Source organism: Urocitellus parryii, chromosome 11 (genome assembly GCF_045843805.1).
Source record: "Urocitellus parryii isolate mUroPar1 chromosome 11, mUroPar1.hap1, whole genome shotgun sequence".
NCBI lineage: Eukaryota > Metazoa > Chordata > Mammalia > Rodentia > Sciuridae > Urocitellus > Urocitellus parryii.
Window position 1 is genome coordinate 33,775,860 of NC_135541.1, and position 144,179 is coordinate 33,920,038.

Sequence of the window (144,179 nt, forward strand, 5' to 3'; positions counted from 1 at the left end):
AGTAAAGAATGATTGGGAGATAAATGAATTGTGAAGCTTGAAGGTGGGTATAAAGTATGAGAGGAGCCTGTTTATTTGGGAGGCTGAAGCAACTGAGGCATTTCATTTGAGGTCTTGGATAGAGATTACCAAGTACTTTGAATATAATAGATAAAGACTTGGATCCAATGGTAGTACTCAGGGGTTTTTCCAGGGTAGTATTATTTAGGCCACATTGGTTTCTGTTTGCTGGGTTCCTCAGGTACTCCAAGAACTATGTGGTTGTGGGGTATATATTTAGTGAGGCTCATTCTTCCCCCAACTAGGAGAGCAACACTTTTTTATTGCTTCATATCTTGGGAGTTCATAAGATTTTGTTTGGGGAAAACGTTTGAAAATAAATACTCTAGAGTTATAAACTTGCTAAGTAGCCTGATATTCCGATAATGCAGAGCTCTTCACTCTCCTTTCAAGTTATTTATATATATATATATATATATATATATATATATATATATATACACACACATACATATATTAATATATTATATTCTATACACACATATATGTAATTATATAGTATGCATGTATATATACATACACATGCATATTAATGTATAATTTTATATAAATGAAATAAAGCTAACTGTAGCTTTCTGTAACTTCAAATAAGAAAAGCAGCATATTAAATAATATTTAGAATACCCTATTAACATATCAACTATCTTAAGCACCAGTACTTGCTAGGTTTTTTCCAAGTCTTGGTTGGATTTCATAGGTCATGGTAATTTGGGCAGATGATGAATTCACTCTCCAAGTTAGCTCCAGCGGTATCCTTTTCCTTTCCATGTCTTCCACATCATCAGGACCTATCAGAGTTTTCTGTGATTAAAGACCTCTCCAGCTATGGAAGCACAAACTCAGTGTACCATGGAGATCTTCTCCATGTTATCTTTACCAGATAAGGTTGCATCCAGAACATTTTCATCTCTATCAATAAAACACTATCTCTATGGAAAGCCCATGATTTTAGATCAGTGGGATTTGTCTTGAAGAGAAATTTCTACGTCAGAGCTTCTGGTTTTAGTCACCTGAACATTTCTAATGGGGAAAAAGACCTTAGGTAGAATTTCTAACATAACAAAAATGATTTTGTGGAAGGGTAGATTCCAAAAGGTAGGGTTTTTTGAGTCATCCTTGGGATTCATCTATTTTTCATGTATTTCTAGCAGAGACCATATCTCAGCATGTCATGTGAATATATTCATTTTACTTTAGCAAATATTTGCCAAGCACCAACTATGACAACCACTGTGCTCACTTAGAGGGAAACACAGAAAAAATAAGAGCAGTTCTTGCCCCCAAGTACCTTAAAAACAGGTAGAGGAGACAAACCTGTGAACAATCAGGGTGATACTCTGGCATGAATTCTATGAAGACAGGAAGAACAAGATACTATAAAAGCTTAGATAATAAAGAAGCTAATTTTTCTTTGTGAGGTTGAGGCCTTGAAGGAAGAGTCTGATTTCCCAGAAAGAGAAGGCATTCTGATGGAAGAATCAGCAGGAACAAAGACAAGGGGCAGAAGGGCCAAGTGTTATGTGGGAACAGACTGTCATGTCTGAAGCTGTGTATATGGAAGGGAATGTCCCAAGAAATCAGCAAGCTTAAATGAGAGCCAGATTGTAAAGAGCCTTGGATGTCATGCTGAATAATTGGACTTGATATAAGAGGTGAGGATCTTGGAAGGATTTTTAAGCAGGAGAGTAAATAAACTAGGTTGAACCATATGAAAATTGACAATCTTTGACTATTTTTGACCTATAAAAACAATTTCCTGTATTTCAACCTAATATAAAATGTGTCAACATATTTGAGTGCCTAAGAGCATGCCATATCCCATAATACATCCCTTATATAGATTATCTCATTAAATCCTCATAGTCAATATTATTTTCCTCATTTTAAATAGGATGACACTGAAGTTCAGAGAGTGTCTTTGGTATTGATCAAGGTCATGGTTTCCAACTTTTAAAAGCACATGGTTTTAATGATTTTAACCAACCAACTCCAGTTCTGCATTTTATTAAAATAACTCTTCTGAACAAACTGGATAATGGAGGAATGTGATACAAGCCTAGCTCTTCGTTCAAAGCAGCTTTTAAAATCTCCCTCAAAAGCTTAGTTTCCCTTTAGCTAGCATTCTTACACTGTAAAGTCAGTTGAAAATGTGAATTAACCTAACTGAAATTGAGTTTGCTAATTTAGAATTACTTATGTACAAACTCTGACATGGAAGAGGTGGACGTAGCTTCAGGAATCATCTAGTTTCATTTCTTTTTTAAATTTCTTCAAGAAGATTCCAGTCCAGAAAGAAATTATTCACCATAATTATAGAACTATTAGTTGCAGAGATGGTACTGTCCTTGAGGTCTGACCCCTCCCTTTTGTGATCCCTAGTGAATTAAAATGGATCTTACTTTCGTGAACAAGCATTGAGCACCTACTGTGTGTAAAAGCCATTGTTCTAAGTATGTTCATTTACACATGGGAATGTGTAAAAATTTATGTTTGGTAATTAGCTCAGTTTAGTTGTCTCCTCAGAGATGGGAGAAGAAAATTCTTTTAGCCACCTATATCCTGAAATTGGCATATACAGGTTGTATGGTCTTAATTAATAATAAATTTTAAATAGTGAAGGTATCTATTAAGATCGCTGTGTCAAACCCTTGTATGTTTTGTTTTATTGTGCCCCAAGGTACCCATGTTAATAGATGGCAAAGCACAAATTCCAAACAGGAGCTTTTACACTATTTGATTACATTATGAAACCTTGAAGAGTTTCAAATTCTTAAGCAAAATTGAAGTTTTACACTATGCATAACATATATAATGCACACTCATATTTATGGGGGTTTTGAAGGCTATCAATAGGTTTTTGCTGGCATTCTCATTTCACCTATAGTGTGCAAACAATCATAAGTGATGATTATTTGATTATCCTGTAATCCATTTTATGGATAATGAAGTGGACAAGGTAGGTTTCAAATAATAAAATCACCAATTACTAGTCTGGGATTAATTTGGAATTCATTTTTATATTTTTCTTTTAAAGTGTCCACAGAACCTTAGGTTACATATAACATAGTTGGTAAAATCTTAATGTAGGTTTTAAACACTGTGATTTTAATTATTCATTCTTCTCAGCAAAGGAATAATAGTGAATAGTTGGATTGAAGAGCGATATCAATAACAATAACTCTTTTAAAAGAATTATACTTGAGTGTAACTATAAAAACCCAGGATTAATGGTAACTTGATAAAAAAAAGTTATATATTTGTGAATAACTTCAAAGTAGGATTAGGGCTTTTCTAAGGCCAGAATTTTGTAGGAGTCCATCATCATTTTGGTTATCACATAATATTGTAAAAGGTGGTTAAAATGAAATAGGTATTTGTAGCAAACAAGGCTGTGAGGGTTGTAATGTTAAAACATCTGTTCAAAAACCTTACATTAGGAAAATACTCATCTTCATTAAAGATGTGATCCTTTTCAAGGAGATATTTTGAACTTGAAGCTACTGTTGCTATGGGGTTGCTAAGGCAAATGAGCTACTCAGCACTAATGTGTAACTTTACTCTTCTGCTTTATAGATAAATCATTCCTCCAGCTTTGGAATCAGAAAGGGGAAAAACTAAAAAGAGTCAAATGGAGAGTTTCCCCTTTCTGAGTGTTATCTAGTATGCCTCTTGTTTTTTTACATTTTTTTCACCTCATAGAGAAAGGAAGTAATATTTTGGGGTATAAGAAGGTTAGAAAGGTAAGGTAGGCTGCTGAGGAGGGCAGAGCCTCTGATGTAGACTACCCCAACTAAGGCATAAGAGAAGTCCCTGGCCACCAAGAGAAAAGCAGCTGTGGGTTGCTGATCTAATGCTTCTGCTGATAGCCAACCTCAGGAAAGGATTTTTATAATAACCCAATATTAAGGGTGACTTGATTTAAAAAAATTAATGTATTAGTGCATAAAATACCAAATAACTGTGCCCTGAATTTAGTTCAAAAATTTGTCTAAATTATTTGAAGTCAATAATTTATGTTCTTTTATCAAGTGCCCACTATATTCCAGGTACTGATTTTCTATGTGTTGGGGTTATAAGGAAATAACATACAATTTCTACCATGCAAACTCACAGTACAGTGTGAAAGTAACAACACACTATAATTCATTGAATGCAATCTGTAATAGAATTGTTCAAAGATTATTGAAGTTTAGTATTATATTCACAGTTGAATTTTTGATAAATAAAAATTTAGAGACTATTTGGAAAGAAGAAAGAAGACTATTTGGAAAGTCTTATGGTATTAATAGACAATTCCATCCAAAGATCAGGCACTCTCTGATCCACCACCAGTGATGGGGGATGGAATAGCACAGGTACAAAATAATAATGGGCAAAATATGACCCTTGTAATTCTTGTAGGACCAGAGGTCTATCATCACCTGGTGGCGGAACACTGAAATTGCAGGCCAGGTTTAGTGGGGGATTTTTTTTTAATATTTATTTTTTAGTTGTAGTTGTACACAATACCTTTATTTTATTTACTTATTTTTATGTGGTGCTAAAGATTGAACCCAGGGCCTTGCGCATGCTAGGCAAGCACTCTACTGCTGAGCCACAACCCCAGCCTCATGAATTTTTTTTAATGTTTTTTTTCCAATGTCAGTAGATGTTAAAAGAGATTTAAAATGCTAGTTTTTGAGCATAGAATAACACAGAGAATAATATCTGGGTATAGTAGTGCACACCTACAATCCCAGTGACTCAGGAGGCAGAAGGGTCACAAGTTTGAGGCTAGCCTTGGCTACTTAGCAAGACCTGGTCTCAAAATAAAGAGGGCTAGGGATGTAGCTCAATGGCAAAGCATCCCTGGGTTCAATCCCCAGTTCCAAAAAAAAAACAAAAAGAAGAAGAAGAAGAAAAGCAACAATAACGATGATACAGAGAATAAGACTTAAGATTTCTGTAGATCAATAGTTTTCTGTATAAGATATTATATAGTAAGAGTATAGACTGAGGTTAGGATATGTAAATATGAAACCTAAATTTGCCTCCTATTAGCTATGTGATCTTGAGAAAACCACTTAAATTACCTAATCTTTAGTTAGTTTCTTTATTGGAAATCCAGAGTTCTGAAATGAAACAAGATTTATAGGCAAAGCACCTCATGCATTATATGACACACAGGTTCTCAGTGAATACTAAATCTTAACTCCTTTTGTAAGAGAACATATTGAATAAAGATCTGCCCTCTCACAGTCGTCATATAATAGTTCTCTGTTCATAACTAAAAGTTGGCAGAGGATAGAATGGATTTAGAGGATCCCTTGGAGCGGGGCTAGTTAGGATGAGCTGATTGTTAACATGCCTTTCCAGGTCCCTGTCCCCACTTTTCATATGGGAAATATCCCAGCGTTTCTGGCCAAATTCTGTCATTCTTGAAACCTATACTCAAACACAGTTCCTTCCATAAAGCCTTTCCCTGCCAGGCCATTGGCGTCCTTACCACCAGCCACAGCACAAGATCTTGATACTGTTCTTTCACATTCTTCCTTATAAGGATTCATGAACAAAAAAGGAAAGCTCCTTCCTTCCCAGCCAGACGGGAAAACTCCTTGAAGGTGGGAACGATGACTTATCACCCTTTTTATTCTTCACACCAAGAATTTGGTACTGAACTTTGCCCACTTGACTAAGTAAATGTTTATATGCAGCAGGCATTGTTTATTTAAGCTGAAACAGAGCATTCAGACTTTATTCGTTATTGTTGTCTCATTATTCTTCAATTGTTTTGAGTCTTTGCATATCTTCCTCAAGAAGATGGAATTACCCTGAAGCTAGTACTGAAGTATGCATCCCCCCCCACCCTCCAGTTATCACATAGATGCTGCCTCCACCAACTCATATATCTGTTTCAGTGGTGGAAACAAACTTTAAGAGGAGTATGATGATACCCATTTTACAGAGGATAAAACTAAGTCTTACATTTTTTCCCAAAAGAGTTGTTCAGTGAGCCCTAGTTGAATTAAATGAAATGAGCTTTGGGAAAATATTTGAGGTAATGAAAAGTGGGACTACTGCTCTTCATTCATTCCCCATAAGTGAGCACTGCTTGGAATTGAGGTCATAGAGGTTAATTCAAGCCATGTTAGTTGAGCAGCTACTCTGTATAAAGAGTTTGGCCAGGTTTGTAAAAAGAAGAAGGGGTGAGGCTGGGAGACATATTGGGTGCTCATTTTGCTCTCTGGGAATTTTTGCTGCTTTAAACCTTTGTGTCTCCCCCACTCTCAGTTTACACCTGATCATAATGGTAAATTAAATGAGACATCTGGAGGTCATACCCAGCTGAAAGCATGTTACAAAGAAATCTCTTTATCTTTCTAGTTGAGAAAAAAAAAATCAAGCCGGGCTTTCACCCTCTCTTTCCTTTTTCTTCCAGTCTGTGCTCATTGTTTCCATTCATTTAACAAATATTTAGTAAGCATGTTACTCTACGATGAGATGGAGGAAAGATCTTACTTTTAAATAAGGAAAACACCTTTCTAGAAGCATTCTTAGGCATAACAGTTATCACTATTGGGATGTTGTACATGTCAAGTGCTCAATGCAGGGTTTGGTAGACTCCTGGTAAAATAGCACTTTTTATACTTATTTTTGGTCCAATTATTTATTTCTTCCTCCTCTCCTTCTTCCCCTCTTTTCTCCTCCCCTTCACCTTCCTTCTCCTTTGCTGCTGTTTATCCTCCCCCTCCTCTTCCTTCTCCTATTTCTTTTTCTACAGATGTACCTTCCTTGCCTCTTACAATACACCGATTCTTTTATTGATATTTACAGAATTGTAAACGAGTCCAGAATTTTTTAAATAAAATTGAATTATTTTCAAAACTGTAGTAAACCAATTAAAAATTATATCCTTTAAAGGTATAAATAATGATTCCATAAGTAATTGACTCATTATACTGAGATTTGTTAAAATTTGTATTTAAACTACGGTTTTTGTTTGTTTGCTTTTGTTTTTGTTTCATTTTTGGTAAAGCTCTTCTAAATATGAAAAGGACCCAAATTCTGTAATAAAGGAATATGTGTATTTTCACATTGATCCTACAGTTTTCGTGGGCTATGGTGAAGAATATACCTGTGAGAAGTCTAGGCAGCTGCCCCTCCCACATAAGATTGCTTAAATAAATGTGTATTTGTCTTCTTGAGAATCTTGTAAATAAGTCAGTCTTCCTGTCCTTTTAAGTTTTCTTTTCCAGAAATACATCATATTGCTTTTTAAGAGTGCGGTCCAAAGCACATTTGAAAAGGCAAATGTACATTGATTCTGGAAAGAAACCTACTTTCAGTTGCCCTTTTAGCATAAGGCTTTGGAGTGTGTGAAGAAAGAGCAAGTGTAAATCTCCTCTTAGGTCAGTTTACCTGCACAGGCGAACTCTTGGGATTTAAACAGACCAATACCTGTTTGTTTCTCCATTCAGTAGCTTTCTTGTAGCTCTTTCCCATAATCAGTAGTAGATAAACAACTTAGAAAGAAAAAAGGAATCACATAGTCAGGTCATATATCTCTAAGAGCACATTCAACAGTGAATTTCTGATCCTTCTGGTAAACTCCTTCATGTTAGTCTGGTGTATCTTTCTTGACTCTATGATATGTTTGCATTTTTCTATAGAATTGATTTAATGTTTTTCGGGGGGATGGGGGGAAGAACAATAACCAGCACCACAATTCAACAAAGGAAAATTAAGCTTTAAATTTTATCAAAAGCCTTTAAATATCATATACCATTGTCTAGGCAGATGATTGTGTTTTTTCCAAGGAAAGAAATATCAGCAGTTTAGGTTTATTTTTCAAGGGAGGAGGGAGAGGATAAAAAGAAATTGAATCATAGGAAAATGTCAAATCATAGTCACTGATGACGCTATTTGAATGGTGTGCCATAATCATATTAGGGCAGAGCACATGGAATTCCCGATTTCCGCATGACAGTGAAGAAGGACCAGCAATTTTCTGTGTGTGTGTGTGTGTGTGTGTGTGTGTGTGTGTGTGTGTCTGTTCACTCTACCTTCCCATTGCATTTTGCTAATTCAATTGAGGGGCAAGTAGAGGTAATCCAGACAGCCGGAACAGGAGGAAAAGGTCTGCAGCTGTGCTCGGAAGGACTGGTGTGAGGAGAGAGGCTCAGCCTGACTTGGAGTTTTGTGCTGTTGCACGTGAATGCTCTGGAACTGCCCTAATCGACTGAAAATGAGCCGGCTACAATCATATGGAGCAGGTCTGTTTAGCCACATCACTGGGTAGCATGGCAGATGGTAGACCGTCAATGGGTGGTATTGATTGGCTGGATTTGCCTTAGGGTAACAAGACTATGGGTCCTTAAAAACCCCTTCATCTTATTTTCCTTTGTGCAGCTACATACAGTAGTGGTTTTCTCTTTTCATTCCCCTCAGTCCCCAGTATCTCCGTCCCCCCTTTCAAATCACAAGTCTTACTTGGTAATCAAGATAGAGAGGTTACCTTGAGATAAACACCCTTTAAATTATCACTAAGGCAAGAAAACACGAGAATATTTTATTTACTAGGCTGATTACATTTTAATGTTTGAAGAAAGTGACATTTTTTTAATTAGTGTTTAAGACATATGGTGAGTGTACAAATTAGCTTATTTCATACAACCAGAATTTGATGAGAGCAACTCCTCCTTCTCACTCCCCAGTTAAAAATTGTCACTTGAAACTTAATATATGCAAGGAGGTTAAATGGTATTAAGTAATGCAGACTTGACTTAAAGATGAAGGAGACAGTCACTCTGGCTAAATGTTGCCTAGATGGGCCAGAGAAATACCAGTGTCAACATCTGTGTTTGCAAGAGGATGTGGAAGTCCCAGAGCTTTGATTTTGTCCAGCCAGGAAAACAAAATCCCAGGTATCCATGTCTGTTGGTTTCTGTTTTAGACACGTGGGAGCATAGAAAAGTATATGCATGCTTTAATAAATAATAAGATTCCCCTTAAGATCAAGCCATATAACAATTCAAGTAATGACATTTATTTTTGTTCAGGTGGTTCTATATCCTTTTAACATCCCTCCTCTATCACTTGGAGTTTTCAATTTGGGACAAAAATCTTCATTCCTGGCAAAGGAACAGATTAATTGAAATAAAGTGGTACAAAGAAGATGCCAAGTTAACTACACATCCAAAATAGTGAACAACAGAAATGTTCCACTTCAAGGCATATCTTAGGGGGAAAGAACAGCCCTGGGTAGAGGAGATATATGATTGGTTTCTTCTCATGCTTGTTTATAACTATTCAAATAATTGTATTTTAAAAAGAGATGCTTACAATTTTTTTGGTTTTTCTTTTTTCAATGTCTTTAGTTTTAAGTTTTTGTTATTTCCTCTCATAAGGAACCATATTAAATCAATCTAAAGTTTTACTCAGAAAAAAAAAAAAGTTGCACCTTAAACTCTTGCCTCCATCTTGTGTGTGTCTCATTGTCATGCACACTTTTGAATCAGATTTTCATTGTATGTGTGTATATTTTTCTCATTTTGCTAAAGGAAAATATTTTCATGGAGTTTTTGGTTTTCTCCCTTGCTCTGCACTAACTGATTTTTCCTTGATCATCCTTTGCTGATGAAACAAAGCTAGTTTGTGTTTCATTCTTCACAATTCTTATTAGCATTGGTTGGTGGTGTTTTGTTTTGTTTCCCTGCTTTAAGTCGGGAGCCGGAATTTTATTTATTTATTTAGACAAGATACAGCAAGAGACAATCTTGCCTGTTAGGATGCTGGCGTTTCTCTTGTCACATCCTATACCCAAAAGCTATTCCAAGGGGAGGGAAAAAAACACTGTCTTTTAAGATGGTTCATTTGAATCTGTGCACTCTACCCACCTGGTGGTTATATAGTGAACTGTTACTTTAAAGAGTAGTTTAAACACCAGCCATGTTTGGGGCAGGCTGCTCTTGCAAAGAGAGCAGTACATATAACAGGAGTCTACTGTGTGTGAGATAAGGGGAAAATTCAGCTCACTGACTAGAGGTTTTAATGTACGAACTCTAGGGAAATAATATATTGACTGTTCCGTGGCGCGCAAGAAAATTGAAGAACCCTTTGCAGACGGAGTGCTTTGCAAAGGATTCTATCTGTTTCTCTTAAAACAAAATCTGTGGCAAGATGTTTGAAATCAGCAGGACGCTTAATGCTGCTTTGTTAAATAATGAGGTAATATTTTGTCACTTTTTTCTGGGCAGCATCTGTTTTTCCCCCCCTTGCTTCATTTTTCCCCCTATGTTTATAAAGGATTTTTTTTTTCCTTTCCTCTCCTGGAAGTCAAGGAAATACAATTCACGCTTCCATTTCTGTTTCTTCCTTTCAGTGCTTTTGGAGAATTTGGTTGTCTTTTTTTTTATTTGCAGTTTCAGCCGGCTGCTGTTTCCTAGCCCATTGTGCCACGTAAGGCTTCTCCACTGCGCGGAGTAGGTAGTTATTAACGCTGAATTGGCTTCTGGTACAGTCCATCTGGACTCTGTGTGGGAAAGCTGGCTGCCGGCGACTGATGCTGAGATATCTGCAACCTTTGGGATGTGTGCATGGTGGCGAGGGGCTGACTGATATGAGATTACTTCTTTTAAGGGAAATTGTTATTAATGAGTCAAGAAACTGCTCATTTATGGTAAGAGGGATACAGCGGCACCGGCAGCCCCACAGCTCTGAGATATCATTTTTAGGTTGCCTGAGCTGCTTGAGTGAGACAAGTTTCTTTCTGTGGTGGTGGATTGTGGCAGGAAAAAAAAAAAAATCATGCATGACTGGGAGACTCGCCTGCCTGATTCTTGAGATAATATATTGAGAATCTGTTGCTTTACAAATGTCACACCACTGATGTAGCGGTCAGCCCCTCACTCTGAAAGATGAATGGTACTATTGGAAATGCGATAATAAGGTTGACTTTTCCCAACAATAGGATTCTGCCTTTGTCTTTAGAGAAAAGGCCTCTGAGGACATTTGTGCATTTGTTGGAGGATTCCGTTGAAAGACTTTAGAGTGGAGGTTTTTGGAGAAGTGATCAATATACAAAGTGCGTGGATTTTTTTTTAGCCTAAGCAAACCAGCTAATTATTTATACTGTAATATACAGTTATTATCTTGGAAAAATAGCCAGAATATCTTTTGATATACCTGATGTTAATTTATGGTTCACTAAGTGTGCTGAGGTTAGTGTGGATGGGAGAAAAGGGTTTTTAAAAATTCCATCTTTTATAACCTGCACCGAAAATACCAAGTAAATATTTTGTTCCAAGAGAGTTGTTTTTATTTGTGTTTGTCAGCACTGTGTTAATATTTGCTTTTCACAATATTTTGATGTTGATGAGATCACACTCGAGTTTCTATTCTTGATTCGGGCATATATACCTACCCTGTGTACTTATGTTGAGCCATTTTCAACACTTAACCTGCAAATTCATCCTTAGTTAACAGTTCAGGTATCACAGTACTGTTATGACTTATAGGACTTTACACATTTGCTAAAGAAATTATTTTAAAAGTTTACTTAATTCAGTGTTGTTCCACTTGAAGGGATTATAGTTTTGACACTTCTACTTTTCTATTTCATGTATTTCATTTCTAATAGTTGAACTTATTTATATTCAAGTCTAATAGTTCATGTAATGTACCTAACACATATTATTTTATGGTGTATCTGTGTTTTTTGAAGTGTGTTTATGTATATGTACATTTATGTGTGTGTGCTCATAAAATACTATCCCCAAGAGAATAGTTTCAATCTTTAAAAATGTAATGGTTATTTTTTTTTCTAACAATTTTTCACAAACCCATTCATTCTTGGACTTTGAATCCTGGAAATATAGCATATTTTTCAGCATGTATTTCTACTGTTTCCAGTCCTGTGTCACTGTCAACTCAGTCAAAAAAAAAGATTAGGTTGAGTTTTTTTTTCCTTTGGTCATGTTTATTATCTCTGTATATTTATTGAGGAATAAATTAATTAAATTAAAAATTAAACAAATAGTGATGCTAGTGTTTTGCATAGGTATGAGGCATAAATTTTCCAGGTAAGCTACTTTAAAAACCCAAAGCAGAACCAAAATATATATATTACTGAAAGCTGGGTAGCAGAGAGGTTACAAAATATAGAACAGGAAGACAAACTGGGTATAGCACCACACATTTGCTAAATCTCTCTTTGCAAATCTTTTAAGAGGCCAAAGGAAAAGGACATCCTTTGAAGGAGAGAAGCAAAATCACTTGTTCAGTTAAGCAAGATGAGCACTCTGTTCAGGTAATGAAATAAGGTTTTTTATTTCAGAAGAATGTTTTATAGCGGTGGAAAGCAAAGGGGGGATGTGTTTTGGTCGATTTTTAAAAATTCAGATCATGCCCCTATCCAGGTTGAGAAATAAATTCATTTAAATAAATCATTCATCATTCTCTGTTTTGAAAAGCTCAGACAGAAGGCAGAAAGGTAGAGGCTGACAGCAGTCCCCCTCCTCCCTCCAGATTTTTTTTTTTTCTTTTTTGTTTATCAGGGACTGTTTTTTCCAAGAGGCAAACTTGTTTCAACCTAGTTCACAGAGCAAGCATAATCCCAAACTTGCATGCTTTTGAAATATTGACCATGTTAGCTGCAGAAAAAGCATTACTTAGTAAACATCAGCAATATTGGGAAATAATAAAGTTAAAATGTAAAAGTGTAAGCACATTAAAGTGCTTTTGTTGTATCTTTAAGCCTAGAGGCAGATCATTAAATATGCATTTCACTAGAAAGCAACTGTCGAGAAAGATAAGGTGGTTGAAAATATTCTACACTAGAAAAGCCCTCCATCAGAGAGATGGGATCGTGCATCCCTCAGGACGGGGAAAAGGAAGGACACTCCCACTGTTAAGGTTTGCAAGCCTCCAGTGACCTGCAGTTGTTACAGTACTTTTGAGCTGGGAGGAGGGAAAAGGTAAAAATACAAGTATGGCTGTTGTTGCTTCCGCCGGGCCTTAATTACTAGACACAAGAAGCAGTTCAGAAATCTGGTCTCTGTTGTTGTAGAGGTCACCAAATCATTAACATCGTCAATCTGGCAGTAGCTAATTTAAATAGCACCTGATGTTGCAACGCCTCCCTTCGTTTCCCCAGCCAATCAGATTCTAGCTTTGGCTGACAGATGGTCCCATAAATGGATGTAAAAAGGGGAAGCTTCGAGCCAATTTCAGCAAGGCTCTGTTCAGTTGTTCTTATCTACATCCTAGAATCGGGGGTTTCAGCTCACTGCTCCTTTTCTTTCTTTTTTTTTTCTTTTTCTCCCACCCCCACTACCCCCCCCCAAAAAAAATAATTGATTTACTTTATAATCATCCGCACTGTGTTTTGTGGATCTTTAAATATATATAACAATAGTAATCATTTAAAAATATATATTCTGAAACCTTTGCAAATTTTAAGAGAAGAGTCGAAGCTCTGCGAGACCCAATATTTGCCAATAAGAATGGTTATGGTAGGTATGACTAGATTTATAATCTGTTGTTTGTGTTGCTGGAGGGAAGACAAGCATCTACACCTTGACCAGTCTTATGCTTGCACAAGAGTTTAGTTCTCTGCTGCTGTGTGGTTCCTACATTTACTATATCTTTTGTGTAGAGTGCGGGTAGGTCCTTTTATTGAAAAGCAGTGGGGAGATAGATTGTCATTTTTAACAGGTCGTTGTCAGTTTTCCCTTCAACATAAAAGCGGAGGGTGGAGGGTGGGATGAAATAATTGCTGGTTTGTTGAAAGAGATTATGTTACTTGAGATCATCATGGCAAAAGAAAGGTTTTCTTTTTTGTAAGGGAGAAGGGGTTTGTCTACATGCCTGGGTTTTGTGGGGCTGGGGGGTGGATGCAGCAGGGTTAGGATCTCTCCATTTCCGTGCTGGAGATTTAAACCTCGAGAGGCAGCTCCAGGATGCTGAACGTTGAGATGGGCAGTTGTGTTTGGGGGACTGCGCAGTCAAAACGGCAAAGAGAGTGATTTATTTGGGCTTCAGTAAATGCTGCATCTTGTATTTCAAAGAGTTTCCTGTCATGACCTCATAAAAAAGAGGAGGCGGCTTGTATGTGTAGCGGTGCCTGGCGTGTTGAGTTGTTGCTTCCTTCTCTGGGCAGCAGCTCTGTAAGAAGGAATGTCAGCTTTTACATAACGTTCCTTTCCGCTTTTGACACACTGTGTGAGGGTCCATCTTCTTCTGATCACAGATGGAGTGGAATGGCTTGAAGATGGTAAGTGAAAAGAGGAAGGAAGCTTGTAGGTTTCAGTCATGTGTGTGTGTGTGTGTGTGTGTGTGTGTGTGTAAGGATGGTGGACTGTGCATCGTAAATCACTCTGCTGATCGCTTGTGTGTGTGTGTGTGTGTATGTGTGTGTTTATTAGTATTTCTTTTTTCTGAAAACCAGAATTCACCTCCAAGTATAATGGCACTGCATGCACACAAGGCACACACATTGCCTTTTCCATCAAACACACATTTTAGCCAAGCAAGGTTGGTGTCTTTTTTGACAATCACAATGTCACCGTCACTGTTGGCTGGCGTGTCCACCGCCTCTGTGAGCCTTCAGCAGAATTACATGACTGTTAAAGTTAAAGGCACATTTCTTTTTCAGTCTCAGGCTAAGAGTGATGGGGAAGGCTGGAAATGAGGGGTGGAGGAGGTAAGATTCAGTACCAGCAGATGCAATTGGGAAACAGGACTTTTGGATGTGGATGGGGAAGTGGAAAACCTTTCTGCCGAAGTAGTAAATCTATTTTTAGCACCATCTTTTTCTGAAAAAAGAAGCAGGGAAACTCCTTGAGTGCCGCTCCTGTCGCCTGATGTTGACCCTGAAGATATGGCACAAAATGGCACGATGAGATGCCACGGGTGCCCACTTTGACTTTGAATTTTCACCAGCAATAGCTTTCTCGGGGTTTCGGGGCTGGGTATAGGGGGAGGCTAGCAAATTCATATCCATCTCACTTATTTTTCACTAGAGAAGCCGGGGAAGACTTCTCGCTCTGCAAAGACGTTATAGCAAAGCTGTGGTCTTTTTCCCATTCTTAGAGGATTGCCTTTGTCTGGCTGCTTGTTTTGATGGGTGTAAAACAAATAAGATTAGACCGAGCAGCCCAACTGAAAGCGATAGCTGGGAGGAAAACCCAATGAAAGGTTGCCGGGGAAACGAACAGAGGAGAAGCCGAGTAGGGAGCAGGTGGCTATCATGAGAACACACTGCAAACAGTGTAAAAAAGGAGGGGGGGGGGGTGCGACAGGACCTCGATTATCTTTGCTGTTCTTTGTGGCCAGCCCAACTTTAATTATTCTTTATAAATAGGTGTTAATTACATTTCTAACTCTGGTTTACAGTGATTTTAGAAATCTATTTTTAAGCATCTGTTCTGTCTCTCCTGTTTTTCTTTTTGTTTATTTGTTTAAAAAACAGAGAGAAGAGAGGGGGAAGGGAAGGGAGGGTAGGGAATCTTGCTTTTTTTTTTTTTTTTCTTATTCCCCCCTTTTCCCTGCTGTGAAATTGTACGTGCGAAAAATCGCAAGGAATCCTGTGAGGCCATTTGAAAAAAAATGTAAATTATATTGAATGAAGTTGACGGAAGCATAATAGTGAACTCCCACAGCTGATAGCTTCTGAAAATGATTTCTTAGAAATTTCCAGCAAATATTCATCAGAAAAAAATATTATTAGAATAGATTTACACTAAGCAATGATTTTGTGTTAGGTGATACTGATATTTTTACTGAATCAAATGTTGATACTCTAGTTCTAAGGAGTTCATTGTATCTCTCCTTTTATGTCCCAAGTAGAAATTACTTTTAAAATTAATAACTGGAGAGCTATTCTCTAGCCCTTTGATTCCCTTCCCTCCCCATGCCTTCAGCTACAGGCTCCATCCGGCTGCACCCTCACAGCCACTGTTTCCCATTTGGCATTTGGTCCTGGATCTTGTTTTGGCAGAAACTGAGTGAAAATCTGGATTTTTTTTTTTCTGTGTGTGTCTCTGAACATCTAGGACCCATGTGTGAGCTTTACTACTAGTGTCTTTTCCCCATGATGGTAGGTACCAGAAGGACTGAAAGATAGAGTACTTAGAGAAATAGGAGATAGTGTAAAAATAACTGAAAGAGAGGTCTGTTATAGTTTCTTCCTGGGGGGAAAAAATAGGCACATAATCAGGTAGCTAATTTTAATCCCCCCAAATGAGAGATTAAAAAATACTGAAATACATTGCAAGGTTAGGAAATATAACCAGCGCTACTGAGAGAACTGTTAAATCTCACTCTCCTCATTGCAAATCTCCACACACACACCCACCATTCTTTTTTCCTTGCAGATGCTTCTTTTTGTTTTGTCTTCCTGGTAAATTTTAATATTTTGTTTTGAGTCTTGAGGTAAAAATATACTTATATTTTTGGTCCTACATTTGAACTTGTTCTCATATCTTGAATGCATAAACCTATGTCATATTTAAAAACAGGATACTTTTTTATTATCTTTGGTATAGTTTCCTTTTTATAATTTCTGAGAATTTTCTAGTAGTTTTTTGTTAGGAGAAAATAATTTCCATAAGAACTGTCATCTTGGTTTGGTTTGTTAAAAAAAAAAAAGACACGTGGTTCTGCTGCTGACCTTTCTTGCTTCTTTGTCTTAAAAAATATTAATGCCTACAACCTGCTTGTGGAGGTGTGCCTTTATGGAAGCACAAGGCTGAGTGTACATTTATTAATGAGTGAACATCTGACTGGAAATATTTCTGCAAAAAAAAAAAACCACCTGACTATATCACAGTTTTAACAAGCAGAACACCTATATATCTCATAGCAAAATAATGACTGTATCATTTAATATTTAAATTTTTGAAAGAGTCAAATGAGCATAGATAGGGAAGTAGCTGAAAATTTAGTTTGAGAACAATTGATGTATGAGGTGATTTTATCTCATTAAAAAAAAATAACCTACAAACAACTTAACCGTTCATTTGGATCTTGGTCCCATTCATTCCTAACTACTATTCATTCAAGTCATCCTCCTGGCCAGATATCGATGAGCTTGCTTCTGTTCAATGGTTTGTGCAAAGTCTTAAAACTTTTTTTTTTATCCTTGTAGCTCTTTCTCAGTCCTTTGAATGTAAAGGTTTTATTGTGAGAGGAAGGCCAGATTGTTGTGAGGTAGTAATAGTAGAATATATTTTTAAAAAGAAAGAAAAAGAAAATGAACTACGTGTGTGCAGTTTGGTTCCAAACTCAGTCTTGCGAAGAGGGTTTAAGACATGTTCGACTTCAGATAATTTAAATTTAGGATTTCTGTTGGGGATAATCTATTTGAAATTTCAAATCTAGAGGTGCTTTGTGTGTTTGTGTGTGTGCAGTAGCTCTAAAAGAATTTGTGGGTGAATGGAGGTGTTTTTCTCAAGTTAGAGTTACTACCAACAATGAAAGGGTTTCCTCAGGGCAAGTCCTTTTCTTTGGTTAGATTTCTTCCCTTTGCACTTATCTCCTTATGGTGGGTGGATTCTCTTCCTACTTGTAGACAAAACACTTTTCCTTCTATGAAGAGATGTGCTGCTTCATTTAGCCCCAGCATCTTACTGCTTTATTTTAATTAAAAAAAAAAAGAAGAAGAAGAAACAAATTATCTATGTGTACCGCAAGTAAGGAATGGTGGTGTTGATAAAGGTCATTATATATGGACAGAAGTACTTTGGCCTTGACAAATTTCTTCATCAGTTCCAGTGATCGGTGGCCACCAGGCACTTAATTTATATGCCTGGACATTTAATATGTACATTTTTGGTGAGCTGGCCAGCGGATGCTAGATATATAAGTATGCGCTGGCAAATGCTGCAATGCAGTATTTTTTTCCCAATGTCATTGAGAGTTTTGGGGGTAAGAAGAGACAGTAACATTATCAAGCTATTAGTTTACTATTTTCCAGTTGACCGGCCATGTTGTACAGAATTGGTCAATTCTCCTTTTAGAAGTAAAGTCAACATTTTATTGCCTTCTATCCATTCCACCATCTATTTGATGGTGTGTGGAAGGGAATGTGTGTGAAAAAGAGAGGGAGAGACTGTGTGTGTCTCAGTGTGTGTGTTGCTGAATTCCTCCACCTGTCTTAGGTTTTCCTTATTTGGTGTTACCAAATGCTTGTATAGATGCACAGTATATAAAGAAAACCCAACTGGACTGATTCCCATAATAAATAGCTTATTTCCTTCATGAACTTCAAGAGTTCTCTTATTAGAAAAATACAATATTTGAAATATTTAACCAAAAATATATATGCAGATCCTTCAGACTTCCATTAGTAACCAGACACCTTTCTTTAGCTGCTTTTGAAGAACTGTAATGTACAGATCCCGAACAATATCTGTGAGCTAAAAGCTGCCCGTTCAGTTAAGGGGTTGGGTTTGAGTTAAATTGTGTGTATGTGTATTTAAGAGGAATGTTGTTATTCTTTGGAAGCATTTGAACATAGTCTTACACTGTTAAAAATAAGGAGGAAAAGTGGTTGTGTAGCATCCTGTGCTTTGGTTTTTATAAATGTGTGTGTGTTTAATGATTATCCTTGAATTTTTGAAACCTTAGTGTATTTTAAGGGTAAAGAGGGCTTTTATAGGTCAGTGGCTTTGTAAGGAGGAAAAAAATGACCTGTGGGGGGAGGGTACAGGACTGGGAATTGTCACCAGCAGTAATTGTCTTAAATTAGCTATCTAGCAGTGAAAAGGGAAAAAAGCTGGAAGACAAGAGTGGAGAGGGGCACCAACATGTGGATCTGCACCTTTCTGATAGAGGAGATAATGAGTGATAAATTTGAACTGGTGCAGTGCGGGATGCCCTATAATTTCTGAGAACCTTGACTTTGCAGGTTCATTACTTCCTTGCTTGCTTGTTCACACCTTTAATTATATCCAGTTTGGGATGCTAGCTGGGGGCACAGAGATGAGCCATTTTGTTTGTTGTTTACTTCATTAAGTATTCAGGCAGTGTGTTCACAATAGCTTTGGAGCATCAGTGTTAGGAATCAAACACTTTGGAAATGAAATTGTTACAAAAGGACAAAAATAAGAAAGCAGGCAGCCAGCTAGCTTGTTTTGGATGTTCACATCCACTCTGCTTAATGGTAATATTTATGCTGTTCCTTGTACATTCATTAAGAAATAGTGTATGCAATGTCAGTGCTCTTAATAGGCTGATGGTTCTCTCTCTATTTCTGTCTCTTCCTCTCCATCCCAGCCCCGAGATTCTGCCTTCACCCAGGCCATCTTAGGATTTTGGAGGCTCATTATTGGGGGGTCCTTGTTGTAACTAACACAAGAGATAATTTCCCCTCAATAAGGAGACCTGTCTACAATGATTAAGAAGTGCTTAGAGCAGTAAAGGAATCCTTAAATAAATTTTGGTTGAGAAGGCAGTAAAAATGTTGAAGAATTAAGGTTGGTGTAATTGTTGTGCTTGCATTTTTGGCTTTTGTTGTTTTTGTAAAGCCTTATTTTTAACCACAAAAGTAAAATGCAAAACTAGCATATGGGATTTTTTTTCTTTAATGGAAAAAAATTATATGTCATCGGCCTCTCCTGAAAATAACTTCCCCTGAACTCTTGGTATGAAAAATAACATTTAAACTTGAGTACAATTTTTCAGTTATTCATTTTAACCTATAAATATGTAATTAACAAATCTCTTTTCCATAGGAAGTTTAGGTTTTTTTCAGGATATGAGGAAGCAGAGAAAGGATTCCAGCCAAGATGGCGAATTCTGCAAAACACACCAAAGCACAGAGGTTTCCTCTGTACTCTGTGGCATGGAATCCTTTCCTACTCCTATGAAGCAGTCATCCTCGATTGTTATCTACTCCTGTAGCAACTAGTCCTTGAAGTTGTTTTGCCAACGGTGTTCATAGTAGTGACTGACTCTCGTTGCTGTTTGTTGAGGGCTTACTAGGTGTGTTTCTTTGGAATATAGAATTCAAGGTCACCGTTTCTTTTTCTTTTGACCCTGATCCAAAAACATAATTAGAGGATAATTCCCTGTACTCTTGGATAAAGTTAAGGTGAGGGGTTTTAGGATTGGACAACACAGAATGAGGCTTGTGTCAAAATATGAGAAAAGGTTCATCAGAACATTCACATGCATGCATGTTTTCCCTTTTGTATTTGTACGAATCTAAGAGTGATTCCCAAAGAAAGAAATCACAGGTATTTTGCATATTTTTGTCTGTACAGTTCCATGTATCCAGATGTTCACTCTAAGGAAGACGTAGTTTGGACAGTTGGAAGCAACTTGACTTTCAGTCAGCTAGTTGCCTATGAAACTTGGCTGGAACCTGTTAGTTTTACAGAAATATGAATGCCTTGCTTCTCACAGAAATGCTTCTTTGAACACCTTTTCCTATTACCCTGGAGTTGTTGGACAGCTAGTGACCCTTTGGTCTCCCATGTACAAACTGGAAGTTTACTAGGAGAGCAGAAAGCATAGGTTTACTTTATTATGCACATCTAGATACTGTGTGCTGTTTGTGTGCATATGTGTGCATAGGCGTGCGTGCACACTCATGTGAGTTATAAACAGCCCTGACCCCTGGTGTGCCTTGACTGTGGCTTCTCAAGTAATCCCTATTTTCCTAGGCCATAAATCTAAATGCTTTAAAGTTTAGCTTTCTAATTTGTACATGAAAAATAACAGTCTGAGTTGAACTTTTTTTTTCAAATGTCCCCTTTGAAGATGCAGCAGTAGTAAATACAGCTCTAATGAAAAACTTTAGCTCAAAGAGCTATTTAAAAGTCTGTAGTGGAAGGGCTGAGAACTTGCAATCTTTACTAATGAAACTTTCATTAGGAAAGTGCTCACTTAAAATGGAGTAAACGACTAAGTCCCTGCAATTTGTGATTTTAACCAGATTTGATTCATCCTTTTTCATGTTTCTTTTTGTAATGCAGCCAACCACACATCTAAAATTTGGATATTGTACATGTCTTCAACATTAATTATCTCTGTTGGTGCATTGGGTACAAACAGTACAATTCCCACTAGAAGTCCAGATTCTTACTGTAACACCAAAACAAAAGTGATATTTATGAATAATATTGGGGAAGTTGTCCTCATAGTAACTGTTCCCCAAAGGAAGCTTTACATAAATGTGCATTTATTATTCAGTATATTAAAAGGGAATCCTTAGCTTTTACTTTTTAATTTGGACTAAAATATGTAAATTGGTTTTATTTTGGAGTTGCTCTGTTTTAGGTGGCTTTGGGGGAGGATAACTTTCTAGCTTGATTATATTTTAATCACCTCTATAATAGGAAAGGTTCCAGTTTTGAAATCAACCTGCTTATTGTGATTAGGACCCAGAGGGCCAATGTGCACATAGGGCTAAAAACATATCCACTTGTCCACATGTAGGAAAATTAGTTTCATTTCTACTACATAACTCTGTTACCATGCTTTGTTGGCAAGGCTGGCTCAGAGGCTGCAGAACAACAAGTCTCCCTCTAACCTTGGAGCAACTTCATCGTGTGCCTGTACAGGCAAGCCTCTGCAAAGATTTTTCTTTATCTAAAGGAACCCAAAAATACAAAGGATTTCAGAGTCTGGTGGATGTGAATCCTGACTTTTCCAATTAATAATTTGGTGATCTTAGATCAGGTACTTCAACTTTCAGAGCCTTAATTTCCTCATATTTAAGATGGGGACGATAATGCCTGACTCACAGGGTTTCTGTGAGGATCAAATGAGAAACAATCCTCAAAGGCACCAGTCATATGTAGGACCTGAAAATTGAAGGTGCTTAGGGAACATTAGGTCTCTTTCAGACTGTCAGTCTTTCTGTTTCTTGGCCAAGGCCCTCCCCCAAGAAGAGGTCTATCCTCCCCTGCCAGATGTCCTGGGAATTGACAAGTGTCACTAGCACAGTCTACATCCTCCTACCAGCATTCAAGGGGTTTGACACATGGTGGTTTTTTGTTTGTTTGTTTGTTTGTAACATGGACAAGCCCTCAATCCTCTGGAGTTGTGTGACTCTTAGGGCTTTGCAGAGTGCATCCATGCTCTCTTTGGAATTAGAATTAACGTGGGATTTAGTCATCAAAAGAGAAAAAGGGTGAAGATAAAATCATTTTAACCAGTACTATTTTTTAATTTCATGAAAGAGCCTGTTAGGAAATTTAGAAATCAACCAGAAAGGAAATAAAAATGAGTTGCAATGCCAGGTGCAGTGGTGCCTACCTGCCTAGGCAACTTAGTAAGACCCTGTCTCAAAATAAAAAGGGCTAGGGGTGTCACTCAGAATGCTTGCCTAGCATGCATAATGCCTTGGGTTCAAGCTCCAGTACCCCCTTCCAAAAGTGGGGTTTGAGCATACTTGATGAGGGCCAATCTTTGCTGTCTAAAATGTATATTTTAACTTGTGGGTTACTTGAGTTTTGCCCAGAAACCAACTGACTTTAGAGCTTTTTTTGCCCTTTACCATGTCAGCCTTTTTTCTCTATGCCCCTTGTTTTTCCAATGGGCTGAATTTTGAAGTTCTATTTCTCAAGAAGCAGTGAAGAGGTTGAGGCAAAAAGTGGCTTAATGAGATTTTTCTAACTTGCCATCAGTTTTCCTCCTTCTGCTTGGTGAGGCAGGATGATGGATGGCTTTGGCAGTGCAAACAGCTCTAAAAGTGATCAGATTGAGTGAAGAGGTGTGTGAGATGTGAGCAGAATGCTGGCCCTCAATTTATTACCCTCCCATTTGAGGAGACAGAGAGAGAGGGGGGAAGGAGGGAACACCACAGGGGCTTTGACATCATTGATTACATACACTTGGGAAGGGGTAGCAAATGGGGTCAGGGACAGGTGTTAGGACAAACCTAATTTTGTGCCTGAAGGGGTCAATAGGCACAATAAATGAATTCACAAGTTGTCCTAAATTGGGACCTGTTGCTCTTACCAGTGAGAATGAAAAAAAAAAATACAAATAGTTCCTGATGGAGTTCAAGACTTAACTACAAACACAATCTTAGAACATCTTTTTAATGTCACAGACTTTGAATTCTATTTTGTGTGATCATGGAAAGGATGTAAAGGGGAGTCACTTCATTTATTTAATCCGTACAACTAGGACAAGAGGGATAAGTTCATCTGCCCCCCACCCAAAGCTATTTTGTAGGCCTGATGCTTTTCTTTAAAAAAAAAAAAAAAAAAAGAAGAGAGAGAAAGAAAGAGAGAAAGAAAGAAAGAAGAAAGAAAGAAAGAAAGAAAGAAAGAAAGAAAGAAAGAAAGAAAGAAAGAAAGAAAGAAAAATCCATTACTGTGAAACAGACCACAGAACTTTTCTCTTTCCTCATGAATCTATTTCAAGACTTCACCAAGAATCTTCCAAGCGTTTTGCAGGTGTGTGTATATAATTTGTATGTGGTGTGCAAGTGCTCTGGAAGAATTTGGTTGATCTTCAGAATGTGCTTGTATGGGCAAAAACATAGCTGTAAAAAGGGGGACACTGGGGCCCAGGATGTAGCTCCGTGGTCAGAGTGCTTGGCTACCAGGTGTGAGCTGTAGAATTGGTCCCCAGTACCAAAACAAAGGGGGGGGGCTTGATTTTGGAAACGGGTGGTATAGAAGATATTTCTTTATACTTTAACCTAGAAAATCTCACACCTCTTAATGAAGGATGAAAATGAGATGATTGGATTAGTGATTTGAATAGGCAAATGGTCAGGATGGGGGCAGGTGGATATTTATAGGCCCTTCTTGTTGGACAGGTGTTAGTATTATTAAAAAATTGAAAATTTATATATGTAAGTCAATACCTGAATCTCAGTTTTTTTCTTTTGTCACTTTTCTAGTTTAAGAAGAAAAGATTTTGAGTTTAGAAGAGCAATAGTAAGAACTCTTAGGTCTCCAGTGAGTGAAATTTGGAGACACAGACTTGCCGTTGGTGTCATCTTAACAGTACTAGCAGGTTTTGTCAGTGTTCCAAGAACAGAGGAGCAAGTCTGCATTCTAGAACTTCAGCTATTTCCCACACAGTTCTGCTTTGAACAGAACTGTGACCAAGGAGATCATCTCTCATACTCACTTGGCATTGTATAATTTTTGCCCTATGGTGTCAGTTTGATCTCTTTAATGTAATTAGAACAAGTACTATTAACCCTTTTTTGTAGAAAATAAAGCTTAGCTACTTGCCTAAGTTTACAAGTTCAGCAATATCAGAAGTCATCGCTCCAGAGTGTTTGGAACATGTCCAGCTTGGCCAAAAATTACATTTCTTGGGAGAAACAAAGAAAGGTAATTCCCTTTCTAGATCGAATATATATTGTTATGTCTGTAGCCTCATAGGAAGTCTCAGTACTTACTACCCATTGTAATATAGTGGGAAAGGACAATGATAGGCAGAGCATGGATGGTGTCTGGGCAGGGGTGGTACAATGCACAGAAGAGGGAGATATAAGTTCTTGTTGAGGAAAGTAGGTAAGATTTCATGGAGGGAATGCCAGTTGAGTGGAGCTCAGATAGGAAGAAAAATTGGAAGAAAGGGGAATTCCACATGAGTCAAGGCATAGAGGCAGGAACTTTCATAGCTTGCTTGAGGAGTCATAAGTAGTCATAAGTGAACACAGCCAGGGGTGTGTCAAGATAAACTAGAGAGGGAAAAGTTACAGATTAGAAAGATTCAGGTATTTTTGCTTGATTTTGAATTTGAATTGGTGACTATAGGATGTTTTAGATCACGGGTCTGTTGTTTCCTGATTATTTTGCAGGGCCAAGACTGTCTTTATGAAGTCATGATATCTCAGAAATAAAGTCACCCAGAAGATGCTGCCCAATTAGTAATTGGTTATTTAGAGGGAATGAGCATTAAAGCACCCTTCCAGTGACACAGTGATATTATAATACTGGTGCTCATAGATGGAATTAGATCAGGGTTACAATGCCCAGAAAGCAGTAGGAGGGGAAAATATTGACTTTTTTATTGTGAAGAAATATACTGTTTGAGGAGAGCATACTGTATTTTCTCACCAGTGCTTACCTTGTAAGACAATGTGTGGCCAGAGAGAAGATGGTGGTGAGTGGAAATAAGCTTATTTCTTCTGATATCAAAAAAAGTACTCACTATGGACTTCCAAGTGCATGTACCAAGTCACCTAATTTTCCTGAATTAGATCTTACTTAGTTGTCTATTAGCCCTGGAGAGCTAGATCACGTCGAATATTCCCTTATTTCAGTATCTGGTATGTAGTAGGAATTTGAAAAATGTGTTCTGAATTATCATAATGTGGTTTTTGTGGGGGTTATGTTTGTTTTATAAAAAGCCTTAACTATAGAATAAGAAGACTTCAGAGTCTATCATAAACTTGTGGGAGTCTGTTTTAACTCAACTCATGAGTTTTAACCCAACTCATCTAACCTTTCTGAGTTTCACTCTTTTAGTATATAAAATAGAATTAATATAATTCATGGCTTCATGGGAGGATCATTTGAATGATAACCTTGATCCATTCTCTTGGAAGGGGTAACAATATTTGTAAATTACTAGGTTCTAGCTTTGCCTATAGTTATTTTACTGGGTTTTGAATAGCATTAAAAAATTAAAACAGTGGATAGGATAATAGAGAGGAATGAAGTAAAAAAGAAAATATCAGTAGATGGTACTTTCTAAGGGTAAGTATTTTTTAATGAACCTTTTGTGTAAGTTACCTGTGTTCTGAAGTTGTAAAGTTTGTGTGTCTAATATATTTCTTTTTTTTTTTACTTTGTTTGGGTCATGATTGGAAAAGTTTGAGAAACACTGTTATAGTGAGCTCTGTATTATCCAAAGGAGAAATTACAGTTAACTTTTTTCAGAGGTATGCTGCAGAAGATCTTTGATATCTTCAAGATTATTAAAGAAATTATAACTTATGATTGTTCTTGACTTAATGTGAAGCATTGTATCCTAAATCTTTGAAAACTGAAACTGTCTGCAAGGTATGTGATGGAGATATTAACCAAAATGTTTATTAACTAGCCTCATTTTCCTCAGTCATACTACCTAGGTGAACTTGCAAAGTAATTGTAATAATGACAATAACAAGTAGTAGAAATGGCTAACTTCATTTTTTGAGCTCTTCCTATGGATCAGGCTTTATAAATTTATAAACATTATCCCTTTTAATCCTCAGAACAACCTTAAAAGGTAGATGATAATTTTCCTAATTTATGGCTGAGTTGAGGTTTTTTTAATTTTTATTTTAATTTTTTTGTAATTGTAGGTGGACAGAATGCCTTTATTTATTTATTTTTATGTGGTGCTGAGGATCAATCCCAATGTCTCACGCATGCTAGGCAAGTGCTGTGCCACTGAACCACAGGCATAGCCCCTAACTGAGGTTTTAAGAGATAAATTTAAGTTACGTGGCCAGTTATTGGTAGGCCAGGATTTTATCTGAACCCATCTGTCTGATTCCAGAGCAAATTTTAAAAGATTTTTTCAATTCCATGAAAATATATTAAAATGCCTACTATACATTAGCACTGTATTCATCTATGTGGTCTCTGCCCTTCAGGGTTTACCAGCTGCTCTTGGGATTCTACTGTGATTTAATAACAGAAGATAGAAAAGGGGCAGAGCATTTCATACCATGTATTTTATTTTGGAAGTACTGAGAAAAGCACCTGGCACATAGTAGGCATTGAAGATTCATGGAAGTTGGGTTAATTCTTACCCAGGAACTGGGAAGGAAATGGAGAAGCTTTGTGCTAAAAATTGCTATGCATTTTTTACTGCACCTAGCTGTGTAGATGTCCTTACTTGCGATGTGGGCAGATCCATCTGTCCTAAACTACCCAGTATTTTATGGAGTTCCCACAACGTCAGAGAAAAGCCAACAAGAGCTCAAGAATTCAAATTGTAAACCTCAAGTTTCATTCAGCCAGACAGAACATTTTCCATCTTAGTATGAAAGGAGAATCCTATGGCAGAGACATTTGGAGAATGATAAATGAAGAGTGGGCTTCCTTAGAATGTAGAAAAACAACAACAATAATAACGGTTGCTGCTATTGTTATTTTTACTAAGCAACGCATTAGACATATACCTCAAGCAAGTCACATTACTTTTCTGAGCCTCAGTTTACACACTTGAAAAATGTTTCAACACTCCTCAAGGTTGTGAGGATTAAATAGATCCATTTGATAAATACTTATGATTTGGGTGGTCTCTGAGGATTTAGTAGTAAAGGACACATAGTCCTCTACCCTCAGGGAAATGTTTGATAAGAGTGCTGTGAGATGTGGGATTTAGACTCCCACCACCTGCAAAGGCCACTAGAGAGGGAATGGAGCACGACACACAGCCTTCTTTGGAGTATGTCTATTATTGTCATGTATGTGTCTCACTTGTATCATCAGAGTTTTATGTTTATTTAGGCAAGAGTGCTGTGACAGTCATCTTTTTATTTCTTCCTACCCCTGGGTCCTAGCCTTGTCTATTGGCACCTTATACCATAGTTACTTGATGAATCCAGCCCAATTCAGCAAATATTTACAAAGTTGTTCAGGGTACTGTGCTGGAGAAAGGAGGGAAACATTAGTGAACAGAGTTGAATTTTAAATGACTTTAGAGCACAAAAGGAGAACAGCATCATGAGGTAGTGATAAACTATACTAGTGCTAAAAATGCCTGTGATTCTATTCAGGAAGAAAATAGGACCCTAAAGAAAATTCAGCAATGGGACTAAAAAAATAAGAGGTTCTTTCTCTCTCAGTGCTATTTTGTTGGTATATCATAGGGAAACAGTATATTTGCTACAGGAACACAATACAGATGAGGTCTCAGAAATGACTTCTTAAGGGCTAGGGTTGTGGCTCAGAGGTAGAGCACTTGCCTAGCATGTGTGAGGCACTGGGTTCAATTCTCAGCACCACATGTAAATAAATAAATAAATAGTCCATTGACAACTAAAGAAAGAAAGAAATGACTTCTTAATTAGTGTGTGGCTCAAGACCAAGTCTAGCTTCCTTCCCAAGGCCCAGGAGAACATCTGTGGCCTGGCCCCTGCTCTGCTTTTCCAGCCTCCTGTCCTGCTGCTCTCTGCTTTCTGTTCATGCTCCACTGTGGAACTATACCATGCTGTTCCATCTGCTGTGTGCAGAGAGACTCATTGGTTTCCAACATCCTTCATCTCACCTCATCTGGTTTCGTAAGACAAACAGGTTTACATCTCATCCAGTAAGGCTTTCCTAACTCTGGGTTAGAACCACTTCTACCAATGTCCTTCCATCATTGGCTTTCCTATTGCATAATCATTTGCAGATTTGTCTCATTTCACCAGAACCTCAATAATCAGGACTTGGTTTATATCTGTGCCTGGCACCTAGTTCATGCTTAGTTATCAACTGTTACCCAAATGATGTAGTTGAATGTCAGTTAGGTTTTTCATAATGTGTTTTTATCAGAAATACACTATGAGTATCCTGCTCTAGTCTATGAGTGGGATCTTGGATGAAAAGCCCCCTTTTGTTATGAAGACTAGTTTTGAAACTGCTGATGCTCAGCAGCCACAGTAGTGCAAGTTTGAGCTGAAGATCTTGAGAATGTCTATTTACATGAAACTTTTCCTGATCACCATGACTCACCTGTAATTCCTCAGTAATTCTTCCTTCTAGACTCCTTTATGTCACTTGCTATCTGTACCACACAGTTAACGGTGATACATCGCAATAATAGTGACCTTTTGTATTGTGTATGTCAGACTTTTCAAAAAGAATTTAGATTATCTCATTAAATTTCACAACAACTCTGAAAGCAAGTATTTTTATCCCCACTTTGAAGAAAGAGCACCACGTACGTAACTTAAGTAAGTTGTGTAAGGTCACCTGGCTAGGAAATGTCAGACTTGAATTTGAAGCCTAGTTTGATTCCAAAACCCATGTTCTCTATCCTGTTTTGAATTACTCATCCTTTAAAAGGTAAGGACTAATGACTAGTGGTTATTAATAAGGACTTTTGATATGGACTGCCTAAGTTCAAATCCTGTTTATCAGGATTACCAGCTGAGGCCTTGGAAAAATCACTTCTACTCCCTGTGCCTCAATTTCTTTGTCTATATACTAGGGTTGTTGTGAGGACTTAGTGGGCCAATGTATGTTAAATACTTAAAATAGTACTTGGCCCGGTATGATGGCCCATAAGAGTGTTCTGTTCGTTAAAATATCAGCTTTGGAGCCTAAGATAGGATTATTATTCCTTTCCACACTTATTGTGGTGTGGTCTTGGCAAAGTCACTAATTCACCCAAGTCTCAGTTTCCTGGTCTAAATCCCAGTTACTCTGCCCATACTTCCCAATTATTCTAGAGAAAGAGGCAGGAAGATCTCACATTCAAGGCCAGGCTCTGCAACCTGGAAGGACTCTGTCTCAAAATAAAAAATATGTAGCTCTATGGTACAGTGCCCCTGGGTTCAATCCCCAGTACCATAAGAGAAAATATTTTAAAAAGAAAACAATACTTGGAATATATACTGATAAAGGTTATCATTATTATTATCATACAATATTGATTTGTGTCCCATTTTCAAATATTTGCTTAGTGCCTGCTCTGCCAGACACTGTGCTAGGTGCTAGAGATAACAGCACTGACTAGACAAGTCCCTGCAATTGTGGAGCTTTTGTTTTAGTCAGAGAAGGCAGACAACAGAGTAAGTAGAGCAGTAGGTACTAGTAAATGTTACCCACTATGTGAAAACCTATGTGAAATTTTATAATTTCACATAATGAAATGCTATTATAAAAAATAAGAAATAATGGCTTACAGAGTGACACTGGTGCGTACTTGTTTTTGGACACAGTGAGGCCACAAGAGCTCATGTAGTGTCTTGCTTCTGTTTGATAAGCTGGATAGTCAGTGTCCGTTCTGAAAGGTATAGCTTTATGTATCCAACTGCCAACTTGTGGCGTGGCAGGCCTGCCAACCTGAACTGGCCATGAGGTGCTCATCCCTAGAATGTAGCAGACAATTGAACAACTGTGTTGAGATGTCTGAGCCTCAAAAAATTCCATCATAGAGAACTCATAAATAGGCCAGGCTCCCAGTAATATTTGGCTGTAAACTGGGTTAAATGTCCTAAGAAAATCAGAAGGAGGATTTGGCCAGTCATCCTGCTGAAGACAGGATATCTCATCAGGTAAGCCTTATATGGTTCCTGATGGCTCCAGTGTGGGAACCTGAAACTTGAAGGTGTAATAGTCATTGATATTAGCATAGGACTCCACATCTCTATGGAGTATTCTACTAATTAAGAGTATCAGCTTTGGAGGCTAAGAAATTGGATTGTTTTTTGTTTTATTTTATTCCTTTCATTTAATTTTTATTCCTTCTCCCTCCTTATTTTGGTGTGGTCTTGGCAGTCACTAACTGGTCCCAGCCTCAATTTTCTTGTCTAAATGGGGCTTAATAATACCTTCCTCATAGACTTGCTTAGATGATTTATTAAACAGTTTATGTAAAGAGCCTGAGTTCACGTTCTGGTACACAGAAAGCAGTTAATAAAGGAGGAATTTAAAAACTAGTTCAGTCCACCTACAGTGGGCATTTTAGATATTGGTCATTTATTTCAGGGCTCACAGGGAGAGAAGATTTAGACTGAAATATGAAACCTACTTCCCATTCCCATTCCATAGCTTTCAAAAAGGAGAGCAGATAATCTCAAAACTGAGGATATACGATCTCAGAAAGGATTTTGTGGATGCCAAAGGAAAATAAGATTGGATTTGCTCCAAATCAGTGTGATAGAGACTGAGACAGCCAGTCCCTATCACAAAGCTGTGTTGTCTCTATCCCGCTGGGGTCACCAGCCCTGAGAGGCCTGAGGATCTCTGAAGAAAAGCACATGATAAAAAGGCTTTGGAGTCTGAAATCTTGTAAGGGCTTGGAGTTCAATTCTTTCTTGTAATAAGTGAGAATATTTACTTTTGAATGTGGGTTGAGAGGAAAGGATGATTTGATTATTTTCATAGGTCAAAGATATTCAGGGAAGGACTCCTTACTAACTGGAATTGTAAATAAAATTACTTTATGCTCCAGAGTGAGCAACTGGAAAGCATTAGTTTTAGATTACACACATAAACTTTTATATATTTTTATCTCCTCTTGCCATTGTGTATACTATTCCTTAAAATTAGATTAAATTTTTGAGAGAAAAGTGCAGTTTATTCTTGTCCCAGATCTCCTTTGTTTTAATTAGCAATGTGTAGACTTAAAACTAGTTGAAAAACAAAACTCTCCATCAAACACATGTAAGAAAGGAATAATTGGGCTGGGGATGTGGCTCAAGTGGTAGCGCGCTCGCCTGGCATGCGTGCGGCCCGGGTTCGATCCTCAGCACCACATACAAACAAAGATGTTGTGTCCGCCAATAACTAAATAAATAAATAAATAAATATTTTTTTAAAAAAAAAAAAAGAAAGGAATAATTTTCCAAGCATTTGGCAACATACTTTTTGTGCAGAACTCTGAATGAAGCTCTAAATATTTTCTTCCTCTTGTGGCTGGTAGGGTCTCGGTATTGTGATTCTCCCAGAATTTATTTGACCCCATTGGCCACTAGTTCACATTTGTTTTGATCTTGATGTGTTAGTCTAAAATAAATAGAGCAGGAAGAGTAAAGAAAAGGCTTAAGAAAGGGACTTTAAAATATAGAACCACGTGTTCCTTAGCATGCTCAGGAGCCTGGGTGGGCTGGGAAAAAGGAAGTCTCTTCCTATGTCCCTGTTCTGTCCCTATAAAGTCTCCTAGCATCCTGCACATGCCTCTTATCACTGATCCATTCAGTGGGTACTGGTTGAATTCTTTTGGTGTACTGCTTGCTAGGAACAAGAAGTCAACCAAAATTCAGGCCCTCCTCCCAATCAGACCAGAAGGTATAAAGTAGTGAGTACCAGGATAGAGGAAGAAGAAGAGGTTCCTGAGGCTGGAGGGTTTAGTGAGACAGTCTCCAGGGAATTTTGCAAAATTTCAGGGTTAGTTAGATGGTGGTAAGAGAAACATGTCAGTGAGCACATATGCAAAAACATGGAAGAGGTATTGCAGAAGGTGTTCAAATTATAGTACTTGCCTCATGGCATTTTGAAACTTTTGTCTACTAACATCCCAAGACTGAATTACTAGAGGGGAGGGATCAAGTGTCATGGTACTCAGTTATCTAATAATAATAACATGCTCATTTTTTGCCACATTCTTATGAACCCTATCAACATTACCTTATCGACATGTGTCACCTTGCATTTCAGAAAACCTGAGACAGAGTAGTTAAGTAACTTGTCCATAGCTACACAGGAATTTGTTCATGGGCAGTCAGTTTCTAGTACCTGTGTTCTTAGCTATTGCTGTTCAACAGATTTAATAAATGTTTGGATGAATTTAACTGAATGGATATAGAATAATTATATGATAATTTATTCATTTATTTAAAAGAAGTAACATGCCAGGCAATCCCAGGTCTAAGAGTTGTTTCAGTGAAATCTAAGTGTCCCCACAGGCTTTGGCTTTGGCTTTGGCCTTGGCTTGTGTGACTTGCAGAAACTCTCACAAGTGGAAATGTTCTGTGGGACTCTTAACCTCGAGAGCATCCTGCAGACAACAACCAGATTTGACCCAAAGTGAAAATGAACTGAGTTTAAGTCTAAAACCAAGGACAGCAGAAGTGGAAGGAGTATGGAAATGAAGAATCAGATGCTCTAAATGCAGCTTTAATCACAAGGTGGGGGGCCCTTCCTTATAAATGCAGTCTTTGGGAACAGCTTAAAAGTAGTTGAGGGAAATAATAATAAGGGCAACATAGCTTTAAAAGGATGAAGTGCTCTTATTTTTAAACTGACCTTGAGAAGGAGAGGTAAAAGCAGAGAAGTTAGGGAACAATAGGGATCGCAGATTTGGCTATGGGAAACAGGCAAGGGCCTGGAGAGTCATCTATTCATTCATTTGTGTTACCATCAAACCAGGCGTTCTGCACTAGCTGTGTACTGGCACTGCACTGGTCTCTAGGATTGTGAATGAATCAAACACAACCTCTGTCCTCAAGGAGCTCACAGTCCAGTTACAAAGGAAGACAGGAAGCTAGAGAGTTTTGAAGCTGTGAGGTGAATGTCCCTAACAGAAACAGGTACAAGGGATAGAGGTGGGAGACTTGAGGGGGGGTTGGAGAAGAGCATATTAGGCCTGGTGGCAGAGTGGCAAAGGGGAAAGCATACTGTGTTCTGGTTTGTCATTGCCAGTGCCAGAAGGTGTGGCCTGGGATGTGCTTTCCAGTGCTTGTCTTAGTTCAAGGAGAAAGATGGATATCAGTGACAGGAAACGTCACTTCAAATCCCACCACGTGAACAGGGGCTCGTAACTTTACCTTCTGTTTGCTCTTTAAGGAATGATCTCACCCAGCTCTCAGGGTCTTCATGAAGATTAATGGGGTGATAAGTGTGAACATGTTTCCCAAATCCCCAGAATCAAGGTGGTGATTTAATGAATTCTTATTTTGTAAGCAAGTGGTTGTAAGGGCTTTGTAAGGGTTGGTCTCATTTCTTCTAGGGGGAATAACACTTGCTGTGTTATATCTGCACTTCCCACCACACCTTTCTGACCGTGCCCTGAGGATCCTCTTGCCATGCATTCTGTCTGTGTAGCCACTTCTCAGGACCCACAGAAAGGAAAGAACAATCCAGGTGGAGGGTAAAACAGGAACAACCCTGCTCTTCCACCCTGAGCAGGTTCTCATAAAAAGCCAGAAGCGCCCTCTGCTCTCAGCGTACAGAGTGCACTGTGGCAGTGTTAGGAAATTTCCCATGAAAACATGAGCATTTTCCTTGCAGGAAATCAAAAACAGTAATGACTGTGATAACTTACCTGTGAAGTGTCTGACTTTACCCATTCACCTTGGAGGGTTTTTTTGAAAGGACAAAAGATAATAGAAATCATGTTTGTAAGTATGAGGGAGTGGTACTTTCATTATTCATTTTTTAAGAGTTCACTTAGCCCCTCCCCCTTATATCTATATATCTGTACATCTTCCTATCTGGCATTATTGTAAGAACCTATTAGTGAATGTTTGTGAAGTTTTGTGAAGATGAAGGAAATAGCTACTGGCATGGGTGATAAGTAGTAATATTTTAAAGTCTTCTTTTCTATTTCAGAAATTAAATTCCAAGGATAAATCTTACCAGCTCTTAGATTAGTCATCTTTGCCACCTACAGTACATTTTATTGAGCAGGTATTTTCAGAATGTTATAATTTGGATAAAGAGAATTAACATGTATTGAGTGTTTACTGTGTGCCAAACTCTGGACCAGATGCCTTATTTTTTTTTAATTGTAGGTGGACACAATACCCTTATTTTATTTTATTTATGTGGTGCTGAGGATCAAACCCAGTACCTCATATGTGAGAGGCTGCCACTGAGCCCCAGCCCCAGACTTGTTTTAAGTCTTCACAAGACAAATACAGTTAAACCTTTCAGATAAATAAATTTAAATTATACTTCATAAAGTCTTAAATTGATAAAACCAAGGTCAAAGCTAGAGCTGGTTTTTAAACCAGGTCAGATCAACTCCAAACCTTGTGCTCATTCCATTTTACCACATAGAATTGTGAATTAAGATTTTTCCTATAACATCCATTTATTTGGCAGTATTTCTTGACTAATAGCAGATACAGTGGCTGGATGGTGTTAATCAGATTTGATGATTTACTTTTTCTAAGACTACTAGATTTCATTTTATGTTGCTTGAACTTTTCCTCAGAGGTTTAGGAAAGGGTGCAGAATTCTGTTTTTCAGTCTTAGGTTCAAGTTGCATTTCCAGCTGAGTGACAGTGAACACTGCCTGGAGCTGCATTTCTCCATCATGCGTAGAGTGACTGCATTCTACATTTTTAAGTGGGGGGAAGTAATAAAGCCCACTTTGAAAAGTTATGTGAGATTTAAGTGAAGTAATATACATAAAGACACGTTACCATTTATTATGTATGTGCTCACTGTGGGTAGCAAAGGACAGAGTTAATGGTAATTGCTTGCCAAAACATTTTCCCATGTAACCCCAAAAGCACTTTTTAATCAGCATTACAACAGGGTCTCCATGTATTAAGCATTTGCCAGGTTCCAGGCAGGGATTTTGCTAGGCACTTTGTACATACTCCTCCATGACTATATTTATGACATTATATATTAATTACTCATTTACTTATTTATTGACTTGCGTGCAGGCAGTAAAACTTTCTTTCTCCTTTGTATTCCTGGCATTTAACCTGATGGTTTCTGGACCATCGAAGGGACTCATTCATGTCATGGAACCTAGTTTGGTTTTTGTTCCTTTGTACTATTTTTCTTTTTTTAAGAGCTAACTTGGTTGTGGGGAGGGACTATTCAAATGGACCATAGTAATATCATGTTTATTGTTCATGTTTATGGTTCATACCTCTATTTAAAATATGCCTGTAACTAAAGAAATTTGAGGTTGCTTTAGCTTAAGAACAGATAATTCTGTATATTTGTTAGTCTTTTGCATTTTTAAAAAGCAGATTTCTGGGGTAAAAAGAATGTATCAAAAGTTGGAAGAGTTTATCAAATTTACTTTGTACCTGTGATTTTGAAGGAAAAGGTACAAAGAAGTAAAAGGTTTTCAGTGAGCTAGTTTTACATATATGTATCATACCCAGAATATTCTTAGAAACATAGTAAATTAGCCCTAAAATGATCTCATCTGAGAATTACATATTATGCAGTTTGAGTTATATCACAAAGGTAATATTTTTGAAACTTTGCATGTTTTTAAAAGTCTTCTTATTTCTAAATTTTAAAAATGACAGTTTGACTTTTGCCTAATTAGTGAGGTTTGAAAAACATATTTTGAAACAAGCCAAAGATTGTGAAGACAAAAATATTAACTTATTTATTCTCTCTTATAATCTAAAATTCTTTTTTTATAAGAAAAATCATAAAATATATACAATATATTTTAAGAAAACAGAACAATGAGGAAATCGAGACAAAGGGAAATTAAAAAATAAAAAAAATCAGGTAAATTCAGAGGTAAGATTCGGGATAGTAGAGGATAGGAAAGGTAGCAGAATACAACAGTCACTAGTATGGCAATATGTAAAAATGTGGATGTGTAACTGATGTGATTCTGCAATCTGTATAGGGGGTAAAAATGGGAGTTCATAACCCACTTGTATCAAATGTATGAAATATGATATGTCAAGAGCTTTGTAATGTTTTGAACAACCAATTAAAACAAAGAGATAATAAAAAATAATAATAAAGCAAAAGTTTGCAGTGAGGTCCTATGCTCTTTACACACAGGATGCTGGACCTATTTTCCTAACTGTTAAAAAGAGGGACCCAAGGACTTAGCTGGATTTGGTGTCCACGAAACAAAAGCAAATCTATCACACAGAGAATATTAGTGGTTCATTGCCACAATAAAGAATTTGCCTCAGAGCAGACAGAAATATTCTGATACTTATGGCTTTTTTTTTTTTTTGCCTCCCTGCTTTTTCCTTCTTGTTCATGAGATTTTTAATAAATAATGTATTAGGAGGATCTCCGTATGCAGGAGGGAGAGAGCAAGGCTTAAAAAGCATGGTGTGGAATGCTGCTTGACAGTGTCATACATTCACAAGATGTCCTTGAAGATGGAGCACAGAACAGAGATCAGGGAAATTTTGGCAGCTGCGGTTGGGAAAATAAATGGCTGTTGTGTGATTGGGCAGATCCTGAAAGCAGGCTCCTGCTCAAACCATGTAATTAAGAAAAGTGGGAGCCTTTGTCCAAGTGCAGAATGTTCATAATATCAGAGTTTGTCAGCAGGAGCTTTTAAAACGGATCAGTACTTTTCACTCCCTGATCCAGGGAATGGTTTTCTTATAAATCATCTTCTCTCCTTGCTGTCCTCGTGAAGGTTGCTGCCAGGCGATAAGGCAGACTTAAGATTGTAACCTTGCTAATTCACAGTGATTTAGGTGAAAGGGAGACTGAACCAGAGACTGTTTCAAGAAATGCAATTTTTATTCATTTGGGTTCCCATGTGTCCTCTAATGTAGGAACAAACAGACTGTGGCCAAGGAAAGATCCTGCAGGATGGCTCTGGGGAGGGAAAATAATCATTTTTAATACTGTGACTCCAAACTGGTTTGAAGGACTTGACATTTTCTTTCTTATTTTAAAAATAACTTCCTTTCTGATTATAAAATTGCTATATTCTTACTTTAAAAACAAGACTAAATTGCAAAATAATGATTAAGACAAGTATAACAATCACCTTTAATCCTACCATTGATTGTTAGCAATTTTTTATTTTTCCCTCCTACTCTATGTGTTTATATAATTGAAATAATCAATCTTTTATTTCTTTTTCCACATTGATCATACACATTTTCTTAGGTTATGAAAACCCATTATAAACATAATTTTAACAATTGTAGAATGCCATACCATAAAAATATGCTGTACTTTATTTAAATGTCAGCCATCTTCCTTGACAGTCACTTAGGTTACTTCTGGTGGGTTTTTTTTCCTCTTCTTGATATTATTTGTACTTTTGATCTACATAATTTTGGAAGTGTTTCCAAGTTTCAGAATGGATCATTGGGTCTAAGAATAGGAATCTAAAATGCAAGAACTGTTTTGCCAATTTATATTTCTACTGATAATGATGAGAAAGACCATTTCATTGCACTTAAAGCTTGACAGTTGCAAATCTTGAACTTCTTATTTCTATGTAAACATGTTGCCCATGAATAATTCAAAGACTCATTTCTCCCAGTTGAGATCTGAATTCTCACCAACACAGATTTGGCAGAGTTCACTTTTACTCCTGCTCATTCTACCTTCCCAGAGAATGTTCAGGGAAATGGTGTCCAACTAAGCTTTCAGGGGCAGTTGGAAGGATAAAGTTCTCCTGTCAAGTCAGAAAGTCCTTTTTCCAAAAGTTTCTCTATTATTAAAAAAAGAAAGAAATGAAATGGATAAAGAAAAGCAGTGAATGGGGAAACTAACAATAAAACTTCAAGTGTAATAAAATGATTTTCAAATTTAAAATTATCCTACCAGAATGATGTTCAGGGTCTTTTCATTAATGAACATGTAGAGAGACTATAAAGCTGTGCGAATCGCCCATGAATACAATAGACCATGGCCACTGCACACACATTCAGGTACTGAGAGCTGTTTGATTTCACTCAGTATCTTTGGCTTCAGAATGCCTCAAAATAACCTCTCTCTTCTGACTTGCACAATTGGAAGGACGGTTGGCATTATACAATTCTTTTTGAAAAAGAGAAGGTTGTTCAACACAGATTTTTCTAGGCATTCTGTACTCCTCTTAATTCTCTTCCTTATCCTGTCCCAGCTGTGTGAAGAAAACAACTATTAATCTCAAAATAAAATATATTTCTATGTAGATTTCTGAAATTTTTAATTTGAGTGTACATACAAAGCAAATTTAGAAACGTGTTTGCTTTTAACGGCTAAGTCTCGATGAGTTTGCTCACACTCTGAGCCACTAGCCAGGCATTGTATATATATATATACAATATGTAAGTTTACATGAATTGTGCCATTGGCTATTGCTTATGCATTTAATCAAAAGATAAATCTGACTTAATCAGTCTGTGGGCAGTTTTTCAAATGATTCATTAAATACTCTTTGTATGGAAGATGAGATAACATATTTACTATCACAACTGGTCCCCATCCCAACAGGTACCCATAGTTTATCATTAGGCATTTTATCTACATTAAACATTCAGAGTTCTGGGGGGCTTAGGTGGTAGGATGGAAAGGAATTGTTTTTCAAGTGATTTTTTTTTATTATCCTGAACTTTCTCAGGAAATTATATTAACATGAAAATATTTGCCTTTTTCAAATATAAAAAAAAGCATATTGAAAGTTTGATAGTATTTACTGGCTATTTTGGAACAGAGGACTGAATTGTGGGGGATAAAGGAACATTCCCTAATTTTTATAATCAACTGGATGGTCAAGCTGTCCCTCAGCTCTGGAGAGTTTGCCATAAAAGTCAGTTAAAACTAAACACCCAGGAGTCTTACCAGGATTGCACCAGGGTGGACACACCCGGGGAATCATTTTAGGCCCAAAGCAAAGCTCTAAAGAAAAAACTGTAGGGCATAAAGGAGGTCAGTATTTATTTAGGAGAGGAAGTGTGCGTGATGTGTCTGGGGAAGAAGATTAAAAACTTGGATTTCTGTGATTTTGAGAATAATGCCTGAGAGAAATTAAATTTTGATTATGCTTTTCATATCCACGCTGGCCCTGCTATTTTAAGTATTAATGTCTCTTGTTCTCTCCAGCGACTGCTGATTTTTTAAAAGCCCTGACTACCTCCACTGAGAATACTTTTGGCGTGCCTGGTGTTCCTCTCGCTGAAGAAGATGCCATTTCAAAGGAGGGATGCCTCAAGCTTCCCTCTTTGTTACAAACAGGCATTTGTTTAGGACAGAGGCATTTAGACCAAGAACAACCCTGTCAGCTCAGTATCAGCACAGCATAGGATTAGCCTGAGTATGTTCAATGCATGTGCTTTGGGCAAGGAAGGGAGTCATTAGAGGAACTCTGGAGGGGATTGCTTAAAATAAAGGGTTGTTTACAGTTGATTTTAAATAATTGTTTGTTTACCTGTTCTCCTCTGCCATCCTTCCAGTTTGAACTTCCTGTACTGGGCACAGACCAAATTATTTTTGTTTCTCCAATTCCTAGAACAATGCTCTGGCCTATAATAGCATCCAGTAAGCTTGTGTTGAATTGAATACACTTGTTTTAAGGATATACTGAGAATTTATTACCACTGAACTTCCTAGAGTAAATAGGTCTTTCAGGTTATTTGTGCATGTGCCCAGAGGTTTTATTAAGCTGTCAGAGTGTTTTCCCCAGTTGAAATTAAATTTTTTTTCTAGAGTTTTCTAGTTACCTTCCAGCAGAATCTATAGAAACTTGGTATGAATGGTTTGGGGGGCTTGGAGTGTGGTCTGCAGCCAGTGGTCTGTGTGAGTAATCACCTCTGAGTTCCCTTTTCCGAGAGTGATCAGATCACGGATCTGGCCCCTTCTCTTGGGCCCCATGAATAACATGTGTCTTTCACAGTTGAATCATAACCCAGGAACGTTGTATTTAGAAAACAATATTAATCTAAAGGGAATGGAGCCAATTAAAGCCTCTTGACAAAAGGAGGGGGAAGGAAGGAATTTTATGAGCTTATAGAGGAAACTTCAAAGAAATATGAAATTGGGGGGCTGTACAGACATTTTTAGTATCTTTCAAGGAGCAAGAAGTGAGGAATTATTCCTAAAAATAATGTCTGTATTCAGAAACACGGAGTCTGCTGTGTAATTTTCTAACTTTGGGGATTTGTTGTTCAGGCTTTTGTGAGGCCGGCAAAACGCAGTAGTCAGGGCTGCTCCACCAGAGTCTAACATACTGCATGTCAGGATTTTATAAGGGTTAAGTGGGAAATGCCTACAAAGAGAATTAGGACTTTTATTTTTGTTCTCATGAATAATTTAAATCTATTTCTTTAATGGCTCGATTCAGTGACTGCCCTTGGTAAACATTATTCTTCATGCTCTTGGGAGCACTTGTTCTATTACATAAGGGTTAGCCTTTATGTATAAATTTTCAAAAGTCCTTCCAACATAGTAAAAGAAAACACCTTTAAATATTCGTTAAAATATTTAATAAGACACATGTGTGTATCTCAGATATACACACCTGAGATGTGTTCACACTCGGTGCATTCCTTCAGCATCTTTCTAGTTTCTGGGACTGTTGACATTTAAAGGGGTTTGAAAACAGAAGGCAAGAGTATTTGGAAAGGAAACACTATTTTCCTGTGACCTTCTATGGTTCTTTTCTCTTGATCCCTTTGCATATGGAAAACTGGAAGTTGAAGAGTGCTGAGAGCCTTGTGTGGGTGCACAGAGGCCCTGCAATGGGCTCTTGAATGACAATGACAATAGCGAGTTCTGCATCAGGGTAGACTCCTGTAATGCAGAGTTGTAGCCCTTTAGTTGCCCCACAAAGTAAATCCTGAATGTATATACTAGGTTAAAATACAGAAATGCAAAACAATAGTTTGTAGTCAGACTACCATTTTTATGGACAATATTGGGACAAGGATACAATATGGCATGACTGGCAGGATTGATGAGAGGACTATAGCATCACTCTGAGTTCTCTGAGGCCTTGGACAATGACTGTTCTCCATTGTGAGAAGGAGCACCAGTCATGCAACTGTAGCCTGATTTCTCCTAAATGTGAGCAAATTAAAGCTTTATGAATAGTGGAGGATGGAGGGAGGTGTAAGCAATTCACAAGCTGTTGGAAGAAATATTAAAAGGGCTTTAAGCACATTTTTAGTACTTTAGTCCTTAAGTACACTTCTAGAATTTTAGAGTAGTCTTGCTTAATACACTTCAAGGACTTCCCTGGCCACAGGATGTGCTTTCTCCTCTGACATATGGACTCTTCAGCAATAAATATTTGTTTGTTTAATGAGTGAATGAATTCTAAGAGCAAGATATTATATGAACAGATTTGGGAAGAAAGAAAAGGTTTTGTCCTTTGATTACATTGCTACTCTTAGCTTTTTCTTCTAACTTCTAACCTAGTTTCTTAGGTTTTGAGTTTTTTTTTTTATCTTTTCCACTGTTCTCTTCTAATAATATTAACATCAGTCATCACTAATATCTGTGGAGGGATTACCAAGCCAGGAATAGTGCTTAGTGTTCCATGCACATCATCTTCCTCAGTCTTCGTGAGGATAGGTACCATTTTTATACCAGTAAGACCAAAGGCTGCCCTAAACCCCCAGCTTCTACTTTCTCTCTCCTGATGCATCATTAAAATGGGGCTGAGATGAGAGTGTAGTGTGGGACTCTAGGTGATATCAGCATGCTTAACTAATAGGTCTCACCCCCCCCCCCCGCCTTGGTGTGGGCAGTGGGGTGGACAGTGGGTAAGTGGAAGAGATTGGGTGAAATGGGTCACCTCATCGCTACCCCCCAAAATGGAGAATTATACCCTCATTCAAATGGCCATGCCTTCATTGTCACAAGAGTACACAAGTGAAGTGATCTGCACACCTGGGTTCCAGTCTCTTTCTGCCTCTTACTAGCAGTGTGACCTTGGGCAAGTCTTTTACTCTCTTCTGGTCCTCAGTTTCCTCATTAAAATTATGGGCTTGTCCTCCGTGGCCCCCAATGTCCTTTGATATCTCTTGTGTATCCTCACTGTGAACTCAGCGAGGGCCCATTCTTTGTCTTTATCTCTGTATCCCCAGGACCCTACCTAGAGCAGTTCCTGGCATGCTGGGGCTCTGTCTCTGTTCATCTCACATACACAGATCTAGCTATAGTGAAAATAAACCCTTTTTTATGTGCATATGACCTGGTATGTCCAGGTAGTAGAGTTACAGTTAACTTAAGAGGATATAAGGACATCCAGATTGTGGCAAGGGAGGTGCCATCAAGGTTGGTTTCTCCCCCCGACCAACCCCCAGTACTGTGAGAAAGAGGCTGGCGTAGCCTCTGCTCCTTACCTCCCCTCTCCAGAGATAAAGGACCCTGGTGATGATCCTGCAGCTGCATGTCTGAGGCCTTCCTGCTTGCTTTTGTTGTATATTTTGCAGAGAAGAGTGGTGGGAGGGGTGAGGTTAATGCGTTGAGTGTGAGTAATTAGTCATTCAAACCATCGACATTTACAATGAAAGGATTTGAGTGCCTACGTTATTGTGCACTGCTCTAATAGTTTATCCCTGAAATTTTCTGCCTGTATAATGTTTCTTAAAATATATCACAGGAACATAAAAGATTTAATGTAGTGCTTTGTACAGCCATTAGAGTTTGAAGTCAACTGAACCTCCTCAATGCTCTTGCCTGGATGCTTACTATAATTTTTTGTTCTTAATTGCCATTTAGAAAAGGGAATTTAGAAGGGGAAGGCAAGTCAGGGGTTTGGAACCTGGTCAGCTGCAAAATTGGCTGTGAGACCCACACCAAAAGTTTCATTAAAGTACATATGCATTCTTGGGTACCTGATATATTTGTTTGTAATGAAAATTGTGCTGTTAGAATGTCAAAGGCATTAGCCTGAGGAAGCAAGTGTTCTGATTTTGCCAAACCAACCTCTGTTTGGATGATGTGCTTCCCACGAATATGCATTTTCTCTACCTCTGGTCTGAAACAGACCAAGTAGAGAACACAGGTGTCCTCTCTTTAAGATCTCTCATAACCTTCAAATGCTCCGGTTTTATATTCAGTATCTTTACATCTTAGCAACTCCTCATATTTTCCAGGTAATGTTTTAAAATCCTCTTGATTTATTCATATATCAGATTTGATGTGGCATTTTTACATTTCCTTTTTTTTTTTTTTTTTTTTTTTGGTATCCTGGTATCCTGGGATGCACCATTAAGACCAGCGACAGGGATCTTATTACATAAGATATATTAAGACATTTGCAAATGTTTTTCAGCTTTCAGACTATATATTTTTATTGAGAAAATTCTGTGTGAATGTATGTTCATTAATTCTTCCTAGATACACAAAAGTATAACTACCTAGTGTGTGTGCAGAGCAGAGAGAGCTCCATCTCTATCACATAAGAATGACATGACCTAATTTATGAATATGGTCGCTTGAGGTAGCTCAGTGGCAAACATTGCATCTCATGGGCGCACCACTGGTTGTCTAATCTACAAATAGGGCTCAAAAAAAAAAAAAAAAACAAATAGGGCTCAACTTTGGGAGTCAACATAAATTTAAAAATCCACATAAGATGTAAGGAGATACAGAAGGCTGTTGGTGGAACTGAAATTACTTTACCTGAAGCCTTGATACTTCCTAAGCCTTTTGGGAGCAGGTAAACCTGTAAGATGGTCAGATGAACAAATGCTGGCTTTCACCACGTTTGTGAAGTGAATGTCCGTCAGACACAAGTTGAACCTGTCAGGTGACCTTGAACATTTTTGGTCTCACAGTGTCTCAGGAAGCTTAGGGGTGGTGCACATTCTTCTATATTCTCCATCATTAGCACCAAAAAATCTGCATCACTTTAGTGCAGGATATTTTCTAGGTGTCTGTGGGGAGCTCTGAGAGGGGTAACGTGAGAAAGGTAGTAAGCAAGAAAGCAGCTCTGTGGATTGTAGGACTGGTTTGGGGGTCTTGGGAGGAACGAATGGCATTAAATAAAAATACAGTAGTTGGGTTGCTCTGAGGGTCTGCCCACCAGGCCTACTGAGATGGATAAACTCCAACTTTCCAGTTCCTTACTGAATTGGCTGTGCTTCCTATATTTGTTGCCTGGACACCTAACTCAGTGAAGCAGTGAGACGACATAGCAAATGGAGGTGCTGTGCAGGCCCAGGAGGCCAGACAGCTTGGCTATGCAGAGCTGGCCCAGGAGGCCTGACAGTGTGGCTATGGAGAAACTGCCTCCCAGCCAGGAGCTCTGCTGATGCTCTACAACATCTTGTCCATTAATGATGCCTGCTAACCCCTGCTGGGCCCAGCTCCCCAGTTTTTTTCCTGGACCCTTGCCTTGAGGGCAGAGCTGCTGAATAGGCTTTGCTGAGCACAGTTTCTATCATTTTTTTTTGTGTGTATGTGTGTGTGTGTGTGTGATTTTTTTGTTTTGGGGGTTTTGTTTTTGTTTTTGTTTGTTTGTTTGTTGTTTTGTACTAGGGATTGAACCCAGGGGAAATCTACCACTGAGCTACATCCCCGGCCCTTTTTTGAATTTTTATTTTGAGACACGGTCTTAGTAAGTTGCTTAGGATCTTGCTAGGTTACTAAAGCTGGCCTCAAACTTAAGATCCTCCTTCCTCAGCCTCCAGAGTTGCTGGGATTATAGGCATATGCCACCACACCTGGCTGGTTTCTATCATTTCTGAGGAGAGCTTGGTTTAAGATTCTTCTCAGAAGCTTTTTGCTTTCTCCTTGCTGTCTGGACCAGCCTTCTGGAATCCTACAGTTGACCTGAAGCCAAGAAGAAAGTTCTGGTGATGTGAGAAGTGGAGCCACTTAAATTACTTGCATGATGGTAAAGAACCTAAGACGCTACTCACCGTCCTCAGTCCGCTTTATTACCCTAGCTCTTCTCAAGACTTCATGTTTTTCTTTTGGTTTCATTTCCCATTTGTGACCATCAAAAGAGGAAACAGTATCACTGGGGCGTAATGAGGAATAACAGTGATGATGTCTCTAGGTACTTTTTATTGTAGATACTTCTTATATATGAGCTTTCATCCTAAAGAAAACCAGTCCTGCATGGGAGGTTTTAATTCTAGTTTTCCAGAAGATCAATCTGAGGCTCAAAGTCACAGCTAATAAGTGATAGAACTTGAATTTTAAGGCAACTGTTGTCTTGGCTCCAAAACTAGTTTCTTCCTCCCCCCACCATACCACTCTTCTTCAGATGAGAAAACAAGTAAAAACAAAATAAGTTAAAAAAAAAAACAACAGTCTGTGAACATTGATGAGGATGTGGAGGATCTGGAACTTTCAATCTTTACCGGTGGGAATATAAATTGGTACATCCACTTTGAAAAACTATTGGCAGTATCTACTGAAACTGAACATACATATACCTTATGACCCCCAAAAACAGAATCCTAGGAATATACCAAACAGATACATCTGCAAATATCTAACCAAAGACTGTGCATAATGCTCATAGCAGCTACAACTCTGACAGTTGAAAACTTGAAACAATCTAGTTCATCAAGAGATAAATTAAATGTGACATTTTCCTACAATTAAATTTTCTATAGTATAGGGAAAGAAAAACATAGTGCTACCCAGACAATATACATGACACTTCAGATAGGTGAAAAGACTACACATGGTATGATTCTATGCAAACATTCAAAAATAGGCAAACGGGATCTATGGATTAGAAGTCAGAATGGTGGTTACTTTGAGGAGGGTGATGTAAATGGCGGGAGGGGACAGGAAGATTTCTTGGTACTAGTCACAATCTATGCTACAATGTGAAAGTTACCCAGGTATCAGTTGTGTTTACTTTGTAAACATTCTGTGCATTTGTAGCCTTGAGGTTTGTACACTTTACTTCATGTATGTGATATTCAACAAAAATGCTTACCCCCCCAAAAAAAAAATTCTCTGAACAGTAAAAGGGTAATAGTAATAGGATCTACTGTTTATCAGATATCTGTTACACCTTGATTCCCCAATGCCACACAGCTAGTGAGTGGCAGGGCATGATTCCATTGCCTAAGAGTTAAGAAGTGATTTCAGAGGAGACAGAAGCCATATGATAGATAAACAGGGGACAGTGATAAAATAGAATGGAAAGGTGGGACCAAGAAGGCTAGGAAGCCTGGGTGCAGGCCCAGATTTTGCTCCACTTTCTTGAAATGACAATGTCACTGGATGTCTTTGGACTTAATCCCAGACATGAAAATACTGAGCTAGATTTTATTCCCTAAAGTGTCTTTTGGCTCTGCAGTTTTGTGATTTTCCATTTTTGTCACCCCATACAGGGCATCTTCATGGCCTTGCTCCCTCAGTTTAAACCCATTTTCCATCTAAAAGCATCATCATTCAGCATTGTCCCTGATTGCCTTTATTCTGTGAGCTGGGGTCATTGTACCTCTATTCATGCCTATTGTCCTGCCACCAGCCATGCACCTGTCTGTGTCCTGGAGACTATAAGCTCCTTGAGGACAGGAACTCTTACTAATTTTTTCCACTAGTATGTTGCCTGAGACAGTTCACACACCCAAGGAAATCTTTTTTCAATTAAGTATTTAAATCCAGAGAAAGTCCTTCCCCGCCCCCGCAGAGTAATGTACAAGAGGACAGTCTTGGGCTACACTGGACCTAAGGTGGAGACCTAGAAAAAACTTTTTGTTTTTTGTTTTATTAGAGGTCTGGGAGGAACAACAGCCAAATGGCTAGATTTAAAAAAAAAAAATCACTAGATGATTTTGCAGCTCCCTGGCATGTACTTGTGAAATCACAAGTTTGATCAGTGTTTAAGCATCAGTGGAAATCTCAACCCTTCCCATATGGAACGGCCCCGCTTAATTCAATGTCATTTTACTTTATGAGATAGTTAATAAACAGGTACTGTATTTGTTTGATCTTGTGAGTGTAGCCCTCTATATTTAGCTTTTTCAGCTTTAATGGAACTATAATTTTAATCATGATTATTACTTTACATTTTAATTATAATTTGGTGTGGCTTAAGTATACATTTCTGAGAGTGATTGTGTAATGAAAACAGGAATTAGCTTTTCATTAACAAAATAATGGGAGAGTTCCCACTGCATTCTAGTCTGTGTTCAAAATCTAAGGGCTGGCCTAAAAATAGCAAGGGGAGTTTAACATTTTGGTTAAAAACATGCTTCTAAAGTGGCTGTGTTCACAACCCAGTCTTTCTTGCTCCATCTTGCTTCCATCTTGTTCTCTTCCTTTTCAAAAAATAAAATAAAGTAAAATTTTAAAAGGACTTTGATTGTGTCTTTCAGATTTCAAAAGATTTCTTTTATTATTATTACTTTTGTTTAGATAATTAGCACCATGGAGCCTCAGGTGTCAAATGGCCCGACATCCAATACAAGCAATGGACCCTCCAGCAACAACAGAAACTGTCCTTCTCCTATGCAGACAGGGGCAGCCACAGATGACAGCAAAACTAACCTCATCGTCAACTACTTACCCCAGAATATGACCCAAGAGGAATTCAGGAGTCTCTTTGGGAGCATTGGTGAAATAGAATCCTGCAAACTCGTGAGAGACAAAATTACAGGTATGTTCTTCCATATTCTAGACTTGGGACTTGTAGCTACCTTATGTCACTGAATATGGGGAACTTAGAAGAAATGCACATGTGTGATTGTGCATCTGAGTGTCTGCATAATGTATCCTGCATGCAAGGATGGCACCTATACACAGTCCTAGACCCACAGCACTGTACATGTGTGTACACCACATAAAACAATACTATGGACTGGTAGGACTAGGAAACCCATGAAGATCTTAGAGCTTCTTCAACTTTATGTGAAGTTATCCTTTCGTTTTATCCTCTTTTATTCTTAATCAGCCACCACTTCTCTCTGTTCTTTAGCTCCCACTTCTGCCCTCTGCTCTCCTATATTCCATAGTAGTTTTTATTCACTTCTTCTCCTTCCAAGCATTAGATTGTGTGTGTCCAATGTTCTTCCATGTGTTGAGACAAGTGTTTTAAAGGGTGCCACAGTGGACTGTGGAAGGGTTACACAACTGCTCATTGTCCCTGAGGAGAAATAGTCCCTAAGGATAGCAGATTATTCTGTAACTATTCTGAAGTAGGAAGGAGATGATTAAAAAGGATCTGCATTTGAGGTATTACATTGTATGCATTTGTTTGTTTTGAGGATATTCTGAAAAGTCAGAATTTTTTTTATTTGAAAGTGAAACAGTACCCTGTAGAATTTTGATATTTGAGATTTTTACGTTATGATTTTTCCTAATTAATAACTATTCTTTGAGGACCTAATGTTTGCTAGACAATGGCACTATAATTCTTTGGGGAAATTTTTCCCTGTAATCTTGTTGGAAATGAAAACATTTTCTTAGACAACCACACAGTGATGGCAGTGAAGCTGCTGCTTTCTGGTGCTCTACTCCTGAAATCATTCACATCAACTTCAAGTGCTTGTCAGTTGTGAGTATTGGCTTTTGTTTCCCTTTCTTTGGACAGTTTAATTGACAAGTAACTGACGTAAATTAAAAGGAAGCTCTTTGATTAAAATAGGGAGATAGGACATCTTGATTTTACACTTGATCTTAGCCAAAAGGCCGAGAAGCGATAGACATCTTGATTTTAAATCAAAGTCTATAATATACATGTGTACCAATAAATATAAATTCTCCCATTCTCATAATTCACATATAACTCCCCCCCCTTATAAATTATTTTGCAAAATCATTAAACTTGTAAGGTGCTACTTTCTACAATGTAAGTCACATAACCTTCCAAACACACTTTCCTCAACTATAAAATTCAAAAATAATGCTTATCTTAGAGTGAATGTTATAAATGTGAAATGTGAGACTGGCTTAAGCACCTTGTCCAACACTTATTGTGTAGGGAGTTTTCCTGAAAATGGAGGATGTTGCTATTACGGATATAGCGAGTAGGGCTTGAGGAGAGTGACCAGGACAGGTCTCCAAATAGGGCCAGGCTTTAATGATCTTATCCCAGAGCACATCTATCCTTTAACAGAATTGCCTACACTTTCAGAAAGCGGGTGTTTAGATTCCTGAATAATCTTTATATAATAGGATGATAATTCAAACCAAATTAAAACCAGTTAACCATATGATTCTTCCTCCCACTCCTATATAGAAAATGTATTTTTGATTTAGCCTTACCTTCTAAATAGGGATTCTGCCAGCTATATTAGTGAACATTATTAATCACCTTTTCAGACGATTTCCCTTAGAATGGTAGTGAGATTTTTGTGAAGTACTGATTCATGGTGTTGATCCTTGTTTTCTAAAGACACATGTTTAAACAAGCAGATTCCTTTACTGAAAGAATGCTAATTTGGTAGTTCACCGAGTGGATTTGAATAGGAGTGACAGCTTCGAAGACAGCCTTTAATTTGGTATACAAAACCAAAATTGTCAACTTTGGTTTGTTTAGCACCCTCTCCAGCACAAGCAGAGACATACAGTAGCATCTGAGCTTAAAGAAGAAGAAGCTTACGGGTTGAAAGCAGAAATACAATTTAGGCATATATTTATAATTATGCAATTTTTTAAAATTCAGGCAATTTTTTAAAAATTTATATAGACCTTATGGGAATGAGGCAGGGAAATACAGAGACCAGAGATATTTGCCCTCATTTGGTAGCAGTGTTTAATAAAAGTAGAACTTGTGGTTGTAAAGAGTGCTTATTAAATTCTTCATTTACACTACCTAATTAATTCTAGCATTTTAAATTAACAGTGAAACTGGTCCCTGCTGTACCATTCCATAGATGCAGCATATTTCCTCCATCCACCCGTTGTTCAGGTTTAATTGGCTGTGCTAGAAGTCAGAGAAGGAGGGAGAGACAGGGCTGCAGGGAAATGGGGAAGGAGTAAGAATTGCTCTAGAAAGACCCTCTTAGGCCTGCTTTTGGGGGTTAAGTCATAACACAGGGTGGGAGAGGTGAGGTATCACACCAGGCAAGTGGAAAGGCCTCAGTTCAGATGTCAGGGTGAATGACATCATAGGTATTTTTGTTGCCCTGATTTTTAACTTCCCAGTCCCCCCTTTTCCTCCAACACCTCCTACAGATCTCAATGCATCTCGATCCTGTGAAGTTTACAAGGAGTTCTAAATATCCAGTGGGAGGATTGGGTGGTGGGAAGTGGCAAAAAGATAAGAATTCAAGATTAAGATTTTCCAGCCCCAAACCACTCCCTAAAAGAATATAGTGGATTCTTTTAGAAGATTCTGTCCTCAATAAAGTCCAAATCCTTTGAGAAGAAGTGACTGTGTTCACTGCATTACAGGCAGGCTGGACTTACCCCTGAACGTGGGTTATTGTAGAATTCTCCATTTGAGAACACATAGAAGACATTTGGGCATGGATTTAACTGATATGGCAATATGAACACAACTGCCACCAGTTAGCAGGCACTTTTGTACTAAGTACTTGTAAGCAGTGGACATGACTTATTTCATTGACTACAGAAATGTTATCTATTTCCTTAGATGAGGAAACTGAACCTAAATTAGGCTAAGTAACTTCCCAAGGCAGTATAGTTATTAGCAGGTGGTGGAGCTCAGGGAAATGCCTGTAGGTTCCAAAAGCATGATTTTGGGGGAAGTATGTGCTAAGGTTAAGACTCCTGCTTAATTCCCACCCCATAACCCAGTGCTACATTTTGTTCCTTTCAGTGGAGATTGCTGGCCATCCTCTGGAGAGTCTGCCTAATGCACCATGGCTTTAAACAAGACTTTTGTGTATAAAGGGAAGCAAAGATAACCATATTTGTCATCCACTGGGGGATATAATTCAGTCTGTGTCCTCCTTCAAGATAGAACCAAATTTACTAAAAGTGCCAAGTTTAAGATTCACTTAGAGTGCTTTTGGACATCTCTGTTACTTATTAAGTAATGTCTTCTCAAAGACATTAGATTTTCATTTACCAATTGGGAAAGGATGCTCATCAGAGTAATATAGGAACCAGGGAGAGAAAACACATTTCCCGAGTTGCTTTTGTGTGCAGCCATGGTCATGTGATGGCATTAGAAGCCAAGTCCTTTGCTTTTCTCCTGAATCTACCTGCAGCCTCTGCTGCTGGAAAGAAAGAATAGTGGCTCATGGCCCACAGGATTCATGCAACGTAGAAACTCATGCAAAGAACACCAAACCTCTGGGGAAAATTTTATTATTCCCATGGACTACAGAGAATTGATTTGTTTTTATTTTTTTCTTTGTTGCCTTTCTGGTTTTGGTTTGTAAGCATTGAGTTTGCTTACTGAGTCTAAATTTATATATATGATTAATATTTTAGGTGAAGAAACATATCACTTTATCAGGATGGGTCTGGGTGGCTCAGAATGTATCTTTTGCTAGAATGCTGAATTGCAGTTTTATCAATGCCTATTATCTTACTATCCCACCCAAAAGTAATAAAGGGGAGAAAATAACAAAGAAAAAATCCCCAGAAAGAAAGAAATCAGTATAAGACAATAAGCAGTTTTGCTTACTCACATTGTATAATTACTTGCATCACAATGATAAAAAAGAACTGTATCTTTATTTGCTGTAATTTTCCATGTGTCCATGAACTATAACTTGTAAGAGTAGATTTCTATCCATTTCAGGCAGGTAAAAGCTCTAAGGGGAGGTTTTGAGGCTAGGGCAGTCCAAACTGCACATTATTGTTTACAAAACTGAATATATTGAGAGACTGGCATATGGACAGACCCTAGGTGTTGTCAATAGTTGGACTGTTGTTAGCTGGAGCAATTGAGGAAGGTTAGAACGATGGGGTTAGGATTTATAGGAAAGAAAGGCAAAGTAATAGAACTAAAATTTCAGTGGAAGACCAAAAACACTTGTTATTCTTCCGTGCTTTCAACAGCAGAAGTAGAGCTGGCATGTGCCTCTTTGGAAGCAGTACTCTGATATGAAACAGTGTTGCCAGATTAAGTGCCCAAAAGCCAGATTGGTTAGAGTTGCACCCCAGTGGACAAAGGCATTACAGAAACACCACCGCTAATCCATCTCTCTCTGTCTTTTTTTCTTTATAATATGTCTTTGGCTTAAATAATATTATTATGCAGTGGGAAAAGTGGAACAAGAAAAGAAAAGGAAAAAAAAAAGAAACTCTTCACTACCATGGACATTAGGGTGAATACTTTGCCACCCCTTTTGTGTCTGGATTTATATCTCTAATTAAAGGAACCAGCTCACTTTCCATCTGGTGATATAGGGTAACTTCTATTTTTTTCTGGATTTGTGAAAGTGCTAATAATCCTGCATCTCTCTCTAAAAGTGAGATGTGGGACATGGACCACAGTAGTGCGAATGACTGTTAGAGCTTCCAGGCCAGGAGGCCTGACACAATTCTGTCCACTGGGTGGGAGATAGCGAGAAGAGAGAGTCAGGGGCTGTTGTATATTACCTCCTATGCTTTCAAGGAACTGGCTTTATAAGAACACTAGGGAAATTTGGTTATGCTTTTGAGATAACCATGTAAACAATAAATAGCTCGGAAAAGTCCTAAAATATGAAAATGCTTTTTGATTCATTCCTGAAATGTGAGGTCAGCTATTTGTTGACATAATTTCTAATAGCTCCTAGCAAAGACAAATAAGAATAATAGCAGCAGCTTTTGTATATTTTTGTGTTACTTAATGTGTATTGTGGCCCCTCTATTAAATACTTTAAATATCATTGTTCATTTAAATGGTAAAAATTAGGTAAATTACCTAATTGGGATTTCTCAGAGAATCATAAGAGTAGCCAGCATTTAATGAACACTTACAGTGTGCTGAGACTAGGAGGGTAGAGTATCAGGTAATCCTCAAGACTGCCATTTTACAGTTGAAGAAATTTGAATTTAGGAGCATTTAAGTAACTTGCACAGCTGACTTAGCTTCCAAGTATGGGAGCTCTGACTGTGAGTTTTCCAGCATATTGTTCATCTCTGGCAGTTTTCCCCCAAATATTAAGTTGACCCCTCCCTTTTACAAGCCAGTTCAGCTTGCATACCTAGAGAATGAAAATTTTCAGTACAAGGAAAATCTAGTTAGAGTTCACAACGTTTTGTTTTGGAAAATAGCACACTGTGCATTAAAGAAATAAAATGTTTGAATTAAACAGATCACTGTTTACCTGTATAAGGAAGACTATATACATGAAGTGGTTTTTAATTTCTGATTTTCTCCCTTCTGAAATACCCTTCACTGTGTGTACCTTTTTTTTTATTTTATAAGCACTGTATTGGCACGGATGCTGCCTTGGATTTAAGCATAGTTAAAACCCAGCCACAATTAGGTATATCCAAGAAAATCCCAAGATTTGATTAGCTAAATGAACTTTTCTTACATGTACATCAGAGGGATATTAGTTAGTGATGGGAAGAGTAGAAGAGACGGTAGCATTTATTAGTATATCAGCATATTTTGCTCTGATTTGGAAAAATGTGCTTGGTGCAGCGTGATACGTCTCCTGCATTCAGAGGAAAATCAGGCAGATTTGCATTTGTCATTTTATTTATCACCTCCCTGCAGTCATCTTATACATATTCCACAAAGAAGAATAAGAGAGTTTTGATTTGTTGACTTGGATTGGTTATTGTTGGGGGTGAATGGAAAATTTTTAGGTATGGTGAAGATTTGGCAGCCTAATAGGGCTACAAAATAGGAGAATAGGGGGTCTGCCTTATTAAGGGGAACTTGCAGAACGTCAGAACATTAAGTGCAGACAGTAAACCATGTAATCATTGTGCCTCTTACACACTCATCAGGGGCAATCAGAGACCTTCCATCCTTCCTAATTAGGACTTGCTAGTTGAGCAGAGCTGTGAGGCTTGCTCTTCATGCAGGTACATAGAGCGTCTCTCCACACAGCTTTTTCCCAGGATGGTGACAAAAGGGACCAGGTGTGCATCCCTTTTGCCTCCTGACTGTCCTCCCTTTTGTCTTCCCTTCCAAATCAGCCAGTTCTGCCCTGCTTCCGAACTTGGATAACCATAGGAAAGTATTCTCACATCCCAGGAGAGATGTCTCAAAGGATTTTTACCTAAGATGTGAATCAGGCCTGGGTATTTTAAGGATTTTCTATTTCTGGGCTTTAGCTGACTGGTTCTTAAGACCGATTCCTGTTCACCCAGCCTCCTCTCCTTCCCTAACACACATTCACTCCCTTACTACCCCCCCCCCTTCTCCGTAGAATGGCCTGGTTGATTGAGACTAGGAACTAAGCAGGAAGGTAATGTCAAACTGAAATTTCCACACATTATCTAAAAATGCAATTCATCAGCTTCGGGGTAGGAGGAAAGTGCTTTCTGAAATGTGTTAATGGGAAATTCATTTTTTCCTTGTCTTCTGAGAGGTGTGGTAGTGGTGATTTCTTTTTTCAATCTGCCCCCCGCCCTCTTTCTGCCTCTCCCTTACTGCTCTTAACTGATGAACTCTGTATCTGTCTTTATTCCTCATAAGAAGTGAGGATCTTTAAGTTGCTTTTTCATTTTTTTCTACAGTGCCAAAATTGAGCTTTGATGGGAGAAGATATTTCTAGTTTGGAGAAAAGATAAAACTCAGATAGAGACCATATATTTGTGTAAGGCTTTTTACATTTGTAAAACATTTTCAATCAGCCAACAGTATTTATTTAGTGTCTACTCTCTCAGACCAAATAGATGTTATTCTCTTTCCTTCTTACTCTTAAATTCTATATCAGGGTCTGTGAAAAAATCAAAAAGGATAAGACATAGTTTATGCCCATATGTTCTTACAGGGGTGATGAGTAAGGAAAGCCAGGACAAATTGTAGGACCCTCCAGCAGCCCACAGATCTAGAAGGCACAGGTAGCCTTATTTGTGAAGCATATCACCATACCTTAGCTACTTTGTAGTGGCATTTTTTTTTCTTTTACCAAGGTCCAGTCTTACCCTTCCTGGCTCTGGCTGTTGATATCACTGGAAAAATAGCATGAAAGAATTCATAACAATATAATGAGGTTGGATATTTGATGGAATTCCTACTATCAGTTACAGGGCTGGGGATATTATCTATACTATCTCATTAGGTTTTGCAGATGAGTAAGACAAACCCAGAATTAGCTGCGGTGTGGGGTTAAGTTTGTCTGACTACAAAGTCTATGGTCTATTACTTAGCACTCTGCCTCTGCAGAATGAAGGTAAAAGCAACATCAGTTATGTGTGCGCAGAGGAGGAAAGATTGACAGCGGACTAGGGTTCTCAGAGCAAGCATCAAAGAAGAGTGAGACTTAAACTTGGCCTTGAATTTAGCAGAAATTAGATTGTAGGAGTAATTTATCCAAAAAGTCAGAGCCAATAAGTGGTAGAGCTTAGATTTGAACCCATGTCTGCCAGATGCTCAAAGCTGTGTTCTTTCTACTTTGCTAATAAATAACCCTACCTAACACAAATAGGGTGACAGTTTGCAGATTTCCCTTGACATCTATGATCTGAGAATCATTGTGTCGCTGAGGTCAGATACATGTTTGCTCAGTGACTTTTCCCATGTACTTTAATTTCCTACTGATTTATAAGTTTGATTTTCTGCTCAGCTCTTGTTTTATAAGTTGACTGGTGAGTTGCACGGCGCCATCAACACAAAGGATATACAGCTAGTTAGGATAAGCACTCTCATTTCTATGGCTTCTAATGGAATTTCTCATTACAAACATCCTGAATACAATTAAATAATTTTACTGGTGGTATAAGCATAAGCACTTCATGATCCCAGATATCTGCCCTTTGTATTTGTTTTCGGGGACTTTTATTATCAGTACCTCCTGTAACCTGTGGAAATATCTGATATAGGAAATCCTCATCACTTTATAGATGAGGCCAGGGCAGCCCAAAGAATCTACAAGTCAAGAATATATGGATTCTTATTTTCCTTGCTTTTTCTTCTTCTCTATTCTTTGCTTATTTCCGACCTGCTTTTCTCTTTTTGCCTTTTTATTTTAATACCTCTTTGATCCAAACAGGATTTGAATTGTCTACGAAATAATATGGAAAAATGCTAATTATTAAAATAGTTCTAGATTTAAAAAAAGAGGGCAGAAAGAAATGAATGTAGAAAGAAAAGGAAAGCAGAGGAAAAATGGTAAATTAAATGTGACTTATCTGAGAAGTAAGAGACCAGCTGGCCCAGGGCTTTCTTTACATAAAGGAAAAATGGATGATGATGACCTTTGTTCCTTTCTCAAGTAGTAACCTGAAGCCCAGTCCCACACCCCTTCCCAAACCCTCATCTTAGCTCTTGCTGTGGATATAATTGTGGAGACAGAAGCCAGCTATAACACAGGATGGGATGTGCAGCCTGAAGTCACATACATGGAATTTTCCTTTTACCTTCTTTCTTACCTGGACCCGTTTTGGATTGATTGACTTATTTTTATGGCCACGGCAGGCAGGGACACAGAGAAACTGCCTGGGTATAATCCCTGTCTATTAGCATGGGACATAATCAGGGTGCTTGCTGAAGGAGGTGTTTGTTCCGAAGCAGGTCTTCCTGACCCACTCCCCTGACTGAGGTGTTCCTGGCTTCTGGATCTCACCAGTCTTGTCATCCTGAGGTTGGGCATGCTGAAAACTTCATTCAGTATTCTGCTTCCATCTTTGTGGTGAGGGTTCCCACAGTGAGCTGTGGCCCAGAACCCCGAGTTTGACAACAGACAGGAAACTTGAATGTTAACCTCACTTCCTGGTCCTGACAGTAGAAATCAGAACCGGTCCTCAGACACCTTTGCTCTTCCCAGAGCCCCTCACCAGTCAGTGGAGCCTTCCCAATAAGACAGACCACCTTGTTAGATACAAAAGGGAAAAAGCACTACCCGAGCCACAGTCCCAAAACAATCACACGAACATCCCCCTAGCACTTCCTGGTGAGAAATACCAAATATCTGGTTGAAGTAACCAGAACGAGATAGACTTCAATAAAAGTGCTGCCCTTCCTCGCACACACTTCATAGATGAGTGGGTGGCCTTTTTAAATCACTTTATCCCTGGGGACCCCATTTCTTCAATATACAGTAGAAAAGATAAATCCTACCCTCCTTTCTTTGGCTGGTACTCTGAGTTCAGACTAGTTGACATATGTGACAGCATTTCACAGCAATAATGAATCCCAGTTTGGGTGGTCCTGGCAGATTGTAAATGAAAGCCTTTAGTTCAGTATTTGAAAATGTCATGATAATTTCTGAGATTCTTTAAAGAATTAGGCCACTTTCACGGGAGCGGCATCATGATAAAATGGAAGGATCCACCAAGTTCTTATTCTAGCTGCAGGACTTTCAGCAGATGGAGCCATTCTGTGCCTTGGGTTATTATCTACTAAATGGGGATAATAATACTGGCTGAAGTGTTGTGAGATCAGATGAGCTGCTAATGTATTGACAGGTTATTAAAGTGATACACCAATTCAGGGTATTATCGTGGTCACCCAGAAGATAAGACATTGTAAGCTGGGGACTTATGAGAGTAAAGCCAAGTAGTCAGCCCCCCCATGATAGGCTGGCTTTGCTTTCTAGTCTGCCTTCCAGATGTTCTGTTCAGTTATCTGCATACATCTCGGCAAAAGCTGATTAACTCTCTCAGACATCAGGATCTAAATGTTATTAATGCTCCAGCTGATCAAATTACAATGCCACAGATCCTACTTGTGCTGTTAATATTAGATTTTGGATTCCGGTTTATAATGAATGATTTTTTCCTCCATGCATTGGAAAAATTAGTTAGCAGAGTTCATAAGAAAGTTTAATTAGCAGGCTGTTTGTGAAAATAGCGGTTGTGAGTCATCGTTAGAATGAACTCACATTTCTCAGGTTTGAATTTGTTTTTCTGTTCGTGGAGCAACCACATAGGATCCTTTTGTTTGGGAAACTGCTGTCCACATGCTGCCCACTTGAACTGCACTGTGTAATAAACTAATAACAAAAACATCAGATTCTTAGAAACAGAGGAAGAGGAGGTGTAGAGTGTCTGTATATTTGTGTATGTGTGCCAGTGGAATATCACGGACTTAGGGAATCCAGCTAGGCAGCATACCCTAGTGATTAGGTGCTTGATTGCCTCCATTTATACCCCAGCCTTATCACTCATTAGCTGTGTAAAAGGCAAATTCTCACCCTCTCTGTGCCTCAGTATTCCTCATTTCTAAAACAGGGATGTTAATAGTATTATCGTGAGCATTAATATATGTAAAATATTCAGAAAAGTACCTGCTGTATAGTAATATAATTTTCCACATTTTATTAGTGCATTATAATTTTACATTATGGTGGGATTTGTAGTATAATTCTTACAGCAATTCTTTGAGGTGTAACTATTATTAGCCCTATTTTACAAATGAGGAAATGGACTCAGAAAAGTTAAGTTGTTCAAGGTCACACAGCTTCTAAGTAGTAGAACAAAGTTGAATGTTTGTTTGACTCCAAAGCCTCTATTTTTATCAGCTATATTATACTACCTCCCAGAGTCATATACCTAGTTAATTAAGTATAGATACTATGTATGTGTTTTTCTATATGTGTATTCCTACAAGTGTGTGCTTCTATATCAATATAGCCACACACAATTATGTTTTGTTTATTTCCTTGGGTCTTTGGTTTTCCTAGTGAAACTTCTAGAGATCATTGCATGCTAACTATCACATGTAGTGAACTAGAACCAGATTTGAACAACGTGTACCAACAAGAAAACAAGGCTTCTGATAGCTGACTGCCGTCCCCCATGACGCATCTTTATCCTATCTAGATTGTCTCCGAAGCAGAACCGAATGATGTATTCTGAGAAACAGAATTGCAGACTGTCACAGCAATATTTCAGAAAGGACAAGCCAATATTTCAGAAAGGACACACCGAGCTGGGCACCTTGGTGCACACCTGTAATCTCAGCTTCTCTGGAGGCTAAGGCAGGAGGATTGCCAGTTTGAAACCAGCCTCAGCAATTTAGTGAGACCCTGTTCAAACCTTAGGAGTATTCTCTGGATGGGTCTCCTCCTTTTCTATCGCTCCTCTGTTATCTCAAAAACTGGATCTCAGCATTGGGAACCAGACCCTCCACCTTAGGGTAATTTCATGCTGAGACAGTATTCAGTCTTGTTTCAAAGGGTAACGTTCACTTGGAAATCCCATCTAAAATTTCTTTCCCAGGAATGTTTAATCCATAAATGGATTAAATGTTTTTTTGTTTGTTTTTTAAGAGAATTCTCCCCCAAAATGGGATTGGGAGACTGAAGTGCACCAAAATTGACTTCTCTTTATCACTAAGTGTGTGATAACATGCATTATAAAATGTGTTTTATAAAGAATGGTTTTTTTCCCCCTCTGACCTTTTGTAAACTGTATTTTCCAAGCCAGGAGGGAAGACTGGAGCTCCATGGGGATGTTTGGGAGGTAGGAGAGGAGGAGGCAGTTTGGAACAGTTTCCATGTGACTCTCCTTTATTAAGAAAGAGGTGAGGTCCTCTATTGCATGTCGATGGGCAAGTGGAGACCTTGGTGGGCTGAGACAGTCTCACCTCCTCCAAGGAGAAACATCTCTCTAGCATCAGCATAGTCCCATCGGTTAATAGATAGTTTTAGGGAAGTTACTGGGTACTGAACACTTTCTGGGTGTGATGCAAACCATGGGTTCCTTTAGTGTCCGGATTATTGGGAAACCTACCATCTCATTTTCACTGTGCAAAGAAACCACACCATTAGAAGGTGTTCCCATTTTGCAGTCTCATACTTATTCCTGGGCACTCCCTCATTTTCACGTCTACCAGGAATCGGACTCAGTGTGATGACGATGAGGCTGCTCACTTTTTCTTGGTGCAGCCTTCCCCCCAGCATTCTTTTAGCCCTTTAGAAAACCAAAGATGGCTTTCCTGGTTGGTTCCTACCCTACAGACTCATTTCTAAGTGTGAGTTCTTTTGTTCTTGAGATTTCATGTCTTTATTTTCCCTCGTTTCCTTCCTGCTAGCTAAATGGTGATTGGGGAAAAAAAAAAAAAAAAGCATATTTTGTTTCTTGTTTCTTTTCTTCTTCATGAATCTCTTTTTAAAGTTTTGTTGGTAGAGGGCAGGTGGCACATCTTTGTAATTCTACCTACTCAGAAGGCTGAGGTTGGAGAATCACGAGTTGAAGGCCAGTCTGGACAACTTAGGGAGACCCTGACTCTAATTAATTAATTAATTAATTAAAAGATAAAAATTGTTGGAATCAAACTAAGCTGTCAGACCACAGTAATAAACTTCATATGTGGTACTTTACTATCAGTGAACTTGATGACAGGGATGGAGATGTTTGTGTCTGCATTTCACATAGCTATTAGTGGTAGGTCCAAGGCCAGAGAACCTCAAGCCAATATTTCAGAAAGGACACACTGAGCTGGGCACCTTGGTGCACACCTGTAATCTCAGCTTCTCTGGAGGCTAAGGCAGGAGGATTGCCAGTTTGAAACCAGCCTCAGCAATTTAGTGAGACCCTGTTCAAACTTTTAAAAAGCAAGGGAGAGGGTGGTGCTGGGGATGTAACTCTGGTAGAGCATCCCTGGGTTTAATCCCCAGTAACCACCTCCCCTCAGACACCAAAAAAAAAAAAAAAAATGCAGGCTCTCAGACAAAGTCCTGGTTCCTCTGACATTTGACATCCCTATTTGTCTCTGCACAGACAAGTTATTTATCTCATCTCCTTCAATGGGAGCCATGATTTTTTTTTTTACTTTAAATAAAAGCAATTTTAATAGATTTATATTCAGTGATATTTGTCAAGCATTACTTGTGCCAAAGCCCTCTCACATAACTTATTTAATCTAAATCCCAACATGTGATCAGGAGCTCTCACGAGCCCTCCATTGCAGTGTTGGGGGCAATGTCTTGGTAGTAAATACAGCAGCTCTTTTCACCCACAGACATTTCACCCACAGAGTCTCATTTTGCTCCACAGCTAATTACAGTGCACATACTAATAACCTGATAGTTTTTCCTACCTCTTCCTTTGTTGTTAAACCCTCGTCTTTAACATCAGCTGCATTTCTGGAATCACCTGTTGATTTGCACCCACCCTGGGTAGGAAGTCTTGTCTGTCGATATCCAAACCTTTTTATGTGAAAATCAGCCAAGCAAGAATTAAGAATTCTGGTTCATTTTTTGTGGCTACCTGGGTGTTTGCCAGAATCCTCCTCTTCATGTTTCAACCCTTGTTAAAAATATTTTTAAATGTGTGACTATTCTTTCCTGTCTTGTAAGACGATTCTGAACATAATTTAATTTAATGTTGCTTCGATTAAGAATATTTCATTGCCCCAGGGTCATCAGTCTGAACATTTCTTCTTTTTGTATAATAAATGCTGAAGGTGAGACAGTTGTCACTGAGGCTTCTATTGTCCCCAGTACATTACCTAGAATATTTTTTTTCCTTTCAGTCTTTTTTTAAAACTAAGTACTTGATACCAGCTTTTTATCTTATGAATTTCCATTATTTCCTGCACAAACAGAAGAAAAATAGGACTGACTCGGATTAGTTCCATTTTTCATTTGTTGAGGTTTATTATTAAAATTTATATTTGAAGACCTGTCATTTGGAGCAACTTATTTTATAGGACAAACCCAAAAGAGTAAAAAAATCTCTTTTGAGAATTGGTTGGTTGGCTTTTCTTATTGCATAACGTACCTTTCTGTTTTGGGGACTGCTGGAAATGAGTGTAGGTACTCTGAATTTCCATGTGCCTTACCACAGTTGTGGAGGTACCATTTTCCATCTATGTGAACAGTTGGGTTGATATTTTCTCTGCAATCAGGAAACTCTTATTAAAAGTTTATGTGGGCTTTAGAACTTGATGGATTCCTTTTGGGATCTGAGGCCTCTGGACATGAGTCTCCTTGATTTTAAATGGTAGCGATAATGCCTACCTTGTCAGGTTGTTTGAGGGAATAGATGAGATGATAGAAATAAAGCATTTGGTATAGTAACTGACAAAAACAAAAGATAACTTTTTTGTTACTATTCATTCATTTATCTACTCAACATAGATTTACTGAAAGTTTATTATATGCCAAACATGGGTTATACCAAGATTAAGACATCCACGTCCCTGTCCTAAATAAAAGTTCATTGAGAAATACATTCAGTTCATTCAGCTTATATTGAATGCCTGCTGTGGATCAAGCACTTTGCTTATTGCTGTCTGGATGCCCATGATGAGTAGAAATGGCATCTGCTTAGGAAGCCAGAATGTAGCCTCTGGAAATAACTAAGGACTGGCTAAAGGTAATTTCAAATATTTTGGGAATTCGGAATGAAAAATTGGGTCCTGGGTTTTCAATAGTGTTGTTAACAGAGAGCAGACATGCTCAAAATTTCAAATTCTTAGATGATTCCTGACTCTTTGTCAACTTAGAAATGGTATTGACCGTGCCATTTCAACAACCAGTGGCTTTGTGGAAGTGATGACCATAAACTTATTGACAACTTTCTCTCAAGGGACAGGTGATCATGTTGTCCTCTCCTTCTAGAAGGCCCGACTCTGCCTGTTGCCCTTGTCTGTTGCCTCACTACCTCTTGTCAATCTTTTCAAATAAGTCTCAGCTCAAGCATCACATCCTCCAGAAAGCCCTCTCTGCTTCTCAGTATCATAACACCAAACCATACTCCACTATCATTGTTAATTCATGAGTCTGACTTTCCTGCTAGACTCTAAACTTCTTGTTTCTTCCTTAATCATCAGTTCCTATATCTGTAGAAGAGATTTGAAGATGAGTGATTCTAAAGTCCTTTTAAGACTGGCATTCTAGGATGCACCAGATTCAGTTTGACATTGCAACCAAGCTAGGAGATAGGAATGGGGTGCTCGGGCTTTATTTTGGAATCAACTGGAAAGAACAAGGACTTGGAGATAATACTGAAAAACAGGCTCTCACAGTCGAGGCACACTGCTAGGTCAGGACAGGTGTTTAGAATACAAATGAATAAATATTCCAGAATCCAGGGCCCTGCAGAAAGTACACTGGCTCTCGAGTCAGGTGAGCCTCGCTGCCATTTTCTAGACAAGTAACCTTGGGTAAATTATGTCTTTTTTTCTGAGCCTTAGTTTCCCTCTCTGTAAAGTGAAAATACCTGCTTCAGAGGGTTATAAAGATTTAGATAATGATGTAAGTGAAGTGCTTTGGCCCATAGTAAGTGCTCAATCAATATTTCTTACCATTTTGCTTTCTTAGAAGTCAGAATAGTGGAACTAGCTGTGATCTTTGAATTTAGAATAAATATAAAGAATCTTTGAATTTAGAATAAATATAAAGAATCTTTGAATCTTAGCACTAGAGGGCATCTTATGGCTCAATCTTGCAGATGTTCCAGCATCTCCTGACAAAGGGTAGGTCTGGCTTCTGTTTGTATACTTCTAGTCATGGGGCCCTTAGCACCTCACAAAATAGCTCACCCCCTTATAAAATCATTATTAAAGTTTCTTCCTTGAATCAGTTGCAAAAATTTGCCCCTTCACTTTCTACTTCTACCAAATCCTTTTTCTCTCCCATGGGGTACCACATAGCAAGTGAACCTATGCCTTCCCATGACAGTCTTTCAAATATTAGAAGGAGCTTTGAGCACATTTAGAGTCTTTTCTCCTTCAAATTAAATACCCACTGATCTTTCAAGTGTGTCATATAGGATCTGGTTTCCTCTCTTATCAGCCTCCTCTGGATATTTGTATCCAGAGGAGGTTGGTAAGAGAGGAAACAATATTGCTACTCTCCCTGGCCCCCTTCTCTCTGGTATGTGGGAGGATTGGGAGTGGTTTAGAAGGTGTAAATATGCATGTGAATAGATAATATTCATTCATTCACCCAACAAACTTTTCTTGGATATCCAACAATGTCCTGAACCCTTTTTAGGTCATACGGGTACAGGGGTGAATGAGACTCACCTTGCTCCCAATCTAGTGGGGAAGTGAGACAGTAAGAGGTGCTTTTGAAAGGGTGTGTCAGTGAGAGTGTTCACGGGACCTGGAAGACTGAGGGGATTTTCACATATGTAAAATTTACAACCCTATCCCCACACTGCCTTTCCCCTTCTCTGCTATATTTTCTCCCTAAAACTTACTGTCATTTAAGCTTCACATTTTACTTATATATTTCTCTTCTTAAAATTTTTTTAGTTGTCAATGGACCTTTATTTTTTAATTTATTTTTATATGTGGTGCAGGAGAATTGAACCCAGAACCTCGACATGCTAGGCAATCTCTACCACTGAGACACAACCCCAGCCCCTTACTTACATATTTCTTACCTATCTCCCTCGCCCTCAGTTAGAATAGAAATTCAGTGATGTCACAAACCAAGTATGATTTGTTCTCTTGTGTGTTCCCAGTGAGTGGAACTATGCCTGACACATAATAGTTGCTCAGTCAGTAACTATCTGTGAGATAACTTTCATGCTTGAATTCAGCCCTCAAGTTGGAATGTCATGACTTTTATAGGGGAACCCTATCAAAACTCTACTTCTTCAAAGCTCAGCTCAAATGTTCCTTCCTTCAGGAAGCCTTCCCTCCTCTGCTTAGTCAGAATTGTATCCTGCTTAGTCAGAATTAGTATTCACCTCCTGTCTGTTCTTATAGATGGCCTGAAAGAAAAATCTCTGCTATATTTATTATGTTTTTCTGGGCAATAATTAATTCTTTTAACTGTCTTTTCCTTTTACATAAAAAGCTGTCTGAAGGCAGGAACAATTTCGTGGTTATTTTGGAGTCTACTCAGAGTGACTAGCACGTAACATGTGCCAGTTCTTGGAGTCTGTGTTCTTACTGCATATCACGTGCTCCAATGTAAAAGAAAATCATCAGGAGAATACTCCACCTTCAAGGAGGTCAGGGCCTTGTTGAAGAGAGAACTTCCACACTGACATTACTGGGAGGCAGTGTCTAACGGGGCATGAGAGAAGAGGAAAAGGAACCAACCTCTGAGGAACATCTGTTACATGACAGGCCCTTGGCACGCACTTTCATGTTTAATACTCCTAACAACCCCTGAAAAATATATTATTGACCCCATTTTATAGGTAAGAACTCCAAAGCAGAAAGAGACAAAAAGAATGCAAAATTTGAGAACAAAAAGGACTAACGTATGTTAAGAAAGTCTGAGAACTTCCTCATCAGAGCTTTCCTCCTTGGTGGGTTGGATGAATAGTCTCCTAGGAACCAAGGCACAGGGAAGTTCATTTAACTGAGCCAGGGTCCCATGGCAATAAGCAGAAGAACTGAGGTTCAGACTCACATCTGACCCACTCTGAGTGACCAGTGCATCTCCATCTTTAGTGTGTCTTTGAATCACCTGAGGATCTTGTTGAAATGCAGATCCTGATTCAGTAAGTCTGGGATGGACTTGAGAATCTGCCTGAGCTAGGGGTTCTAACGTCCAAGTTCTTCGTGATGGCCATGATGCTGGTATGAGGACCACACTCGAAGTAGCCAAGGCTTTAAACCATCCTTAGTTTTTGCAATTGTGTAAATTACCAAAAGTAGTCAATATTCTGACTCATTGGATGTAATAACTTGAAGTTGGCAGGAGAAAAGCCAAGACTCTGGTGACCAACACTTTTAAATCCCACCCCCACCCTGCAGGAGGGAGGAAAGGGAGCCAGAGCCATAGGTGCTGTAGAACCCAGGGTACCTCCAGTCAGTGTGAGAGCCCCCAAGGCAAGCCAACTGAGTTCCCTAGATTTATCCAGTATAGACACTCTGCTGGGCACTTACAGCACCTGTGAGAGAAAGCATAACTGGGATAGCACCCGGGCCTGGGTCCCTTTGAATCCTAATCCTGGAGTCTACTTCCTAGTCAGCTTTGGGCAGGTTATTTTAACATTTCTTAAGCTTCACTTTCCATGTCTGCATAGCGGGCCTGGTGACGCCCAATTCACACAGGATGACATGAGGTAACATGAGTAAGCCACTTAGCACAGGGTCTGGCACAAGATGGCACTAAGTAAATTATAGCTGCCGTTAGTCCCCATGTTAAAATAATCTCCACAGTGATCCTTTGATTGTGGGGATTAAGGGATTGTCTCTAGTTTCCCAGATAAGGGAACAGGCTGGTGAGGCCTAAATGACTTAATCAAGGTTATATGCAAGTACAGCTTCGAGCCACATGCACATTTATAGATGCAGGAACAACCACAGTTCTCTCTGCCCCTCTTTTGGATGTGTAAAGATAAATTCGAGGCAGCTAACAGCAGGGAAAGGCATCTCAGAACTGGCAGCGAGGGCATCCTGGGATTTGGAGTTGGCTGCAGTTAACCCAGTATGTGAATTATCGCCAAGCAGGTGATCTTGAGGTGACTGGGGATTTTATCATGTGCTTTTAGAATGGGATTTCAGCCTGAGCTAGGGGTTCTAACGTCCACAAAAATTCCTTACTCAACTAGGAAGTTTTCGTCAACAGCATCTACCCATCTGGCTGCCCCCCTTGGGGGCTTACAGATGAGGGGAGGAACTGTTAGGTCTCTGGAAAATGATGGTTTTTTGAGAGAGAAAAAGAGCAAAGTATGCAGGTCAGCAGTGTAGAAATGCTGAGGTTCCTTCCAGCCAGCTTCTCTGCTGCTGTGATCAGCCATGAAGATGTCAGTGGCAGAAAAATGCCTGGGACCCTAAAGGCAAGGAAAAGCCACTTCTACCCAGAATCCGGAAAAAATAAAGGATTATAATCAGCTATGATCTGGCCACTTACTAGAGACTGAATACGATAAAAATGCCCAACACAAACCACTTAAAATAATTTACTCTTTTACTTGGATGATCCAAAAAAAGCCTCTGAGGTATTTCTGGACCTCACCATAGTTGTTAATAACATTTTACTTCAAATAGGGCAACTGTGATTATAGCAAACAGTGCAGGATTTGGAGCCAAAAGATCTAGATCAGAGGATCTGAAAAACATGGCCCAAGGGCCAAATTGGGCCTACTGCCTATTTTTCTAGATAAAGTTTTATTAGACCACAGCCAGGGCATTGGTTGATATATTGTCTCTGGCTGCTACACAAGGCCAGAACCGTCATGACAAGGATTGTAGAGTCCACCAGCCTAAACTATTTTGTATCCTAACCTACACATAAAACAATGTTTGCCAACCCCTGGTCTAGAATGAGATCCAGCTCTGTGATGTTGGGCAAATTACATTTTTCTCTGAGCTTCAGTTTCTCCATCTGTGTAATGATAATTATCTCTCTCCACCCAGGGTTGTTGTGAGAAACAAATGCCATAGAATGGATGGGAAAGTATTTTCTAAATCCAGAATCACTGTGGAATTTGGGCATGGGTGATTCTTTTTGCTCACCTGATTTGTGCTAGAGGAGAATTCACCCAGGACATCCTCTGTTTCGTTTTCCAGTCCCTGGGGTCAGTTACTGTGTTCCCTCCTTCCTCACAATGCAAAACGAATTCCCCAGGTACTTTCTTTGTTTTCCTTCTTCCAACAAATATACAAAACATTCTGGTCATATGCTTCCAGAAATGAAAGATTAGTACAAAAGTGTCCATTCATTCTTCTACTTACTGAGCATTTGTTAAGTACCTGCTGTGTACAAAAAAGATACAAACATTTGTAAACCAGTTTTGTTTTATTTTGGGTACTGGGGATTGAACCCAGGGGCACTAAATCACTGAGCCACATCCCCAGGCCTATTTTGTATTATATTTAGAGACAGAGTCTCACTGAGTTGCTTAGCGCCTGGCTGTTGCTGAGGCTGGCTTTGAACTCATGATTCTCCTGCCTTAGCCTCCTGAGCCACTGGGATTACAGGCGTGTAAGTCAGTTCTTATGGAAAGAAGTGTCTGGTTTTTTAGAGGAGAAGTTAGATTCAAAAATTATTTTAACAGTGTGGAGAGTGGCCATGTCTGGAGGACATTTTGTGTTTGTGTATTCACGTGCCTGTGCTGCATAAAAACAGAAATATTCCGATTTAAGAACAGCTTGTTCAAAACAAACCTGTTTAACCAAAGTACTTAGGTGCTTTAAAATGTAGCCATCATGTATAGAGGTTTCCTCTTGGAAACTACTTCCTGAATTACAAGTTTCCATCCAAGAATGCCAAAATGCATTTCCTTCCCATGCATGGTAAGTGGGGACCCCTCACCCATGCAGCTGGACAGGAATATTAGGTCCTGTGGACATCAAAAAGCCAGATACTCACTAGAGCTGTTAAGTGGTGGAGATAGTCTTCATTTCATAATATCTTTTTTCTTTAACAGAGAGAATTCAATAAGCATAACTTTGGTAATTTAATTTTTGTTTGTCCAACTTGCTGCGTAAATAAACTGATAAATTGGAAACAAAAATAAATTCTGCTAATTTTCTTTTGCCATATCTATATGCTCAAATCTTGTTACTCTGTTGATGATAAAGGGAGAAGATGTAGCTACTTGGGGGGAAAAAAAGAATAATAAAAAGACATCATTTCTGAATTGGAGATACATACACATTTAGTTATAGCCTTTGGATTGGATCCTGCAGGCTTCTCAATATGGTGACTCTCTTGGGCCCCATGGAAAAAAATATCATTCTTAATTTGTTCCATCTATGTTTTTCCATATACATTTAAACACAGAACTCTAGATCCAAAACCCACCAACAATATACAGTCACCAAATATAAAACAAAATTCTTCCTCATTTTACTTTCCCCCACAACTAAAACAGTTTCTAAAAGAAATGAAGCTTGGGTTTTTTGTATTTTCTACCTAGGAATAAATCTTCTCTAGGGCATTTTAAAAAAGAATACTTGATCCATAGAGTATATTTTTATTAGACATAGCTGAACTCCTCCTATGATGGTGAGAATCCATGAAGAAAGCCTGTTCATGGCCAGGGTAACCACAGGTAGTTTCATTATGCTGACAGTTTATCTCAGATCTTTCAATTCACAGGCAAGTTTTTCCATCTCTATCCTCCTTTGTTCAATGCAGTGCTCTGTTTTAAAGTTTGCAGTTCATTATTTTGTATCAAGGAGACTCTCCACCCTTTTTTCCCCCTTTCTGAAATAACCTTCATCTGGTTTTCAGTTTTTCTTCCTCCTTGATGTTTAACACAGTCTTTCTAAACCTGAGACAGGTGATGATAGCACAATAGTGCTAATTATAGTCAGGAACCAAAGTGAGGATAGGTTTGGGACTGATACAGGCAGGTAGGTTGATGTAACACATCTAGCTGGGCAGGAATCTTCCCCTTACTTGACCTTTGCAACCTTCCTGATGCCTGAGCCTGAGTGTATTTTCCTTTCTCTAGAAGCAAAAGCCTAAAACAGAGAGAAAATTTAGAATATAAAAACTATATCCACTATATTTAAACTTATATCAATATATGGATAATTTTTAAAAGTATAATGTATTAGAAACTTGCACCACTGGAAAACATAATAAATTCCTCTGCATATATTCCATCACCATGATGAAATAAGGAAATTTTTCTGTGTGAGGTAGGTCTAATGTTTGCAGCTAAAATGAGGTTTTGTTTATATTTTTTCATATTCTATTTTAATTCTACACAAATTAAATTGGACTGAAAAATGGACCATCTGACCAGTTTGCTAGAATTCATATATAAGGTTTATCATTGACCTAATTGCTTTAAAAAAAATGTTCTTTTAAAGCAGCTCAACTTGGTGCATGACTGTTTTTAAAAAGTGATTATAAGAATATTTTAATACAGCAATTTTTTAGACTTCTTGTATATGCAAGGTAAATATGACTGAGAAATTTGCATGATGAAAATGGATTTAATTAGGTGAATGTAGTTAGGCTTGATGAGGTGGAGCCAAATTTAGGATAAATGGTATTTTTAAACCAATGACAGTGATCTCTTGTATCTGTGTGTTTGCAAAATGAAGGTTCTCAGACCATGTGGCAGGGTCTTACAATCCACACATCTCTCTTTCTCTCTCTTCCTCTCTCTCTCAACCTCTCTACACACACACACACACACACACACACACACACACACACACACACCACTCATGCACCACACTTACTCCATAAAATGGAAAGAGAAATGCCCCAGCAGTGGAATGTGCCCAGCACTCTTTCACTCTTTCTTCCTTCTTCAGTTACCAATTCTGGCTGGTAAAGGCCCTATCTGGCAAAGTTTGCCTCTGTCTTTCCTATTCTAACTGTTCTTCCAAAACCCAATGTCAAACCCTAATTAAAGATAGTCGTCTGAAGTTTTTCATGGCAGAGATGACAGCCTTCCATTAGGGTATGCCTTTGAGTTTTCTCATGCTTCTCTTTGCTTCCATCCTATGAAGGATAACAAAGTCACCCATTTTCTGATCCAGAACCCAACTTGTTTTCCCAGGTTCCCTCCTACAACCAACACAAACACAGACATTTACCAGCAAAACAGAAGCTGTTGGAAAGATTTTTTTGGCTGCTGAAATGGGCTCCTGTCACCAGGACATGGCAGGCTTTTTGCTGTATTGTCTCCCAGTCCTGGCCCCAGTACTCCAAAGAGAGCTTTATGTAATCAGTCTTTCCTGACATGTGATGTCCTGTCATTTCTCTCCCCTTCGGCTCTGCTGCCACCCACAAATCAATAACATTGCCTGGGAAGTTCAAGCTGGTTTTGTAGCCACCACAAGCTCTGTGTTTCTTAAAGGGTATGTCAGAAAATGTAAAGTTTCCTAATGATATTTCTGGCTGATGACACATGGCAGAGCTGATGGACTATTTATAATCAGTGGCACAATCGCAAGCACATTATTTTTATTTCACTTAGGGGGGAGCCCTGTCACTCGCTACCTCTTTTTGCAGACAATTTGATGCCATCTCCACCTAAAGTAGCTAAATCCTCTTTGCAGAATGTGTTTGCACTCTCCCCTTTGTGTTAGGAGCTCCCCTGTTGTCTACAATAGAAACCCCCGCCCTCTTCTTTTTATTGTTCTGTGGCCCTAGGGATGATGAGGGCAAAGAATGATTTGCAGCAACTGCTTTCAATTCTGGCCATGCCTGCTTCCTTCACTATAATGGGCTCCAGTTTTTGCTGCTCAGATTATGCTACATCCCTCTGAGTGTGGGTGTGGCTGGCATGACTGAGGCCATAGACACAGCTATTGCATCCAGTATTGGCCCTGATTTTACGGGCCTGAGCAGAGCAGAGCTGTCTTTTGTTGAGCACTGTTGTGTTCTAGGAAATGTACTTGGTAGGCCTTCTTTATACAATGTCTTACTAACTCTCACAAACTTGTCTGAGGTAAGTGTGTTATCTCCAGAGTAGAAATCTGGGGAAACGGGAGATTAAAGGACTTCTCCAAAGTCCCACAGCTCATAGGAAAGCCCCAGGAATCCAGTTCAAATCTCTTCTAACGAATTATACCTGCTGTCTTTCTACGGCCCTGTCCTGCCTCTTCCTGATTATGTGGACATTTGTACATATCAGGTGTGGATGCAGGGGCACTTACCCACTTTTAGAGTAAGTAGCCCTGTAAGTTGAAAGGCCAACCAGAGTGAGGGATGGAAGAATTGAAAAGCTCTCAAGTCTGGGGGTAAACCCCAGCATAAAGGAAGCATGTACCAGAGGAGGGTTTTGACCCACTGCAATGAAAAGTGTTGCATCTACAAAGATACTGAGCACTCTCTTTCTCTCTCTTTCTTTCTTTCTCTCTCTCTTTCTCTTTCTTTCCCTCCCTCTCTCTGTCTCTCTCTTTCTCTGTGTTTCTCTCTTTTTTTTAATGTTTCCACAGGACAGAGTTTAGGGTATGGATTTGTTAACTATATTGATCCAAAGGATGCAGAGAAAGCCATCAACACTTTAAATGGACTCAGACTCCAGACCAAAACCATAAAGGTAAGAGGTGACATACTGGCTCCTGATTCAGGAGGCCCTGGTTAAATTTCATTCTGTGAATCTAATAAATCCAGGCTGTGTGGAGCCAAAAGTGGTGTTCTTTATTTATTCAAAGAACATTTACAGTGCACCCTACTAAGTGGGGACACAGGCCATCATAAAAGAGTGAGATGAGGGCTGAGGATAGGGAAGGTTCTAGGAGCCCTGGGACCTCCAATCCAGAAGGCAGATCAGGTGCCTGGGATCCAGGACCCCACTTAAAGGGCCTGCCTATCAGCCTGAGTTGGCACAGATGGCAGGAGCAAGCCAAGGGGAGAGGTTGAGGCAGGGAAGCTGTTCTAGGTGTGACTAGTATGGCCTGAGTTTAGACAGGAGGCAATGAGAAGATGAGGCTGGAGGGTCAGAGTGTCAAGTCAAGAGACATAAACCAGTCTGAGCAGATTGGCTTTGGCTAGGGGTGGTTAGGAACCTCCCAACCATGAACTGGAAAGGGAAAGTCAGTTATAAACACACATACTGGTGTAACAGGAACAGGTGCTATAAAATCAATGAGAACATAGTAAAAGAACAACAAAAACACTAATATTTCATCAATCTAAGAGTAATAAGACAGGCAGATAATATCTCAGGAGTGATTATTGTTGTAAATTAAAAAAAAAAAAAAAAGTAACCCAGAGCCTGTTCCTTCAGGAGGTACAGGTTTCTGTGGCAGCATTGTTATACTCTGGGCTCAGACATTTGTGGGATCCTTCAGGAGGCGGTGCTGCTTGCTCTGGGGGCCCCCTTTGGACAGCAAGGGGGTTGTCATCAGGATGGACCCTCCCTGCTCCTTGGCCTCCCTCCTGCTTCTTCCCCCACCTCCAGGCAGCATCCTGTTTAGGGGCAGCTGCCAGCCGATTAATGAGTCCCATCCTTCATAGCCTATTAAACCGCAGGGAAGTGTCTCCTGGGCGCTCTTATCCTCACGACAGCAGGTCTGACGCAAAGTAGGACAAAAGAGAAACCTATAGATGGAAATCTATAGATGGCACCAGCTCTCAGCGTCTGAAAACACAAAACCAGAACTTTTTAGTCCAACAGAGCTACTTTTCCAACACCCAGACTGACAGAAGAGTCTACTGACTAGTATAGGATAATCTTAGCGAAGAGGTAATAAAAAACAAAAACAAAACAAAGCCTTTTATTTTTAATATGTGATTATCTTTCTTTTTTAAGCAGCTTTACTTTTGCAATTGAGTTTAGCTTATTTTTAAAGATAATTGCTTTCCCTGATCTCCTACAGTCTTTGGTACACAAAGACACCAAAATGGGCCTAATTCAGGCTATCCTCGTCTAGGCTTAGAATCAGTTCCTGTGAGTTCTCTAAGGGGGAAATAATCAAGAGTTGTTTAATTATGAAGTAGTCCTCTGAGAGGCAGGAAGATTAATTTCTTTCAAAGGAAAAACATACCTATTTTTGTGCTGTAAGTAAAGAAGAGATGCTCATGTCACCTGACTGATGAGGCCACACCAGGTTGATAGCTGTATTTGTGGGTCTGATTGATTTCCCGTACTATCTAGTTCAGCATTAGAATGCCAGACATTTATTCTTCCCATGACAGACACCCTGACCTTGAACTGAGAAAGGTATTTTCTTTCCTCTATAGTTTTCTTAAACTCAAACTCTTCTCTAAGGGTTTGGGATCAAATCATCAGCCATCAATTCTGCCTTTTTTTTTTTCTTTTTAGTATTTCCTAATGCCCGTGGGGTTTCCCAGAAGACTGAGTGGACCTGGCTTTTCTGGTCTCAGAATGTATCCCCTGGCCCATCATACTATCAAATGCTTTATCTAAGTGGATCTTAGAGACAAGGAACATTGATTTTTTTTTTTCCTGAGAAGAGCCAGTCTGCCTCCTTCCCTCATCCACATCCCTTTCTCCACTCTCCCACCCACCCTGGGCTCCCCCTGCATCAAAATGCTGCCAACACATTTGCACCCAGCGGAAATGTGGGCTTCTGAAGCACTGTAGGATTCAAAAAGCATGATGCCACGGCTGAATCAATAATTTCCATTCTCTACTATGAATGAAAATTTAATGTGCAAACCTGGGGATTTCAGCCCTTTCATTAAAGCAGTTTATTTGCCATACTAAAAATTAAGTTTGAGTGATAGGTTCCTTTATTAACTTTTCTTCCCTCTCCTAAAGGGACACAGTGTTTAAGGTAAAAAATCATATTAAAGGGAAGAAAAAAGCAAACCCTTTTCATGTGCTGTTAATAGTCTCATCATTTATTAATTTCTCAAAATTGCTTTTTTGCCTTTCAGGCCACTGTTTACTTCTTCTGGTTCAGTTTGCTTTGATAAGTGACATGAGATTTATCTCTTTGCTCTGACTCCCATGAAGGAATAGATAACTTGCCAATCTGGAAAAAACAAATATCTTTTTTGGAAGCATGCATTAGAGAGATATCCTTGGAACCATCTAGTACATGTTTGCAAACTTTGGTCAAGTTTATCTCTTTTTTTACTGCCACCCCCTCCTCCACCCTGCTTCTGGAGTGCTTTCTGCACTATTTTATGTGCAAAATAGGTGCAGGCAAATCAAGAGTTAATTCTTAAACTATGCAGATGAAAGATTAGCAATCTGACTCAGGGAAGGTTTTGGAAAGCCCTGAGGTGGGGGGCACTCAAGTGTGTATTAGGTAAAGAGGACAGCTATTCAGCTGCTGCTGCTGATGGTGGTGGTAATGATAACAGTGAGGATTGTTCAAATCCGGATTGTTGCTAGATCTTTCATTTGCTCAATAAAAACTGAAATCTGGATTTTTTTTTTAAACGTCAAATCTCCCACATTTTTAAAGACTAGAAACTAACTCAAAAAAAATTTAAAGCATTATGTAGGACAACCAAACAGAACTTAATAGTTAGCTGACCTTTGGACAGGCAGTTTGCAACCTTTGAACTCAAATTTAAATATGCAAACACTGTTTTGCCAATTGAGCAGTGAATGGCTCATTACCAGGCGACTAGTAAGAGGTGTTCACAAATGATGGTTCCCTATCAACAAAAATCCATTTCACCTTTATTAAAGGGTATGTAAAGCGAGACTGTGTGTGAATATTGAGGGCATGTGGAGGGCAAGGCCAAACCTCTGGTAAAGAAAGCAGAGAAAGGGCATGGTGCATAATTATGCCCCCAGTGAGTAGTTGTGGATGGTGACTCCAGAGGAATTGTTCTTTGGTCTATAATTTCTTTAGTGGGGGATTCCAACCCCTTATCATAGAGAGCAGGCTCAGAGAAGTGAAGTGATTTGTTCAGGGCCATACAACTGACCAACAGTAGAGATGTAGTTAACATCCAAAGGACCTTGCTTCTAGAAGAGGAGTTGCTTAATGTGTGAGCATGAGCTCAAGAGGAAGTAATAATAATAATAATAATAATAATAAATAGTAATGCTATCTTGCATTTCGTTTTTATACTGTGTCCAATAATATTTATAATCTTTTTACATGCTTATTATCATTTAACCTTTGAACAGTCCCTGGGCTAATTACTTTGCACATGTCAGTTCTTTTTCTTAAAATAGACTAAAAGAAGGTGCTATTATCTCCATTACAATAATGAGGAAACTGAGGCCCGAAGAGGTTAAGGCACATACCCAGGATCACATAGTTGGTAAATAAGATTTGGAGTAAGAAAAAGAAGTTTTAAATAGTTCTCTGCAGTAGGTCATGTTGGAGTGCCACAATGACTGTTTGCCCAACAGCATGTGCATTCTGTAAGGGTGTGTGGGTGTGTATTTGGCTCTGCACACACATGGGTTATACTCCCTCAAATGGGGAGGAGATATAAAAAGCAAACAACTGAATTACAGGGTTCCTCCAGGTTCTTCAGTAAGCAGACTTATGGTTCAGGGCTTCTGAACTTAGGGACACCCCTGACTTCAAATAATTTATTCCTAGACCCTGGCTTTCCAGATTCCATTTTAAGTCCTAGGATTAGGTAACCAGAGATGGCAGTGCCCTGGAAATGCCTCCATCCATGTGTCTCAGGAAGCCATAGGGTATGGACCATGGGCCTACCAAAGCAGCCTGGAATCCCACTTAGGAAACTGGGTCATTTCTCAGTGTTCGACTCTGAGCTCAGTGGGGTTGATTTACTCTGTTTAGGGCTTTGAGGTACTATTTGTTAGCTTTTGTTTTTGTTTTGTTTTGGTTTTGTAGTTTCTCCATCAAGGATCATTTGGGACTCTGAGAAGCATTGGGTGAAATAGCTGTGGATTCTGGAAAAGGATTCCCAGTTCTCCCTCGCTGACCCCATTCATGCCTAATGCCTGTCCCAGTCCTCAGCTCTAAATGAGCAGCCGTGACTTTACACTGTACTTTCAGACACTAAGAAGCACTCAGTTGAGTCCAGTTGCATTTGGTTCAGCTCTTAGTCACATTAATTAAGGACAACAACAACAAAAAAAAAATTAGATGGTTCTATAGTACCTTCAAAACAAGCACATGTTTACCAAAGGTTTGGTTGGATTGATATTTAAGTGACATTGAGAGCCTTCAATAAAATGTGACTGAAGGTTTGTTCTCAATCCTGCTAAAACTTTCAGAATGGTGAGACATCTGGGTTTCAACCTAAGTGTGAGGAGCAGGATTGCAGAAGTGCTCACTGCTTGCTCTGAGAGCTCCTAAAAAGGAGCAACTCCAGTGCAGTGGAATGGGGTGATCACAGGGTTGTAGAGGTTTCCATCTGGATGTTGTGGGGAGATAGGGAGCTGTGCAAGGTGTGAGTGGGAGAGTGTTCTGTGGGTTCATCTGTGAATGGTGTACCACATGGAGTGTTTGACAAATGAAACCAACACTTTGCAGGCTACTACAGTAGGTTTTGTCAGCCTTAGATACTGACAAAATCATCTCTATATTAGGGGCATTTTCATTCGTGTTAAAAGCAAGACCTCATTTCTAAATAATTTAGAATGCTGAGAATCATATCATGAACACATATCAGCCCAATAGTGTTAATAACATTTTTCCATATTTCTGTTCTTTTCTCATTGCATTACATATTTACAGATGATTTTAGTGATTTTTTTCTAATAATTGCATTAAGCTTTTACTTGAATTATACTAATATAACTTGAAATAAAACATTTCCAAAAGCACAGCTCTTGTGTAAACTTGGGGTGTGAGCAATTTGAGGACTAGTTCTCAGATTAAGGGGCAAAAGGGTTGCTTCTCCAGCTCTGAGCAAACCCATGAGAGTTTGCACTCAGTCAGGCGATGGGGTGAGAGAGTAAGAAAGACACTTTATCACGAGGCAGCAGTCCAAGTCTCAAGGGAGCAAGACTAGGGGAAAGTGTGTGAGCGAGGGCCTTTCAGAAGGAAAAACCTCCCTTCTCCAGGAAGGAGAGTGAGTTCGCATATTTCCGCCTCTCTGCTGATGTTTTGATGCTGCTTAACCATTTCTCCATTTTCACTTTATTCTTCTAATAGCACTAACAGTGCCTCCAGGGGATCTTCCTACACTTGAGCTTTGCAGGTTCCAGTTTGCCCCTCCCGCTTCTTTCTCTTGCCAGGGGTCATGGGCAGCCGTGTCTCCCCCATCCCCTCCCGCCATCCACCTGCCTTGCTAAAGGCCTCCATTCCGCTGAGGCATCTTTTCTTTGCACTTGGCATAAGCAATTATTTCTCCTATCACGTCTCTTAATGCTTCCCGAAGAGTTAGCAGATCATTTTTTGCTGATGGATATCACCCTACCCAGAAATGATGGCCTGACTTCCTCAGTCTTGTTAATAATAAAAAAGCATTTTCTCTCCTCCCCCATTCAGGCTATAGTCAGAGCCAGTGTGGGAGCACTTCCCTGCCAAGGTCAGCAGGGGCGGCTGGATCACTGAATCCCTAAGGAGAAGGCACATGGCAGGGCTATCGGAAACTGGATGCACATTTACCCCAGTTGTACCAGCTGCCTCTCTCTTTTTTGTGGGAGATTATATTTGGCTGCTCTGTCTCCAGTGCCCAGTTAACTTCCTTTGAGTAAATAAATTCAAATACAGAGATAGGAATTGGAGAGGTGGAAATATAGTTCCCCTGTGCCCTCAGCTCATGAAATTGATATGATGCTAGTATCTTTGAGGTCATTTGCAGTGTTCTATGTGTGGATTACAAAAAGAAAACTGGGAAGGTATAGGTTAGACACTTAAGTTTTCAGAAGTACATGGAATGGGGTCTGGGCGTTAGCCATCCATAAGCATAAAAGAAGTCAACAATGTGATGTGAGCTGCTTTTGAAAAATTGGCACTCCCTTGGCTATGTTAGGAGAATATGACTACAGATCACAGGGACTGGTGGTCCTTTCTTGTCCACTCTGGTCAGCTCATCCCTGGTGTTTTTTACCCATCCAGATCATTTTTAAAAGACATGACACTGTAAAGGTTGTTCAGAGGCAGATGGCAAAGAGAGCTCTGAACCCATGTATCTATCCCACAATGGTTGCTTTTCCATTCTCTTGGAAAGAAAATTCTGCAGTGACCCAGAGGCATTAGTTCAATCCTATTTTTTAATAATCTGGAAAGAAAAGCTGTGTAACTGTCAGAGTAGAATATTTGCCTTGAATGGTAGTGAGTCTTTCATCATCAGAGTCATTCAAATGAAACATTAGGGATGAGATAGGAAAAAAAATCTTGTCTTAAGATGAATTTTGACTAAATGACCCTGAATGTCCTTTCTCATCCTTAGATGTTACAACTCTGTGTTTTTTCTTGGTGTAGAACTACTCTAGTCAGTATAGTGGTTACTAGCCACATATTGAATTTGAATTAAATAAGAAGTTCAGTTCCTTGGGCACACTAGACATGTTTGAAATGTGCCATACTGACACGTAGCTAATGGTTACCATATTGAACAGCACAGATATAGGACATTTCCTGATTCCAGAAAGTTCTGTGGCACAGAGCTGCCTAGAACATCAGTGGCCCTGAGAACTAAAGAATTATTTCTCTGAAGCCTCAGGACAGGAGAGCTGGTCTGTCAAAGATCAGAAAGCACCACATCCCTCTCCCCTTCTCCCTTTTTGTTCATTAAAAGCTTTGAGTTAAGATGGATAGTCCAGTTCTGCTTCCACCAAAAATTACTAGGAATGACCTTGAGCAACTTACCTTATTTCCTCATCTGCAGAATGGTTCCTTCCAACTCTAATAGTCTAATAAAATATTACAGCATGCTCCTTCCCACTTGGTATCTTTCCAGTAAGAGTTGGTGCCAAGAATATGGCTTTTATCTCACTGTTCAGGTTAGCGTGGCAAAATGGAAAGGTCCCAGAACTTTGAGTCATACTCAAGTTTGTCTGTTTGCCTTAGTTCAGTTGTGTGACCTTGGGCAAGTACTTGATCTCACTGAGTCATAATTGTCTCTGGAAAACAGAACTAATGATACCTCACTTGTGGGTAACCATGGTTTGTATTGAATACTCAAGAAATGCTCCCCAGGGGATAGAGATGTCGATCAATAGTAGAGCACTTGCCTGACATGAGAGGGCCTGGGTTCAATTCCCAGGAAAAATAAAAAATAAAAGGTGGTGAAGGGAAGGAAGGAAGGGAGGGAGAGAGAAAGAAAAAAAAATAAATGTTTCAGGTATGACAGCTGCTGTCATTGAGACATGTATCTTCTATGGAGTCCAAGGAGAGAGCAGTCATTTGTGCCTGGGCTTCATGGAAGGTGGGCAGGAGTTCATTTTGCCATGATGAATGAAGACCAAAAACAAAGGCATGAAAGTGGAAATCTTCAGCACTACTCAGAAAGCTGTGACTGTGTTTTTGTTTGAAAGGGTGCAGGAAAGGGTTAGCAGGAGAAGAAAATTTGGGCCAGATTCCAGGGGGCTTTGAATGCCCAGATAAGAGATTTGGACTTCCATCACAGGGCATTAAAGAATTATTGAAGAGTTCTGTGCAGGAAGAAATGGCATAATTAGAACTCATTAGAAGCATTACCATCAGTTTTTGCCCCTGATAAGAGAACAGCATGTATCAGGTGGCAGGTGGAGGGGAGTATAAAGAGTGGGGCTACAAATACGGACACCTGTCCTGCCTGTGAGCAGGGCTGCAGCCACAGGCACAGAGGTGAACCAATCCTCACAATCAGAGCTGTTGTTTCTAGGAGGCAGCTGGCTTCTTTCTTCTCTCCCCGCTCCCAGAGGTGGGATTGGAAGTCCCTGGGAGGGTTTGCTCCTAGAAGCCCTGGCAGCACCGCAGTCTGTTCTCTGCTGCCATTCTCCTGGTCTCTTTGGAAAGAATGTTCCCCAGGGACCTGTCTGCTCTGGGGAGTTTGTATTCACTCAGAGAATAGGGTGTTACAACAAACCGGGGAAAATCTGCAGCCTGATCTTCTGAAATGATTGGTTTGTTTGTCTCCTCTGCTAGACTAATAGTCCTGCGTGTCAGGGACTGTTGTATTCATCTCTGCACCCTGATGTCTAGCATAAGGCCTAATTACATAGCAATCATGTCAAAGCTGCTGTTTATTGAGCACTTACTGTGTGCCAGGTATGGTGCCTAGAAATCCTACAAGGAAATAGCTCTTTTAGAGAGCTTCTAAACTATGTTATTCAAGTGATGCACCCCAGAAAGATTAAGTGACTCACCCCAAGGTCGCACAACTGGAAAGTGGTCAGGATTTACATTTTTATTTCCTCAAGCCCAAAGCCCTTGCTCTTACTTAACCTCTTCACTCTTTTCTACTATAGAACAGGAACTCAGTTAAAGTACCATAAACAAAAGCTTCTTTGGAGTGTAATGTTTCAAAATAGTTACATGATACTGTAACTAGCATCTGTCAGTGAGATCCACAAGATAAGGGGTGATGAGGATAGGGAGAATGTTCCAGGGTTGTCGAAGGAAGAAAAATCAGTAATGGCCAGCAGTGGCATAGGATGCCACATGAGGTAGTGAGCTTCCTGTCGGTAGCATGTACAAGCTAGATAGCCAGCTGTGTTAAATCCTGCACTGAACTTTTGAGGTCACTTCTTCTAGCACCAAGTTTCTCTGAAGCAGATATCAGGGATAGTAGTGTCAAGAACACCCGTGTGGCCTCTGACATCTTTATCTCCAGTTACTTTGAACTGTGATTATAGACATTAGCAGTTTTGTAAATATAATACCTAGCTCACAAAAACTTCCAGATGCCATGCCACTATTGTAATCCAAAAGGGCCCAACAGATGACCTCACTATTTTGCACATCTGGGTTCTAAGCCAATTGAGAGGCAAGACAAAAGAGTGTGGAATCCCGAGGTCATCTTTATTACTGTTTAAGACCTGGACGTATTACTTGGACCCAGTGGACTTCCTAACACTTTGACAGACTGACTAATCAAGAAGACCAAAAACAAAGGCATGAAAGTGGAAACCTTCAGCACTACTCAGAAAACTGTGACTGTGTTTTTGTTTGAAAGGGTGCAGGAAAGGGTTAGCAGGAGAAGAAAATTTGGGCCAGATTCCAGGGGGCTTTGAATGCCCAGATAAGAGATTTGGACTTCCATCATAAGGCATTAAAGAATTATTGAAAAGTTCTGTGCAGGAAGAAATGGCATAATTAGAACTCACTAGAAACATTACCATCAGTTTTTGCCCCTGATAAAAGAGCAGCATGTATCAGGTGGCAGGTGAAGGGGGTAGTCATAAGTGCTCTGAACCCCACAGGTCTCCCCAAATGAGAACAGAGCCTGCCCCCTTAGAACTTAGAGCCTAGGACAGAGTTTGAGCTTCTGTCTGGCATTGGCTCCCAGATGGGAGGAAGCTCCAGCACCTAAGTACCCCATTATTGAAGACTCCATTCAGAGCAGTTGCTCCAAGTCCCCTGGAGAAGAATGGGTGAGGGGCTGGAAAAAGGCCTAGACTGTTACTCCAGGGCACCCTCCACTTGGAGGGAAACAACAGAAGTGGAAGATGAGTGTCCCCTTGTCAACAGCCCTCAGTATTGTACCTCATTTGCTTGATTATTTCCCTTGCCAGGCTGTGGGGGTCCTTGAAGCAGACACACTCCCAGCACCCATCCCAGGGTCTAGCTCACAGCAGTTGTTCAAGAAAGTGAGAAGTCAATGAACTCTTATTCAATCCAGTGGTTTCCCACAGGAGCACCTTTCAGGAGCTAAGAAGGATGCCTTTTCCTCCCATTTTTTCCTTCCTCACAACCCCAAGATCATGCCTTTATTGTTTCTATTGTCCTCTCCTTTCTCTGCATTATGGTGGGTCGGATAAGGGACCATGCTGTTCTTCCCCCCACCCCCCCAAGCCAAGTCCTGGCTGTGAGCAGGCAGAGGGACCTGTGGGTATTGTGTGGGAAGAGGCAGACCCCAGCCCTGGTCCTGCTCTCCATCTGTGGTGAATGACAAGGCTGCCTGACCCACTTTGTGAAAATCTCTGAGAGCACTAAGTCATTTAAGAAAGTGGAAAGTATTTTGTGGATGTGAAGGGGTGGGACTTGTTGAAACATGTTAGAGGAAATTCATGGCAGTGAACTGCTGAAAGATAGCCAGACCCCCCAGTAGGGTAGCAAAGGAGGACAATGCCTCTGTAGGCATTCACTGGTAGTGATCCATGTGTTTGCTTGTTTGATAAAATTGGAGGGTATGTCCCAATGAGGGATAGATACCAGACTGACCCACAGACACCTGTATAGTTCATCATAATAATATATAAGTTATGATATATGCTATTAAGTTTAATTAAATTCTAGGTATGTTCTAGACATAAAATATTCTTACTTATTTCTACAATAACCCATTAGAGGAGAATTGTCCCCCATTTCTTACAAGTAAAGAAACTGAGACTTATCAGGATCAAATTGCTTGCTCAAGCTCACACAGCTAGTGAGTACTGGAGCCCACCCAAAGTCTGAGCTCATAATCTTGTTGCTGTAGTGTAGAGGGTGGGGGGATTATGGGCAGGCAGGGATGGGCAGTGCTGGGGAGTTTGAAAAGGGCGGAAAATCTTCTGTAAACACTGTCTGTGAAGCCAGGCATTCATAGTCACCTGCCTTTAGGCCACCATTACCCAGAAAGAGAAGTGGCCTCTTTACTCTCAGCTCTTTCTGAGTTCTGGAGCCATATCTCTGATGGCCTAGAAATGCCAATCTTTGTCTTCAAAGATTCTGGATGAATGAAATAAGCAGGATCCTGATGGTCCAAGGCAAGGGGAATTCTCTAGAGCATTGGCTCTAGCATTGGGAACCCTAGGTTCTAGGCCACTGTTTCAGAAGAGCTAACGTGCCAATAATGCTGGCCTCTCTGCAGGGGCTGAAAATTGGCAATATTTTTTAAAATGTTTAGGCCTGAGAAAGGATCTGACATCAGTAGTCATTCCACTGGAATTTAATAAGTGTATGAAGAAACTTGAAAGTTTTAGATACTGGAATGTACTTTTGAATATTGAAGGCGGGAAGATCCTTTTCCTGTCATTTTTGTCCACTCCTATTGGCACAGGGGAATAAAACAACAGCAATTTAAGGGTCCAAATTGAGGAGAAAAACTATGCAGGAATTAGTCTTGGGATAGAATGACCAAGGTGCTGTTCACTTTTGGGATTTGTTACTGCCTTGTGTCTATCTCTGGGGAATCTGTCAAAGTAATTTTCCCTAAGATTCCGTCTCTGTCAGAATCATCTTTTAGGGAAATGGTTTTGGTTGTGTCATTGACTCCAGTGCCAGCTTCTTTTCCCTAGCAGGGTCAGTCCTTAAAATGCTTCCCTCTGTACTTTAGATCTGGGTGCTCAATACTAATGGAAATCAAGTTCATTACTATCCACAGTGCATTTATTGGATAGTAGTAAATGCACAATGCCAGGCCCTTCCCTTAGCTTTGGCCTCATTTGTATTCATGAGAGAGGAAGGTTATTACCAGGCCACCATTCCCTGACCCTACCACCACCTGTCTCACCAACAGCCTCATTTCAGCTCTGTCTTATTCCTGGCCTCGTTAATCCTTGATTTATCCCTCCTCTGCATTTGAGTCACACGCATACATAGCCCTAGCATAGCACATGTTTTGTGACTTTGTGATAATTGGTTTATATGCCTCCTCATCCATTATTCTACTCAACCCATATTTATCAAGCATGTCCTGTGAGATGTCTGTGGCCTCCATTAGACTTGGAGGTCCTCCGGAGCAAAAGACCTTGTCTTGCATTTGCTGTGTCCCCAGAACACAGCACAGCAAGTAACTGGCGCAGGGTAGATCTTCAAGAAATGTTTGCTGAGAGAAGTGATGTCTAGTCCTACAACGTCCTCTTCTCGTTATTCCAACCCCAGACACTGAAGAGTGGGAAACTGTCCCTTAGCTTTTAGCTTAGTAGGGAAACACAGTTATGACTCTAGGTGCTTGACTCTCAGTGATCCATCTTAGTAGAGGAACCAAGCTATAGTTAACCCCAAAGAGCCATTAAGGGCCACATCATCCCTCAAGAGCTGTGGGTGTCCACTCATTTTTTTTTTCAGAAGGTATTAAACACCCAGCAGGAATCAGGCTCTGTGCCGGGAGCTAGAGCCACAGAGATGAATAAGACACATATAATCCATGACCTCAAGGAGATGGTCAGACCAGATAGAGAAGTGGTGAGTTAAGGTTAGAACGGGTTAAGTGCTATGATTCATTGAGCACATTGCTGTGGAGACTTTTAGGAAGAGGCAAGATCAGACAGAGGCGGCTATCAAGAAAAGGTGGTAAACATTTGAGCTGAGCCACCTTAAGAAAAGTAAGAATTGTATTTGAGGAAGAAGATGGAAAAAAAATGTTCCCCATGAGCAAAAGCATAAAGGTGGGAGAGGGGCAAATGACATTCAGATGACTTGCCAGTAATTAGAGTGAGACGAGGGTGACCCTTGTACTGTGGACCCACCACTATAAGATTTCCTTCTCCTGACCACTCCTTCCTCCTGCCTCAAAAATAGTTCTATGCTATAGCCTGAGAGGACAGGAGCAGGAGCACATTATGTGGAGTGAAGCCCTATCCAGGCAGTTGCATGGGTTTCTCGCGCCCCCCCCCCACGACCCCCTGTGGCCTCAAGTGCATACACAGGAAACCTCAATGAAGTGGACCCTCTGCCTCCCAGCCCTGTGCTAGGAAGAAGCAAAACCTATAGCGGCTTCCCAGGCCACCCAGGAGTTTCTAGAAGATGTAGACAATGTAGGCAGCTGCCTCACTCCATCAGCAGGGGGAGGCCAGAGAGGCAGATTAGTCACTCACATCATTTTCTGTTGAGTCAACATCTATTTTTAGGTGTGGAACTCATAAAGGGACCTGGTGTCTCTGTCATAGAAAAGGAGAATGTGCCATGGGTGAGGAGTCTACTCATCCCTCTTCCTCTTTGCTACACCCATTCTCTCCCCTGAAGTTTCCAGAAGCAGTGTCCACTTTGCTTCCTAAGGTTTAGTTCTTAATGGTGAAGGGTTGGTTTTTACATGTGCAATTCCTTTTGCACACTGGCTTGTGTGTGAGCACACACACACTCACACACGCGTGGCCCCACAGTCTTACCAGGTCTTATGAAGTCCGTTATCTAGATTCAATAAAACTCCCAACTGAAAAATGCTAAGGCATATAAGTCTCTTCCTGTCCGACGTTGTCAGATGTGCTCTGAAATGACTGTTTTCATCATCTATTCTGAGCCATAACCGCCCCAGAAATAGCTTTAGCAGGAAAGTGCTTTTGTTAGACTAGCTATAAATTATATTTCAAATGTCTGATGTTGTTTTCTTAAAAAAATAAATAAATAAGTAAATGAAAGTCTAAAATTAATGACTGCTGGGGTTTGCTTTGCTTATGTGTACTGCTACAGATTTGGCTTCTTGCAGATGGAATTTCAGATCTGTTTACACTTCTGTGTTAGCTTTTTGGGGAGGAAAAAAAGCAGTTGAGAGATCTGGGAGGACAAATTTACAAAGTCAAACTTATTATAACCATCAGTGAGGCTCTCTTCCCTCTCTGGCTGCCCTTTCCCTCCCTCCTGCACACTGTGCCCCCATTTTGTTTGTTGTGGTTTTATCTGCCCGATCTCAAAGTTAGGGGCAACTGGTCCTTGCAGATGTGACGACAAGGTCACATATCCAGTTTCGCAAGCAGATGTTCATTCAATCCCATTTCACCAGCGCTTTGTCATTCAGGGAGAGCAGACCTTATGGGAACAGATTGGAGCAACACAAAGGACAGAACATTAAAAAAAAAAAAAAAATCTTACAGAGAACCCGATTGCTTTTATGTTTTCTTGAAGAGAATGGGGGTAGGGAGGGTGGCAGGGAGAGAAATGTGCACAGCAGAATTTCATAGGGTTTTTTTTTTTTTGGTTTATTCAAAGATTATTATGTGTTGGATACAGTAAATCATCTATACACCCACATCCAGGAGGTAAATCTTCAGAACTTCATGCGTGGGTAGTTCTGCATTTAACAGCTGCCATACAGTAGCTATTTTGTTCTGCACTTAGAGACCCTTATCTGTGCATTTGTTTTAAGTTATCGTCAACTCTCCTTTTGTTCCTCTATGGCTGTTCTCCTAATTCTCATTACTATTAAAAGAGTAGCTCCGACTGAACTATTGAGTGGTTTTAACTGGCACCTTGAGCTATACTGCCAGCCGAGGAACTGTCCTCTTGGTCATTTCCTCAGTCTCTCCCTTGAGGTCAAGTGCCTATAATGGATTTAGTCCTCTTGCCTCTCCTAGGTCTCATATGCCCGTCCGAGCTCGGCCTCAATCAGGGATGCTAACCTCTACGTTAGCGGCCTTCCCAAAACCATGACCCAGAAGGAGCTGGAGCAGCTTTTCTCGCAATACGGTCGTATCATCACCTCACGAATCCTGGTTGACCAAGTTACAGGTTAAGTGTTTCTTTGTAATTTCTTTTCTTGCATATCAGTGCCCAACTGTTATCCGTAGGAGCAGGCTAATAGTTGCTTAAAGTAGAGAATGTGGGTCATGAATAGGCACACTTCTGACTTGAAAGATTTCTCATCCATCAATTGCCCAAATTTAAAATGGGCCATATTGGGATGCAGACTTCTCCGTCGTGGGAATTGTTCCAGCAGCCGCTACACTATTTGGCAAAGTTGTAAAAGAGAATTTGGGTATCAGGTTGAGAATGGAGCTGTATGACCTTCAAAGTCTCTTTCAGCCCTCAACCAGTAATGGTTATTTTTGTATGTGAAAACCTGTATGTGTAGCTCTAGCTACAATTCATAGCATTACAGAGTTAAAAGGAACTTTAAACTACCTCATTTTGTACATCAGCAAACAGATCCAAAGTGAGAGCTGACTTCCCACCAGCTAGTCAGGAGCAGATCAGGGTAAGAACCCAGGCTTTGGGGCTCAGGTTCTTTGTCCAGAATAAAGAAAGTCAATCAGCCAGCACCTCTCAGCAAGAAAGGTAAAGTACCTGGGGTTGCATTTTTAATGACAAGGTGTTTTATGCCTACCCCCCACTCTATCTCAATTTAGAAGTCGCCCCCTGAGAGAAGTTTAGCGCGTTTGTCATTTGATTCATGTAACCAACTCTCACTGAAATAGGCTCTGACCCAGACACTGTGCAGAGGGACACTGGGAACCACAGATGAAGGAAAGGCATAGTTCCTTTTAGGACTCCAATGTGACAGGTTCCCACTAGGTGCCGTCCAAGTTGCCCTGTGAGAGCTCAGGAAAGAGTGTACTATGCCTGGTGATGATTGTTGGGAAGGCTCCATTGTAGAGGCAATGTTTGAACAGGTTGGCAGGATGACTTGAGGTTACCTGGCAAAAGGGAGTGATAGAGCATTCTAGATAAAGAGGATGCCATATCCCAAGGCACAGAGTTAAGGAAGAACAACAGCCTGTTCTAGGAATGTCAGGCAGTTCAGGGTAGCTGGTGTGAGGCTCAACAGGGTATTTGGAACCAGATTTCCAAGGACACTGAATGCCAGGAAATCTAGACTTCATCTGCATGCAGCAAGGAGCCAGGGAAGGGTATTTTGTGGGTTTTGTTTCTTGTTCGTTCTGTTTGGGGCAGTGAAGAATAGATACAATGCACAAAGTACAATATTCAAAAGGCATATAAGAGGTTTAGAAAATGTTTTTAAAGGTTGAACTGTAGTCAGAGTTGTCTTTTCATATAGATGACTTAGCCACTGGGTGTGGAGGACTCACTAAAGAACTGGAAACTGGTTGGTAGATGTTCACTTATAGTAACTGGAGGGAGACGAGAAGTGGTAGAGGACCAGAGAGGACAGATGCAAGAAATCCTCTATTCTGTGGATTGGAGGCATGTGTCCAGGGCCATGCTGGTGTATATGAAAGCAGATACATTTCAGTTCAAGGAGTTGGGCTCTGCCAGGCCCCACAGGTGGACTGACACCCCACACAATGTCCATGAGGCCCCACTCATCTCTTCCCAAAGATATTTACCAGTTTGGTTTTTTTCACTTTTTACAAAGACTCTTTCATTTTCCCCAGGAGTGTCTAGAGGGGTGGGATTCATCCGCTTTGATAAGAGGATTGAGGCAGAAGAAGCCATCAAAGGGCTGAATGGTCAGAAGCCCAGCGGTGCTACGGAACCGATTACTGTGAAGTTTGCCAACAACCCCAGCCAGAAGTCCAGCCAGGCCCTGTTGTCCCAGCTGTACCAGTCTCCCAACCGGCGCTACCCAGGCCCACTCCACCACCAGGCTCAGAGGTTCAGGTAGGTATGCCCACAGAGAAGGGAACCCCTGCTGCATGGTACAGAGCTGGGCAAGGGCCAGGGAAGCCCATGACTCTGAAGTATGGGGCAAGGCAAAGAACCTCAGTTTCCACTCCTATAAAATGAGGTGATTAGACCAGATGCTCTTCAAAACCCCTTGCAACTTCCTACAGTGACTGGTTAAACTTGAGATTCTTCAGTAGAAACAAAATTTAACCGAACAAAGTTTGGTTTCAACAAAAGTAGTCACAAGTGACATTTCAGAATCTTAGACTTCAGACTGGGCAGGGGCTTTTCATACTGCCCAGAGGCAGATCCTTGCCTGAGGGGAGTGGCTTGTCCTGTCCTCCTTTCCTAGGGAATTCTGGGTTCTAGGGGAGGAAAATTTTTTAGTGTTAACTTTATCTCTTTAGTCAGCACATTCTGAAGACAAGGAAGAAGATTTCATTCAAGCCTTAGTGTTTTCTTTGGATACCCAACCCCCAGGAAGCTCCTGGTGCTGGGAGCATTCCCCTTCTAGACATTTCTGAAAGACTGGTTTCTCCATGAAGGCAGTGCAACCTTGATCGGCCTCCATTGTGCAAGAAGATAAGCATAGCCTTGACCTAACCATAGTAAATTCTAAATAACTATGTCATTCCACCCACGCCCCAACTCCTCTTTAATGAAAGGGTTTTTCTTCTTGTTAAACTTCACGTGGGAAAAATAGTAGGTCCGTCTATTTAGAATAGTAACAGTCCATCTGGCCACAGAAAAATCAGCCTCTTCAGTTGTCCTCCCATACCCCATGAATCTGAAATGGTTAATGATTTCATGAAGAGTCCAAATCATCTAATTTTTATTTTGTGTGAGAGCGCATGCAGTATTTATGTAAAAAGCCTCTCCAGCAGGCTTCTAATGGTGGAAACTATGGTTACTACTGCCCCATGGTGTGAATAGCTTGTCCCCAAGTAAGGTACTAAACGTGAGGAAGATTATAGCATAATGACAGTTTGCCAGGAGGTGTTTTCAGGCTGTAAATAGTAAGCTATTTTTTTTTTTAAGTCTTAACCCACAAACACTCCCTGCACCCATGTGTGTGGTAAGGAGATTTAATGTAGCTAGGCTAACAGAAAAGATCCATTCTGATCCGTATTATGTGCACATGTATTGTTTGTTGATCTGGAACAGAGACCTTTATTCACAAGTTTAATTACAGCAAAAGGTGAACAATTTAAGAAGCCCCCCACCCCATTCTAACAATTTCACACACAATATAAAATAAAATCCACACAAATGTTCTGAGAGGTGGGGGGAGTGGGATTGATTGAGACCTTGAAAGAAAGGGGGGATTCATTAGACACTTGCTTGAAACTCTAGCATTGACCTGAACATGAATTATTTGCAGTTGGAGGCAGGAAAGGGGGAAACTACCGGTGGATAGACTCCTCAGCAGTGGGGAAAGTTGTTGAGCTTTTCTTCTTTGAAAATGGAGCATTCTTATTAATAGTTCCATTGAGTGATCTTGCCATCTGTGAGGCATTAACCCAAAGACCCTCCTTCTCTTTGCAGGCTGGACAATTTGCTTAATATGGCCTATGGCGTAAAGAGGTAATTAAAACTCCACAGATTGCCAGATGTCCGTGTTGGCACAGACTGGGGCTAGATTTTTTTTTTTTAATTCACTAACTTTACTTTTTTTTTTTAATTCTTCCTTTTTCTTCCACCAGCATGTCAAATTCTTAATTTTAATTTCAGACTTCAGTTGATTTTTATTTCTTTTAGGGCACACAAAACATTTTGTGTGTTTCACTTTTTCTTTCATTTGCAGGTGGGCTTATCCTATGGTTCAGGTGCCACAGCTACCAAGCCCTTGATAATCTGGTCCTCTGAACGGCTTCCCTAAGGGAGAAAGCTCTGACTCTTTGCTGGCTGATTTTGCAAACTTGCAGAGCAACTGTTTTGCATTAGTGATGCCAAGATTCAGTTAAGAGGGCAGATTCCAGCAAATCAAAATTAGAACATTTTGCTTATCAAGACTGGCCATCTTATAATTTTCAGTGGAAAATTTAGATTTTGAACTACTAGCTCTGGCCAAAGCATAAACTAACACACGAATGACTTTCTGACTTCCACCGCCAATTCGGTGTGCATATCAGAGCACATCCTGGGAATGAAGTGTATCTGTGTGCACCTCAACCAGGACTTTCTTTTGTTACAGGTTTTAGCAGTTATTATAAATCCTCCCTCAGTTTTATATGTATGTGGGTTTTTAACTCTCTATTTCTTTCATTTAAAGCCTTTTTGTGGGGTTGGGTACTTAAATAGGGTCAAGGCTTTGGGGACCCTCTGAATGCAATCACAGGGGTGTTCCAGACCCATCTGAAATCTGAATCTTGGGGAGTTGAGTGTGTTATGTCACTGTGTCCATGAGATTCCCATATGTGCTTTTGATAAGCTCCGCTGCACTGCTAGGAACAGAGCATCTTCATCATATTGCTCAGTAGAGCTGCACACTTTAATTCCCCTTCCTCCACTCAAGGGAGAGAGATGTGCTTTTTAATAGTCCACATCATACTCCCCACTCTAGGCAGTTCTTTCACCACTTGGCCATGCATGGTAAGTACCCTGACTGGAAGCTAGTGCACAGTCAGGGGAGTAACTTGACTGCAGACTTCACTATCAGAGCGCCAGCTTCTTGAATCTCAGTCCCAGCTACCAGTGAGGATAACTGTGAATTATCTCCACATGTCTAACACACACTGCCTGCTTCCCAGGCATTTTTCCATCTTTCCTAGCTCTGCCCCATCCCTTTGCTCCTTTCTGATTTTAGCAAGGTAGCACCAAATGCCACAAGAAGAGTAATACCTAATAACACAGGTGAGACCAGGGAAGACACAGCCGCAGCCTATGTGCTGCCTCTTCCTCCAGTGCCCAATTCAGGATGGACACATTAATTGATAACAGCATTTTTCTCTTTCTATTGAACCCAGATTTAGATCTAGAATCCTTCTCACCTAAAGGCTCTGGTAGCCATCAGCAACTAGAATCAAGGTCCTACTTGAAACCTCTTTTCTGGCTCTGGCCTTGGCCTTATGATAAATATTTAGCTATTTTCTACCATATCAATGAAAAGGACTAATTACCTAGTTGGAGGAGAGACCATTGAGAAGACAGTGTTCAGAAATAAAACAAATAGCAGCTAGGCATGGAGATGCACATGTATAATCCCCAGCTATGTGGAAGGCTGAGGTAGGAAGATCTCAAGTTCAAGGCCAGCCTCAGCAACTTAGTGAAAACCTGTCTCAATTTTTCAAAAAATAATAAAAAGGACTGGGGATGTAGCTTAGTGGTAGAGTGCCCCTGGTTTCAATGCCCAGTACCTAATAATTTTAATAATATTATATAAGTATTCAAATGCAGTTAAACTTACTTTTGCCATTCTAAGAATCTGTACCATGATATTTTTTTTCCTTGGCGGGGAGGGGAACGGCATCTTGTTTTTAAGCAAGAAAGAAAATTGACTTAGCAAATAGTAGCAAAAACAATTTCTATTGAGTTGTTATGTTCAGCATATCTTTAGCCACCATTTGATATTATCTAAAGTCTAGTCAGGTACAGAACTATTCATTATGGGCCCTTCCCAAAGCACCAAGAATATTGGCTTATTTTTAAAAAACATTCCTGGTCACACTTTACTCCATGCTTTTCCCAGTTTTTGCTTCCTCCTCTCTCCCAAGTCCACCCCCCCCCCAAAAAAAAAACTCAACCAAATGAAAAGCAAGCTTCTAGTCAGTGTACAGCATCAAAATCCCTGTATACATTTGGTCTGAAACAAAATTTTGAAAAATAATGTTCAGCTGTAGGCACTGGTATCCTAATTGTTTTATCCACTGCATCCATCACAAATCACACATGGGTTTATTTTATCAGACAGTGAGTAGAATATAAAGGGTTATTTTTTTCTTTTAAAGATTACACAAAAACTGAGAAGATTCTAAGACCAATACAAAAGTACTTATAAACAGGGCAAATGGCAATTTTATGCTTTTCTAATGTACAGCAATTCAAGATGTATAAATGCATAAACCACTTGAAATCTTGTTCCAGTGATGCTTAGAAATGAATTCCAGATAATATAACATTAAAAAATGGTACATCTCTATTATTATTACTCAAGTTTTTTGGGAAAAGTCTTTGAATAAATACTAAATGAAACATCAGCCACTCATCTGATTAATAATAAGACATGTCTCTTCATTCTCATGTATCTCCATCCTCAATAATATTAAGAGATCTTTGACAGCCATAAATCAAGGGACTGCAAAGATGGTAGACTTGAATACTTCAAGGGCCATCCCCCATTTCTGCCTAGAAATAACAAAATAAAATTTCCGAAGCACTGACATCAACGAGTTATTCACTTATTCAATCAATAAATATTTATTGAGTGTCTTCTATGTGTCACTGTGTCTATGAGATTCCCTTGTGCGCTCCACTGAATAGATAAATAGAACAATAGAATATAAGCCTTGAAATGGAGTCATTTTCCCAAGAACTCACTATCTATTGCAGGGTTGGGGGAGGTGGGAGGAGACAACGTATGAATATATACTGTGATAGAACTGTGATAGAGACTTGCTCTGGGAGACTTGGGAGTCCCTCATGCCTTTTAGCAATTGACCTAGGCCTTTCTCTTGGCATGTACATGCCTTAGCCTTCTAAGCCATTCCCATTGGAAGAAATGCCACAGATGTTAGTTTTTGCATTTGGTTTTTAAACCCTAAAGACTCTCCTGCAAACACTCACTCAGCCCTTTGCCCCGTGTCTGTGTCTGTGCATCTGTGTGTTTTCCATGGTCAGACTGATGTCTGGACCAGCCCCCCCTTCTGCTTGTCCCCCCAGGTTCTCCCCAATCACCATTGATGGGATGACAAGCCTTGTGGGAATGAACATCCCTGGTCACACAGGAACAGGCTGGTGCATCTTCGTCTACAACCTGTCCCCGGATTCCGACGAGAGCGTCCTCTGGCAGCTTTTTGGCCCCTTCGGCGCAGTGAACAACGTCAAGGTCATCCGTGACTTCAACACCAACAAGTGCAAGGGATTCGGCTTTGTCACCATGACCAACTATGATGAGGCAGCCATGGCCATCGCCAGCCTCAACGGGTATCGCCTGGGAGACAGAGTGTTGCAAGTTTCCTTTAAAACCAACAAAGCCCACAAGTCCTGAATTTCCCATCCTTACTTATTAAAATATATATATAAATATATACGAACAAAACACACGCGCACACACACACATACACAAATGAGAGAGAAACAAACTTTTCAAGGCTTATATTCAACCATGGACTTTATAAGCCAGTGTTGCCTAAGTATTAAAACATTGGATTATCCTGAGGTGTACCAGGAAAGGATTTTATAATGCTTAGAAAAAAAGAAAAAAAAAAAAACAAAAAAATACCTTTGATGCATTGAATGTTCTTTCATAGCTGTCGTTGTTGAATATAATATACATAGATAGCGATGTGCAGGGATTTTTACCCAGCCAGCTAACTTTGCTACCTTCCTTGAAGGTGGGTCTTTTTAAGATGACCATTCGCTCATTTGAAGAAGAAAAACAAAAAACAAAAAAAAATAATAAAAACAATTTTTACAAAGTAATGGGATTCAAAGAAAGAAAAAGATTTTTCTTTTTTGTCAAAATGTTGATCCAATCAGATTGGTAAAAACCCCCACACAAATTAAAGAGGAATAATAAAAATTGCAAAAATGAAAAAAAAAAACTTTTGCAAATTTTTTTATTTTTCCTTTTTTCTTTTATATCATGTGAACTAAAACAGTCTTCTGTTAGGGGATGGGGGAAAGGGGGATACCTGATGACATTAACAATTTAATAACATTAACATTGTTGCCAAAGAGGTGGTCTCTTTGCTGAAAATGGGTTTCAAGAAAAATCTATTTTTATAAAATATAAAGAATTTTTACAAGAGAATCTGGATTTGAGAAAAAAATATTTTGACTGGCTAATTTAGGGGAAATTGACAACTTTGTCGCGTTCATACTGCACTGGTAACTTTTTAGAGATCAAGATGTGTGTTTTAAACTGGATTCGTAGACTGTTTTTTGAAGGATGGGCTATAAACAGATGATCTTCATATCTTTTCATAGCATGTAATAATAATAATAAATTATTAATTACTAGGGGAAAGGAGTGTTCGTTCTACCCAGGGTACCACAGTTCCCCACAGTCAAAACCCAAAAGCAAGGAGATGAGTTGAAAGACAGTTTTTCTTTAAGTCATCAGTATGGGATGTCAGCAGAACAAAAATTAAAAAGATTAATTTTCTTTTTGATCTAAAACTTCCTTAGTTTGAGCAGTAGGTGCTACGAAATTATTTATATACCTTAGTATCATAGTTAAATGTAATGTGTTTAGGAAAGGAAAACAAAAGATACATTTGCTTTAAATTCATTAAGCAATTTTCAGATTCACTTTGTAGCCCATGCTGATAGACTTGGGCTGTGTTGGTACATTTGAAACACTGTTTATGTTGCTTGAAACACTTATTTATTTAATCGCAGATGTGATGATGCCTATGGCCGAGATCAAATATAGCTAGATTGGCTAGACTACTTATTTGTTTACTTAAACTATGGGAAGAAGCATATTATTGTGTCATTCTGTTGTGTGTGTATGTGTATATATAATATAAATATATATATATAAAGTTATTTTTTCTTTGGGTTAATTTATTATAAGTTGTAACACTTGGCTAGTTTTGTTTGTATATGTCTTAAAATGTTTTCTTATGATATTTAAGTGACAGTTAAAGAGGTATCAAGGTAACTTGTGTAGAACTATTGTTTGATATATTGTCATGTTTGTTGTGAATATTTTTTCTTACTGCACAGTAGAAAAATAAAAACAACTGGGTCTTTATTTTAATGTAATTCAGATTGGGGAAACAAAACAGAGCTAAGGGAACAAAATGACTGCGGGAGCACTCTCCCATGTCCAGTGCACTGATCATTTTAGTATGTTTGTGCTTTGTACGGTTATATATTTAAAACAAAAACAAAACAAAACAAAAAAAATACAAGAGTTCATGCTCTTCCCTGGGTAATAGAAACAGTTACTCGCTATGCATAATCTAGTTGATAGTTAAATTTGCTATTGCTTTTCTTGTCTTGTTATATAAAATCTTTTCAATACAAGTTTAGTCTTAATGGTAATAAAACGTTATGGTTATTTATAACTTGTGCTTATTTTGTGCATTTTTTCCCATGCTGAGCCCACTAAGTGCATGTAGACAGGACTGTTGTTTTCACACTGAAGAAGCAAACTTTGTAGTAGTCGTCGTGGTGGTAGACAGATAATGAGAACCAAGGCTGCATCATAGACTCCTCCTTTAAATTTTTTTTGTTTTTTTTTTCCTCTTTTCGGTTTTGGAAAAAAAACACCAGATTTCAGTTCAGAGAACACTCGTTCAACATTCAGGGAAACCTTTTTATGTCACCTGCTATGAATGAACGCAGTTTGCTGGCAAAGTTTTGATGCATTTGCTAAGCATTAGTGGGAAAGGCATGCCAAAATCTCTTCTCTATAATGTGTTCAATCTGGGGGAAAAAAAAAGGAAAAAAAATCTTAGGACCAGGCAGTTGTATACTTTAGTTATAAATGAATGACTTCATGTTAACCTTGCTAGTTTAGATGATTTCCGAGAGAAAGTATTGTAATTGTTTTTTTTTTCATAATCTTGTTGTGTTTGAATTATTTGTACTTTATATGTCCAGACAATAAATGAAAGTGTGTAGAATGAATTTGAGCTTTCCAAATTTTTAAATGTGTTCATTCAAACTTTTTTTTTCTGTAGCATCTGCAGATTTGCCAGATATTTTTATCATTCAATCAGGAAGAAAAGAAAAAGTAGAATAAAATTCTGTTTTGCAACTTAGCCCAGTCTCTCAAAGTCAACTCAGTATTCAGAAGTCATTGCCCTAGTTCCATGCTACTAAAAGCAAAGTCCCCAATCGGCAGTATCAGCATCATCTGGGAGTGTGTTGGAAATGCAGAATCTCGGGCTGAATGCAAATCTATATTTAACCAGATCCCCAGGTGAATCACTGGTGATTTAAAGCTTGAGAGGCATTGCTCTGGTTGATAAGCCAGAACACTTGGCATCCTGCATGGTATCATGACAACGTTAATGTCTGTTATTCATTTATAAGCAAACTTGTGACTTGTTCAGAGGACAAGGAGTCACCATTTGCAGAGCATCTATTATATATCAAGCATGCCTGTGTGGTGTCCTCCACATGCTCTCACTTTATCCTCTCAGCAATCTGAGAGGAGTAGATAGCATTATCCTCATTTCACAGATGACAAGACCGAGGCTCAATAACTTGAAACAGCCAGCAAGTTTCCAGCTGGGAGCTGAATCAGAGTCTGATGCTACAAACCTCTCTCAGCAGCTAGACTGCAGAACCTGCACAGTATTCAGGAAGCAGACTATTTGTACTGAAAGTGACAGCTAAACAAGAAAGGTCACCCTTTTATTGTCACACTCGTCATTGTTTAGAAAGAGCAAATTTACTCTTGAGTAGAAACCCTAAACAAGGACTCACCTGGTGTAGAAAGAGCATGATTTAAGCTCAATCTAGGAAGAAGGAACCTGCCTACCTTATCACGAAGTCACATTAAAATATGCCCTGAACTTTACAGAATGAGCTTTTTAGTGATTTCCTAATATGATCACTCATTGATGATCTACTGTCTGTCTTTCATTTTCATTTTCTCACTAATTGAAAATTCATAATACCCTATAAAGCATCACCATCCATAAACTGACACTTCAAGAATAAATGCCCCCACTGAGCCAGATGAACGAATAGTCAGATTCTCTTCCATTTCTCATTAACCCCTTTTTTATTATTATATTAAATTACCACATTGGTTGGGATAATTAAATTCAGGGCAAAGAATGGGATTTAATTAACCAAGCTAAATATTAAACCTCTAAGTCAGCCTGAACCTCACATAGCTGAACTCAAAGGTTCTTTTAGTTTAAAGAAAAACCCCTGTTTCTTTTCTCAAGAAAAATGGGTATTCAAACAAATAACTATCCCCAGAGACAATACAGCTTCACAAACATGTTTGTAGGCTCCAAAAATGTTGCTGCCAGACCTGTGATACTTATCACTCATCACTACCCCTGCTCCTTAAGTCATTTCCGTGTACCTTACATGGATGAATACCTTATTTTGGAATATTGGAAGTTGGTGCAATCTTTCCAGTTCAGACAGTTCATTCCCTAGCATACAACAGATCTGAAAGTTTCACAAATAGCTGTAGGTCTTAAAATAGGTCTTAGAAATACCCATAGGAGGGCATTCTACATAATGATCTTGCCAACCCTTCCCAGCATGTGCACAATGCGTCTGCCTAACATCTAATAAAGAATTCATCTTGCTGCAAGTGTAAGCCTGTTACCTAAATCTCTGAGAAAACATACATAATTTCTGTAGGTGTTTGTAGGAAACGACTAACAAATCACAAGAAAGCAGAGATTATTAAATTTCTTCAAGGTCCTAGGTCCATTATATTTTGCTTGGATGAAAAATGTATGTCATAGAAGGCTGATGGCATTTACTTAGTGTTATTTCTGTCAAAGTGATAGGAAGGAAGAATGTAAAAAGGTATGTTCTTGTGTCTAACACTATCCCACAACATCACTACCAGCATCAAAACTTTATACTGAAGAGCAAACACTGACCAAGTGATTATAGACAGAAAATTTTTATCAACTTTGAGTTCTGTTTAAATTTCTTTCATTAAGATCAACATTCAGGGCTCGGGTTGTAGCTCAGTGGTAGAGTGCACACTTGGCATATGGAAGGCACTTGGTTCGATCCTCAGCACTACATAAAAATAAATAAAAAATGTATTGTGTCCATCTACAACTAAAGAATTTTTAAAAATTATAAGAAAGATCAACCATCATTTGTTTATTTGTAAATAAGACATTTAATCCCCCAAGAACAGCATATAAAAGTACATTTGAAACACAAAATTTTGTGAGGCCCATATCCTTTGAACACCTTAACCTTGTAAAATTCAACACACAATTGCCTTTTGCCATAGATAATTCAGGAAACTTCCAGTCCTTGAGATTGTTTTATCCTTATATTCTCTATGTGCTTTTCATTTGTTCCTTAATGGATGAATAGAGGCAAGCACATAGAGGCAAGCATTTAGACAACTGAGTAAGAAATTTCTCTTTTTACTTTTCACCTGTGAATTTAAAACTCATACCTGACAGGATAGCATTAACAGCAAGAGTGAGTTTTCTAAACGGAAATCATTAAAATCTTAATTTGAGTCCATCCTGCCTGGCTCCCTCCCACTGCCTTAACCAGAGCTCGCAGAACAGAGCTGTGTAATATCCTTACATTCTTCCCTGCCTTTGTTCTACCTGAAGAAGAGAATAATAAAAGGAAATTACATTTTATTTCCATGAGCTAAAATCAAGTTTTAATATTGTCCAAAAATGACTCGTACCATTCCTTTATCTTATTAGCTTTTTGGCATATTAGGTAATAAGATAATTTCTCATGGTACAGTATTTATGTAAGAATCATATTTCTTTCTGTGCAGATCACTTACAGAAGTGTCCGTTAACATGAGAGAATGATGCATAATCGGCACTTAAGATTAAAATAGACCTGAGAACATAAAAGTGTTCCTTCAATTAAAGGAATAGCATTTCTCCAGTCTCATCTTTTTTGTTTCTGCGGCAGAATGAAAACTAGCTTAAAATCACTCAACCCCAGGTTAATTACCAGAAGGCTTTCCTATGCAAGTTCAGCTTAATCTACTAGTAGTTCAAATGCAAAGTGGACTCACATGACACACCAGTACGCCATGTAATTATTTCAAACAGTTTCCAGCAAAGTCCTTGAGGTGTAAGTTTCCAGAGAGAGGGCACTAGCGTGTATTAAGTTTTTACTATGCCAGGCACTATACACACATATATTCCTAGTGAGGGTTATCATCCCCCTTTTGCATTAAACATAGAGACTCTCAAAGATTAGGTATTTAGAGCAAGTAAGTTAGTGATGAAGCAAGAATTCAAACCCAGGTCTGCTGATCTCTGAGACACCCTCCCCCACAATTGGCTCTGAGCCAATTCTTGTATAACTAAATTCAAAACAATTACCAAATGGTCCTCACTTCAATTAAAGGTGGAGATGAGTCCTGTTATATATGGAACCAGAGAAATTACATTAATGCACTGTGCCTCAGGCTAAACCCCTTCCCAGATCTTTAATGGAAAAACCAATTCAATACCATTGTTTTACAAGCAAATGGACAAACAAAAACTAAAGGTGATAGTTTTGAAGCACTATTGTTCAGTAGTGTTCAAAAATGAAATTATTTGTTAGCTGCTCTATTTTAACCACCAAGAGTCATGGAGGTAGAAAGGAGTTGAGGATAGGACAGAAGAAAAGAATGTTAAGCCAACTTAGCTGCCCTTAGCTGCACTGTGGGTCTCCCCCAAGAGAGGAAGGCATTGTGCAAACCAATAGCATGGTGGTGAGTGCCCTTTCACCATCTCTGTTGCCCCTGAATTCTCAGAACTATCCTAGGAAGCAGGTAGAATAATTCCCATTTTGCACTTGACAGAAAGAGAGCAAAGAAGTTAAATACCTTACCCAAGTTTGCATAGCATGTAGTAGAATTAGAATTTACATACATGTCATCTAATTCTAATCCAGTGTCTTTCCACTAAACCACATTGATGACTTTCAGTGTGACACCACCATTTGTTGAACACACTGGATGTGAGGTGTGCAAGGGTGTGAGCTTGAGGAACAGCTCCCCTGAGTCCTAATCCTTGTCTACACTAGAATCCTTACTCTGAACACCTACCATATGCCAGGTACTAAGCTAGGGGCAAGGTAAATAGACACATCCAGCTTCTTTTTTTCCCTTGTATTCTTTTGTGTGGAACACTGAGGGGTGAGTTATGATAAGAAACAAAAGCACAGAATAGAAATTTTGAGTTTTATTACAAAGACAAGACACACGTAAAATGATGCAGCCATGCCCTCTGTGCTAGAAGGAGAATTTAAAGTAATTTTTAATATCTGTGGGAAGCAGAAGGAGTGTTCTTGAACCTAGGAAAGAATGAGAGTGGTGGAAAGAGGACCAGCTCTAGCCAAAGTTCTGGGTTCAGATCCCTGGGCAAATCATCTAATGTCTCTAAGATTACTGATCAGAAAAGGGAGAATTAGAGATACAGTATGTCAAATTCCTGGCACTCAATGGAAAGTAGGAATTAAGCCGTAGCCAGAAAGAGTTTCCAGAAGAGAGCTTGGGCTAAGCCCTTTGGACAAGAGGAGTGAGTGGTCAATGCCCTGATGTAAAAGATCAAGAAGTCCTTAGGTCCCTTCAAGTAAGGGAGGGAAGAAGTAGTAAGGATACACGTGGGAACAAGTTGTTGGGAATCTCACTTGAATGTAAGATGTTTTGAAACATAGTAACTGCAGTCGGTGCCTGGAAGAGGCTCTGATTACCTGTCAGCAACCAGATACTCTCTGGTTGTCTGGCCATGACGGGGACTTAGCCATTATTCCTTATTCGTCCCTGAGAATTAGGCAGCTGGGAGCATCACTGAAGAGTCACTGAACTTCACTTTAGGGCAAAAGGATGGAATCCAGTGCTAAGGAGCTTAGGCAGCAGTCAGGGAAGGGAGGCAGAGGAATCAGAGGAAGAGGGTTGTATACTCTGTCAGAGGCTGGGGACATCTTTGGGAAAGCAGGCTTTTGAGCAAGGAAGTGAAATAGCACAAATACCACGTTCCTCTGGGATATAGAAAGAGTCAAAAAATTCTATCTCACCCAAGATGGAAAATAAATCCAATTAGACCCTTGGTAAAGGGCAGCCCTCCTCCACATTCTGCATACCAAACTTGTCCAATATCACCTGCTTAGTTAGCTATAGACAGCCCTTGAAATTCAGTTCAACTTCCTCATTCAGATCCTTGGGAGAAAAAGGGCTTTAGGCTGCCTCAAACTATACCCCATCCCACCCCACCCTGTGAGCTAGCTACAATCTCATGCACAACATCAGGGCTCCTTTCCTTAAAATGTTCTTCCCTCATCATCCAACCCCCATACACTACACATACAGATAACTATTCAACTGGCTAATACACTTGTTCAGCTCAGGATTCACTGCCTCTAGGGAACCTTCCCTGAACCTGGGCTGGGTTAGAGATTCCTCAACAATCCCTTACCTCTTTGTTTTCATGTGTCACCCCACATACACTGCACTCACAGAAGAATCGGACACACTACCTCCCTTCAAAGAGTTCAAATGTAAGCAGAACAAAGACAAAGATACAAAATATTTGGAGCACAGAGAGAAGAGCAGTCAATTCTAACCTTGGCAAGGTGGGGTAAAGTCAAAATGTATTAAGACAAGTATCCTAGAGGTGTTTAAGAACCAGCCATGTCTTGAAGCATGAATCAGATTTGTACTGGCAGGCATGGAGCAAGGCAAGAAGTATCACCTTGAGAAGGGTGGAAGGTTATAGCCCAGGACCAAGAGTCACAATCCTCAGCTCTGATGCCAATCTGCTGTATGACAATGGACAAGTCACTGCCCCTCTCTAGACCTCAATTTCCCAGAAATTAAAGGAAAATTTTGGACTAGATGGTCTCAGATGATCTTGTTCCTACTTACTACTCCTAGATACAAGAAGGGAACAACAGAGAGCTATACATAGCTAAGGTGAGTGTTGTCAAGGTCAAGTTTGGGCTGCCTGACAATGAGTAATAACAGAAACCTGCCTGACTGAAGATGAGAAAACTCCTTGACACAGTGGCATCTGAGTTGATCTCTGAAGGCTGAGAAGAACAGCATGTGTGAAAGGGCCAGAGTGGAGAGGGAAGTAAGGCACAGTGACTCAGCAGTGGAGAGCAGGAATGGTGCTGGGCTGCGAGTAGTAGCAGAGACCAGATCATCAAGTCTCTTGCAAGCCACAGGAAGGACTTTGATTTTCCATAATTAAAAGTAACTAATAGGGAAGGGCCTACATTCCAACAGTGGATCTTTGCTCAGGCCTAGCTTACTCAATGTAAGTTTTAATTTTAGGTGTCAACTGAATTAAGGGATATCCAGATAGCTGGATGCTCTAGTTTGGATCTTAAATATCACCAAAGGCTCATGTTGTGTACCTAGGGAGGTGCTGATGGGATATTGTAGAACCCTGTAGGTGGAACCTAGTGAAAGATCTTTGGGTTATTAGGGGTGTGTCCTTGAAAGAAATAATAGAAACTCTTTTTTCTTCTTTCTCTTTTTTTTTTTTCCTTTTCTTCCCCCCCCCTTCCTGGCAACAAGAAGAATGATTTTGTTCTGCCATGATGTACAGCCTCGCCACAGGCTTGAAAGCAATGGGATCAATCAACCATGGACTGGATCCTCTGGAACTGAGCCACAAAAAAAAAAAAAAAAACCTTTTTTTGTTTATAAGTTGATTATCTCAGATATTTGTTAAAGTGACAGACAGTTAACTAACACACAGGTAATACATTACTTTGGGGATATGTGTGATGGTGTTTCTGGAAGATATTGACCTTTAAATCTGTAGACTAAGTAAGAAGATCATTTCCACCCAGTGTCGGTGGGGACCAGCCCAGATAGAACACAAAGTCAGGAGAAAAACAAATTCCTTACTCACTCTCTCTGCTGGAGCCAGGACACTCATCTCCTGCCCTTGGAAATTGGAATTACATATTCTCCAGCCTTCAGACTCCAAGACTTGTACCAGCTGCTCCCAGGTTCTCAGGCTTTTTGCCATAGACTGAGAGTCACACTACTGGCTTCCCAGACTCTCCAGTTTGCAGACAGCCTATTGTGGGAATTCCCAGCTCCATAAACATGTGAGCTAAGTCCCACACACAAAAAAAAATCCCCTCTCATATGGTCCCATCTCTAACTATCTATCTCCCACTAGATCTGTTTCTCCAGAGAACCCTAATACACTCATCTGTAAAATACAGATGATAATAATGCCCAACTTCATTCAGTATTGAAAGGATTAAAGTCATTAAAATATGTTAAGTGCTTAAAACACAACCTGACAGAAAGAGATAATTATATAAGTGTATGCTATTATTGTTGTTGTTGTTATTGTCCATCTGGCTAATTCTTCTACATATCTCAAAATTCAGCATGAATACCCTCTTCTCTGGTGCTCCTTCCCTGCCCTCTCAAGACTAGGTTATATACGATGCCCCTGGAGTTCCAAAGTTCTCGCTCACCCTATAGAGCAATTTGTTGTTTTCTTCTATGCCTTCTTCCCTACACTATAAGCTCATGAAGGGCAAGGACTAAATCCTATTCATCAGCATAAGGCTAGGCACATAAAAAAATATCACTGAAAGTACTCAACTGTGGTAGGCTGAATAATGCCTCCCCAGATATGTTCACATCTTAATTCCTGGACCTGGGAATATGTTACCTTGGTCCTTGTGGGCTACTATAACAAAATATTTTAGATTAGGTAATTTATAAACAATAGAAATTTCTTACAGTTCTGGAGGCTAGGAAGTATAAGGTCAAAGTGCTAACAAATTCAGTGTCTGATGAGGATTTTTTTTTCTGCCTCATAAATGATAAATTCTTGATACATCCTCACACAGCAAATGGTTGGGTGAGCCACCTTGGGCCTCTTTTATAAAGGCACTAATCCCATTCCTGAAGGTGAGTCTTCATGAACTAATCACCTCCCCCAAATCCCCACCTCTTAATGCTACCACATTGGGGGATTATATATAAATTTATAAGTTTAGAGGAATAGAATCATTCAGACAATGGCATTACCTTAAATGGTTGAAGGGACTTTGTAAATATGTTCTAATCAAGGATTTTGAGATAGATTATTTTAGTTTGCCCATGTGGACCTGATATTATCACAAAGATCTTTATATAAGAAAGAGGCGGGAGGCTCACTGTCAGTAGGAGGAGATGTGATGATGAAAGTAAAAGGTTGGAGTGATATGAGGAAGGGCCCATGAGCCAAGGATTGCAGGCAGCCTCTAGAAACCAAAACAGGCAGGGAAATGGAGTTTCCGCTGAAAACTCCAGAAGGAACACAACTCTGCTAATGCCGTGACTTTAGACTTCTGACATCTAAAACTTTATGTAAATGAAGTTGTGTTGTTTTAAGCAACTAAATTTGTAGTAACTTGTTGTAGCAGCAATAGGAAACTAATACACCACCGAAGCAAAAAGCAGGAGTTAAGAAAGAGTAGTTATGGGGAGAAGACATGTCAGTCCAGGCCTTCCCTGAACCCCTGACATCAGTGAAAACAGAGGCAGTATTGATGGTGGCGCCACTCCCTATCCTCTTGGCACACCCTCATCACAATGGGTCTCCCAGAAACAAGATGCCACGACCACATTAGTGTTATTTATGGGCTCTCATGACTTGGTGGGGAGAGAAATCAGTGGGTACAAAGATAAGAGTGACCTCTAATTCTGGGATCCAGAAGACAAAGGTAAGAATGAAAAGGAGAGTAATGGAAAGAACAGGAAAGAACCAGGAGATTTGAGTTTAAATTCCTAGTTCCTGGGTTCAAATCCCATCAACTTCCTGTGTGATGTTGAACAACTTCTGTCCTCTATCCCTGTTCTTTTTCTTGTGTTTCACATCTTCATTAGCAGTGGAAAACTCCAAAGTATTCTTCTCCTCAACCATCCAATCAATTATTAAATCCTGTCTATTTTATCTCCTGAAATTTTCTCAGAATCTTTCCATCCTCCCACTCCTCACTGCCTAACTATAAAGTCTCTTCTGGTTTTCCTAGTGATGGCTTTATCAAACAGCTCTGGTCAATGGCACATAAGAAGTCCCTGATGAATCTTCAAAGAGAGCTCTTTAAAAGGGAGCAAATTTAGCAGACATAGTTTTCCCTTTGCTATTGCCCTCTTCCCCTTCTTCCTTCTTCCCACCTGGAATGTTGATGTGAAATCTAGAGCTGCCATGTTGCAACCATGAAGGCAATAGCCAAAAACCATGGATGGCAGATTAGAAACACAGAAGGAGCCAGCATCCTCAATGGCACCTCTAAACTGCTACCATGGTCCTAGCTTGTCTCCTCTGGACTTCATATTACTTGAGAAAAATAAACTCCTTGCAGAAAAGCTTTCCAACCCATGTCTACATTTTTTATTGATATGTTGTCACTATTTCCTTACCCCTCTGAGCAGTCAGGTGGGACCCTGGGCTTATGGAGCTACCAAGGCATTCATCTCTGGCTCCAAACAGCCCATCCCTCTACCTTGTTTGGTCCTATGACTATTTTTGTATGCGAGCTGCTGTGTGGAGAAAGTTATACAACATTTATCTCAGTGGCTTAAGGCTAATTATGGTTCTTTCTCCTTGGCCATTGCCTGTGCCCTCAGTTGTTTCATGCTCTCAGTGGCCCCTGGACACTGCTAGAAGCTCCATCACCAGCTGCCTCTAGACTCATTGCCTTAATGCCACTGCCTGCATCACTTTGCCACACATCGAAGGTTCCTCATGGGCCACCGTCCAGTGGTACTGACCTTTTGACCCCCAGTGACTAGGATCTCCAAGCATCTCGCTCACATCTGTAGAACTCATCTCTCTCCTTCCCTCTTGCTCATCATTAGAGATGGTCGCTCCCTTTCTTTTACCCACCTGCAATGAAGAAAAAACAGTTCTACCATAGAGGCACTTGAATCCATAAGGATAAAGTTAAATAGTTTGAGGGATTTACCAGGAGGATCAGGGCAGAGAAAGTTAAGAAGAGCTTTACACTGTGCCCACACTAGCATTCTTTCACTTCAAACCCATTGATTATTCTGGTCCTCTGTGCTGGACTCTTGTCTCACTCAACAGTAATATTTTCCCTCAGGAGCCCCTATGTCTCCATTGTAATCTGGTTCCTAACATCCCATATCCCTATTACTTCAATGCTGATATATTTATATATGTCTGAACCTCAAATATGAACAATCCAAGTGCTTACTCATGGGGTCTATACCAACCCAGAGATGAGGCAAGGCACCAGAAAGACATGGAATAGAGAGTCCTGAGTCTCCTGCTCTAGTGTGAATGAGGAAACTCTCAGTTACAGTTTCCCCAGCCAGAAATGCAAGAGCAGGACTAACATAGCTCAGCTTCATCAGTGTAATACAAGGAAGAACCTCCGTCCGGAGCAGGCGGGAGGGCCCAGAGCACATCAGAACCAACCTAGGAGCCAGGGGAAGGGAGAATGAGAGGCAGAGGAAGTTTTCCATCAGGTTCTAAGCTTTTATTGCCAAAAATTTTCCCACAAACAAACCTTCCCCAGTAAAGGAAGCTCCTGTTGGCTGGCAGGCTGCAGAAAAGAAGGTGGGCACGAGGTCTCATTCATCTGGTGGTTGTGGGATCAGTTACAGATGCCCCAGCCCGCCCACTCTGTGCCATCTGTTGCTGCCACTGAGCTGAAGACATGTGTCTCCGGTGGGGGCCCAGCAGGAAGCCTGAAGAAGGGCCTGGACCCTGGGCTATGAGGCAAGCTCAGCTACAGGGACCTGCACATTCCCTTGAGGCCAGCCTCATGACTCAGTTGTGACTTCCACCCCCACCCTCAATGCAACCCCACAACACTCCATGAAGCTCTGCTGGGGAAGCAACTGAGAGAGAAGCCCCAGAGCCCAGAAAAAACATTTTGCAAATAAACAACTAAACAGAATTGACTGAGAACCCACTCTGTGCTGGATGCATACATACCTTATCTCCCATAAATACACCCCACACTAAGATTCTCTCTGAAACCACATCTGTCATAATTCTTGATGATTTCAGAATGTACGTTCCAAATCCTGGCTCCTCAGCCTCTACGCCTCCTTCTACCTCGGTCACACCCTCCCAGCTCATCCTTTGAGCCTCAACACCTTAATTTCAATTTCAAGCATCCCCTTGTTGCTGCCTGCGTCCTATCTCATACTCTTTAATACAGGACTCAAAATAATCCTTCATCCCCCCTGGGACCTTCAACTCACTTTCTACCGCCTTCTCCCCACCATGTGCTCCCTTCTCCTCCTACTCAGTTCAAATTCTAAATAAAACACACTCATAATCTTTCTTCGCATACGCTCTCCTTTTCCTCCGACCTCCCCCACTTCACTACAGTCTTTCATCTCAACCAAAGCTTCGTCTCCTCTGCACCTACCCCCTTACAGTCCCATCTGACAAAAGAAAGATGCACATTCATGCTGTCCACAGTCCCTTCAAATTAGTGACCGCCAGCCTCACGTGGGCCTGAAAATTGCCTGAAGCTCACACTGTATTTCCCTAGTTTATTCACTCTCCCTCTTTCCTAAATGACGTTTTCCTTCTTTCTCCTCTTTCTTAGAGCCTCCTAGACCTCCTTCCTCACCTTCGTTTGCAACTGAAGACCCTGCTTCCTATTTCACTGAGAAAATCCACCAGAAGAGGGCGGACCCCCACCTCCACCTTCTTTCCTGTTGCCCTGAACACACTGTTCATTGCCCTTCTTCCACCTGTGTGTTGGAACCCACCCTCTCACCTACTCAGGAACCCAGGAGTGACCTCTCTTCACACCGCTGTGTGACTCTCTTGTCCTGCAACACTGGATTTTCACTTTCTACCAGGTCAGTCCCATAAGCACACAAATATTACTTTTCCCATCTTAAAAATAAAACCCCTCTTTCTTTAATTCCAATTACTATCCCATTTCTCACTCCCCCAACGAAAACTTCTTAGAAGAGTCATGATGGTCACTGCCTAGATTCTCTCCCCATTCTCCTTTGAACGCTTTCTTTAGATCTTCTTCTCAAAATGTTCTTGTCAAGGTTACCAGTGTTCTCCTCATGGCTAAATCCAACAGGCAATTCTGGGTCCTCATCCTTTTCAATCTTGCAGCAGCATTTGATCGGGTTAGTCACCATCTGCCCCTGCAATGCCTCCTTCACTTGCCTTCCGGGATTCCCCAGTTACCACATATTCTTCCTCCATTTCCAGCCATCTCAGCTTCCTCCTCTCTAAATGTTGGAGGCTGAGTTCTTGGACCTCTTACCTAACTACATTATCCTCCTGGGTTACTCATCTAATGTTGTCTCTTTTAATATAATTTATTCTTGGATGACTCCCAAATATATATTCCAGCCCAGATCTCTCCTGACCTCTGGAGACATGTGTTCTATTGCATAGTTGACACCTCCCCTTGGCTGTCTAAGGGGCATCTCACTCAACAGGAAAAAAAAAAATCAATTCTGGCCTCTCATCCAACCACCCATCCTGCTCTCTTCTCAGCAAAAGGAAGCACCATCCTTTCCTGTGGCTCAAGCCCAAACCCTTGAAGATACACTTAATTCCATTCTTTTTGTCTTCCATCCTCTAAAAAGACTTCCCCATCAGGAAGAGATTTGTATGTTTTCTTCACTATTATAACCTCAATACCCAAAAGAGTACCTGGCCCTTAGTAGGTGTTCAATAAATACTTGCTGAATAAAGGAATAATTAAATGACTTGAATACCAAATCATTCAACATCTGTTCTTTCAATAAGTGAAATAATTACATACTGTGATAAAGGCTAGGAAAGAAGGTGGGTCGTGGAGAGGATTCGGTGATTTAGAATACAGCACATAGTGACTACCTAATAAATGGGAGAAAATAACAGAGAGGCTCTACGTAGACAGGGTAGAGGTCTTTTCCCTGAGAAAATGACTTTGAAATTAGACCCGAAGGATCAGAAAGAACCCCATGGAAAGTGCCAGGAAAAGAATATCGATGGGGAGCTGACAGGGGCTTTGGGGAACCTCGTAAGGAGTGTGAATTTTATAAGAAGGCCACTGATTTCATTTGCCATGTCAACTTTTTGCATAAAGAATATAGAATAACATGATATACCAAGAATGATGTAATGTTTTGAACGACCAACAATAAAAAAAAAAAATATAGAATAATGTTAAGACCTGAGGATTCAGATCCCCTTTTCTGTCAGGGTTAAGCTTTGTGATCTTTAGCAAGTATCTGTCCCTCTCTGAACTCTACATCTATAAGCATTTTTCGTCTGCTTACATAGCACCATTGCCTTGAGATTCAAGTGAAATTAATCAGGGACCTTCAGAGGTGTCATTGACAAACCTTGAAGGTCAATGTAGATTGATAAAGACCAAGAACCAAGCAAAAGGGAAAGTTAGAAATCTTTTTGGTTTTGTTTTTTTTTTTTTTTAATGTAAAGACATTAAAATAGTTCTAACAGGCAGGAGCCATTTTTCTACAGTTGATGCCTGAAGGTTTCCAGCCAAGATTCCAGCTGTTAACTCTCACTCCATCTTCTCCTTCTGTTGAGGCTGGGCCTCATCTGTGTTCAGGGAGAGTTAAATATAAACCTCGGTGAGACTGCAGCCACCGCTCCCAAGGTCAGGACAGCTCCAAGAAAGGTTACAAAAGGAACAGGGCATCTGATTCAGGCCAGCTGGCCCACGCACCTGGGCAATCTTGGAGAGCCAGGCTGGAGTTCTAGGCCAGCAACCAGCTAAACAGACTGGTAGAAGCAGAAGCTGCATTTCTCCCTCCATCGTCACACAGTGGCTTGGGCTGCTCAAGAGACAGTGGAGCAGCTGAGGGAAAAGGACTTCCACGTGCTAATATCGTCAGGCCTGGCCCAGGGATGGGGTCCGGGAGCTCAAAGCAAAGGCAATAATCAGGGCTGCCTTTCAAGAGTATAAACCAAGGGTCTTTACCACATAATCTGTAACTAAACCTCCTTTGAACTGCATAGTATTTTTCCTTCTCTACAGGTAAAGAATCTGAGATGCAGAGAATCATGTGACTTTTCCAGCACAAAATCAACAGCTTGTCTGCGAAGAAGTTGGAATTCTAGCCCAGTTTCTCTTGACTCCAAAGCTCTATGTACTCTTTCTACTAAGTCCCACAGCCTCTCCCAGGGATATTTTCCTCCTTTCTTCTCTTACAGAGTCTGGGGAAGGGGACATCAAAGGCTCCTTCACCTCAGGAACACTTGCCCTTCACAGATGGAAACTTAAGAGCTCTACTTAACTTCTTGGGTTGTTGAGAGGATTCGGTGATTTAGAATACAGCACATAGTGACTACCTAATAAATGTTGCCCTTCATTATTTTCATTGTTGTCATCCTCACCACATCATCATCATCTAACCAAGGTCCTTTCTTATTCAGCTTGTGCCATATTGTCAGGAGACCCAAGGTTATTCCTCTTACAAAGTCAAATCATTTATCCTGGTGTAAAAGAGTGGTTCTCAGGACGAGCAGCATCAACATTAGCAACTTGTTAAAAATACTACATCTCTGGACCGAGTGTGTAGCTTAGTAGAGCACTTTCCTAGCATATGCAAGGCCCTGGATTCAAGCCCTAGCAATGCAAAAATAAAATACAAACCCCAGGCCCTATCCCAGAAATAATCAGAAATTTGGAGTAGGGCCCAGCAATTTGTGTTTTATCAAGCTTTGTTGGTGAGTTTGGTGCATGCTAAAGCTTGAGATCACTGAGTAAAGGAATCTACTAGCTGCTATAACAGAAACACACATGTGCGTACACACACACTACAACAGCTTAACACATAGATGTTTATTTCCCATCTACACAATGTGTTCATGGGTGTTCCTGAGGAGTGAGTTCTCCTCCAAGGGGAAACTGCTATCCTATGGCTGGTTCCACCAAAACTGAAGGCCCTGCACTCATCTCTATCTGGCCAACAGACAGGGAAAAGGGGGATCACATCGGAGGTTTTTATGGGACCACAGTAACTTCAGTGGGGATAGTGGCTGGGGATGTAGTCATGTCATATACTCTGGAAGAAGAAGAGTCAGGTAGAAATTTCAGTGAATACAGTAATGACCATACCTGGTATTCAAGGCCCTTCTTGCCCTTGCCCTTGCCTTCTCCAAATTAATCTCCTGCCTTGGCCTCTTTCACTCTGGAATCCCAAAGTCCTCAAGGTGTTATGACACCCCAGGAATTATATGCCTATGTACATATAGTTTGCCCTTTCTGGCTTGCTCCTCCCTCATCAGCCCTTTTCACCCCTATCCCCACCCTCAGCTACTGAACTCCTTACATCCTTCAAAAGCTGCTCAGGATACGTCCCCTATAAAGACCACTCTGGCCCTTCCCTGTTCTTTGCCTGGAGAAGACCCCATTGGCAGTTCTCCTTCCCTCAACGTGTCCTCCAAACCACCCAACACAGACACTATGGAATCATTTCTGTCTCCTCACTGCAGTGTTGGCTCCGGGGGAAGACAAGGTCTAATATGTCTATGTGCCCATAGAGCCCAACACAGGCCTGACATAGATGGTTGCTCAGCAAATGGATAAGCAGGTGAGTGACTGAGAAGACACTCTGAGCCAGCAAGAGCCATACAATTTCAGCAGTAGACTACAGGAAGCACTCATGGAAACAACGGAGGAGAGAAGCATTTCTGTTTCTCTGACATCACTGGGAAAGCAGCTGGAACCTGCAGCTAGACCTGCCCACTGTGAGGTATTTAAGAGATATATGCTAAACTGACACCAGTGACAGTTGAAAAACTCCCAGGAGTCAAGGGGAATGGTAGTAGTTGGTTAAAGGAAGAGAATCAGGGCTGGGGTTGTGGCTCAATGTAGAGCACTTGCCCAGCATGTGTGAGGCTCTGGGTTCAATTAATTCCCTTCCACATAAAAATGAACAAATAAAATAAAGGTATTGTGCCCATCTAATGTGTGTGTGTGTGTGTGTGTGTGTGGAGAGAGAGAGAGAGAGAGAGAGAGAGAGAGAGAGAGAGAAAATCAGAAATGTGAGGTGGGAGATATCAGGAAATCTCCCATGTTTGAACTTGGCCATCTGGGAGGACTAGCAGCTGGAAACAGGACCCCTGGCCTTGGGGTGAGGATCATGATGGGTATCTGGAAGGAGTGAGCCAAGAATAAGGTGGGACCCAAGATGAAGAGGAAATAGATACATCAGGATGGTCCAAGTGTGATAGAGCAAAAGACAGTCCACATGGAAGCCAGGTTACCAGGGCCAGGCATTCAGTTCAGCCTCCCTTTCCAATAGGGGGAACTCAATGCCCTCATTATGCAGACCTGGGGCAGTCAGACTGGAGTGCCCACCCCAAGGAGGTTCTGGTTAAGTCTCCGTCTTTTCCAAGCTGTGGATCCATCAGGGCAAGAGCAATGCCTCTTTATTAGTCACTGAAGTCCAAGCAATGTGCTAGGCACATAGGAAATAGTAAAAATATTTAGTAAATGGGTGGATGGTGAATGGAAGAATGGATGAATAGATAGAAGAATGGAAAGATGGACAAACTTTCTCAAGTCCCTTTTCCAACAAGTGATAATTAGTTCTAGAAATTGGAGAGAAGTCCAGGGAAGGAAAAGGGGACCACAATTACTGAGCTCTAACCACTTATTAAAACTTCCAGGCAGTTTCAAATATTAAAGCATAATTTTAAGTCTCATTCTAATAGGAAATGTCTAATATTTTATGACTCTCAATATTTAAGCTACTGAATATGTCCCTGGTCTCTTACCTGATTCTCTCTCACAGGCCACATATTTCCTCTTCTAGAACTAATCTAAGCTTAGGGAGAAGGTCACCTATGAAGGCAACAGGGATAAGAGGTTGCAAGTATTCAGGGAACCAGATGAAAGGCATTGAGTGAGGTACCCTGATAGGGAAAGGATGAAGAGCAGCACTCGGGAAGATTCACATTGAAGACTAGAATCTAATTTCTCATTAGATTTCCACTGTGGATCAGCAGGGAGGCTTTGTTCATTGTAGCTGCTGGCAGACCCAGGATAATGGAGGCTCTTTCTTGACACTGGCTTTCACTGCAACAGGAGAAAGAGAATCTGGTAAATAATGCTCTGACTCTTAAAGCTTCCTTCTGCATGTGTTACTTCCATGCATGTGACTAACTAAAGTAATTCATACAGCTATGCCTAAATATAAGGGAGCAGGAAAGTGCCTGAAAGGAAAAGATAAGTAGAATCTCTGTAGATAATCTTAGGACTGTCATGAAATTGGTAGGTTACATCCATGGAGAGACATGAGTACCATATATAGCTAGAGGTGGAGATAGTGGAATGAATCTATGGGCAACTATAGTGGAAATCAGTAAATGTTTACAAGGATATGTGAGTCCATTGCTTATATTCTCTCCCCTCTCCTTATCTAACCCCTGCCTGAGTTCCCCAAGGCCTTCCCCTGGTCAATGCCATTTTTTAGGTACTCTCTCTACTAGGGATAGAAAGGGCTGGAGTTCTACAGTACCTAAACTCCTAGGTCTGCTGTCTTTATAGGACATCTAAACACTGGGCTTTGTCCCATTAAAATAAAATCCCTAGTCTCCTGGTACTTGATAATTTGTCCACCGCTATGGAAGACCAGTAATTCTGTCCCTCCCAATTTCCGCATTCCCCATCTTAGCCAGTTTCTACTTTTCATTTGCTCCTTCATCTTTTGCAAGATTTCCTGACATATTGCATCACTGTTTATCTGCTAGGCATATCCCACACACTTGTACTGGATCTCCTTTAAGGTAAGACACAGCCCTGCAGAATGAGCATGGGTGGTGGGTCAGATCTCACTCAAATCCTAATTTCACTACTTACTCACCTCACTGCCACAGGCTTCCTTGTCTTAAAAAATAGAAATAAAAATATCAACTTCAAATAATTACCATAAGTTAAATGAAAAAAAATGTATATAAATCACATATAGTACATAAAGACAACTGTTTTGTCATGGTGTTCTTATGACCTTGTGTCAAATCTTCCCTAGTAGATTGAAAATTCCTTGATGAATTTGTGAACACTGTCTCTCTGGCCCCAGTATCAAGGGCAGTATTTGAAACCTAGTAGGAGTTTAATAAATATTTGTGAATAAATATAAGATGATTTGATATGTGTTTGTGTGTGTGTGTGTGTGAAAAAAACGTGTATATATATGGCACAGACACACCAAACCAAAAGCTGGACCCATTCTCTCTCTGAGACTGGCATCCAATTGTCATCAACTTTATACTTATCAAGAATTGGACACATTATTAAAATTTCTCAAAGTGACTTCCCTCCCAGATGGCCTTCAGGCTACAATGAAATGACAAAGATCTGACATCTTCATCATACTATTGCTAAAACATTCTTCTTGAGTTGTCATGTTTAAATATTTGCCTAATTTAGCTAGAGTTTGGGTTTAATTACAGGAAGAATATGGACTTGAATTAGGTTGAGTTGGATTTGGGGAAGGAAAGGACAGATAACAGGATTCCTTTCACTTGCTGTAAGATCTTTGCTAGCCAGAGCACTCCCAAGGAAGACTGGACTTGTTGAATAAAGCAAAAGACACAAAAGAAACTTGGAAACTTCTCTAGAGAAAGAGATGTGCAGCAGGTATATGAGCAGGCCTCCTCTCAATTTAAAATCCTTTAATCCAGGACCTAAGGACCCAGGCCAAGATACTTGACCTGTCATTCAAACCTTCCAGGATCTAGCCAGCCTTCCAATCCCTGAACCCTGTCCCCTTTCTTCCCAATTGCCACACCTACCACTATCATACTGATCATAGAGTCCTCAGGGCTCTTCTAGTTTTTCCTGACTGGGGCCAAGTTTTATTTCTTCTCCTGTGCTGGTCTAATCCCTCAGTTAACAAATATTATGGAGGACTTACTATGCACTTCACATGCTTCTAGGTGCTGGGGATAAAGCAGTTAACAAAATAAAATAAAATTCCCTGGCTTCAAGGAAGAAACAAACAATAAAAATAACCACATGGAGAAACTATAGTCTGTCAGATGCTGATAATTCCTTCTTATATTCATTCCTTTTATTTAGGGCTGGTGAGGGAAGTCAGCAGAACAAAATTTGTGCATGGTTCAATGTGTAGTTTTTTGAAAGACAGGGCGATACCCCATATCTTCCTTTATTATTACACTGAGGTGCGTTGGCTGATATTTACAGCATGATATTGTCCTTCCAAATAGATTGGAGTTGCTTGAGGGCAGGAATGGAATTTGATTCTCATGGAGGTGCTAGAAGTGATCTGATGAATGAGTGAGGAAAGGGATGTGCCAGGTTTTATCTGTCCACCATCTCCTACTTGTAAACCCTTCTCAGCACTTTTCAATCCTTTTACTCTTTTCTGCCCTACAGGTTTCTGATACTCTTGCAGTGAGCCTGTCCTGGTGTCTAAAGAGGCCTACTGAGGATAAAATCCCTTGGAGCTGAGATCCCTGATGACATTGTAGCATGCTGGAGAGCAACATGGCTATTTTCTAACCTAACTCCTTGACAATAATAATTGTAAATGTCATCATCCAGTGAACACCTTCTATTGCCAGGCACCATGCTAGGCCCTCGACATAGAATGTCTTTTTAGTCAGTAGAAAGTTCTCCTTGGTAATCCTCGCAGCGCCAATAACTGTGAGAAGTACATGGAAATTACTAGCTGCTATCAATATTACTGTGTCTAAAACTACCGTTTTCCCCTGCATTAGAACAATCTGAACATTGTTAGGCAAAGACATCTAAGCAATTTTAAAATTATTTGAGTCATGACAGAGAGACTCACAACTGAAATATTTACCTTTCAATTTCAGGTGAGGACGTTCCCAGAGATGGAAGATGTGACAAGTTCCCGCGTCGTGTGAGCATCAGAGAAAAGTTCCCCTGACAAGTCACGTGCAGAGATAGGAATTGCTGATTAAAAAAAAAAAAAGATTAATTTTATCTTCCAAGTAGTTCTGTCAGAGAAATGCTCTTGGTTTATAGAATGGTGGGCCTGGAAGGGTCCTCTGAGCATTCCTGCTCAGGCCTTTTACCATGTAGATGGGAAGACAGAGGCCCAGAGATGAGAAGTGCATCCCTGTTCAACCTGCTTCTAACTCTCTCCCACCAATCCTTCCTCCAATCATCTATTTGATTGAACAAATGAATACAGGTGAAGTGGGTATTTGGGTCTTGATTCACCTATTTCTTAATTCAACAAATATTTATTGAGTATCCACTATTTGCCAGGCACCATTATGAGCACTAGGGATACAGCAGTGAACAAAGCACACAGAAATTTCTGCCCTCCTTGGAGCTCATGTGATGGAGAGAAGATGTAGACTTCGTGGACTATTGACTGGTCTTTAAGCTAGAGAGAAAATTAAAGCAGAAGGGAGGGCCAATGAGGGGGAAGCAGGTACAAACTTTGAGTAGGATCATCAGAGAAGGCCTTGCTTCCAAAGAAATGCAAGCAGGGAAAGGAGCTTTGTGACTATCTGCTGTATGAACTCATATACAGAGGGAACCACAAATGTAAAAGCTTGAGGAGGCCAGCGTGGCTGGGGCCAAGTGAGCAAGGTGTGAGATGTTGAATGCTGAGTCCAGAAGGTACAGGGGACTGGGGAAGGGTGTACCATATCCTGAAAGTCTTTGTGCCACTGGTAGCTAGTTTCCCCTGACACCCATTCTGTCTTTCTTTGTACTGCCCCTGCCCTCTGGCTTCTGACCAATGGGATACACTGACAGGAGGTAAGAGAATGGGATGGAAGAAAAATGCTAGGCTTACCTTCTGCCTCCCAGTTTCAAATGCCATCTCTTGCAGGGGCCATAGCTCCCTGTGGATCCTGTTTCTGCCAGAAAGGCCCTGGCTCTGATGGGGCACTCCAGCTTATGGGCTCTGATAGCCTGGCCTCCTCCCTTTATTTCTGCATCCCCAGGGGGAGCAGTGACCCCTGAATCTGCTAATCCAGGATGGCCTCATCTTCCCTTGCTTGCTCTTTCAACTCTTCTAACAATTTTATAACTAGTTTCCCTACATTAAATGACCTCCCCTGAATTACCTGTTGTGGACTGTGTTTCCCAACTGGACTCTGATGAATAAAGGCTCCATGGGCCCCTGCAATGCTTGCACTTTTTCTCTTGAGTCAAACGGGTGGCCACTGGGGTGTCTGAACAGAGATTTGTGAACAGTCTTGAAAGCCTGGATGAAGGGGGAAATATTTGTGTCTCCATAAATGCTTCTCAAAGACAGTCGCCCAAAGACATACAGAATTTGTAATGGGACAGGCCTCCTGACCTCTGTTCCTCTGTTCTCCACTCCCTTTGAGTAAATGGCATTGAGGATATCAGATATTTTGAAGACAAGGAAAATTGTATGTATATTTTTAAGTTTTACTCAAGACTCCAACACTGTGAAGAGCTTAGGAGGTCAGAGATGACCCTGCATAGGCCTAGCTATCATTGAAGACTTCAGCAGTGCAGAGGAAGGTTTTTTTGTTTTGTTTTGTTTTCTGTTCAATCTCCTGGGATAGTGCCAATGTCAGCAGAGAAGGGAAAGAAAAGCCAATCTTTGTGGAGCCTCTGCAATATCCCAGGCTCCTGTCAGCAATGGCACATAGAGTGGCTCATTTAATCCTCCAAGGTCACTGCCAGGTAGATATTATCATTTTTATTTTGAAAATAAGACCTTCTGAGTTTCAGAGAGGTTACCTAACTAGTCTAGGGTCACATATCCCTTTACTCCATCAACAAGTATTGAGGTTTAGTTCAGCCCCTCAAGATAACCATCCAGGTAGTAAGATAGGGGACTCCTTGGACAAAGTCATTGGAAGAGAAAACCAGGCCTTTGGACTGAAAATCATTTTAAACTCTCTGAGTCTCAATTTCCTCATCTATAAAGTAAGAATAACCTCAATGATATCCATTTCAAAGAATGGTTTTTAGGATTTAAATGAGCTTAAATGTGGTAAATGTTAAAGCTCTATACCAAAGACTCTAACTTAAGGTCCATGCCTGAGCTTTGAAGTCCACAAACCCCTTGAAGATTATCCTAAATTTATGTACAGTCATAGATCTATTGTTCCATCAAACAATCCAAGTTCCCTCCTGCCTCTCATAGGTTAGCTTTGTGCTATGCTGAAAGTGATTCTATTATTTAAAGAAAGACTTTTTCATACAACATGGCTCTCAAGTGTAAACCAACTAACTACTGTGTAGACACAGAACTATGTACTCTGGATTTGTAGGAGAAATTCAAAGGATCTTCAAGGGTAATTTGGATTACCTGTGATTTTTGCTTTACAGACTGTCTTTAGAACCAAACCCTGTATAAAATGTGACTCTTCTCTTTATGCATTTATAGCAGAAGAGTGCATGGCTTCCAGCAGTAGATTCTTAAAGGAGAAGGCAATTCCAAGTTAGTAGGGAAGCACTGTTTTAGACTATTGTAAGAATTGCAATGTTAATAATAATAAATATGGCTTGATGATTATTATTATATATACATTTACTCAGCACCTATTGTGTCCCAAGCATAATCCAAAAATGAATTAGAGAAGTTCATATTCCCAAAAGGTCCATAAAGCTCTGGGACAATGAACCATATGTAGTTGGTTAATGTTAAAGCTTTCTTGGAGGAGGTAGGATATGAATTGGATCCTAAAGGAGACTGGGAATCTTGACAGATGAAGATAAGAAAAGGGTCTGTTAGGCAGGAAGGGGTACTGAGAAAAGGTCTGGGGGGTGGATATAGTGAGGTCTGCTTAGGAAATGTTATGTCTGGAATACAGGCTGGGATATGGGCTGAGACGGGAAGAGGCTGAAGATAGAATAACTGGGGCTTCAGAGTCAGATAGGATTCAGACTCTACTGTCCATTCCAATTTTCACAACTGATTCATTCAACCCTTTCTCTTCCCCAGTACCCATTCCAGGGCTGAATACCTACATATGCTCAAAGATGTCTTGCTTTGAAGGAGGGAGATCTGTAAATTAGGTCAAAGCAAGAAATACTTTGATTCCAGTCCTGCCTCATCTACTGGCCAGCTAGGTGGCCTTGGGCAAGACTCTTACCCTCTCTGAACTGGATCCTCATTTATAAAACAGGAACAGTCATACTTCTCCTGGCATTATTACTCAATAAGGTGTTTGGCGGTTGGTGGGAGCTAATCTCACATTAGTTGAATTGAATTCTCATGAGGTTCTTGAAGGGCATTAAATGAAGCAGTGGCTGGGTAGACCATCCAGTGATCAGAAAGAAAGGACAACCTTGAAGTCCCACATTTTGACATAGTCACTGACCTTGAGCAGTTCTCACTTCCTCCACAGGCAGCAGATACTTATCCCTTTCCTGTCATGCAAGGCTCCTTCCGCAGCAAAGGAAAGGAGGGAGATTCATCAATCACCTGGGCTGAGGCCAGACATTGGAAATCTCCCAATGCATGCTAATGCCATCGACCTTTCCAAGATGTGCTGGGCTTTCAAACAAGCTTATTTGACTCTGATTCACCTCTAGAGAAAAGAAAGTTTATGTTACTGATACAAAGAAACACTAGGAAAAAACTTTCTCCAATTGACTCGCCCTGGCCTTAATTTTCACAAGTTCTGTATAAGTTTAGATGGCACACCCTTCTTAGAAAGACCATCTTGCCATGGTTCACTCACTTGATTAATACTGGTTGCTTCTTTCTTTGAGCAGAACCTGTGCTGGGCCTGGGAGTACTCAGAGAACTTATGTAAAAGCCAGGGTTTGGGAACAAAGGAAAGAGGGCCCTTACAGAGGAGGACTCAAATAAGATCTCATAGGGAGATGTTTGAGCCAGATCTTGGAATAAGTAGATCACCCCTTGAGCAATCAAGGGGTGTTATGTGAAATCTGGGTAAAACAGAAAGCATATTCAGGGAGTTGTATGAAGTTCATTGTAACTAGAGCATAAAGTAAGTGTCGGGGGATGGTTGAAGCTGGAGGTAGGAGCAGAGTCACCAAGGGTGTTGGATGTCAAGTTAAAGAGTTACGACTTTATACCGTGGGTGATGAGGAATCCTTTAATGGGTGTGGAGCAAGGCAGTGATTTTGTCAAACATGATAATGATCCTGGAGTCTTTACAGTAAGCTTTTAAGAGACCAGGCTTCCATAAAGGGTGGAGAAAATTTTCTGAAATTTGACCGAAAGGCAAGAAAGTTCATTCCAACCCCCATCAGAGTTTCAGCCAAAGATCGATCTCTTCTTCTGCTATTCCTTAAGAGAATCAAGGTCTCCCTCTCCTGATGGCCTTTGACATATCTACAATGTCTCCCCCATCATCCAAGACCATTGCCTTTCAGCAGTCTCTGTGTCAAGGACAGATTTGATGGCAAGAAAATGGCCCGCTGGAGAAATAAAATGCTTGTGTTTCTTCAGCAAGGAAAGCTGTTGGGGTTTTTTATTATCATTATTATTATTTTTCTCTAAGCTGAACAAGTGACAGGACATAATAATATCATTTATTCTAACTTGCTCTTGCAAATCAGAACTTTTTAATATTTTCCTTTCAAATGAAAATGCCATTTATCATTATCAAATGAAGTGCTAATGAAAACAACATGTAGAAGAAACACATTCACACAGCAGAGCATGATGGAGCACCTTGTCAGCAGTCCATAGTCCTGCCGTTAATTTGATTTCTGCCAAAAATCACTTTAGTGAGACTTGGAGATTTTTTTTTTTTTCTCAACGCTCCAGGCCTTTCTACCGAGGCCTGTTTATTCCTCTCTCCCAAGAAGGTACTGAAATCCCCAGCCAGTTTTAATCTGACTTTTAATGGAACTTCCATTGATTGTATGAGAGAAGTGTGTCAGTCAGGGAGCATGAGGGGACATGCCTGCCTATCTGTGTGCTATTGCTCATTTCTTTCATTCAACACATATTTGGCTGGTGGGCTTTGGCTGTGTCCTTGTTTGGGTACATTTGTGTTTGTGAACTTCAATCTGGGTATGTATCTGGAGGTGACTATGCGTTTGTGTCCATAAGCCACAAGGACAGTCATTACCCCTATTTGTCCACTGATGGAGGCCCAGTATCTGGCCAATAGCCTGACACATAGTAGGCACTCAATAAATATTTATTAAATGAATATATGAATGTGCCTGCATACTTTCATGAAGCATGTACTTCTGCTGTCTGAGTTCATATCGTGTGTTTTCATTCACAGGGGTGGGACTTTCAGGGGCATGAATTATCCCTGAATCTTTAGTGTTTGTTCAGGGCCTGGAACAAGGTAGATGTTTGTTTAGTGAATATGTCTATGAGTGTCTGTATTTTTTTAATTGAGGCAAAATTGACATAACATATACATTAATAATTTGGGAGGGAGGTGTCGGGGTTTGAACTCAAGGGCCCTCAACCGCTGAGCCACATCCCCAGCCCTATTTAGAGACAGGGTCTCACTGAGTTGCTTAGCACCTCGCTTTTGCTGAGGCTGGTTTTGAATTTGCCATCCTCCTGCCTCAGCCTTCCCAGCTGATGGAATTACAGGCATGGGCCACCATACCCAGCTACATTAACCATTTTTAAGCGTATAATTCCATAGCACTTAGTACATTCACAGTGTGACACAACCATCACTGCCATCTAATTCCAAAGCATTATCATCTCCCTGAAAGGAAACTGTGTACCCATTAAGCAGTCACTCCACATTCCTCCTTCCCCCTGTCCCTGGCAACCACTGATCTATTTTCTGTCTCTGTGGATTTACCTATTCTGGGTATTTTATATAAATGGAATCATATAGCATGTGACTTTCGTGTCTGGATCCCTTCACTTAGCTTAACATTTTCAAAGTTCTCCATGTATGTTTGTACATCTGTGTGCACTTCAGGCTGTAAGTATATATTTATGTGTGGACTATCCAGTACCCGACTGTGGCCTGGTAAAGCCCAGTTGGGCAATGAGATAAACTCTTATTTTGTGTGTGTGTGTGAGAAACTCTTGTCATTCCCCTCTCCCCTTCCCTGGCAGGCACTTCTGAGCCCTGTAAAAGCTGTTCCTTGGCCCAGCTCACCGTTCTTCACCCCACCTCTACTGTTGCCTGGATAACTCAGAATGATTCTTTGGTGATCGGCCCAGGTGTTATCTACTCCAGGCAGCCTTTCCTGAACCAGGCTGGGTCACAGGACCCTCTCTACCTTCTCTCTGTCCCTGTGCTTTGTGTTGTAACTGCCCTGCCTCACTGTTCACTGTCAATGTACTTGTCTCTTTCCCTGTTATACCATAAGTTCCTAAGAGAAAGGGGCTGGATGGGTGCAGTCTCATGCTTAGCACAAGGCTTTGCTGATAGTGACTGTCCTGTAAGAGTTGATTAAATGAAAAAATTAATAAACTAAATAATTGGGGGAGGGGAGGCATTCCATAGAGGGAACCCCCTGTGCTAGAGCCCTGGGGCATGAGAGAGCATGTTCATTATAAAACCTATAGCAGTTTATTGACTTGAAGCCTGGTGTATGTGAATAAGGAGGTCAGTGAGAGCTGAAATAGATAGGAAGAAGTAGGAGTGGGCATCTCAGGAACCACCCTGAAGACAATGAGGAGTCCTAGAGGTCATGACTTGGTCAGGTGGATAGGGTAGAGAACACCTCCAGTTCTCACCTAGGATGAACCAGAGAGGATGAGGGTGAACCACGTAGGAGGCTACTGCAGATGTCCAGGAAAATGATTTTGATGGCCTAGTCCAGGGTGGTGGTGGTGAAATTGGAGATAGAGGCTTGGGCAGTGCTCAACAAAGTGATCTTCAATCTGGGGCTGATCCACGAATCGTAACCAGTCCACAGCCAGACAGGTACAAAACAGGAGACGGGAGAACAAGGACATAGAAATCTTTAGAGAAGTTTGACATTGCTGAGGCATTTTTACTGTATTCTACAAAAATATCGGTCTATAGCATATTGGAAATGGAAAAATAAAAGACCCTTCACCATGGATAGTATAGGAGGTGTTAAATAATGGCACATGTTGGGGGATGGGAGACAGAGGAAGCAGATGTGTCCCCACCATGACTGTCAATGACAGGGACCATGTCTGCAGTATCCCTGTGTTCTCAGAACCCCCCTTGGGAGGAAATGTTTGCTAACCTAAACTCCCAGGATTTGGCAGGAGCTAGCGGTCCTGAACAGTGTCAAGTCTTCCAGAGGAACCAGGAAAGATGAGGGCAAAAGGCTGGGTCCAGAAAGAAAGTGGGATCTGAACGAAAGTGGCCACCCACTGCAGAGGTATGCAGCTGTGTTTCCTCTGCCCCTGAATCATGCTAGACTCCTCCCTCACCCTTACCTCCACACTTAATCACCCACTAACCACTGTGACCTACAGACTCAATGTAGTGCAGGGTTGAGAGCCTGGACTCTAGAGCTCAACTCCATGAATTCAAATCCTGATGCTACCACTTGCTAGGTATATAACTTGAATGCATTTCTGAGCCTGTTTCTTTGGGCTATTGCAAGAACTAAATGAATTACATGGCAAACACTTAAAATGGCACTTGGCATATGGCAAGAATACTTTGCTACTGTAATTGCATTGGTTGCTTCTACTTCCTAAGTAACTCATGAATAAACCTGCCCCTCTCTCCATTCGTTATACTACTGCCCTAGTCAAGGTCACCACTGTTTCTTTCTAGAAATGGTAAAGCCTCCTCAGTGGCCTCCCTGTCTTCTGTTGGGTCCTCTCTTACTTCTTTCTAGCCCCAGGATGTCCTTTCTGAACCATGGATTTAGCATGTCACATTTCACTTTAAAAAACCACTAGTGACTGTCCATTGTCCCCAAGATAAAGTTCAGACTCAGAAATAACTCACAAGGACCTGTATGATTTAGCCCAGTCCTATCCCTCACAGCCTCACCATTTGACACAGTTGCTTTTGCCCTGTGTGTCAGCCACATGAGCCTTTCTCAGTTCCCCAAATGGCTTTTGCACATTCGGATCCCTCTGCCACTGTCATCATCTCCAAATCCCCCATCAAACCAGCTACTCTGCTCCTTTCCAGTCTTGGGTCAGCTACTTCTTCTAGACGTCTTCCCAGATCCCCAGGCACAATCAGGTGCCCTTGTTCTGTGCTCCTATACCTCCTGTGCCTCCTTGACTTACCACTGACTCAACAGTCGTCTTTGTTGTTCCATATCTGGCTCTGCAGACTGTGAGCTCCTCCAGGCCAGCCCCTGGGCCTGACCCACCTGTGTGAATACTTGATAAACCCATGTGAAATAGGATTGAATTGGAATTAGCCCAATATTGCATTTGAAGAGCCAGAAAGTAGAATAAAGAGGCTGGATCCAATTTCTCCAGGAGCGGCTCATGCGTGGGCAAGGGGAGCATGAGATGTTCTTTTTCTCACACCATCTTCTTCCTGCTGCCACCCCCCTCCTAGCTGCGTGAGTCTCGTGAGTCGACTCCAGACTGGATGGGCTTGGCAGTGGCTGCCTGGCTATGTGCCCATCACTCGTGGGCACCCAGAAAACATGCTGAGAGAGCTGAGCACCACCCAAGCATTCCTGCCCCCCAAATCCTACCATGGGGTACTGGAAACAGAAGGAGGAGGAAAGAAGAAGGTAGGTTATCCAAACCACCAATATCTCTAGGCCTCAGTCTCCTCCTTGGAATCACAAGAGGAAAAGATAAAGAGATGAGGAAAAGCACAACATGGGTAGGATCCCACTTCTGGGGTGCGTAGGTGGAAAAGTGTCTGCAGAGGTGCAATATCTTCAAAGGATTTAGGTCTTTTTAAAAAACCCTCACAGGCAGTGAAACTGAGCACTAATTGTGATAGTTAAGAAGAGAGATGAGAAGTTCAAGAAACAAAAGATTGTGTTTATATAAAAGAGAAGTGAACTGAAATACCCTGATGTTATCAATAGCTTTCTTACCATGGATAGGGACTGTGTTAAGCACTTTGTATATATAATTTCAATCAAACCTCACAGTGCTCCTATAAAAAAAAAAGGTATCATCATTATTTCTATTTTATAGATCAGAAAATTGAGACAGATGGAATTAATTTTCCTAAAAGACCCATTAAGACAAAGCCAAAATTTGAACCCTAAACCATATGATTCTATTCTTTCCATCCAATGCTGAATGTGGTTGATTCCATGTACCATCAGAAATAGAAACATGAGAGCTACATTTTGCAGACCCCCAGGTCAGCTGGGCTCCAGTCTAGTTCTGCAGTTGGAAAATATATATGGGCCACAAGAAGATAGGAAGAAAATAGAAACCATGTTTGGCTTCTGTCATCTGCAGGAGTGTGGCCTCTTGGATTCCAGGAGTTGCATTGACATCGGTTCCAGGAATGTTCCTGGAGTGCAGCCTCCACTCTCCCCCTTTTGCTTCTCTAGACTTAAAAGCAGTAATGGCTTCCTAGCAGTAACTGACCTAAAGGGAGCACCGCTTTTCCCCTTGCTCTCCAGGTCATCCAACAGCTATACATGGCCAACTCTCTGCTTGACAGAACTTGAGGGGTTTGTTTCACTGCTTGACACGGGATAACATGATTTTGCTCTTCCTACCCCTTTAATCAGAGGCAATCCTCAGTTGTAGGATCAAGGCATCAGCCAAGCAGGCTGAGGGCAAGGCTGAGGCCTCTGTAGGACCCTGAAAATCCATCAGGGATAAGTATCTATTGGGCTAATACCAAGAAAGGAGAAGGCAGGCCACAGGGCTCCTGACAGGCATCCAATGTGTCGGGTTGGGCTTTGAGCCTAATTCCAGAGCCCATCCACAATTGAGGCCGAACCCCAAAGCCATTCTGTCTGTTTTAAGAAGGCTCAGGGCCTGAAAACACAAGATAGCCTTGAGACTGGCAGCTAAGCAGACTCTGGGTACAAGATCCACAGAGAAGCTGGGGTGTGGTTCAGTGGTTGAGAGCTTTCCTAACATACTCAAGGCCCTGAGTTGGATCTCCAGCATTGCCAAAAAAAAGAGAGAGAGAGAGAGAGAGATCAACAAAATATCTTCTCCCTGCCTCTACAACCCCTTAGCAACCCACATAATTTCTGTCCACTAATCAGTTCATGGAGAAGTAGCTTTGGTAATTTGACAAACCTGAGACCATATTTCCTACCAGCTTGTTCTACTGTCCTCCCAACCTGAGCCTCGGTCTCCTTTTTAATAAAACAAGGGCAGTTGTGCTCACAGCAGCAGAGTGAGGATTGGATGAGACGATATATGTGAAGCACATAACTCAGCTCTTATCCTGTCGCAGATGCTTAATAACTAAGTCTCCCACTCTCCCCCTTCTGAATCATAAGCTCCTTATTTAGTTAACATAACCAGTGTGTCTCTCAAGCTCCATTATAAGATCTAAGAATATAAAGACCATGTTGTAGCCTTCTTTGCCTTGCTCAGAGCACCTCGTTCATTTTAAAATAATAATATGCCTTTAATAATAAATAAACCTTCACATTCATAAAAAATAAGGAGCTGGGAAAAGAGAAATGATGCTTCTCCATTCAGCCTGAATATGTTGCGTTGAGAAAAACTAAAACTTTCGAATCTGCTCAATTTCCCCTCATCTCTCCTTCCTTCCCTCCCTTCCTTTTTCCCACAGATATTTGTTTTCCAGGCCTGGAAAACACAAAGATAAATAAAGTGGAATTCTCACTCTGAGGAGTCCAGAGTCCAATGGGGGAGATGTTGTGTAAACAGACGATGACAGCCCACTGGTGTGTACATGGAGCGTTGACAAACACACCCATGGTGTGGGACAGGGGGAGCCCAGGGTCATGGAGGCCAGACAGGAAACCTGGGGAGACAGGGGAGGCTTCCTGGATAATTACTCCTGTGCTGGGTCATAACAGAAGAGTGGAAAGGAGCACCATGACATGGCTGACGTAGGAAAGCAGAGTGAAAGGAGCCCAGACACCTGAGCCATGCTCGCTGCAGCTCAGAGGGCCAGCTGGGGGCCCACAGTGATATGTGGATGCTCTTCTGTAAAATGAGATGATAATACCTACTGGACAAGGCCATTATGGGTGTGATGGCAATACAGAAAGGACCTGATATAAAGCAGGCATCAGTGACTATCAGGTCCCACCTACCATCACTGTGACAGTGGCCTTTCCTGAAGGACATAAAAACTCAGGAGGGTGTGGAGCTACAGTTAGATTTTCTACAAAGACAAGTTTGATTTAACTTTCAAAAATTAAAGAAGTCCCCCCCCCCAGGAACAATGCCTAAAAGCATTGTCTAAGACACTCTCCATGACCAAACTGAAGTCGAGCTCCTGTGAGCCTGGTCTTGGTCCTGTCCTGCCTTTGGCCTGCCTGGTCCAATCTTAGTAAGAATTCTGCATAACCCAGTTTAGCAAGAATCCTCCCACCCTTGATATCGGATCAAGTTCTTCATCCTTCTTCTATGATGCATAAGACCTTGGTCTGCCTTTAGCAAGAGTTCTATTAAGCCAAGTTAGGAAGAATCTTCCTATCCTTGATGTCTCCTCTTAGTAATGTTCCATGCACAGATTCCCCTGACTCTTCTTGTTGACAGTAAATCCCCAGTTGTCATTGCTGAATTCAGAGTTGAGTTCAATCTCTCTCTCCTGTTGCAGTACCCCTTTTGCAATGGTCTTGAATGAATCTTTCTTAACATTAGAAAAAGAATGGGGCTGGGGTTGTGGCTCAGCGGTAGAGCACTCACCTAGCAGGTGCGGGGCCCTGGGTTTGATTCTCAGCACCACATGAAAATAAATAAACAAAATAAAGGTGTTGTGTCCAACTACAGCTAAAAAAATAAATATTTTAAAAAAACATTAGAGAAGAAGAAGAAGATGTTGTTGTTTGTGGGGCTAAAATATCTTTTTTATTAAAGGTAGTTTATTTAGGCTTATAAAAAAAAATGAGCAGAAAGTACAGAGTTCCTATACATTATACACCACAACTGTTTTATTAACAGTCTGCTTTAGTGTTACTATTGATAGTAATGGTTAGTTGCTCATTGGCAAAATACTTCTTGAAGACACCTCACTGGCTTCAGCATGTGCAGCAGCTCCCCACCTTCCCCACTAGATCACCTTCTGAGCAAGTCTTACTGCTAATGACAAAAATTTTAAATAGTGAATAATGAAGAACCCAATCCCCTGCCCCCACCCCAATACACATATCCCGGAGGTTTGTAACCATCCAGAATACAAGCAGGTCAAGAGACTCCCCAGAGTTTACTGAGCCCCTCTAAGCTCACATCTCCACCGCTCTTTAGATTTGGGACACTGCAGCACAAGAAGAAACCATCCCTGACTTTCTTTCTCCCTTTTTCAAACTGAACAAGTTCCTGAACTTGTCAAACATAAATGCAAAATTATGAAAAACAATTGTAAGTGAAAACTCCAGTTATTAAAATGTATGGGGATTAATTATTGATCTGATGATATGCTGAATAAAAAGAAAGAGACACGCTTGGATAAACGGAAATCTTTTAAAGTCATTAATATACATGTGTTTATTTTTCCTCATCGACACTGGAAGCTGCGGCAAGGCTGTATTGTCTAACAAATTAGAGGGGGTGACAGTGCCATGTTCAGCCCGATGTGTGATGTCTCTCTGCTCAGACTTATTAATTTCTGCCAAATCAAAATAAGGTTGCCCTCCCCACTGCAGGCTGCAGGGATGTAGAATGCAAAGACAAATGCCATTTGGAGGACTTTGCCTTCGGGTGGCTGCTGAGGGAGGCTGCTTGCTGGCCTGAAGCTGTTTCCACACAGACAGGAAACCATTGGGAAATAGCTGCCCACAAACTAGGTAATGTCAAAGGAGTCTCTTCCAGGACTGATGGCACCTTGGTGCTCTTCCTGGAAGGGTGACCCTCCTGAGCTGCCACTCCCTCGATTTCGCCCAGAATATCCTCAAGCCCTGCACCACTGCCTCCAAAAATCCATTCCAAAATGATCACCTTCTTCCTGAACCCTGGTTTTCTTATCTGCAAACTGCATCATCTGGTGCCAGGAGACATAGTATAGTGGCGACAAGTTGAGACTGTGGATTTAGGCAGACCCAATTTCCTAATTGTGTGATCCTGAGTAGGGTGACTCCTCTGAGCCCCCATTTCATCAATAAAATGAGAAAACAATGTCCTCTAAGCCTCATGGGATATTTGAGGATCAAACAGATAATATGTGAAAAGCACTAGAGCTTAGCAAATAGTAGGTGTTCCAGAATCTTTAGCTTTGTTATTACCTTTCTCACATTAAATTCTATAAAGTATGTGAAAACAAAAAAATAACACAATGTCTCCTCAATATATTTTCTCAAATTTAAAAAAAAGGCATTATTGCCCTATGTACATACACAATTACACAGCCGGTGTGATTCTACATCATGTACAACCAGAAGAATGAGAAGTTATATTCCATTGATGTATGATGTGTCAAAATGCATTCTACTGTCATGTATAATTAATTAGAACTATTTTTTTTATTTAAAATGTTTCTAAAGTTCTACCAAGAAGATATCACAGAAATGTAGGCAGAGCCATGGACTATGTACTCTTCAATTTTCTGCAGGAAACTTGGGCTTGGAATCTTGGCATCAGGGTGATTTGGAATAGTTTTAAGTATCTCTGCTCATGTGCAATTCCTGTTCTGCAATGTCACATGGCTTGGCATGCCAGGAGGGCTTCCTGGTGTGCCCGCTACATTCGGCTCCCGTGTCTTGAACTATGGGGTTCCTTCAGATATCTCTCTCCCCCACCTGCAGATGAGCATCTGAGGGACAGGCCTGAAACTTACTCAGCTCTGGGAACCAGGACTCAGTCCAAGGCCCAGGGAAATGAATAAAGCCACATAATGGTACTTCTTATGGTTAAAAGAAGCATCACAGTTTTACAGATAAGGAAACAGCTAAGAGAAGTCAAGTCCCTTACCCAGAGCCACACAATTAGGGAGCAGTGGGTCCTGATCAGAGTAGCAGGTGTCTCCCCTAAGGCTATAACCACCCCAGAGCCTCAACCTTAACCACATTTGCTTAGAGTAGAGGGAAAGGGGAGGAGAAACTGTTTCACTTGTCCCCCTCAGCTTTAGCCAGGAGAGACACATCAGTTAGGATGTGCTGGTCCAGGTATCCAAATGAAAGGTGACAACAGCCTCATCAGGGCAGGGTGAAGAAGAGAAGTGGTGAAATAGAGAAACGCTCAGGAAGGGGCACCTTCCAGATCTGCTGACATGCTGAATAAGAGAGTGCTAAGGGAGGGATGGATGGGGGAATATGCAGATATTGGTGATGCTTACAGAAATATGGATGCTGAATTATCAATTCATCATCATCATCATCATCATCATCATCATCAATACAGAGAACTAACTTCATGCCAGGTGTCGCACTAAGTACTCTACATACATTATCCCATTCAGGCATCCCAGTAACCCTGTGAGAAGGTCCCTATTCTATGCATGAGAATATGGAAGCTTCCAAACAATACTCTATTGGGGACAATTTATTTGACAATTAAAAATTACTTGAACTTTATAAATAAGCATTTTATAGGATCCTTTTAAACATGAAATAGCCCTCCCTTTGTCATGAAAAGGTTGAAGTGGGCTGTGTTCCTCACTTTTTCCCCCAGAACCAAAATTCTAGGATCCTGGGTCCTGACAGTCAGTCCTAAATCGTTCCTGTCACCACTCCCAGCAGGTTAATCAAGTCTACTCACAAATTGAGCAAACAGAATAGGCATCCAGGTGTTCTCAAGGGGGACAAGCACACTAGCATCCCCCCCCCACACTGATATACCTAGATTTCTGATCTCTACACCAAGCCTACATTCCACTGCTCCAGTAATTCCCCCACTTGCCCACCTATCTGCTCAAGGGCTCCCTCCAGCCGTCCTGGTACTAGGATCACAGCTACTTGGAGCCCCCACCCTGAGAGCTATCAGAATTGGGTAAATGCAGCTGTTATTTTGAAGGAGTAAGTTGAGGGCACTTAGCGAATCAACTTCCTAATGAATCTTTTCAGGTCTGGATGGAAGCTGTTCTGTTACTATGGAACTTGGCTTGATTTAGAAATTAATGTGGTAATTTACAGCCACTCTGCCAGGCAGGAAGATTAAAAGAGGGAGAGAGAGGGTGAGGGGAGAGAGACCTCAAGAGTGGCAGACCCTTAAGAGGCACAAGCCTGGGCATGTCTAGAGAGCTGGGCCACATGCACTGTGCACGTGATGGTGGCTTCTCCCAGGTTGAACCCATGCGGGACACAGGCAGGGAGAGACACTCCCTAATGTATATATGAAAATTGATGTTCCAGGCCCTCCAAGGGGTCTGATTACACACACACACACACACACACACACACACACACACACACACAGGATTTCCATTGTTTTCCTAACTTCCAGTATTTGCTTCCTAGTATCACTATTTTGCCAAGCCCATAAGTCACCTTACCATTACTGACTTTATATTTTTCTTTAAATTCACTCACTTTGATTCTTAGATGAATTGTGTTTCACTATCATAAAAAGAAAACCATGAAGCTGCTGGGGTTGTGGCTCCAGTTAGAGTGCTTGTCTTGCATGTATGAAGCCCTGGGTTTGATTCTCAGCACCATAAAATAAATAATTAAAATATAAAGTCCATTGACAACTAAAAAAAATTTTTTAAATTACATAGAATAAAGAAAAAGTAAATGTAAATTTAATTACATTGAAAACAAAACAAAATTACTAAATTAGTCTAGAACATCCCTTGCCTGCCAAAGAATCTAAATCTGAAGGCTGCTTCTACTTGGGGAAAAAAGCAAAAGTCAGAGAGGAACTCAACACATAAGAGTGCAAAACCAAGGTGTGTGCACCTCTTGATGTAATCAGACAGATCCAAAGATAAGTTCAATGGAACAACTTTCTCACTCCATGAGTCAGTGCTATTTATTTCTGTCAACTTTGCATTTTATTTATTTAACAAACATTTACATAGCATGTGCTATGTGTCAGGGGCTATTCTGAAAGCATTTTAGGAATTAACTCATTTAATCCACTTAATTTATTAAAAAAAAATCCATGTGGTCTAGCACTATCCCCATTTTAGAAAGAGTAAACTGAGATTCAGAGGGATTTAGTAACTTTCAAACCATCTTACAAATCATCTATAATCATGGGCTGGTCATTCTGTCCTTTGAGGGTCAGAGTGGCCCAGAGTTCTTCCAGCCACTGTCAAGGCTGTATTTATAGACACATGACCAGAGGTAGTGTTCAGATGAGACTTCCAGGTAGCTGCAGATTAATTCCCCAAGGCCACCTGTGAGTGACCCTCCTCCAAGCCATTCCTGCAGGAACCCCTGCTGTTGTTTATCTGACTGTATGTCCAGGTCTCTGGATGAGGAATGAGAGACACATAAAAGTTGATGCAGAGACATTTCCAGAAGGAGAGAAGGGAGTGGTTTTCTTGAGTTTTACTTTTTTTAACTTACTTTTTGAAATAAAGAAATATAACCCAAACCCTGGGGCTGCTCTTTCTTTGTTAACAGTCCTTGGTAGAAGTCTCTGAATAGGGCTCTGAGAATCACACAGGGACTGCAGTTGAGATCAGGTGGCTGGGATCTCAGGAGGCAGCAAGTTCCGTTGGCACAGGGCATGGCAGTGGTGGGTGCACATGAGGCCGGTGCAGAGCCAGGGTGCTCTGCCAAGGGCTTCTGGGACCAGCTGTCTCTGCAAGTGGAACCACCACAGCAGTTAGGTCCTGTGTGGCCCAGGGCTTGTTCTGGTCTCAGGATATAAGGCAAGCTGCAATCCTAACCTCAACCTGGAAATAGGTAGTGGCCCCTGCATTGTCATTACAATAATCAAAGAGTAGCAAAGGAAACCTTTTTGAAAATTGGAAGGTACTAATCTCTTTTACTTCTTCAAGTAAATGAGCTTTGCTCCTTCTAATGTAGAGAATCTTCCAGAAGGAATCCCAAGACAAAGATGAAGTAATATGTATCCTCTGACAGTTTAAAAACAAAACAATCAGAATTATATCCTGGTCAGAACTGAAAGCAATGATTTCCCCACTAGCTAGTTGGGAGAGGAAGAAAGGAGGCTCAGAAGGAAAACCAATCATAAATAGAAAACCTAGTACATTCTTTCTGCAGATTTGGGTTGGAGCATGAGTTAAACCTGAGAATCTACTAAATAGTTTCCATTGGCTGAGCATTGCTGAGGGCCTTACATGCACAGCTTCATTTAGCCTTCTGAATAATCCTGAGGTTGGTGCTATTACTACCCCCATTTAACTGATGAGAAAAGGGAGGAAGGTTGAGTAACTTGGCCAAGGTCAGACACCCAGGAGGAGGCAGGGCAAGGATTTGAATTTTCAGGCTCTTGGTGCATGTCATGGTTTGAATGTGAGGTGTTCCCAAAAGCTCACATGTGAGACAATGCAAGAAGGTTTGGAGAAGAAATTATTAGGTTGTAAGAGTCTTAACCCAATCAGAGATTTAATCCCCTGATAGGGATTAACTGAGTGGTAACCGAAGTGGTGGGATGTGGCTGGAGGAGGTAGGAATTGGGGTGTGGCTTTGGGTATATATTTGTATCTGGCCAGTGGACTCTGTCTTTGCTTCCTGATCACTGTGATGTGAGCTGCTTCCCTCTGCCACACTCTCACACCATGAAGTTCAGCCTCGCCTCCAGCCTGAGAAATGTAGCCAGCCTTCTATGGACTTAGACCTCTGAAACTGTGAGCCCTCAAATAAATGTTTCCTCTTCTACAATTGTGCTGGATGGGTCTTTAAGTCACAGCAGTGAGTTAGCTGACTAAAACAGTGCATTTCTCTGAACTGCAGCAATTGGCCCCAAGAAGCTTCCAGGTCACTTGGCTCCATGACTCACACCTCTCAGAAGCAATCAGAGCCCACCCATAAGAGCAAGTCTGTCTCACACTCCAACATTCTTAGGCTCAAGTAGGTCAGGTACCCTCATCCAGCTCCTCACACGTGCCAGAGCACATAAGGGAATTAGAAATTCACAAGACCTTGCCCTGGGGGATGTGTACTATAGAGGTCCCTCCTCAGATCTGAAAGAGACCAGGTACAGCTACCTTGGACAGTCTTTAAGAAATGCAGATGGTACGTGCTTCCCAGAGGCCAGGACTTGACTGGTTTTCTTTGATAGTTCAATGAGCCCCTCAACTACTAGAGACTCAAAGTGCCAGGCCCCCACCCAGGGTTTCCTCTTCCCTTTTGCCAGGTGGAAGCTCAAAGGTCCAGCAGAACTCAGCTTCTTCTCTGATTCTCTAGAGATTGGAGAAGGCCTGCCTCATCTCTCCATCTTTCCCCTGCCTTGTGCCCTCCACACAGAGCCCTGGCTGAGAGGACACAAAACCATGTTTATCAGTAGCCCTATGCCCTGAGGTACCCAGAGCTTTTATCTTCTCTGAAGCCTTTGTCCCAGAGACCAGCCTGGCTCTGTCATTGCTTGCTTCTCTGCACCTTGGTTTCCTAGTCTGCTAAATAAAGGGTTGGAACCTCTGAAGCTTAATACCTTCTCTTTTGCCCATCTGGTAAACCTGCCCTATGTGTCTTGAACTTGCTAACTCCTACTTCTTTCTAGACTCAACTCATGTTATCAAATCCTTTAGGACTCCTTTCCCCAATTTCCATCTTATAACTCCTATCCCAACCTGTTCCTCTTGTCTGCTCCAAAAATAATAATTGTGTTTTCAGTATAACATCTAACCTTTACTCAGCACACAGCATATGCCAGGCACTGTTCTAAGCAGTTCACATGTATTAATTATTCAGTTCTTACAACACAGTACTCCATAGGCAGATGCTATAAGTGTCTTAATTTACAGAGAAAAAAAAACTTGAGAAATACAGATAAATGAATTATTCAAGGTCATCTAGCAAATAAGTGGCAGAGCCAGGATTTGAACTTCTGCATGTTTCTCAAGAATTATATATATATATGATGGGACCTGAGGGAAGCCACTTTGCCTGAGCAGAGTTCCTGTTTTGGTATCTGATGCTGTGCAGGGAGACCCTAAGCCAAGTTTTCAGTCAAATTATATCTTCTCCCTCAGACACTTTCATTGCTCATTGGTGGCCCCCAAATCCAACTTTCTGGAATGAACTCCCAACATCAGTAATTCTCCCTATTTCCATTGTCACAGTTACCCCCAGTTCACTCCAGGACAGAAGTTCTGGGTATGGAGGCATGAGGGCATGACAACACTAATCAGAAAACGTGTAAGAGCTGATGCTGAGTGCAATTTCAGGCAAGTTTCTGTTCTACCCTGAGGTTTCCTAATCTGGAAAAAAATGGGAACGAAACACCCACCTCAGAAATTTGTAGAGGAGCAAATAAAATAATGGTTGTCAGAATCTAAACAAATGAGAATTGACTCATTCAGTAGCCAATAGACAAGGACCTACCCGTGCTGGGCATGTTTTCTCAAATAGGACCAAAAGCTCCTACCCTTGTGCAGTTTACAGCTGCAAATGATATTTGCACTGGAGTTATCTCCCAGACCAGCTCTTCCTGAGGAGGCCTGTCTCTGTTCATGAGGCCATCATGTCCCCATCATATCAGAAGCGTCCCTACTGCCCCACTTACTGCTGTCCCCTTTCTTCCTCTGTCCCCACCTAGGTCAATGGGGGTTCCTACCAGCCTCTCGCCTTCTCTGAGCTGCTTCCTTCTGTCTAAAATAAGAGGTTTCCAAGATTTTTTGGTGTATTATTTTAAAATAAAAGTTATGTATAAAAAAAATAAAATAAGAGGTTTGGGTCAGATGGATTTCCAGGCCCTTCCAGGGAGCCATCAATAATTGTATGGTTTGCTACTTCTTTGGGTCTTGATAAGGTGAGGCTAGGGGTGGGTAGGAAGATAAGTACACATAGAGGACGGCCTTCAGAGATTACCAGACATGTCCTTAATGAGACTGAGATTCTATATTTTACCCTCTGACTCCATCAAACATCTTTGGTTTCCTAATCTGATGCTGCTCCATCTCACCTCCTGGGGGAGCACAGGCAAGTTCTCACCCACACACCTTTGCCTGCATTTTGTCTTTTACTTGGAATCTATCTCTCCATTCCTTACTTTCAGGCCAGTCCTGTCATTACCATCAAAACTCAGAGCACCAGATGCAATGGACATGCCTATAATCCCAGTGTCTTAGAAGGCTAAGGCAGGAAGATCGCAAGTTCGAGTCCAACCTAAGCAACTTAGCAAGACCCTCTCTCAAAATAAAAATTTTAAAGGCCTGGAGATGTAGCTCAGTGCAAAAACACCCCTGTGTTCAATTACTAATAAATAAATAAATAAAAATTTTAAAACTCAGAACAGCACTCAAGTCAGTCCTCCCCAGTCCATCTATCTCTCAGTGCATCAGAGGATAATCTTATCTTCAAACTTCTATTTTTTGTACCATGCTGAGATTCCTCAAGGGTGGAAACTGTATTTTATATTGTTGCATTCCTAGCCCCTAGGTCAGAACCTGGTTTGTAGTAAGTGCTCAACTGGTATTGGATGGATTGAATTAGATGTGACTTAAAGTCACCTGCCAAAGTATCAGGAAATGGCAGAACTAAGACTTTAATCTAGGCCTGGGGACTCCAGGGCCATCACACCTCATTTCCCTGCAGCTATCAGGAGTAGCTCAGAGAAGACACTCTGGCACAGGAGGGGTGTTCGGAGCTGCTGCATTCATCAGCCTTTTACCAGGGTGGAAGAATCCTTAGAGGAGCCAGGCACCTGAGAAAGGTCCCCAACATGCCCTAAGTCTCAGCCCGTCTACGTTAGAATTTTTGTCCAAACTCATTTCTTTCCTTTGCTCCTTTCAGCCCTCACTGGCCCAGCCCCTGGTTTTCTAGGGGCTGGAGTCAAGCCTCCCTTCCTCACTTCCATTTGGTTCCCACACACACATACACACCTCTCACTATACAGTAGGAACCTGGCTTTCTCAATGAGGTGGGAGGAGAAAAAAAAAAGCCACCCACCCCCATGCCTGTGTGAGTGCCCAGTTCATTTTCCTGCTGCGACTGTATCTAAATTTGCAAATCATCACCCCGCGCCCCACCATCATGTGTCATCTTTTATGCATGGCCACCTCTGCTGCGCTGCTCGGCCAGTTGCTATGCAACTGACGACAGCGCCGCAGGGGCCTGACATTAGTGAAAGCAAATTGACCAGAGGAGCCCTCATCCCGCATGCAAAGCAGCCAGGACCCAGCCTTCAGAGAGGCTGCTCGATCCGAGGCCAGGCCACTCTCTTGCTATCAGGGCCAGACCCTTTGACACAGCCCCCTCAACCTAAGAGGCAGATATGGAGAAGCCCGAGTCCAGAAAAGGCCAAAATCTGACCAGAGCTGCTTCCAAAAGGAACGGAGGGTGAATACACCTTTAGGCTCTAAAACTCTGAATCTCCAAAGCGATGGACATTGGCTTCTGCAGGAAGGAGAAAGAGCCACTATTGATTGACCATTTACTCTGTCTTAGGCTTGGTGCTAGGCAGGAGAACAGTACAATGTAAAAAGCTCTGACTTCCTGGATTACAGCTCAGCTCTAGCATTGCTCAGCTGTGTGCTGTGCATGCAAATCATTTATCAGGATAGCCACTCAAAGGGGCTGTCCTTAGATGTCTTGGAGGACCATAGAAGCCTGGATAATGGGCTGGAGGGGGAGGGAGGACTGTAAAGCAGCAGGAGTGAGAAGATGAGAGAAAGAAAGAAAAGGAAGATTCTGCCATGCACTCTTAGGACTGAAGGCCTCTGATTCCTCCTCCAGGATCAGAGGAAATTTAGAGATAACAGTTCCCGTCTCCCCCTCAGCCCAGCCCCTCCAGGCCCCACTCCCAGGACCTTGACTTCACATTTGTCCACTTGAGCAGACCCTGTTTTGCACTGGAAGGCAGCAAGTTGTGCTGAGATCAAAGGCTTTGGAATTGTTTAGAACTGGCCTCAAGTCCTGGCTTTCACCCTTCCTCACTGTGTGACTATTACAAATTCCTTCTCCCTACCTGAATTTCAGTTTTACACTTGTAAAATGGGCATGATGATACCTACCTCATGGGTTAAATGATGACATGTGCAAAGTGCCTAACAGAAAATCAGTAGATGCCGTTCTTCCTCTCCAAACTCTTCACTGGCTCCTGACTGTCACAACAAGTGGCCCTCCTTAGTCTAACCTGGCCCTCTCCCCATCTTCCCCTTGCCCCTATCCGGCATCTCTGCATCTTTGCTTGAGCTGCTGCTTCTTCTGAGAAGCCTTTCCCTCAACTCTTTGCTTTCTGAAATCTGATCCACCTCTCAGGACTTGAGGGGGCGGGGATTAAAATGCAACTTCAGTCAAGCAAGGTTGGCAGGCAGCTACTCAAGAGGCTGAAGTGGAAGGATCATTAGGGACCAGGGGTTGGGGGCCAGACCCTGTCTCTTTAAAGAAAAAAAATTCAACTTCAATAAGCAAGTCTGCCCCCAACAGACCATTCTCAACCCACTGACATTACCCAGCGAAAGAAAAAACAAGGACCAAGAATGATGCGTTTGAGAACCTTTCCCAAACTTATAATGCAACCTCTCAAAGCTCAAGTGCTCATTGAGGAAAATCATTCTGTGGCTTCTGCAAGCTCAGGGTCATATCTCACCTTAAAGATGGACACAGAGGGCAGTGTGGGAACTTCTAGAATACCCAGCATGGTCACAGGTGCCATAATGACACCTTGGTTTTAACCAATATTTTATACTTCACCACCACTAGCTAACTAATTCACAACTACTTGTTAACATACTAACCGTGTCTTTTAATTTTCATACCAGTGAAGTAGATATTATCCCCATTTGCTGAGGAGGAAATTAAGGCTCAGGGAGAAAAAGCCGAGGTGTACAAGATCACATAGAGGATTGCTGGTGGTAAAATGTCATTAACATTTTAATTCTATGTGAAAATGGGCCATTAGGCTATAATGTATGGACTTGGTCTCTGTCATTAATCATCACTAACACTTCAGACTGATTTGCCCCCAAACCAACAAGTTTCCAGATAAAGACATTTACCTGTTTCTTGTAAGGGCAGAAACCCTCAGGTTTACCAAACCTGGGCAGCATCATTGCAGTGCAGAGAGCACCAGTTCAGCTGTGTCCCCAGGGCATGTGACTACATTCTCTTGAGCTGTCTTTCTGAAGTCCAAAATGGAAGGTAAGGTCACCTGCTGGACTTCTAGGTCTATTTCAAAGGGCAAAAATGATACAGACACCAAAGTTCTCAAGTATGAAGTCTTGTTAGGTATCAGTACACCCTTAAAAGTGGCATTTCTCCAAAACCAGAGGTGCACAACCTGTTTCTGACAGATGCATTTCTTTAATTATTCAATGTTGAGAACTATGCTATTGTCCTTTGAAAGAAGACATGCCAATTGTATTGCCTTCATGTTGTATTGAAAAGCATTTCTTCATTATTTGGACTAATTTCCAAACAAATTAAAAACTGTTGTAGCAGTCAAGCTCTGACTGCTCCATCTATTAGATTCAGAAGATGGCAAATTCCTTAAAACACAGATATAAACAATTCTGGTAACACAATCTGATTTTATAATTAATTTTCTGCCTGGGAAGGCAAAGTTCTGCTTTCCGCATTCTCTGCCCTCAAGTTCTTGACTGTTCTCCCACTTCTGTCAGACTCTTGGTTTAGGAAAAGAAGATTCTGCTACCCCAGATTCTGTTGCATGCAAAAAGACAAATCTTTTCTTAAATGTCCTTTGATCACAGGAATGGCCAAGGTGGAGGAAGCTGAGCAGTGCGTTTGCTATTGGATCTTATTGATTCCTGTTCCTCCCCCAGTGCAGCCCTGGTGAACACATTCTCATCAGGGTGTGGTCACTTAGCAAACCAGCCCTGGTCAGCAGCCCACTCTGTGTCAGCCCGAGGGGCAGGAGGCCCTAGGAATACTGAAGGTCTGATAGAGGTGTGAGGCTGAGGCAGGTGAAGCAAAGAGGCAAACATGTGTGCAGAGGTTGTTTAAATAGCAAGAGGGTTGTCTGAACTGAGCCACTTGTGAGCTGATAGACATATCAGATGGATCAAGGTCTACTCTGTAATGTTTGTTTTGAGGGATACTGGCTTTTCCTCTGGACAACAAGGTCCCTGAGAGCATATAGATTTCTTCAGTCTTAATACCTTCCATCATTTCCTGTCTACCATTCAGGCATTCTTTCCGGACCTGACACTAACTCCCACATGCTTATGTCTCTTTGGTTAGATACACTTGATTTCTATGCAGGGATGTGTTTACTTCCTGTATACTCATCTTTATTTTATAACACAAAGGTATGAAACTTTTCCCCAGATTTAGCCTACAGAGGGGCAACTTGGTGGAAGAAAATTCGGACAGTAAAGTCAAAGAAATCAGAAGCATGCTGTGTGGCCTCAGACAAAACACTCAACAACTCTGAGCTTTTACTATCTTTGTATGAAATGAGACTGAACTTTCTATATTGCAGGATGTTTAGGAGGCCCAGCGAAAAACTAATGAAAGGGCTCTGGAGGTAGGGAGAATTACCACAAATCTCTTATGGACAACAGAGGCAGAACAAGTCCAGCTCAGCTTCATGGGATTGATCAATCCTTACAAGGGTCCTAGAAAGTAAGGTCATTGGTCTGCTGTGCGTGGAAGGGATAGTAGGACTCAGCTTTGGGGCATGAGCCCGGCTCTATCCCATCTGTATGTCATTGTAGGTATCTATGTCTCAGGTTGGCTGCTGGAGAGCAGACCTGAGATGGAGATTCATAAGCGAGTGATGTGTTAAGGAAATGTTTCCATGAGAAACCACTAGGGAGCAGAGAAAGCAGGACAGGAAGGGTGAGGAGCCACACAAAACTGTGACCTCGGGCAACAGTCCCACAGGCTGAGAATTTAAATCTGACCCTGAGGGGGACTATGGAGTGTACATTGTCCCAATTCAGGACAAGGGAACTGGGCTTTCACTTTCCCCTTCCAACAACCTGTCATTCACTGGAAAACTCCCAGATATTTTTGGTGGCCTGTGCTAGTGGGCTAGTGTCCAGGATCCTAAGGACGGTCCACCAAACAAGAGCCATGGGCACCACTGAAAGCACATGAAGTGGGGGGGGGGGTGGTCATCTAAGGGGGGCTCTGTGGAGCACCAGCATGGTGTGCTAGATGGTTCTCGCGTGTGCTGATTTCCTGAGTCTCACCGGATATTCCTTCTCTTGGTCTTTTAAGAGCACTACTTTATCCCTTAAACAATGGCATTTTGCCTGCTTAAAATCCTTCCTGTCCCTTCCCTTTGCCTTCAGGACAAAGTCCAAGTCTCTTCACAGGTTTAGGAAATCCCTTAAAAATCTGTCCTCTGCTGACCACCCCCTAATGTCTTCATTCCCATGGGCCCTTGCTAGACACCAACCAGACAAGAACATGCTGGGAATGAGGATGGTAGAGACTCTGGAGAACCCTCAGATTGCTCAAGACCAATGAGAAGGCAGGAATATGACAGAAAAATCCAGGAGTTTGTGGGAATAGAGATAAAGTACCTAGCCCAGCCTGGGTTCCATGTAGACTTCCCAAGGAGAGTAACCCTGGAGACTAAGCAAGAGTGATCATCAGGATTTGCAGCATGGTGGGAAAGACAGGGAAATGCAAGAGCAGGCAGACAAAGTGGTCGCAAAATAAATATCTGTGTAATGAATGAAAGACTCTCCAGATATTATGCATTCTGAGTTCCAGAATTCAGAAAATCTTGTCTCCTTTTTGTCTCTCACTGAGAAATATCCAACAAGTCATTTAATTGTCCCGAGCCTCAGTTTCCTTATTTGAAAAATAAGACTAATGAGAATATCTACTGTGAGACAATGGATGCAAATTCCTGTTCAAATATTAGTTTTAATTCTTCATTTGTTTATTCATTCTAAGAATATATTGAGTTCCTGCTCTATTACAAGCCATGTGCTGGGAATTTGACTTACAAATAGGATTTAGGTGGGGACTCTGCAAGTGGAGAAGAGGCAAGTTTAGGAGAGGAGACAAGGAGAGAGGAGGAGAGAGTCCCCTCAAATGAGGCCAGAGGCCACAATCTGGATCTGGGAGCTCAGTGACAGCTGGAGAATTGTCATCTAATGAAGGCTATTTCTCAAGAAGATAAAATTTGTATAATTGTGTTTTGAAGGACAAGTGGGGTTTTGCCAGATGAAGAGTCAGGCAGAGAGAGATGTACAAAGACACAGAAGCAAGGAAATGGTGTGCAGACCCCCAGGACTGGTCTGCATGGCTTAAGGAGTATGGGATGGTGGTAGGATGTGGGAGGAAATGGAAACACTGCTGAGGCCAAGTTTGAATATTTTTTACCGGCAGTAGGGACCCTCTTTGGCATGAGAGTTATAATGGCATTGAGATAAGAAGAATAGGTAAGCAAGGTCTTTTGAGGCCCAGGAAGAAGGGTTGAGGCCAATGCACCTTAAGAACCGGAGAAACTTCTGGACCTTCACAGCCATTACCACGAACACACGACAGCTACCACCAAGCTTCACCAGGCTTCGGCAATCTCCCTTGGAGAGCTTCCCCAGGAACTACCTGCTCAGTGTGTTTCTTGAAAATGTTGCTCCTACGTCGTCGTAACAGTCATTATACATTTCCTGGTGAGCTTTGTTTGGTTGTTTTAATTGTGTTTCTGTTGGCAGGGTACATGATGAAACACCTTCTAATTAGTCCTGAATATCCCTCTGAACATCTTTACTAGTCTATTTCTGTGTAACATATCATCCAAAACTCAGTGTCTTAACACTACCACTTATTTAGCTTAAAATTCCATAGGTTGAATCTGAGCTAGCCTCAGGTGATGGTCCTCCAGCCGGGGTTGGCTAGGGTCATTCATTTGTCTGTGGGTCAGCTAGGAAACCCTGCTTCTGGAAGTTGGCTGGCTGCCAACAGAGGCTGATGGCGATCAACTGAGCCTCAGGTCTTTTTTCATCTTAACAGATTTACCTGGGTTTGGTCACAAGGCAGTAGTCTCAGTGTTTCAAGAACAGTAAGAAGCTGCAAGGTCTCTTGACCTAGACTTTAAAATGTCATATATTTATTGGCCAAAGCAAGTCACAAAGCCAACCTGAAATGCACTCCATTTCCTGATGGGACAACTTACAAAATATTATGGCCAACTTTTCCAATCTACTCTAAAGCTTATGAACTTTGTTCCATTAATCCTGGCAAACACAAGGAAGAAAGAATGGAGATCATTCCAAAGAAAGTTTCTGTTCTTGTTTTAATTAAATTATTTCCCATAACTATAACAAATACTGGGAGCACAGTAAGCTCCCTGTTCCATTTATTATTATGTATTATTTACAAAGTACCTCTCCCATCTGCCAGAGACCAGTCACATAACAGGAGAAAAAGTACACACAGCACTTACTCCCCTAGAGTTTACCGTCCAATACAGAAAACATCTTAAACAAGCAATTTCAATAATTAGAAAAGTAGTATGTGTAAAATTGTTATGGCTTTCTTAAACCTTTCCCTTATGACTTTTGTCTTTAGCGTGGTCCTGACTTTCAAAGCCTTCCCTATCCCCAAGACTAAATAAATGTTAATTCATCTAAAAGATTTTATGAAAGAAGGCGTTTGCACTCTTGGCTGAGGCTCTG

General features: G+C 40.6%; 1 protein-coding gene across 5 annotated transcripts; it reads left to right on the forward strand.

Annotated features, from left to right (window-relative positions):
* Nucleotides 1–10,600: 10,600 nt before the first annotated feature.
* Elavl4 (ELAV like RNA binding protein 4) lies at nt 10,601–93,994 on the forward strand. Of its 5 annotated transcripts, none has more exons than XM_077791160.1 (7): nt 10,601–10,717; nt 47,628–47,868; nt 72,010–72,113; nt 86,799–86,952; nt 88,557–88,782; nt 90,334–90,372; nt 93,625–93,994. In XM_077791160.1, the coding sequence occupies exons 1-7, from the start codon at nt 10,601–10,603 to the stop codon at nt 93,992–93,994; spliced, it is 1,251 nt and encodes a 416-aa protein (XP_077647286.1). The 5 variants fall into 5 exon arrangements, with proteins under 5 accessions (XP_077647286.1, XP_026238079.1, XP_077647288.1 ...); XM_026382294.2 differs by having other exon boundaries at nt 93,667–93,994; XM_026382350.2 differs by lacking the exons at nt 10,601–10,717; nt 90,334–90,372 and adding an exon at nt 89,492–89,494 and having other exon boundaries at nt 47,634–47,868; nt 93,667–93,994.
* Nucleotides 93,995–144,179: the final 50,185 nt, after the last annotated feature.

Bases quoted from the DNA above. Each gene is read 5' to 3' on its own strand.
- Elavl4 (XM_077791160.1), top strand. From the start codon at position 10,601: ATGCTGAGATATCTGCAACCTTTGGGATGTGTGCATGGTGGCGAGGGG. The intron at 10,718-47,627 runs GTAAGAGGGATA...ACTTTTGTTTAG, and splicing joins CAAGAAACTGCTCATTTATG to ATAATTAGCACCATGGAGCC. The intron at 90,373-93,624 runs GTAATTAAAACT...TTCCATGGTCAG, and splicing joins ATGGCCTATGGCGTAAAGAG to ACTGATGTCTGGACCAGCCC.